General features: G+C 59.7%; 1 protein-coding gene across 2 annotated transcripts; it reads right to left on the reverse strand.

Moving 5' to 3' along the window:
- Positions 1-33,768: 33,768 nt before the first annotated feature.
- Positions 33,769-120,231, reverse strand: Pax7 (paired box 7). 2 transcript variants are annotated; one of them, XM_076863301.2, is made up of 9 exons: positions 120,147-120,231; positions 117,461-117,696; positions 116,764-116,893; positions 115,867-115,995; positions 73,816-74,015; positions 68,218-68,383; positions 67,118-67,317; positions 41,229-41,475; positions 33,769-33,884 (listed from the first exon to the last, which is right to left on the reverse strand). In XM_076863301.2, exons 1-9 carry the CDS (start codon positions 120,229-120,231, stop codon positions 33,769-33,771), a joined length of 1,509 nt encoding a protein of 502 aa, XP_076719416.1. The 2 variants fall into 2 exon arrangements, with proteins under 2 accessions (XP_076719416.1, XP_076719417.1); XM_076863302.2 differs by having other exon boundaries at positions 115,867-116,001.
- Positions 120,232-139,539: the final 19,308 nt, after the last annotated feature.

The following is a 139,539-nucleotide window of genomic DNA, read 5'->3' on the forward strand; positions in this document are numbered from 1 at the left end:
TCCTAGACCCACGGTGCTCCACGCTGCTCCTGTCCCTGTTCACACCATCACTGCCACCCACCAGCCTGGGCCCGCGGGGTCGCTCCCCCACCTCCACCTGGGCAGGGAGGTCCGTCACCCGGGTGTGCAGCCAGGTCAGAGGGCCACCGAGCCTGGTTCCCTTCACTCTGTGCCGGGGATCAACACGAAGCTCCCTGCGATTTGGGGTGACAGAACGAGAACCAGGTAGAGGTGTCCCTGATCCGCTGACCCTGTCACCAGACAGTCCTGACCGGCCCAACACTCGCCCTCCCTCCCCCCACATCACAGAAAAGAGGGGAGGACTGTCCTCAGAGAGGCCCTCCCCACCGGGAAGCGGCCGTCCCCGGAAGCCCAGCTACCAGGGCCCCTGGACGGTGGCTCTCGGGCCCAGGTGCCGCGGCCGGTGCACTAAGCAGCCGGCTTCCATTAAAAAGAAGAAAAAAAAAAACAAATAACGACTTTTCACTGGAGTTTAATTCAAGTTCAGAGAGGAGCCCGGAGGTGACGATTCCAGCTGGAGATGCGCAGTGCGGCCCGCGCCCGGAACCCACGTCACCAGCTCTGGGAGCCCCGGGCCCTTCCCCGCTTCCCCTCCTGTGGAGGCCACGGAGTCTCAGGGCCTTGGGTCCGGGGCTCCTCCGCAGCCTGCCCTCCTCCTCCCCCTGGGAGCCCTGGGTCCCGCTGCACCCAGGGTGCCATCGCCTGCTCTCTTCTGTTGGTGGCCACGGGGTGGCTTCCGGTTTCCACTGGCTGGGCCAGCACTCCTGTCGCCTGTATCTACGGAGGCCGCCGGGCCTGGATGGCCTCCACTCAGCCCAGGGGACACGGCCGGTGCCCAGAGTGGTGCCCACGTGCGCCCGACGGCAGAGGCTCTGATTCCGGTGGCACCCCGTGTTCAGCACCTCCCCCCGGGACGTCCCCAGCCTGCACTCTCTGAATGAGTGACGAGGCCAGAATCCTTTCACGTCTATTGGCCGTTGGCCATTTTCTCTTTTCAGGTGTCTGTCCATATTCGTTTTTGTGGGTTTGTCTTTCTCAGATTTCTCTGTAGATAAACTTGTGGGAAGATGTCCCCCGGGAGCTCTGCCACGTCTAGCGCTCACCTCCCTCCCGCAGGCTGCCACAGCCGCGTCTCCTGTCACCTGATGAAGGGCCCTTTGGAGTTGCCATTATTTTTTCGTGGTCAGCGCCTTTTGTGGCCTGTTGAAGACACTTTTGCCTGACTTCAGTCACAAAGGTGAGCTGTGTCCTGTAAAGACCTTGGGTGGCCTGGGGCCGGGGCCCAGGGGACAGCCCTTGCCTGGGCTGTGTGAGGCGCTGGGTCGACCCGCGGCACCACGAGAAACAAGCCCATAAAGTGGAGGTGGAGGTCCATCCACAAGGAGAACAGGGATGTCCTCGTCTTGCCCTCTGCCTGGAGGCCTGCCGTCCCGTGCAGTGGCGTGTGTGTGAGGAAGGGTCAGAGTGCATCTCCATCGTCCCGGCCACTCCTGGGGGCCTGGGCAGCAGGGGAGGGGACGGGGGGACTTTGCAGGGGTGTGTGGGGGTCACCCCCTCATGGGCACAGCCTCCCCTTGGTCTGCCCGCCTCAGGACTCCTGGGGCTGCGCAGGCGCCCAGGCTGTTCTCCCAGAGAGACAGCAGCTGCCGCCGCCCTCCTGCCCCAGACTCGGGAGCAGGCACCAGGCGAAGCCGTCCTGTTCCCCGGGAAGGAGCCTTTCTGGGCAAGACCTGGCTTCAGCTGCAATGGCGCCGTCTCCCTCCCTCCCTCCCGCCTTTCCTCCCTCCCTTTCTTTTTTCTTTTTCTGAGGGGGTGGGGTACTGGGGATTGAACTTGGGATCACTCCACCACGGAGCCCCATCCCCAGCCCTATTCTGGTCTCACTGAGTTGCTTAGGGCCTCGCCTGTTGCTGAGGCTGGCTTTGAACTCGCGGTCCTCCTGCCTCGGCCTCCCGAGCCCTGGGATGACAGGCCTGGCCCACCGCCCGGCTCGCCCCGGCGTTTCTTCGTGCAGTTGGTCTCCAGCTCTGCCTCCTCCCCTCCTCCCGCCCTGCCTTTGCCTTCTCTCCCCTCCGTCCCTGGACACCCCGTGTCAGATCCCGGCCCCCATTACAGCTTCCTCTCTGTGTCCTCCTGAGCATTCAGGCCACTCACACGACCTCTGGTCCCCACACGGGGGTCGCCCACGCTCTGCCCAGGCTCCCTGGGGGACCCTAGGATGCTTGGGCTTCGCAGGTTCGGTTTGGGGGTGACAAGCCTACCTGCCCACGTCGCCACCCCAGTCAGGACAAGCCCTTCCACCCCCAGGAGGCCCTGGCCCTGTCCCGCCGACCTCCCTGGGAAGCAGCCTCTGCTCTGGTTTCCAACTGGGAGGGGGCCAGCCTCCTCCTGCACCTCCTGCGTGGAGTCCCTGGTCACCCCGCGCCCTGGACGCACTGATCGTGGTTGTCAACTGTCTCCCGGACTAGACAGAAAACGCTGCAGGTGGCAGTTCTGTCCTGTCGTCGGCTCCTGGAACACGCAGCGCCTGAAGCACCCCTCCAGAACGGTGACGGTGGTGTGAGAGCAGGGACCAAGGCCACATCCACACCTTCAGGGCGGCTGGCTATTTGGGGAAAGTGGCTGAGAGGGACAAGCGAAGCTCCTAGAACCAATGAACCCAGCAACGTGTGTTTAAGCCGACTCAAGTCGGTTTATTTGTTGATTTTTACCTTGATTGACACGGCTGCAAAGTGTCACCGTCTATTTGAAACACTGTATTCTCTCTGTCATTCCTGCAAGTGCCTCCAGGGGTGGGGCCCAGGCCCGTGTCCCCTGTCCCACAATCTATGTGGCTCTGACTCCCAGGCACATGGGACTGACGCAGGCCCCTCGGGGCTCACCTGTGCATTTATGGTGCGCCATGCTGTACAGGGGGCAGCCGTCTCCAGAGGCAGCTGCATCTCTCCGTGAAGGAGCCCCAAACAGGACCCCCTGTGGGACAGCTGGTCCCTGGGCAGCCCTGGTCCCTGGGAGCCGGCCTGTGCTTGGAGTTGCCAGGCGGTGCCGGGGCAAGGGCCCAAGCCACGCCTGCTCTGCCACCGTGTGACCTGGGACAGACGCCTTCACCTCTGTGAGCTGGGTCTGACCCACAGTGCGGCCTCCTGGAGCAGCGGTGAGGGCGACGGGCCCTGCCCACTGGCCCACAGGTGGGGTGCTGTCTCTGGGGACTGTCATATTTCACCCGTCCTTTGAAGGGAGCCAAGGGGGAGGGTTCCCACAGGATGCTGGAGGGGGAGGCAGGGAGGCCGGGGTGTGGAGGCCAGGGTGTGAAGCCCGGGGGCCAGCAGCGCGGGAACCTCTGCTGTCCCCACCCAGCCCCTGGCCCCCTGCTCAGACCCGACCTCGGCCCGCACCCCGTCCCCGCCCCGCCGGCTGGGCCTGGCCACGGCCACGCTGTGGAATTTCCAATTTTCAGCTAATGTGCGGGTCATGACAGAGGCTCAGAGGCCCTGGTCGGACATAATGGCAGAAGAATTGTAAATGTCGCCCGAGTGAATGGCAATGAGGCAGGGCCGGGAGGGGACCCTCTCCCCGGGCCGCGCGCGGGCCGGGAGCGCATTTTCTCCCGAGTGTGTCGCATTGGATTTCCAGAGGTGCGGGCTCCAGGTACATGTCATTAGTAACAGTTGGGCCGATAATGAATCCTTTTATTTCTTTTCCTCACAGCTCATGAATACATAACGAGGCGCTCAGGCGCATCTGGCCCGGGCCTCGCCGCCACCTAATCTCGTCCCTGCTCCAATATCCAGGCGGCCCAGCTGGGGCCCGCCTTAAAGGAGCCGCTGCCCTTTCCTGCCAGGGGACGCCCAGGTGGCTGAGGCCGGGCACCACGGAGACCCAGGGCAGGGAAGCAAGTGGCAGAGTCGGGGAAGGAGCGGCTCTCCAGCCCCTGCCTCGCTGTGTATCCAGCAGGCGCTCAGCAGTGCAGCTGGGTGAACAGGGGCTGCTCGGCCAGGGCGGCGCTGTGTGACCTGCCAATCACTCTACCGGGTGGGACAGGGGACCCATTTTACAGCAGCGGAAACAGGCTTAGAAGGCGGGGCTTGTTCCTGGGCGTGGCTCTGCCCCCCCCCCCCCCCCCCCCCCCCCCCCCCCGCCCCAGGCTGGGGCTGCAGGAGGCGCCGGGTTCCCCAGCAAGGACCTCGCGGTCTACTCATCTCTCATCTCTTCCCCAATGCGAAGCGGGAGACCAAGGCATTGGCTCTTAAAATCTGTTGGCTCGGATGTCCACAGCCTTTTTTATTTCCCCCAATTCCCTCCTCCTCTCTCTCCTGGGGCCCACCTGACTTCTCTCCCCCGGGGCTTGTCCCCACCTGCGTGACTGTCCCAACTCTCACCATGACCATATTTATTGGCGATCAGGGCCCCACCAGGACACCAGGGCTGAACCAGCTGGGTCTCCGGCGCCAAGGACAATGTCCAGTATACAGTAGGCGCTCAGCAAACGTTTGCAGAGCACCTAGCCAGACATGGTGGTCCCTGTCAACGCAGAGCCTGGGGCAGGGGAGTCCACCTCTCCGGCCTCGCCTCGGAGTGAGCGTCTGGCCGCCCCTCTGGGCTCCGGGGCTCTCGGGTCTTGGGGCCTCCTGGATTGGAGGAGGAGCATCGGTGACAAGCAGGGCTCCCTGGTGGGTGGAGGGTGGGTGGGACACTTAGGCATGGAGATGGCAAGGCCCCTGCTGATGGCCTGCGCCTCTGCACTCTGACGGTCCTTCCCCAGCCAGGTGACTGTCCTTCCTGCGGCACCAGCCAGTCCTGAGTCTGAAGGCCACTCTGCCACTGGGAAGTGACCTGGGACACCCTTGTCTGGGGCTAGCTGTCACCAGGCACTGTCAGAACATTCACAAACATTAAACAATATTTAAATATCACCCCTGAGCGCCCGGCATGATCATGAACTCCTTCCCCAGCTAAGGAACAAAAGGCACAGAGAAGTAGGCCATTGGCCCAGGGACACACAGCATTCCACCCAGAAGGAGGGTTGGAACCCAAACTGTCTGACTTCAGCATGCGGCTATTTAACCCAGATCGCACCGCCTTTCTGAGGGGTGTCACAGAGAACGACATGTCACGAGACCCTCCCTGTGACACCAGCAGAGCATTTTTTCTGGAAACTCCCTGGGCCCTGCAGGACACTCTACAGTGTGCAGTGTGGTGGGGACTTGGGTGAGCCAGGGGCCTGGGCAGCTTGGGGCTGGGGGGCCCTGCAGGCCCACAGGCCTGGCTGGAGCCTGGGGGCTTCTGCTCATTGCTGTGGGTTGTGGGCAAGTCACTCAACCTCTCTGGGCCTTGGCCTCCTCAGCAGTAAAATGGGGCTGAATCAACACCCTGGTGGGACGCGGGAGACCAACGTGCCCACCCTGTGAGGTGTGCAGAACGGTGGCCACGTGGCTCAGTTTTCTTTTTATACAAAGTATGGAGCAGAGGTGGCAGGATTGAGGTCGGTGCTCCTCTCCGACCTAACCTCATCACCTCGGCCACCCTCACCTCTGCCATCCTCCTTGTCCCCAGCCCTGCCACCACTGTCATTCCAGTCTTTACCTGGGCCCCCAAGAAGCACTGGCCTGGGACCCAGATGTGAGTGCTAGAATACCCGCAGCCCCGTTGGGTTCAGGGTGGCAAGCCTACCCCTGGAATGCGGAACACCCCAGGAGCTCAGACCTGATCAGGCTCCCCCACGGTGTCGCGTGGTCACTAGGGACAGTCCACAGTTTCTGTCCTGAGGATGATTTACATTGCCTACAAAGTCCCAGTCCTGCAGCTGAGTGCTTCACCTCTGTGACTTCATGTAACGCTAACAAAAATCCTGAGGAGACATCATGGTTCTCATGATTTCTATCCTATAGACAAGGAAACAGGCTCGGAGAGGTTATTTGCCCAAAGCCACTCAGTAGGTACAAGGAAGTGCCAGGACTGAAACCTGGGTGCGTTTGACCCCAAAGTACCTGATCCTTACTATAATCTAGCGCTGTCTTTCCTCTGCACCCCGCCCCATATCTGCTTTTGGTTCCTGGAATTCCACCCCGGGCTAAGAACGCCTTGTTAGATTAAGGACAGAGGGGAGCCGGGTGCAGGGGTGCACCCCTATCATCCCAGTGACTCGAGAGGCCAAGGAAGGAGGATCATAGGTTGAGGCTGGGATACAGCTCAATGCCAGAGCACCTCTGGGCTCCATCCCTGGTACCGCAGAAGAGGACAGGAGGGGGCAGATGTCCTGTCCTCTTGCCTCATCCGTATCCACTTGTCCCAGAGCAGGAGACTCATCTCACCCAGGCTTCGCGGGAAGCTTCTCCCCTGGCCGATGCCTTCCGGGGAGGGCACCTGGCCCAGGAAGGCTCAGGAGGGAGGGACCGTCTGGGTTAGTGCTCTGGGGACCAGCCCTGCCCCCTCAGGAGCCAGTGCCCTTGACCTGGACCTCACCAGACCTGGCTGAGGCGGGGGCAGCCCCTCTGGGCAGCCTGCACCCTCAGGGGGACGGTAAAGGTGCCTGGACCCCAGCCTGTGACCCTCCAGCAAATGGCCCTCTCTTCTCAGGCCCCGTTAAAGAACAAACGGAAGTTTCCAGCAAACCTTTCTCTGGATTGCCATTTCCTTTCCTTCCCCCCGTAATGGCATCTGCCCTGTCACCTGTGCAGGACACGGTGGCCTCGCTGGCCTGCCCTGCTACGTCCACTCGTCTCTCCTCAACCCATTTTGAGGGCTCCCCTGATTATTCCGATAACGTATCTCTAGTCACGTCCCTGCCACCCGCAGGAGCCTCAATGGTCCCTGTCACCCCTGAGACAAAGCCCGAACCGCTGGGCCTGGCATTCAAAGCCCTGTACAAACACCCTTGGCCTCCCTGTTCCATCTGAATTCTGTCGCCGCCCGGGGCCAGCCCACACCGCCCCATGGCACCCGCCAGTCCCCCGGCCGCCCTGTCCCCTTGTCTCCTCCTCCAGCTCCGGTCGGTCCTGCAGGAAGCTGCTCCTGGCGTCCCTCTCGGGCGCCTCTCCGAGCCCAGGCAGGACCCAGGAAGGGTTTGAAAGTGGTGGCCACGGCCAGCTTCCTCCTCCCAGTCCTCCCAGTCCCCAGCCAGAGCAGGGCCCAGCAGCGAGGCCCCGGGACCCTCCGTGCGAGGCCCCTCCGCGCCCTGCGCAGCCCCGTCCCCTCCGCCGCCTTCACCTGGCTGCCGTGACCAGCCTGGAATTTCAAGCTGAATTTGATTTGTCCTGTTCTGCGGGGCTGGCCCTAAACCAAACCATATTCCTGCTGAACCCCCAGTGCCCAGTGTCCCCAGGGAGGTGGAGACAGCCTGGCTGGGCCACTGCCTGGAGCCACCTTCGCCAGCCCCTGCCCGGCGTGGCCTCCTGAACTAATTCCATAATCCCGCGCCTGCCTGGCCCAGCGGCTCAGGAAGGGTCCTCTGGTCTGTCTGATCCCACCTTCCTGCCCCGCCCGGATCTGTGGCCCCTGGCCCCTCACCCACCATGCTGGGGCCCGGCCGAGGTTCTGAAACTTATTTAGGTCCCTTGCTCTGCTGGCTTAGCGTCCCCACCCCCCCACCCCCAGCTAGGCCTTAACAGGATCCAGATGTTCCCTTCCCTGTCCCCAGGGTCCCTGGAATAATCCGTGACAGTCGGGGGGCCAAAGGGGGCAGGCACAGCTGCAGGGACTGCTGGGAGAGAGGACAGAAACAGGTCCAGGGTCAGTGGCGGGATAAACAGACACACCCAACCCAGGAGCCCCCGTCCAGTCTGCGCCACCCTCCTCCAGGAGCACCTCACCTCCCGGGAGAGAGTGGACCTTCCCACGTGCGCCGGCTCTGTGGCCTCTGGTCCCTGTGCGGGCTCTGAGATGGTCTCCCTCACCCGCTGGGCCAGCTGGGAGCTCACGGCAGCGCCCGGGGGCCACGCAGGACCAACCTGGCCCAGGTGCCAGGCACCCAGCAGCACTCACCACACGGTGTGGGCGAGATGCCTCCTCACTGACCCGCGGTCTCCTCATCTGTAAAGTGGGGGTGACGGAGCCTACTTTCCAGGGCTTCAGGGAGGACTGGCACCTGGCAGCCTCGTCCCTGCGTCTTCCAGCGGCACTGGTCAGCACCCACGTGGCAAAAGGAGGTGGGCGGCTCATCTCCTGAGTCTGTGCCAAGGCCCAGGCTGGGTGGGGAGCCCCTCCTCCAATGGAGACTCCAGGGCAGAGACCCCAGTTCTAGTCCCGAGCTGCCTCTAGGGAAGCGTCTTCCCCTGCCTGGGCCTCAGTTTCCCCACCCAGAACAGAAGGTCTCTGGAGTCCCTTCCAAGCTCCCCGGAACACAGTATATGCTCAATAAATCTGTTGAAGGATATTCAGAAAACTCACCATCCTTTCTGCCCTTCTTCCCAAGCCCCCTGGCCTTCCCTCTTTCTCTGCTGTCCCCGAGGGGCTGCAGCACCCCTTGTCCGATGGCCCCTCCCACAAGAACCCTCAACAGAGCTTACCTGCCACCAAGCCACGGCCTGCACTCAGCAGACCAGGGTGGAGGTCCAGGGGCTAGACAGGGAGGACAGGGGCATGAGCAGGTGCAGGGACCCTCCCAGGCCCCCTGCAGGCACGGGTGGGATCTGGAGGCAAGGAGAGCCCTTTTTCCCCCTGCTGGGATGTGTCTTCTGTGTAGCCTGGCGTTGCTTGGGGGTTACTGTTCCCCATGCCCTTCCATGCACTCCACAGACAAATGCACAGGCAGAAATACAGCCCAGGCCCTTCCAGCACCCAGGGCTGAAGGCAGGGAGGGGGCAGGCGTGGAGGAGGGGCGTGCCAACTTGGCTGGGCGGGGAGTGGGGGCGGGGCCAACCTGGAGTGGGCGGGGCCACCTGGCTGGTGGGGGAGTGGGGGGCGGGGCCAACCTGGCTGGGCGGGAGTGGGGCGGGGCAAGACCAAGAGGAGGTGGGCCAGGGGTGTCTTCCAGGGGAGGGGAAGAAGCATTCCAGAGCGGGGTCACTGCGGGGGGCGGAGTGCTGGAGGTGTGGACTGCCGCAGATGCAAGAGGGCGGCTGGGTGGCAAGGGCCCGAGGACCGTCACTTTCCGTCTGGGTTCCGGGCCAGCTTCTTGGCAGGTGTTCTAAACTTTACAGGGTTGACCTCCTTAACGCTCTCTGTGTGGAAAGATCAGAAACGGAGGCACCGAGGGTTGAAGGGTCTGAGGACACACTGTCCTGAGGCTCCGTGGGCAGGGCCTCTGCCAAATGGGGACCTGGAAGGCGTGTGCAAAAGCCTCTGATTCCAGACCCTTAACATTGGGACATTGGGAGGTGGGGTGAGGGTCCCTGCGACCCCTGAGACTTGTTAAAGGATGATTTCAGGAAGCGGAGCAGGAGAAGGGCCTGGGGAGAGGCGGGGTGGCCACCAGGGTGGAGGTCTTTGGGCCGCCTGCATCCCCGCGGGTGGGTGGCTGGTTCCACAGCGTGCTGCAGCCCTCCCCAGGGGTGGGCATCCGTCTGCGTGGACCTGGGGCTTTGCCTTTCTTTCTCTTCCTTTTTTCAGGATTTGGGATTGAACCCAGGGTGCTCTGCACTGAACTGCATCCCCAGCCCTTTTATTTTTTCATTTTGAGACAGGGTCTTGCTAAATTGCTGGGGCTGGCCTCGTTGGAACTTGAGATCCTTCTGCCTCAGCCTCGGGGGTCACTGGTGTGGGATACCCCACCTAACTGGTGATTTGCATGTCTCACAATTTCTCACGTGATGCAGGGCTCATGGGAGATGGTTTGAGAATCTCTGATGAGGCTAATGGAGGAGAACAGTCTCCTTAGGGCTCTTGACCCCCAGATTTGGGATTTGGTAGCTACTACCATTCTGTTTCCAGGGAGGAGTTTAAGGTGGGAGAGGTTAAGTGACTTGCCAGGAAATCCACTGCAGCCAGAGTCCTTGCCTCAGGGCTCATCATCTCTCACTTTAGGCATCCACCTCAGGGCCTTTGCACTTGCTCTTCTCTGTCTGGGATGTCTTTCCTGAGCTCCAGGGGCTGCCTCCTCTGCATTACTCAGGTGGATGTGCAGATACAGCCTCCTCAGAGGCTGCTCCTTTTCCTGGGTGTAGCACAAGCTGCAATCGCTATTCTTAATATTTATTTACTCAATTGCTTACCACCTGTCTCCATGGGACAGAACATGACCTCTAAGGTCAGGGAGGTGAATGTGTGGTTCACTCTTGCACCCCAGGACCTCACTTGGCTCTGATAGGTAGTGGGGCATGTTCTGCCTGTTGAATGAATAAAATCCTCCCTCACAGTCTTTTTCGGTCAAATGTTCTTGAACTCTTTTCTCTCTCTTCCTAGTTCAACCCTCAGACATCAAGTACAGCCCTGCCCCCAAACCTAGTGACTGTCACCAGTCGGGGCTCCTCACAGTACTGCCTGATGTGCACAGAAGCCACCCTGGCAGGACAGAGGCGGGATCCAGGTGTGAAGCTGGGAACCCGAGAGCGGCTCAGGGACAGCAGTAGCCTGTCCTGACACGCACATGGCTGGCGGCTTCCTCTCTGGCTGTCCTCCCAAAGGCAGCGTGCTCTGTGTTTGCCTTCAATTTTTAAAACTCATAAATTTGATGTATTTCATATGATGCATTCGTATGATTCAAAATTCAAAAGGACAAAGGCATGTCACCGTCCCCCACCCTAGAAGTAGCTCACAAAAGCGGCTTCTCATATACCTTCCAGAGATGGCTTTAAACGCTTGTGCAAACACAGATTTATTCTTTTTCCCCTTTCATACACAAATGGCGGTGTACGGTTTCACTCTTTATTGTTGTTTTTTAGCCAACTGTCGATCTTGGCCATCATTCTGCTCGAATGCAGACAGCGCGTGCGCACTCCTGCTTCCAGCAGCAGGGTGAGGGGGTGCTCTGGTGAGCCGTGGTCTGCTTGGCGTCCACCCCCCCCCCACTGGTGACCTGTGCCTGGAGGGGAAGGTCGGAGAGACCCGGGTTTAATGCCAGCTCCACCACTAAACCGAAGGACCTCTGTGGCTGTCCCCCAACACCTTCCTCTGAGCTGTGGCCAGGATGAAATAAGGCCGTGGAGGTCAAGGGTCTCGCTCTGTGCCTGACGCACAGTAGGCCCTCATTGCATGGTGGCTGCTATGACCAGAATCATGAAGAGAAGACTCTTGCTCTGTCCTGGGCCAGGCCATGAGGAGGGCTGGGGCTGGTGACCCAGGGACCTTGTAGGAACCAGAATCTTCTATTTAGAAAGGATCCTGCCAGGGCTTGTGACTGGGGGCTTGAAAGATGTGCCCTGGGGGGGGGGCATCAGCTCCTATCGTCATGTGGGACAGAGAGGCACAGGGCCGCCAAATAGCGTGGGGTCTTCCGGGAGCATCTGGGAGACGGGGCCCAACTTGCCCTGGTGGCCTTTCCCTGGTTCCCAGTGGCCATGTTCAGGTTGAGGTTTTGGGGATTTTGTCAAATTCTTTCCCCGGGTTTCTTCCTCCAGGAGGAGCAGCTTCTGTGGGGAGCGGTCGCGGCCAGGCAATGGCCCAGGGCACCGCCTTCCCTCCAGGCCCCCTTGCCGACTGCTCCTCGCAGGTCTTTTCAAGTTATCAGGGTGACAGAGCCACCATTGGGAGAGTAAAAAAAAAAAGCCCTGATTCCCTTCTTGGGGTGATTCCAGTGACACCTTCTCCCCTGTCCTTGCCCGCCCTCGGTGTGCTCCTGCATCGCTGAGATCCTGCCGCGGTCAGGTTCCTCACAACCTTGGAGACCTCATCTACGCCTCCTTCCGTGGCCATGGAGTGGCCTAGTGCTGAGAAACACCGTGTTTCTGGGGTCCTCCTCCTGTGCTGGACCTGGGCTGTCTATGTTGCTGTACCACTTGGGGTGTCCCCGCAGAGAGAGCTATGCCCACCTTAGGATTTCCCCTGCGGCTGGGATTTCCAGGAGTGGGTCCCTTGGCCAGGGACCGTGAGATGCCGAAGATTGTGAGCTCTACTCCACCCACCCCAGCCCCTGCGGTCAGCTTCATTTTCAGACGTGGTTCCGCAAATCCTGCCTTTTTAACAGACGGGGCTTTCACCTGTGAGACCCAAATTTCACGTTTGTTTTCCTAAAGCATCTCCAAGGGCCCCTAATCCAAGGCCATCAAAAGCCAGTGCAAATGGCTGTCCAGGGCATCCGGGATGCCAGGCCGGTGGGGGGGGGGCAGACAGCTGGGTGGAGGAAGAAGGGCTCAGCCACCGGCTGTAGACCTGGTCCCAGCTGCTCCCTCCCACCCCCAGCATCCCTGGCACGTGCAGCCGTGTGGTCTGGGAGGGTCTCAATCCTTCTAAGCACCAGCGATCTTTAAGACAGGGCGACTCTCCCGCCTCTGAATGTGGGCTGGTGACTTCTGCTCTCTCACTCAGTCCTTTACTCAATACATGTTTACTAATTGCTGCATCCGGCTCAGGAGGAGACTCTCCCTTCCCCATCATCCCGTCTGCATGTGTTGGTTCAACCGGATGGAGCTGGGGTCAAATGCCATGGGTTAAAATCCCGCCTCTCCCACTGACTGGCTGTGGGATTGGGTCAGTCATTGAACCTCCCTGAGCCTGAGTCTTCTCCTGTGAACACTGGGAAGGAAACGGGAGCCTGTGGGGTAGTTGTGAGGATTCACCTTCGCAGTGCGCGGGAAGGCTCCTCAGCACCCGGCCAGCACGGGCTCCGATGACGGTCGCTAAACTGTAATCACGTTGTGTAGCAGGATCTCAGGCACCTTCTCTGGTGGTCATTTCCAGGATGGCCAAATGCTCCAACTCCTGGCAAGTCTCATGGGGTGCAGGCACGACGGGGGGAATCACCCAGCATAAGTGCCCCCCCAGGGTCCCCAGGTGCATTTGCCCTCCCAGAGAAAAGGGACAGCAGGTCTGACCCCTGTCGGTGACTGACAACCAGACACTGGAAACAGGTGAATTGCGGGTTGGGGTCTTCCATGTGGACTGGACAGCCTGGGCGTTGGAAGGAGGGAGTGCAGGGGTGTTAGAATAGTGTCATCATCACAGGTGACAGTGGTGCGAAGCCAGGAAGTTAGCATGACTCCCTGGGAAAATGCGTGGACGGTATAAAAGTGGGCAGAACATTACACTCAAAGAACTTCGGCTTGGAACAGGCTATGGCAGAGGACCTCGGCTTTTGCTGAATCGGCAGACACAAAAAGCCCCAGGAAAAATCCGGTGTCACTTTCCTGAGGGTTGGCAGCACTGGACTTGGACAGGAGTTTTAGGCGGGAAATTCAGAACTAGATTGGCACAGTTTTATGCATTTGGGAACAGAACCCAAAGTTTACATATAGGATTATGAGCTTTAGAATTTTTGACCATTTTGGCTGGGGTGCAGCTCAGGGGTAGACGCCTGCCTGCCTAGCACCCACAAGGCCCTGGGTTCAATCCCCAGCACCGCAAAAAAACAAATACGTGTTCCCAGTCAAATAGGTGTGGGCTTGGGTGGGCTCTTGGGCTTCTGCCCACCTCGAGGGCCCTGGGGATGGTCACTCACGCTTCCTTTCTTTCTTCCTAGGAGGCAAAGACCAGTGACTTCAGATTGGTCCCTTCATCTAACAGGTGAGGATGCGGAGATCCAAATTGCAAGATGCTCTGGCCAGGCCACGTGCGGGCTTTGTGGGGTGGGAATGAGTCTGAGCACCTGGGTGTCTGCTGCCCTCTCCCCACCGCCACCTCCTTGGCCTCCTGCGCTGGCATCACTGAACTCTGCCTTGGGTTGGAGATAATTGGGTACAAGTGGCACCCAACCTGCTGGCTGTGGCCATGGCTCTGGTTCCTAGGCCATGCCCTATTCAGTTTATGTCATTTCACCAAGAAAACAACTAGTTGGGAAAAGATGGCCATCTGGTCTACCTAGAACACTGGAGTACAGTGGTTTTTTAGAGCCAGGAAACATGGGTTCAAATCCCACCTCTGCGGCTTCCTGGCTGTGTGATCTTGGGCAAATAACATAACCTCTCTTGTGACTCATTTTCCCACTGTTTAAATTAGGTTAATGTTAATGTGATAATATTGTCACGAGGATTAATGAGACAAGAGACCCTTAGCACAGCGGCTGTGACAGAGTGGATATCTAACAGACATGTTAGGGTCGTCTTCTCTCTCCTTCCTGATTCCCCTCCCTCCCACCACACTCTCCCTGGAGGCTCGTGGATTGGTCTTTTCAGTGCCCTGGGTCTCTTGCAGGTGGAGACACTTGACTCACCCCAAATGCCTACGAGTTTCTATGTGATGGACATTTGGAGCTTGGGTTTTTCTTGATGAACTGGAAGGATTTTTTCTTTGAAGGCTCAGTATCCCTTAGCAAAGTAGCAGCCAGAGCATGAGAAGGGACAGTCACCAGTACTGAAGGCCTGCCCTGCTTGGTCACAGCTAATGCTCCAGCCTCCATGCAGAGAGGTGTGGAGGGACCCTGCTTCTCACGGATGGGACACTGGGGCCCAGGGAGGAGTTGATCTGGTCAGCCTCAGAGATTCGCTTCTGAAACTCTGAGTGTTGGGTCCTAAAACCCGCTTCCTTTCTGCTAGGCCAGGCTGGCTGGCTTTCTTCCTCTCTCTTTCTTTCTCTTTTTTTAAGAACAGACAATATTTTAATAACGTTTAAGAGTGGGCAGATACGCGGGCTGATTCTCACAAACTTTTGTTATTTTTAGATTCTCATTGGTGCTTCTTGGTCTCACAGATGGCGGCTTCATTGTGGCCTATTTGTATATGCATAAAAGTGGAATCTGATCTGCTTGACTTTCTGAGCTGGAGAGTGGCCCAGTCTTCACCTGGCCCTGGGTTCCCCAGGGGGACGGGGAGGGTGGACTGCAGAGATGGATGGGGTCAGAGGAAAGGGTGTGGTCCAAGTCTGCACCCCCACGGAGCACCTTCCTGGCAATGGTGCAGCTGAGCTCCGTGGACCGTTCCCTGCCTCGTCTAGAACACCTGGTGGTTTCCCCTCTGAGATGTAGAGCGGGTCCCTTGAGGAGGCCCTCCCTGCAAGGCAGTTGCAAGACGGGACCAGATGGAAGCAGCTGGAACATTTGGAAACAAAAGTAAAAGAGCTGAAGAAGCAAGGGGGGGCGGGAAGGGGGGTGTGGGGTGGGGTGGGGTGGGGTGGGGGTGGGGGCTCAAGGGAAGCTTCGCGGGCACCACCAGTGTCTCCTTCCCGCTCCCTTTACCTCTCCAACAGGAGTGAAGACAGAGCTGAGCTGGAGGAAATGCGGGCCAGGCTACCCTAGTCCCATGGAAAGGGCCAGAATGACCCCTGAGGAGGGTCAGGGGGAACATGGCTGGCCCAGAGAGGGACGGGGGACCAAGTATAGATTGGAGCCCATTCTTGAGGACGATCTCTGAGCAGACGCTAGGTTGGAGCAGGAGGCTCAGAACCAAGACCAAGAACCAAGGGAGAAGTCCAGGGTCCACCCTCAGGTGCTTTGGGTGCAGGTCTGTGGAGCCAAGAGGTCCTCCCCAAGCTCACACCCAAGGGCGGGCTTCCAGACACAGGAGGTGGAGGTCGGGAGTCGGATGACCTTCACCAATGTCACCCAACTGGTAAGGGGCAGAGAACCCCTCGCAGGGAGCTGAGACCACCGACTCACCCTCATCTGTTCCTTCTGAAGCCCAAAGTTTCACGAGGCCAGATCAAGGCCCAGGCAGTGGCTTCTCGTCCCCGGCCACCGGCCACCGAGAGGCAACAGAATGGGAAACAATTAAAAAAACAAGAGTGAGGATTGAGGGGGGCATGCTGGGCAGGAGGAGAGCTGGGGGCTCGGGGAGCCGCTTCCAGAGGGGGGTGGGAGGCGGGTTGACTGCAGATACCAGCAGATGCGATGCTGCAGATAAGCGTAGCAACTTAGATAAATCTCAGGCTTTGGAGCGGGTGGCCTGCGTCCCCTCTCCTCTGTCCCCTCTCCTCTGTCTGCCTTTCTTCAATTTTATCTCTGAGCCAGGGGAGGGGGAGGGGGAGGCCGGGACTGGGGGGGGTGAGGGGGGTGAGGAGCCGGGAGGCGGGGAGGGCAGGGAGGGGGGCCAGCTTCATCTTCGGGGACTTTGGCTTTTCTTTTTAATGTGTTTTTCCCAGAAGGTGGGAAATGCCAACACACACTCGGAGACCTAGAAGGCGGCCTATGTTTTTTAAAAAGCGGCGGACAAAAATCAAAATATTTGAAAATGTATTTCATGGTAATTATGTCATATTTCATGGGCTGGTGGCACTACTGAAAGAGAGGCTGAATGCCTTAATTTGTATAGAAATTGTAATCATTTGTTCATTTCAAGGTGAAAATTGCATTTTTTAATTTAAATTGTATCCTGCATGATAGTCTATTATCTAGTAAAATTGTCTCCATGTCTGAATGCCTTATATGCAGTTGCAATGCTTGTTACAAATCCACTTATATTCATAAAAGCAGGTGGACATCTCAGGAAATGGGAGCCGTTGTGTTTGTGTGTGTGTGTGTGTGTGTGTGTACGCGCGCGTGCGTGGGGATGCGGTGGCCCCTCTGCCCATCTCTCACTCCTTCCCAGCCCCTGCACCCACCTCAGACAATGACATGTCAGGATCCAGATCCGCTGGAGAGAGGGTAATTAGCTGGGATAGACGAGGAGATGGAAGGGTGAGCCCTGGGCGGTGGGGGCTGGGCAGGGCTCTGCTCCAACACCGCAGCCTGCCCCCTGCAGGTTGTAGGCTTGATCCCTTCTCTGGGCCCCAGTCCCCCCAGATCTAAAGCTTGACTTCCTCCAAGTGAAGATTGGACCCATCGAGTGAAGAACCCAAGTCCAAGCTCGCTGCCCCCGTCCAGCCCCTGCTCTGCGGTCACACTCGCCCCGAGGTCCTGCAGGACCACCTTCGCCTTTCCGGGCCTGATTCCTCATCTGTAAATTGGCAACAAAATCTACATCGTATGGTGGTCTCTGCAAACTGCAGGCTTCGGGCCAAATGCTTTGTTCAGCTCAGGAGCCTAGAGTGGTTTCTTATTTTTTATTTTTGCATTTTTTAACAGTTGAAAAAGTAAAGAAGGACATTTTGTGATGTGAAGTTATATGAAATTCAAATCTATGGGCTCATAAAGAAATTTTTACTGGCACAAGGACGCGCTCCTGGGTTCACACGGGGCCACTCTCACGCTGTTGTGGGCGAGTGGCGGAGCTCTAACAGTCTAGGTAGCCCATCAGGCCAAAAACTTTTGCTACCTAGTCCCTTATGGAAGAAGTTTGCCCACCTCTGAGATAATATAAGCTCAGCTCTTAGCTCAGCATCCAGCACCGGGCGTGGGGAAGTCTGGGTGTCAGGAAGAAAATTAGGCACCTGGTGTTTATATGCAGGTACCATATGACCTGCCTACACCTGGTACCGATGGGTCAAGGTGCAGAATTTTACTTTGAGGCAAAAACTAGAATTGGACTTTGTTTCCTCCAAACATATGGTACCTGGAGTTTTCTTGAAAATTCCATGATTTCTTTTTTTTTAAACTCTTGGGTGCCAGAAGGGGCTGTGGACCAGGAAGTAGATGCTCTTGTCCACCCACTGACCCTGGGCCTCAGCTTTCCGTTGGTAAAATGGGTCCCCTCCAGCCAGAGGTATGACCAAGGGTACTGTACGCCACAGACGGTCAACTAGCATGTTCCTGCCTGAGGGGTTAATCTCTTCTTCTGCTGTCCCTTGGTCACTCTAGAACCCACTTAGAGGCTTCGCCTCCCCCCCCCTCCCCCGTTGACCAGCAATTTCCAAACCTCTCCTGTGACTGAGCCCCTGCTGTGCGGAGCAGCTTGCAGACCTGAACTCCGGCCTCCATTGTCAGAGAGAAAGGAACGCTGCAGCCCGACCCTAGCTGAGTGTCATTTTGTGTGTGACTTCACCTCTGAGCCTCAGTTTCCCCAACCATAAAATGGAACCAATGATTTCCCTCTCCCTTTACTGCGGGAAGATGGGGGGAGGGGCCACTGGGCATCAGCTGTTCTCGGTGACAGTAAAGAGTGTTATTTAAGGATTTATCTTTCCCAGGATTCAGGCTGGGACAACTTGCCCCAGGTCACATGAGTTTAACGCCAACACCCAGGCTCTTAATGACCCACCACCCTCCCTCTCCTGACAGCTTTTATGACCGAAGGGGATGCCAGGCTTCTGTCTGTGCCTGGAGGAGTTCAGGGTAGAGGCGATTAGGGTCGCAGCGGAGTCCCAGGGCCTCGGTTTCCCCTTGGGCTGTCAATACTGGGGGTGTCAGAACCAATAATAATAACAATAGCAGTAATGATGAAGGTACCTGGCCGGTCCCCAGTGGTCCCGGCCTGATGGGCAGGGGCCAGAACTGCTGTTTCTCTCTGCTTCCAACCCGCAGCAGCCAGGGCTGAGAACCGTGCGCTCCACATGCTTGAAAGAGGGGCCCTGTGGTGGGAGACAATGTCCAGGGCCTCCAGTGGCTGGTCCTGATGTCCCTTCAGCTCGCTCCTGCTCCGGGAAATGCCACTCCACTTCAGAAAGACCGAGGGCTCTGGGGTGAGCAGAAGTGAACCCTAAGGCTGATTCTAACTCCGCCCCCACCCCTCGCACCCCTGTGCGACAAGGTGAGGACGTGGGAACTCCCAGAGCTTCGGGAACTGCTGTGACTGCTTGCCTGGGAGAGTCAGGGCCCAGTGGATCCCAGGGAGTGAGAGCCAGCCGGAGCCCAGGAGAGCCGGACCCGCAGGTCCTCCCGGCAGCACCGTCCTGGGCACCTGGCCAGACTCTCGGGCCAGTGGCTAATGGTGTGTGGCAGGATGCAGGGGCAGTGGCCAGCAGTTAGCAGACTTTCTTGGCAATCTTCCAAGTGAGTTCAAGTTCATAACAGCAGGTACCAATGGCTGGGCCACCCCCCGTGGGCCTTGAGGATTTATTTAGGGACAGACCATGTGACAGGCCAATTCCTTGTCCCCCACCTGCCTCAGTGTTTCTCCCCTCTCCAGCGGTCCCCGCTGTGACTGCAGACTGCTTTGCTGGAGTCTCGTCTGTGTTTGAACTCTGGAGGGCCTGGTCCTCGGCTCTTTGCCTCCTCTCTCTCCTACCCCACTCGCTCTCTGCGTGATCGCAACCAAAAGTGACCCACCGGCCCCGCTCCCGGGACTGAAGCTGCAGGCTCAGAAGCCTCCGGGCGTCCCCCACTGGGGCAGCTCCTCCGGCCTTCTGAGCTCTGACACCCTGGTTCCTTCCCTGGTCCTACAACTCAGCGAAGGGCCCCAGATCTACCCACCGTCTAGACCCAAAGCCCAGGCCCCTCCATCCACTCCTCTCCCACTTTTCCAGTGCTGGAGGGGGACGCGCTGCTCCTCCTCCCACACGTTACTGGGTCCGCCCACGCCCACCTCCATCCTACCACCCAGTCGGGGCCACCCCTGTCACTATCCCTGGTTCCCTGCAGCCCCTCTTGCCAACACAGGCTAGTCTCCATACAGCAGTCGGACACTCTTTCTAATATAACTCCCACCACTGAAGACCCTCCCTCCGTGGCTCGCGTCCATTCTCTGAGTGAATCAAAGTCTAAGCTCTGGGCCAGGTTCTGCAGGGCCTCCAGGATCTGGCCGCTGCCCATTCCAACCTTCTAATCTCCTACCACAAGGGAATGAATGAATGAGTGAATGAGTGAATGAGTGAATGAATGAATGAGTGAATGAGTGAATGAATGAGTGAATGAATGAGTGAATGAGTGAATGAGTGAATGAATGAGTGAATGAGTGAATGAATGAGTGAATGAGTGAAAGAGTGAATGAATGAGTGAATGAGTGAATGAGTGAATGGATGAATGAGTGAATGAATGAATGAATGAAAATGTGAATGACTGAGTGAATGGATGAATGAATGAGTGGATGAATGAATGAGAGAATGAATGAATGAACGAATCAGTGCATGAATGGATGAGTGTACAAGAAACAGCCTGCATTGGGAATTAAGAAACGGATCCCAGCCCTGGGTTCTCTGGGACTTTGGACAACCCGTGTCCCTGGGACTTAGCTCTAGTGCTGGTTGATCCTTCACCACCGTGCCTATGAAACAGTCACTGCTGTGCTCATTTCACAGAGGAGCAAACTGAGTCCTGGCAGGGTTAGGTCCTTTGCAGAGGTCACCTGCAGCAATGGAGAGACCCAGGATTTGTTTTTATTTTTTTGCTTTTGGCTGTGCTGGGGAGGGAACCCAGGACCTCATGTTGCTAGACAAGCTCTCTCCACTGAGCTACATGCCCAGCCCGAGAGCCAGGATTCTCACAGCAGCACGTGTCGTTCCAAATCCCGCAGCCCCTCCCCGTGTGCCTGCTCTGTGTGGGGCCAGAGACACACCCAGCTGCTGCTGACACGCCACCTGACCCCGCATCGGGGGTCCCTCATAAGCAGCACGCTGCCCAGGCCTGGCGAGGACACTTTGTATAAAACAAAATGTGCCCAACTGAAAACGGGCACCTGCCACATCCAGCTGTCTTCCAGAAAGAACCAGATCCGTGGCTCCTGTGGTCAAGATGGGGACATTCTGTCAATTTGGTGCCTCTGGACACGGCCTTGCGGGACAGAGTTCTCAGCTGTGCAGCCTCTAATGGAAACCGCCCTGAGTGGCCCCCTGACCCAGGCCTTCCCCACCTCGGTGCCAGGAGGTGGGCCGGGTGGCTGGGTTGCAGACACCATCCTGGGCTTTGGAGGATAGTTCACTACTTACTAGATGCCAGGAGCAGCCCACCCCCCCACCAAGACAACCTAAAACGTGTCTAGCCTTCGCCCAACATCCCCAGGGGGCGGGGACCAAGAACTGTCACTCTCATCTAAAGCTAGCCCGATCCAGAACTGTCCCATCTTACACCTGACAGCTCTTGTTCTGTGGCACTTTTCCACGCAGCAGGCTTCCAATAATCGGCACCTCATTAGGGATTAAGTACCAGTGAGCACCTACTGAGTGCCAGGCACCCAAATGTAGCATAGACGCACTTTATCGGCCCCTTGGGTAGGCGCTATTTCACCCATTTTACAGGTGAGGAGATTGAGGCTCAGAAGGATGAGGTGAGTTACCCAAGGTCATGCACCTGGCCAGTCGCCCACCCAGAGCCAGGCTCTCTGCCTCGCGTGCGCCTGCATTTGGTCCAAACCATTTTGCCAGCCATGGTGTTGTGATGTTCAGATTCTGGAGGAGGGGACCCAGGCTCTTGGGATGTCCCTGAGTTCACTGAGTGTCCCCTGGCCTCCGTAATTGGTGGAGCCAGGATCTGACCCCAAGGCTGTGAGAGGAGCATGCGCCCTTCCCGCCGTGGCTGGCTGCCCTCTGGACGGGCACACGCCGCTGACTTGGCGGGTGCTTAGGGCTGCTCGTTCACTCGCTCCACAAACAGCTCCGATGCCACCCCATGCCAGGCTCTTCATCTTTTGGATGCGGAGGGGAGGCGGGCAGTGGTGCGGATGAAACGAGATTGGCGGGGGATTTTCTCTGACGCGGCTGGAGGAGGCCCGTTCTTTTCCAAGTGCAGACACCAGGTCTGGCTTCACCACCCACAGTGTCATCTTGGGGACACTTCTCTGCCTCTCCAACATTGGCTTCCTGATGGGAAAACTGAAGACGACCCTTTTCCGTTCTCAGGGTGTCTTAGGGACCAGGGGAGAGAGTCCAGGGAACGCTGTACCCACGGGCACTGAGTAAGGACAGAGTCCTTGAGGGGGCTTCTTTCCACCACCACGAGGACCTCACTGTCCCCTTGTCCCCATTCCTCACCTGAGCACTACCCTCGGTCCACCCTCAGTCCAGATGGCCAGCCCGCGGGCCCTACGCCTTGGGGTGGCCCTGGTTATCCACAGAGCAGGAGGAAGGCAGAGTCCTAATCCCCGGGGAGACTCTGGGGCCACGCACCTCTGCACCCCTCAGTGACAGCCGTGAGAGGTCTCAGCTGGAATCCTGGTGGCTGAGCTGAAGTCCACCCCCTCGGCTTTCCCCCTTCCTTCCCCTGTCCCCTCCAGGTGGGGCTGTCTTCCTAATCATCTTGGTGTTCCCAGACCCAGGGGTTGGCGTGGAGTTTTGGAGACCCTCCAGGAATCCTGGCTGGGTATGGGGTGTGGGGTGAGGGGTGTGGGGTGTGGGGTGAGGGCCAACAAGACAGTGCCCGCAGGGTGCCTGCCCCTTTCCCCAGGAGGGACTGAAGATGGTCTCATGCTCGAAGGGTGGCCACCTGGGGATTGACTTCCACCCAACAAATATTCCGGGCCCAGTCCTGTACTCCCCAGGCCCCCATGCCAGGTGCAGGGGTGCATGCCTGTGATCCCTACCACTTGGGAGGCTGAGGCAGGAGGATCGTGAGTTCTCAGTCAGCCTCAGCAGCTTAGTGAGGCCCTAAACAATTTAGTGAGACCCTAAACGTCTCTAAATAAAATATAAAAAAGGGCTCGGGATGTGGATCAGTAGTTGAGTGCCCCGGGTTCATTCAATCTCAGGTACCATAAATAAATACATAAATAAATAGTTAGCTAGATAAAAATAAATAAATAGCAAGCTGGAGTCATATGACCAGTTCTGGCCAATGGCCTGTGAAGGAAATGACACTTTACTCATCAAATGTACCTCCCTTCTCTCTTTTCCCTAGATAGTGACCTCCGAGGCCATGTGTTCTAACTAGTACAGAAACATCATGGAGGAAAAGAAAACCCTTAATCACAGGGGACCATTGAGATTTGGGGGTTGCTATAGTTTGGATGTGAGGTGCTCCCCAAAAGCTCACGTGTGAGACAATGCAAGAAAGTTTGGAGGAGAAATGACTGGATTTGAATGAATCCCCTGGTGGGATTAACTGAGTGGTAATTGAAGGCAGGCAGGTGTGGCTGGAGGAGGGAGGACTTTGGGGACGTGCCTTTGGGGCATATATTCTGTCCCTGGTGAGTACAGTCTCTCTCTGCTTCCTGGTGCGATAACCCGAGCCACTTTCCCTTACCACGCTCTTCCGCCATGATGTGCTGCCTCGTGTTGGGCCCAGAGCTGTGGAGTTGGCCCTCTGTGGACTGAGACCCCTGAAACCATGAGCCCCCAATAAACTTTTCCTCCTCTGATTGTTCTTGTCAGGTTTTTTGGTTGCAGCAGAAAAGTAAAAAGCTGACTTGTAAAACAGGGATCACTCCTCTCTGCAGCAGAACCAAGCCTGTCCTGGCTAATATGACAGGAGCTGAGTCAGGAAAACCTGCAGAGATCCCGAGAGTAAAGGTCAGTCACACAGGCAGTGTACCAGGGTTCCCCTAGGGCCAAGGTGACCACCCCTGGGTGATAATACTCTCCGTGCCGTGTCCTGTGTCATCCCTGGAAGAGACCCCACTCTCTATGAACCCGTAGACCAAGGACAATGGAAAACTTTACTTCTGGAACCCTCCCGGGTCTGCTGAGTGAAGGCCACAGCAAAACAAACGAATGTGACCAGAATCCCATCGTCCAGAGGATTCTCACAGGCTCCAGAGTTTCATGACAGACTATTCAAAAAGTCCAAGACCACTTGACGCCCTAAAGCCCAGGAAACCCAGAAGCAATTGGGAAGGAAAAGGCACTGGACAGCTGCTGACCCTGTCATGAAGCAGGCGCTGGAACCATCAAGACCTTCAGTGAGGTGCGGGTGGACAGGCTTGAAGAGGAGGAAAAGGGAGCGTTTCCTGGTGGAAACAGAAGTTATGGGGAAGAACTAGGTGGAAATCTTATGACTGAAGCACGCAGTATCAGAAATGTTTCAGAATCTCACTGGATGAGTTCAATAGCAGGGGAGAGATGACTGAGGAACGAGTCCTCCAACCAGATCCCGAGAAACTGTCTAATCCCAACAATAGAGAGAGATGATTCAAAATAAAAAAATTAAGAAACAGAGGCTCAGAGACCTGCGTGACCCTAAGAAAAGATGCCATTGAAATCCCTGCGTAGGAAGAGTAAGAGAGACAGAAAAGATATTTTGTAAAAATAACGGCTGAAAATTTCCCAAACACTGAAAAGACACAGATATTCAAGATGACCTCCCAAATGCACAGAGGTAGCTGAATCAAACTTCTGACAATGAAAGAAAGGTCTTTAAAGCAGCCAGAGGGAAGAGACGTTCAAACGATTGCAGATACGTCACCAGAAACCACGGAGCCCAAAGAGATGGGAACACCTCTTCTAAAGAAGAGAGCCATCTACCCAGAATCTTCTCTGTGGAAACACATCCTTCGTGGGCTGGGCTGGGGCTCAGTGGCAGAGCACTGGCCTAGCATGTGTGAGGCCCTGGGTTCGAGCCTCAGCAAAACCTATAAATAGATAAAAATAAAGGTCCATTGAAAACTTTAAAAGTATCCCGCAGAAATGAAGGCAAAGGAGAAAATCTGGGGTGAAGAAAAATCCAAAGAATTCTTGTCCATAGGAATGCACTAAGGAAATGTTAACATAAGTTCTTCTGGCCGAAGGAAAGGATCAGAGGGAAACTTTAGGAATAAAGGCAGAGTAACAGGAATGTTGGATCTCTTGGGAAATATAACAGATTATTTTTAAGTTGCCCAAGGGGGACCAATGTACGTACATTAATACATACGACAACTACAGCATCAAGTGTCGTAGAGCTTCTAGGTTTTCTTTTGTACTTCTAGGTGAAATATTAATTCTAAGTAGATGGTGGAATTGAGGAGTGTTTATTATATCCCTAGACCCATCGTTAAAAAAATAATATAAAGAGGTATAGCCCAAGCGCCCATGGCTTACTAAGATAACACTAAAATATATTGAAATAATGCAAAAGAAGGCAGCATAAAGGAAAGAGAGAAACAAACAAGAAGAACTTACAAACAGAAAAATGTAAAATGACAAGCCCAAATCTAATTACATCACTTATTACATTAAGCGTAAACGGCCTAGATACAGACCTTACAAGACAGAGATCATCAATTCCTGTTAATGCTCCCTTTCAGAAACCTACTAATTACCTACATAATTAGACTCTAAAAATTTTCAGAGTGTGTATTTATGAAAAGCACACTTGTTCAACAGTCGTTTGAATCATGATTTTCTTGGTGGTATTAACTTCCTTCTCTAGGTGGTCCCAAACATTCCTTATGTCAAGTGAAGTTATCAAGGAACTGCGTGCAGAGCATGTCCTCTTGTCCCCCCTCCTCACCTGCCCCCAGAAAACTTTTATAAGAGACATTTCTTTATTATGCATCTTTACATATTTCACAAGTTTATTCTGAAGTTGTCATTTATCTTATCGAATAGTTTCCTCTTTGGGAAGACCCCAGGTGTAAATTGCTTATAGTATTTGAACCTTCTCTTAGCAAGTTCCTTATCTTTTCATGGACATTGATATTTATAACTCCTCAGGTTTCCTGTTTTCCTTGGGCTTCCGGGAAGCTCCAGGATCTTCCCCATAATGTTGGCGAGTATTCCTACCAGAAAAGGCCCAGCCGTCAAGTGAGTTTGTGAAATGAGATGAAAGACAGTGATTGGGTTTCCTAATCCCGTGGTCGTATGTCATCCCCACACCCCCTTGGAGGTTGGCGCCATCGTTAAGTCAGTTCATAGATGAAGGGGAAGGTGAGTCCCCCTGAGGTTTACAGCGCTCGCACCGGCTTACCCAGTGGTGGCTTCAGGATGGGAACCCCCTGCCACAGGAGGTGTCAGGCGGCTCTGTGACCTGAGAACTGCTCTCTTGAACTGTCGGCAGATTGTGTACAGAAAGCCATCGACACAGAGGATGCTCACCCTTACGGATGGGGCAGCTGAAGTGCTGGCTTCACAAAGGAGGGGGCCATCTGCAGGGCCAGGTGAGGCCTGCCCCAGGTCCCAGGGAAAGCAGAGGCTGCTACCCCAGCCCTTCCCTGAGCCCTTCCGCCTGGGAGTATCCCCTCTGCTGTACATGGCCAGCGCTGCTCCCGGGGACCCACAAACCCCTGCTGCTCCTTGGGCCCAGGCCCCTCTTTCGGAGGCCAGTCTCCTGCGAGCCGGAAGCCCACCCTGGAGATAACTGCTCACCGCTGAGCGTTTCCCGCGAGTGGAACAGGTTCAGCCTGAGAGAAGGATTTTCTTCCTAAATTTCCCAGATAATGGGCCTCACTCTTCGCCCCTCTGCGGTACAGTTGGGCATCCAGACCCTGTGCGCGCCTCTAGGAGGGCGGAATGCTCTTCCCGGCTCTCGACTTTGGCCGCGAGCCTTGCCTTGGCCTTGGGACGGCGGTGATCTGACAAGAGAGGCCTGAAGTAGATATTGAAATACATGGGACCGTGGTGCCTTTGAACCCTGGTCATCTGCAGTCACGGCCCTGGACCCCACATCGTCACAGCTGCACTCGGAGCTCGGCCATGGCTCCAGCACCACCCCCGCGACCCCTCACGGTCTCTGCAGGTCAGGAGTCTGCACGGCGTGGCCAGGGACCCTGCAGAGGAGTCCCCAGGCTGAGGCCCGGGGAGGTCAGGGCTGGGGCTCATCTGGAGGCTGGACTGGGGAGAATCTGCCCCCAGGTTGGCTGGGAGGTGGCCTCAGCTCCTTGCCCTGGAGGAGTGAGCGCCCGCTTTCTTGCTGGCTCTGGGACACAGGTCACCCCAGCTCCTAGAGGGTGTCCTCACCTGCAAGCCACGCGGTCCTCTCCCAGCACAGCAGCCCACTTTGTTCAGCCATCAGCTCCAGGCTGCCGTGAGGGGCTCTGGTGACACGTGACACAGTCACCAGGGTGAGGCCTTTCCCGTCACCCTTGCCAGGTGTGCAGCTGCCGACACCCCGGGTGGCCAGACCCCAGCAGCCCACAGCCCGCAGGACGGAGAGCCAGCGCCTCGGGGGCCCAGGAGTGCTCACGTGGCTTGTCCCCAGGCTTCGCCGTGGCGATGGCCGGTGGCGGGTGATCTTCTCTTCCAGAGCACGTCCTCCTGGCTCCCGCGGACCCAGCTCTGCGCTGGGAGGGAGGCCGCCACAGTGGACGGAGCTTTGTCTTGGTACCAGGTGAATCTGAATCTCAACCTTGGTTCCTCCCATTTCTAGTTGGGGCCTGGGGACAATGACTTCACTCCCTGGGTCCATTTCCTCATCTGTGTAATGGGACCCGCGAGGCCTGCCGTGTCCGGAAGGCGGAGGCCACAGCTCCGGATGTGCTGCAGGACCGCAGCCCCTCGGCCCACCTGTCCACGGAAGCAGGTGGAGAGGATTCTGGGCAGGGCCCCGTGCTGTGCTGCCTGGCTAGTGTCACCGCTGGGGAGGACGGTGGCCTGCAGGAGTCTCTGGCCCTGGGTGGACTCTCAGTGTGAGCCAGATGGCAGGAGGCCGCCCTGCCAGGCTCCTGCGGGCACCACCCTCAGGCAAGGCCCTGCTCCAACCCTCCAGCCCCTTGGTGCGAACAGGTGACCTGGCCAGCCTCTCCCTACCACTGGCCTGTCATGGGACATGGGCCAGTCCCTTTCACCTTTGACCTTGACTTCCCTCCCTCACCTTAGGGTTGAACTCCCACTCCCCGAGGTTGTCAGGCTCATGATGTGACAAGGCTCTGGCTGGGCCGTCGTGGGGCTGCGGGACAGGCTGCCCACCGATGTGGGTTGCTGGGTCCCCTGCCGCGGGGTCACCAGGAGAGCAGCCCCTGTCTCCCCTCCGCACCCCAGGCCTCCTCTGTGGCAGGGGCCGGAGGGGACCGGGCGGAGTGCTGAGCCCCAACCCCACCTCCCTGCTCCCTTGGAGGTTCAGTGTGGCCCCAGAGTCCAGCTCGGGCGGGGGCTCTGGGTGCCAGGGCACCTTGCTCCCTGTCTTTCCACCTGAGGCCACAGCCCTTGGCACGATGCCACACTCCAACAGCCCGTGGTGGGTGCCATGAGGGGAAGGTGCCTCCCAAAGTTCATGGGTTGGAAACTTAATCCCCAAATTAATAAATCAAAGGTGTTAACTTGGGGGCCCTTAGGTGAAGTCATGAGTGTGCGCCCCCAAGATGGCATGAGTGGCTTTATGAGGAGAGAGACCTGACCTGGGTCTCTGTCCCTCCACGTGGCTGTCTGCCTGGCTATGACATAGCAGGAGTCCTCACAAGATGCCACACAGATGTCTGCAGCATGCTCTCGGACTTCCCAGCCTCCAGAACTGCCAGCCAAATAAACCTCTATTCTTTATAAACAACCCAGTCTCAGGGACTTTGTTACAGCAACAGAAACCAGACTAAGAATGAGTAGTGGACACGAATAGGAACAAGAAAAAAACGAGCCTTTGGAACCACCAAGATGCGGGGCTGGTGGTCACCATATTCTGTCATGATACAGTAAGCAGTCTTTATTCCCATGGGAAGGATGGGACAGCTGAGGGATATGACTTGCTTACAGAGGGGACCTGGGACCAAAGGTGGGATTTGGCCTGAGGAAGTACATTTTGATTCTTTCTGGGGGAAGCACAGAAGTGATAGGCGCTCTGAGCGCAGGCTTCTTGCTGCCCCTGGGGTGAGTCCCGCTCCCCCAGCGGTAGCTGTAGATGTGGCCAGAGGAAGGAAGATGATTCTCTGTTCTGGGGGGACCAGAGTCTAGACTCCACTACCCAACAGGTGGGACTGTACTGAGTGTCGGTCCCGTGTGTCCCTCCCACTCGGTGGCTCCATTCATCTGCTAGCCAGGAGCCTGTTTCCCCTCACCAGCTCTTGTCACCTGAGGAAAGCCCTGGAAGCTCGTCCGCCATAAGGAGGGCGTGACAAAGGAGCCGGAGGACACTGCTCCAGCGTCTGTGGCAAAGCTGGCAGATCCAGGTGTCTATCCGACGTCCGTCCCCCTTTCCTAGGCAAGTCCCCTAAGAGGGTCAGTGAGCGCTCTGGGGCACGGTGGCGGACTGCTCCAAGCTCTCAGGCCGCTGGGCCTCCTCCAAGCCTGCCTTCGGCTCAGGTGACTGTGGTGGTGACCGGGGGTTCCTAGAGGGTGTCCAGCCTGCTTTCTAAAAATGAAAACTGTCCCAGGACCCACGAGGAGTCTCACGCAGAGCGAGGGTGGGGTCTGACTGTTCTTGGACTCTCCTGTGTCTTCCTGACTGAGTGACGGTGGCCTGGTGGGGGAGGGGGAGGAAGAGGGACAGACGTGGGAGGGACCGAAGCATCAGTTGCTGGGACTTTGCAGGGACCCCGCATGGGGAGGGTCCTGGTCTCAGACCCTGGGAGAACCCAGCCTCCCCCTGGGTCCTGCCCTGGAGGACCAGGCCTGGGCCGTGTCCGCTGAGGTCAACAGGAACCCTTGACCTTGGTCAATTCTTCATATATGATTCCTCTCCCAAACTGCCCTTCTGCCCTCTTCCTGTTTAGAAGACCGTCCAAGGAAACCAGAACCCTGGAACGGGGTGCAGACCCCAGTTCAGAGCCAGGAGAACACGGGTGGCATGGACACTGCCCAGGTCCCCTCTACTGGGACAGTGCACATGTCCCTGAAATGCTGCAAAGAGCTCACGGCGGCTCCTTTCTGGCAGAATTTCAATCAGAGCTGCAGGACACGCAGGTCTCTACTCAGCCACCTGCACCCCAGGGCACCAGTAGCCAAGGACGGGGAGGGCACAAAGGCCACGCCACGGGCTCAGCAACTCCCTGCCCAGGAATCCCCACGTCAGGTGACATGCCAGCTTCCAAGCCCTCTCCCGCCCCTCCATCCTGTATCCCAGGAGAGAACTGAGAACTCAGGAGGTTCTCAGCTCAGCCACAGGAAGTGTGTTCTGGTGAAGGGAACCCAGTTCCCTCTCCTTCTGACATCGCACGGTTCCTCTGAGCTCAGAGCTGCTCCAGCAACTCATCTGTTGATCAGATCTCGATTAGGCACCAACTGCATACTGGTAGCTGCTTAGCACTGGGGGACTCAGTGGGGTGCCAGAGAGTCCCCGATCCCACCCTGACCTTCCGCACTAGGTCAGAAGGCTTCCCCGACACCCCTCAGTCCCCAGCCCCAAACGGCAATCAGTGGAGTACACGGAACCTTTAAAATGCTTTTAATTTCTTTTAATGTATAACGGTTACGCCTGAGTTACAGAGGCAGCGCTTACAGGCAGCAGGTAGTTAAAGCAAATACCAGTTTCTCTTTCTAGTCTACTATTCCATATAGCTGAATAAATTATGGTGCGATTATATTTAAACACATACCCTCACGCGCACGCACACACCCACGCACACCCTCTCCACGCACACCCTCTTCCATGTGGAGGAAAACCGTTGAGAGTCAGACACGGGAGCAGTGGTGCTGCCGTTACAAGGAAGGAGGAATGATCTAGAGTGTGATGTGGCAATTTCCCAGGTCACGGGGGTTGGCCACGTCCAAGTTGACAGAAGAAGCCTCCAGGACACGGGTGTCTTGGAGCATTCAAGATGGCGGCTGGAGTGAGCCCATTTGGTCTTGGCTTGATGCTTCTGCAAGGAGGGGAGGAGAGAAGACCTGTGTACCCCGACAGCACCCAAGATGGAAAGACACATTCAGGAGCTCTAGGAGAACACCAGCCCGAGACAAGACCCAGAGAAAGATTTTAGTTGGCAAACGTGGAGTTCCGGGTTGGGGTCCAAGATCCGAATCCCACAATGCTTCACCAGCTCCATCCGAGACATCACTGGATTGCTGGTGGCCTGCTCCAAGTCCAGGACCTGTCCTGTTCTCCAGCCGCGGTCAGGTGGGACAATCCGACCTGCCGCCTGACTTCCGGCCGACCCACCTCTGTCCGCAGTCTTCTCTCTCTTTTCCTTATTCCCCTATTTCTCGGCTTCCTCTGCTCTTTCAGTTCCTCTGGCAAAAGAGCATCAAAAGTGAATCAAGTAAAAAATAAGAGTAGAAGAGCATACCTCGGGTCTTACACGTCACTTTTTTTTTTTTTTTTTTCTTCATAGCAAGAGAGAAAGACCAGGTGAAAAAACAAAGCAACAAAGTGAAAGAACTCAACAGAGCCCGGAATGCATGATCTGGAGCACACGATAGGCAGATATACCCCTACAGATGGTCCCTGGCACTAGCACGACACACACTGTGGGGGGGGTTCTTTCCTTTTTTTTTTTTTTTAAGTATATATATTTATATATAAAAAGTCAACTTCCTATAAACAAACAGCACATCACCACGTTTCCAACTAATATACAGTGGGCTCAGGAGAGGAGCCCCCATAGGTAGGACCAGTAGCTACTTGGGACAGTTGGAGGAGACATCTCTTCTCTTGCTAGGGACTCTATTTACAGGGACGGGTGGGGTGGTTTCTGGGCTGGCCTGGCCACTGGACTTCAAGGCCTTTTTCTAGGCTGTGGTCAACCCCCAGGGATTGAAACTTCGAGCCTCTCGTCCAATCAATATCATTTTCTCGGTGAAGCTGCAAGTTGCCAACACAAGATCCAGTTTTATAGACTGAGTTGGCTAGACCACAAAGACACGGGGTTTTAGGGAATATCTGTTGGGGGTTCAGGGTCCCCTGAAAACCAGTAAGTACCATTGTCTACCAAGATGGTGGCTTGGGAGAACTCCGAGGTGTTGGATGTGTTGACAAATCGCTGGGTTGACTCCCAAGCAGGTCTTGATTTTGTTTCACGGTGGGGGCAGATAATTGGGATTGGTCCTAGCATGGGATGTCACTATTGGTGCTGGGCTGGGCAGTTTTGATGTCACCCGCCTGAGAGCCCTGCTCCCGAGTCACATAGGCTGTAAAGGGACTCAGCCGTGTTCTGAGCCGGGCCTCCAGGGAAGGACTGGCCGTTAAGGAATGTGGATGAAGATGGCGTTGGTCTTCTGAGTGGCCTTCTGGCTGTGACAGCTACAACAGCGTGGACTGCACTTCCAAGGGACAACAAGATCTTCCCTTTTGTCCAGAGCTTGAAGAACCCAAAGTCTCTTCGAGTGGATGCTCCAGTTGGCTGAACCTGACGGGCCACTGCTGTCCGGGTGCCCACTGCTGTCCGGGTGCCCACAGCAACCAAAGAGCCCATTTGTCCTCAGTTATCAATAGGTCGCTCTAAACCGCAGGGATGAGCCGTCCTGGTCAGGGCTCAGGACTGGCTTGGTGTGATCAGTTCTCAGGAAGAGAAACAGGTGAGCATGGTCCCACAGGCGACGTCCATGCGGACGAGTGTCCTAGCTTCTTGTCCATTTGGCTCTCCAGGAGGAAGGGCCTCAGGTGAGCTCCCAAAGCAGCATCCCTTCCCTCTGGGCATGTCTCGTTGGCTGAGGGCAAGAGGCCTGGACTGAGCAAACAGGTGGCCTCGCGTGCCCAGGTGGGGACAAGCAACAGGGTCCAGTGTTTGTGGATTCCTTGCCATGTCCCCCATCACAAGTGTCCTGTAGCCGGCCGCACTGGTGCAGGTGAGCTGGGCGAAGTGTAGAAGAGGGTGAGGGCGAAGGTGGACGGTTCCCATGAAGGTGAAGGTGGGAAGCGCCCGGGGAGGAGGGGCAGGGCGCGAAGCCGAGGCCCCGGCTCTTGGGAGAGCAGAGCTGGAGGAGGCCGCTGGAGTGCTGAAGGCAGGAAGGAGTCTTTTCTCCTCTTTTCTAGAACCTTCTGCATCTTCCTCTGCCCAGGCCCATGGTTTGGAAATGGCCACATGCACCCAGGTCAGCTGGACCCGATCAGGAGACAGAGGCCTCTTGGCCCAGAGCGAGTCGCGCTGAAAGATGGGTGGGACTGGGACGTGCCCCACCAAAACGCCAAGGGGACTTGGCAGGCTTATCTGAGGGCGGGCGCCCCCTGCCCAGTCCAAGACCCTCCTCCGAAGCCCTGCACCCCGGCACATCCGGGACCCGCGGCGGGAAGATGGCGGCCTCTCCTGCAGCAGGGTGCAGGGTGGACTCCCGTCTCTGAGCTTTCGTGGGGATCCTGACTCCAGGGACGTGGACGTGAGGCCAAGGGCTGCAGCGTCTGGCCTCCATAGCTGGCCGCCCTCCAGGGAAAGGATTTTGGTCAGGAAAGTCCCTTCTGGGCCCACCTTGCACCTCTTTGCTGGTGACTGTCCCCTCTCTGTCCCATCCGACCCCACTGAGGAGGGAGCTGAGCAGCTTCGCAGACCCCCCCGGGGTGGACACGGCTGGAACTGGGCTTCGGTTGAAGAGCCTCTGCCTCCAGGAGCCTGAGGTGGGTCCTGGCGCTCTGGGCCAGCAGATGTGGCCTGCAGGTGTGACCAGCCTGCCGCCCCCACAGCCCCGGCCCCGGTCAAGCCTCTGCCCTCTCCCCAGTCTCCTCGAAGGCTCAGCAGGGCCGTGTCGGGAGGGTCCTGAAGTCCTCCAACTTCCTGGGTAAAGCTGAGACCCTCACCCTCTGACACCCTTGGGGAGACCCCAGGGTCCCCTGTGCTGGAGCCCAGTGTCCTGAGGAGGAAGGAGCTGTGGTTCTGGTGCTGAGCCAAAGTCCCACCGTGTGGCGGGAGGGGGGTTCCCAGCTGGCAGCTGACGGGGTCACCCCGAGCTTCCCCTGCCCTCTGGCCAGGGCACCCCGCTGCAGAACTCAGGTCCACAGATGGCATCGCAGGCTCCGTCCCGCTCCGGGGCCGAGGTGCCCTGTTCAGAACGGGCCTCAGTCTCCACCCTGGGTTCTGGAGGTCACAGCAGATCTGAGCAGGGGACGTTGCAGGTGGGCCTCAAGCCTTCTGGGAGGGACTCCAAGGGGCCATTGAGGGTCCCCGACCACAGGTGACTGACAGGAGGGCTGCACATCTCCAGAGGGCTGCTTATGAGCAGGGGACGGGCTCCCTTCCCGGTCTCCCGTGGCCCCAGGGGGATGAGGGGGACTGAGGGGGAGGCTCAGGGGTCAGGAGGGGTTGGGCTGGGCCTCAGGCTGGGGCAAGTCGCCCCAGGAGCCTAGTAGGCCTGGCCAGTCTCCACCGGCAGGAGTCCCAGCACAGCAGAGTGCTCCCCGAGCTTCATGCGACGCTGGGTGGACAGGCTCACGTTTTTGGCCAGGTAATCAACAGCAGCTGGAAATAAAGAGAGAAACTCCTAGAAATTGAGGTCCTTTTGGTCTGTCTTCCATTTACTCCATCCATCCATCCATCCACTCATCCATCCGTGCATCCATCCACTCATCCATCTGTCCATCCATCTACCCACTCATCCATCTGTCCATCCATCCATCCACTCATCCATCCGTCCATCCATCTACCCACTCATCCATTCATCCATCCATCCACCCACATATCCATCTACTCATCCATCCACCCATCCATTTACCCCTCCAAATATCCATCCATCCATCCACTCATCCATCCGTCCATCCATCCATCCACTCATCCATCTGTCCATCCATCTACCCACTCATCCATTCATCCATCCATCCACCCACATATCCATCCACTCATCCATCCACCCATCCATTTACCCCTCCAAATATCCATCCATCCATCCACTCATCCATCCGTCCATCCATCCACTCATCCATCTGTCCATCCATCTACCCACTCATCCATTCATCCATCCATCCATCCACTCATCCATCCACCCATCCATTACCCCTCCAAATATCCATCCATCCATCCACTCATCCATCCGTCCATCCATCCATCCACTCATCCATCTGTCCATCCATCTACCCACTCATCCATTCATCCATCCATCCACCCACATATCCATCCACTCATCCATCCACCCATCCATTACCCCTCCAAATATCCATCCATCCATCCACTCATCCATCTGTCCATCCATCCATCCACTCATCCATCTGTCCATCCATCTACCCACTCATCCATTCATCCATCCATCCACCTACATATCCATCCACCCATCCATTTACCCCTCCAAATATCCATCCATCCATCCATCCACCCACCCACCCTTTGGCCATCTATCTGTCCATCCTGGCCTTCTCTCCCTCCTCCCTCCCTCCATCCACCTCTTCCTGGAGTTCTTCTCTCACCTCCTCCCCTACACTCAGCACACAGTCACCTAACATTTAATGTTCATGGCTTTCTCGCGGGTTCTGTAGGCACAGAATACGGAGGGGATCCACAGTGTCGAGGGAAGAATAATTGCCTCTTCCCACTAGCCCTCTACATACCCAGCTGCGGGGGATGACCAGGGAGTCCCCTGAGTCCAGGTAGCAATGAGGGAAGGTCCCTCTGCCTGCTGTGGACCCTGAGCCCAGCTCATGGATGAAGCCAGGCAAGACCTCACACAAACGCCAAGGTGGCCTCATGGGTGAGCTGAGGGGTCTGGCGGGAGGAGGAGCCAGGGCCCCGAGGTGCAGGGAGCCGAGCCTGCACCTCTGGTCATACAGAGGAGATGGACGAGCACCTGAGGATGTGTGTGTGAGTGAGTGAGAGGTGTGCACTCGTGTGTGTGAACCCTGTGAACAGAAACAAGAATCTCCTTGAAGCAAGAATGAACACGCTTGTGTTCACGCCCACACGCGTGAGTCAGGCACGCCTTTGGGAGTAGATGACAGAGGAAATGGCTGGGCTTGTGCAGGTGCTATGTGCCGTGAGTTCCACCTGAGCCAGGTACACGTGTCTACCTGGGTCTGTGTGCAGCTGTGGTCACTGGCCTACTCCTACGTGTGCTCTGGCTACCCTCAGTAAGGCCAGAGCAGAAATCAGGCCTGACCTGAGAGCTCCCAGGCAGGTGGCGGAGGCCTCCTGGGACCCAGAGATGCTGCCCCTGCAATCCGCTGGGACCTCGAGGTACCTCAGTAGGGGACCAGCGTCCAAGGCCCAGCCCGACACCCCCTCCAGCCTGGCCTCCAGGGGTCACTGCTACGTTTCCCACGGTTGGAGCCTGCTGCCTAGAGCAGGTGGGGGGACAGGTGATGGACACGGGCTGAGTGGGAGGGCAGGGGCCTCCTGGACAGTAGCCATAGCTGCTGGGGCTGGATCACCTTGTGGGTCCAGTGACCCAGGTTCGAGTCCAGAACCTGAGCCTCGGTATCCTTGTCTGTAACATGGGGCTATTTATTACCCCACGGAGGCTGCAGAGTCCACCGAAGGCTGAAGGACACACACAGGCGTGGTCAGCTGGGCCTCACCCACCATGCCGTGTGCTCGGCCATCGCTGGCTCAGTATGGTAGGACCTGAGACTGGGACTTGGTGAGCAAATGTGACCTTGGAAAGGGGCCGGAAGGAAAGTGGTGACAAAGAGGCGGCCACCTCCTGCTCGTGTGGCTTTGGGCCAATCACTGTTTTTTGGTACCCGGATCGACTCAGGGGCACTCGGCCACTGGGCCCCACCCCCAGCCCTATTCTGTATTTTATTTGGAGGCAGGGGTCTCGCTGAGTTGCTTAGGGCCTCACTGTTGCTGAGGCTGGCTTTGAACTTGTGATCCTCCTGCCTCAGCCTCCCGAGCTGCTGGGATGACAGGTGTGGGCCACAGCCCCTGGTGCAAATCACTCTTTCTCTCTGGGCCTGTGTCCCCGTCTCTAAAATGGGGAGAACAGACTCCCGCCAGCTCTAGGCTGCTGTCAGGAGGGTCACATGAGATGACGCTCTTCCAGATGCTGGGCACAGAAGGCCTGGGCCAAGGCCCCCGGGTGCCTAAAGGATGTACAAAGGCTCTCGAGTCCCTGGGAGTGTCTGGCCTGTGCCCTGAGCAAGCCAGGCTCCAGGTGGGTGGTAGGAAGGTAAGCCCCTTCAGGGTCTGAGGAGCCCCAGGGGCAGCCCACCTCCTGAAGCCCTGGCCTCCAGGCTCCCGGGGGGTGGACAGAGGGGGCTGTGGCCTGCTGCCTGCCTTGGACCTGCCTTGCCCTGCTCTGGGGGTGGGTGGTACACCATGCCTGGCCTGCAGAGACCCCCGGCTCTGGCCACGGCGTCTCCCCTAGCTGGGTGCCCCGTCAGGAGGACGCGGTCTCAGCGGGGTGATAGGAGGGGCAGGAGGAAGAGCTGGCAGTGCCCAGAGCTCGGCCCTGTGGACCCGCTCACAGCACCGCGAGCTCTTTGGTCACTGAATTGTCACCCCAGCTCTTGGAGGCTGCTGGGTGAAGAGCCCCTTCTACACAATGGAGCTGACGTCCTGGGACCCACTTGCAATGTCACACAGCTCCCAAGTCGGGAAGCCAGGCTGCAGACCCAGGCAGCCCAAGGCCCCTCCCCAAACCCCACAGCGTCCCCAGCGGCCCCTGCAGAATGACCGGGGAAGAGCGTGTGGGGCCCTCTCCACCCAAGACTCACGTGGGTCCACTCCTTCCCCAGGCAAAGCCAGTGACATGTCCAAGGTCACCCGGCCAAGTCAGGTGGCCGCTCCCCGGTCACCGACGCGGCTCCTGCCTCCCCGGGTTCCACACGCACTCGGTGGACATGATCCCGTTTAATTTTTCTTTTTTTGGTGCCAAGGACGGAGCCCGGGCTTTGTGCTCGCGGTAAGTGCTCTGCTCTGAGCTGCGGCCTGGCCCCGTTTAATGCTCCCAGCAGCCCCTGTGCCAGTGATGGCCCAGAGTCACACACAGCATGTGACAGGGAGGAGCCTGAACCGCCCCTCGCGTACCTCTAGCCACTCTGCCTCCTCCTTCGCTTCTCTGGGCCACCAGCCCGTGGCCCAGCACACAGTAGGAGCTTGCCCAGGCCCTGCCCTGTCAAGGTGGCCAAGGGAACATCAGGAAGCCACACTGGCGACCCAGCCGACTCCAAGGGCACCCAACGTGCCTGCCTCTCCTGGGGCGGAGGCGGGGGCCGATGAGGGCAGGGCTGTGACATTCCTCATTAGGGCCTCTGTCAGGCCCTCCCTGTCCCTCTGTCTCTCCATGGCTCCCTTCCCCTGCCCCACGCCGGCCGCCTGGGCTCTAAACGTCTCAAATTAGATTAATCAGGCGTTGGCAGGAGGGTGGCCGCAATGCCCACCCGTAAACAGACACCAGCCGTCAGCGCTGCGTCAGCCGCAGCCCCAGAGGAGGACCCGTCCAGACACAAGTTCTTATTAGACTTGTCAGATCGATTAAAATTCTCTCCACACTCCTGAGCTCTATCAGTGCATCATTAGCTCAGCCCTGGCCTCTGGGAACACCAGGGCCAGATTAATCTGCCGCGCGCCCCATCTCCGGCCCCTGCCCCACTCCCTCCAGGGACAGGGAGGGACAGATAGATGGACGGACAATGGCCAGACAGGAGAGGAAGGTGTGACCGTGTCCATGGGAAGGTGGGAGGCCTCGAGAGGACTCGGCTGCACGCGGTTTGGCCACGTGTGGTCCACACACACCTGCGGTGGCCCTCCAGAGACGGAGCACACTCCGATAGCTACCACTGGCGACCTCAGGCAGAGAACCTCTCTAGGATGCCGTTTCCTCACCCGTGCACAGGAATCGCCACGTGCTGCCCAGGGTGGCCGTGGGGATGGAGGGCGGGCCACAGTAGATGCTCAATAAACGGTCAGTCCCTTCCTTCCCACACAACCTGCTGTTTCTACCTTGAATCAGCGTATTCACACGCTGGTGATGCACTCGGATCTCGGTGTGCGTCTGTGGGTGTGTGTGAAGCTGTGGACAAGAATCATGCACAGGAAGGCCTAGTACGTGTCGGTAACTGAGCGTCTCACACAAGCTTGTGGCTCTGGGTGGCTGAAGTCAGGAGACCCTGAATCCTCCATTCTCCTGCTGTGGGACCTTGGGAAAGCTACCTGGCCTCTCTGAGCCTAGTTTTTACATCTGTAAGCTGGAGACAAATCGCTTTGAGAAGTACACGAACAAGGACATGTCCCCTGGGCTGGACTCACGCACAGGCAGGGTGAGCGGTGACAGGTGACCCTGGGCACATGTGGCAAGCTCAGAATGTGTGACTCTTGACACATACCACGAGAGCCCAGCCGCAGGGTGTCCAGTGGCCTGTGGACATGGGGCAGGTTAGAGTGGAGAAGAGGGTCTGCCCAGGAAGCCAAGGGCCAGGGAGAAGGCCCCATAGGAAACTGGGAGCCAGCGGAGTCTCGTCCCAGCCCCTTTCACAGGTGGCAGGACTGAGGCTGCAGGCGTCAAGAGCCCACGCCAGTGGGCAGCAGCGTTGGGGCTGGGGAGGGTGGCCCAAGAGGAGCTCCGAGCTCTCCCTGGAGGACCCAATGGGGAACTGGAGTTGGAGGGGCAGGAGGAGGAAGGGGGGGGAGGGGGAGAGAAGGGACAGGGCTCCTCTCGCCTCCTGGGCCCTTCCCTTTTGATCCCCTCCCCCGCCCCCCGCGCTGACTCTGGGGTTAATTCTATTTCCGAGCTGGGCAGGCGCCCTGGAGCAGGGCGCGGGCTCCGGGTGTGACTAACGCCTGCCCGGGGCCGGCTCTTGATCAAGAGCATGTGTCCCGCTCCGTGCAGGGACATGTGCTGGTCAGCGGGTCGCCAGGGCCCCTCTGGGAGCACTCCCGCGCACACGAGTGCACTCTGCTTGTGAGCACACACACACGTGCTCCCATGCACACACATTCGCACGGTCACACACCGACAGACACGCCACACGCGTCCCCCCCCACAGATTCAAACACATGCTCACACCTGAAGGAAGAGCGGCGCACACGTATGCACACCTGCACACCTGCACACGCTGCTAGTTCTGCAGGACCACGCGGTGACACGAGCACACGCACACCAAGCGCACGTGACACACGGACTCGCTCGACCCCACGCACACACCTGAAGGCACGTTTGAAACACGGGCGTGCGTGACTGCCGCCGAGATGCCCGTGCATTGGTGCCCACGCGTGTCCCTGCACACAGACCCACAGGTGCACCGTGCGCACACGGCGCCCTTCCTAAGCAGGTGTGTGTGGAGTCGCACGCCCGCGTTCCCCCACGTGCTCACTGCGCCTTACGCACGGACACACACCTCACCCGCTCTACGCAAATGCCGGTGTACTAGGACACGTCACGTGCACACAAGCCTGAACTGGCCACCCGTGGTGCCTCCGCCACACTCACCCAAATATACGTGTGCACAGGAGCGGGTTCCCACACGGGCAGGGCACAAGCACAGCTGGCCGGGCAAGGCCGAGGCAGCTGGCCTTCATTTAGCCAGGGAGGCCAAGGCCACAGGAGAGGAGTGGGCAGGAAGCAGTGCGCAGGCCGGGCGGGTGGAGAGGACGCCCCGGGGTCGGGGGCCTGGCCCCTCCCTTCGCCTTCTGATTAGTCTGACACCCGCAGGTGAGGCCCTTGCCGGGAGGTAGGGCAGGAGGGGCCCCGGTGACCTCTGACCCCTGTCCCGTCTGGGCCTGCCCTGCCGCTGGCCCCATCGGGCAGCCAGAGGCCGAGGCCAGGTCCGCCCTCCCCAGCCTTTGGTCTGAGAGGCTCCTGTCCCCTGTCTGCAGATGGGGTACTGAGAGGATGGCAGCGGGGGCGGGCAGGGGACAGCATGGCAGCTGGGGACACCAAGGCTGAGGGGTTGGGCTGGATGCCAGAGATTCAGACACAGCTGCCCCAGCGTGGGGCAGCACGGGGCAGGATCTCACACTGTGCCACCAAGCTGGCCACCACTAGCCACACGCTGGCCACACGCTGGCTGCTGAGCACTCGAACGGTGGCTAGCGCAGCCAGGGAGCCAAATTTCAGAGGTTTGTTTGGTTTTTATCTAATTTAAATTTAAAAGCCCATCGTCCACTTAGTTATTTCATGGTTGGGAAACTTGTCAGTCTATCTGAAGCCACCTGAGTGTGTAAGTCTACTTCTCAACTGTAAACTTCATGAAATTTCAATATGGAGAGAGCATTTCTGCTCTTCTGCCGTCATGGGGAGTGAACCCAGGGCTTCGGGTGCCGCACGGCACCCTGCTCCTGAGCTGTCCCCAGCCCTGGGCTGTGCTTCTGATGCAAGTTTAGTGTCTGAATTAAAATGGAAGAACAAAACGAGATGAAATCAAATAAAACCCAGTGCCATCAGGTAAAACACGCAGCAGATATCAAAGCCCAGCATGGAAGACATGATGCAAAACCCAAGATCAATCATCGTGTAGGGCTGGGGCTGGGGCTCCGCGAGGGGCACTTGCCTGGCGCATGTGGGGCCCTGGGCTCCATCCTCAGCACCACATAAAAATGAATAAGTAGATAACTAAAATAAAGCCTTTGTGTCTGTCTACAACTAAGAAATTTTAAAAATAATGATTTTATGTGGATTCCATGTGGACGTGATCATCTTTCAGAGAGATCGGGTTCAGGTCATTCCGCGCTCTCCTCCGTTTGAAGATGCCACTGCTAGAAAACGCCACGGAGCGTCCGGGGCTGTGTCCTGTTTCTGGAGGAGTCGCACCGGGGCCCGGGCAGGAGACGACTGGACTTGAGGCTCGGCTCCCTGGTGGAGACCGACTCTGCGTCCCTTCTGGACCTGGGTCTGCCCATCTGTGAGGTGAGCCCCCCCCAGGGGCCCTGGGCACTCACTCTGGCCGTACTGGCCGTACTGGTAGCCGGCCACGGGGTCCACGCTGTAGCCGGTGGTGCTGTAGGTGGGCGGGCAGTAGGACTGGGAGGTGGGCAGGCTGTCTCCAGGCTTGATGGCGTCGGCCCTCTGGCTGCAGCTGGCCGAGATGGAGGAGGCCGAGTCCAGGCCGCCGTGCAGCGGGGAGATGGAGAAGTCGGCCTGCGGCTGCGGGGGCACAGCGCTGGGGCTGCTCAGGATGCTCATCACCTGCGGAGAGACGTCAGTGCCGGGGACCGGCCACCAGGACGGAGGGCACTGGGGCCTGGCCTTGAGGTCCCTGCAGCCCCCTGCTCCCCCTCTACCTGGTCTGTGTCCCTTGGGAGCGACAGGGCTGCCGTCTCTACTGCTCTCCTGCCCACGGCCCAGCTCAGGGTCCCCCTTCCCCCGAGAGAGTCTAGGGCAGGGCAGGCCCTGGCGCACCTCTTTGTCCCCATGGCCTGGCTCAGGGGTCACCCCGGGCCTGGCTGTAAAGGGGCCAGGAATGTGTGTGTGAATGAATGAACTAATGGGGTGCGGGGTCTCCCCATTGCCGGGAAGCTCCCCTGGTTCAGGACGGCACCTCCCCGCCCCACCAGACTGGAAGGCCCGACCTCTATCCCTCTACCCTCGCCCGGCGGCACCCACTCTCCACTTGGGCTGGCTGGGCTCTGGACTCCCGCCCTTCCCGCCTCCTGCCCCTCCTCAGCATGTGGCCGGTGCTTTATGGTATTCATTGTGGGGGAGCAGGGCTACAGGGGACTGAAGCTCGGCTCCACCACGGAGCCACATCCCCAGCTCTTTTTACCTTATTTAGAGACAGGGTCTTGCTGAGCCCCCAGGCTGCCCTTGAACCTGCCCTTGAATCTCCCGCCCTCTTCCTCCTCAGCTCCCCAGGTCGCCCGGGCTTGCAGGTGTGTGTGGCCCAGCAGCCAGGGCTTCAGGTAGCTGCCTGGGGGCCCTGTTTTGATTCTGGCAGCTCCCAGATGTCTGTGGCCATCACCACCTCCCTACTTGGCCCGGGGACAGCAACTGGGATGTCCCCTCAGCCCTGGCCCCGGGACTGACATGTGGGGGCTTGTCTGTAGAAACCGAGCTTAAAGGAGCTGGGGTTGGGATGTCGGGAGGAAGGTCACTTATTCATTCAACAAACAGGCACCGCTAACAGCTGGCCCGGCCCTCTGAGCCCTGGGACTTTAGAGGACAGAGTCCTGGTCCCTGCCCCAGGTGGGGAACGGAGGGAATGGGGACGTGACACAAAAGGGCCATCAGGGCAAGGGAGCACTGAAGGACTGGACTGAGGCAACGCAGGGCCGAGGAGCCCACGGAGGGCGTCCCGCCAGCTCAGGGTCCAGGAAAGCTAAGCAGAGTCCCCTGCTGAGGAGTGCCCCAGGGGACAGCAGAAGAAGGCAGCGCCAGGGCAGAAATGAGAGGGCAGCGTCCCCACCAAACCACGGGAGGACAGATGGGCCACCTGCAGGGCCCAGGACTCCATGTCCTCCTGCCATGGCCACCCATTTGGGGAGGGAGGGCGCCAGGTGGGGACAGTTCTGCTAGTCACCAGCCCAGCTCGGGGGCAGAGGCTCCAGACGCACAGCCCTGTTCTCTGACTTCCCGGAGACCTTCCTCGGGGGACAGCAGGCTGCGGGCACCTTCTGAAGAGCCCACCTGCCCCGTGCACGCATGGCCACAGGGTTTGCTCGGGCCGGCGCGGAGGCCTGGATCCCTCCTGTGGGAACCTCGGGGGGTGCCCCTCAACTGCTGTGACCATCTGCAATCCTCAGGGAAAGGGGTGTGGTGTCCCGACACCAGGGTAGCGGAGGGCGAAGTGAGCTTGGCATGGGACAGGCTTTGCCTCCTTGGTGGCCGTCCTTCCTGCCTCCCCTCCTCCTGACCACTGACCACGCAACCTGCCCAATCCAGAACCCCGTGGACAAGAGTGGCGCGGAGCCAGGATGCCCATTTCTCAGAAGAAAAGACTGAGGACTGCAGAGGGCAGGGGCTGCCCCAGATCTCAGAGCAGGTCTGCGGGCGAGCTGTCCAGGCCCAGGCTCCCCGGCCCAGGTTCCCCTGCCCCAGCCTCCCCTGCCCCAGCTTGTGGCAAGGCGTCAGGTCGGACCCTCCAGGCCGAGGCTCCCAGAGCAGAGAGTCCCGGCAGCCTCCACCTCTGCCCAGTCCCTTGTCCCCACTCCCAGGGCCAGGGCCAGGCCAGGGCACTGCTGGGCTGCGGCCTGGCTGGCCTCGTCTCCTTAGCTGTGGGGATCCCACCGAGGCGTCCAGGAACCACTGTGTGTCTCTGGGTTCTCAAGAGGGAGCTAGAAAGGGTCCTGGGGAGGCTCACGGTCCACCCAGGGCTGCAGGCCGAGCTCCGCGGTGGAGCCGGCGCTCTGCCCGCACGAGGCCCTGGCTTCCACCCCCAGCACCGGGGGAAATGATCATGTAGAGAGAGATCACAGCCTGGTTTGGGGTTGGAGACGCAGCTCAGTGGCACAGCGTGTGCTTAGTAAGCACAAGGCTCTGGGTTCAATCCCTGCACCACAAAAAAAATTGAAAAGGAAAAGAAAAAGGAAGGAAGGAAGGAGAAAAGAAAGAATGGATGATTCCTGCCCCTCCATTCCCCGCCCCACACAAACCTGGAGCCTGCTCCCTCCCCTGGGAGAGGAGGAATGGGGACGGGGAGGACCAGGCTGCTTTGGAACCGGCTGCAGCTGTGCCTGGACCCCGTACTCAGTCTGTAAGACAGAGATCTGCGCAGAACGGCCACCGAAGGGACCGCACCACTCAGGAATGACGGGTGGCTCCCAGAACCTCCCCTAAAGGCTTCTTGTGATGGACCTGTGCCTGCCCCAACTCCTCCCCGCTTTCCAACCTTGTAACGCACACCCCAGCAATGCCAAGTGTCGCTCCCCTCCTTCCTTCATCTATTCATTCAACCAACATTTCTCAGGTGCCACCGTGTGCCGAGCTCTAGATAAGGCGGCCGGGCCCTCTGAGGACAGGACGGAACGTGTCTGACCATCTCTACCGCCCACAGCCCACACCATGATCTGGGAAAAGCTCTGTTGAATCCATGTGTATTCAGTGAGCACCTACTATGTGCCAGACCCTGAGCCAGGCACTGGGGACAGAGCAATGGACGATGCCGGTTCCACACCTTACCCAAGGGAAACTGAAAACAATCAAGTGTGTGGATAAATAACCTAATTTCTGATCCTGCTGAATGCTGTGGAGGACAAATAAGGGCATGTGACACCCCACACACACCCATGAGGGAATATCCAGCGAGACCGAAAAGGACTAGCTATGGGAAGATGTGCAGGTGAGCATTCCAGGCAGGGCCATCTGCAAGTGCAAAGGCCCTGGGGTGGGAACACACCCAGCAGGTATAAGAAATAGCAAGAAGGTCAACGTTGAGAAGAAAAATCCTGGCAGCTGCCAGGCGTCCCGCAGCCCTTTGTCAGGAGGGGCTTGTGTGGTGCCCAGTGGCTCAGAAGGCCTTGGACCCTGGCCGCTAACAGGCGGCTCAGAAACAGCTTGGGCCCAGGGAGCTTTTCCTGTAATGGGATTTGCTCAATGGGATTTGCCCTGGAACATCAAATCAAATCCACATCTGGGGTAGGTGTGAATGGGGGAGGCGAGCTATCGGCTCAGTCTCTCCCAGAGTCCCCGGAGGCCTGCGGATCAAAGGGCTTCCATTTCATCCAACCCCCTGTTTCCAGGCAGAGCTGCTTCCAAGCAAATGGGACAGGACCCAAGTGGAGAGGAGGGAGGGGGTGCTGCTGAGAAAGCCAGGCCCCGGCCCAACCCTGGTCACTTCCAGGGCTCCCCAAGCAGATGGGCTATTACTGCCCCCATTCTGCAGATGGGGAAACTGAGGCAAGGGGATGTAAACAGACTCCCCTGAGGTGACGCAGCAGGAGTGGCAGAGAGGGGACTTGCGTCCATCTCCTGGATGCCCAGCTCTGCTCTTTCCCCACGGGGGCCGAGCTGAGCTGCTCAGAGCCCCGCCAGCCCAGGTGGCCCTCTGCCAGCCTCGGACTCGCCCAGGGACGTCTGGGAGTCCCTCTTGGCCCACAGAAGCGGGAAGCGTTTTGCCCCCGGTGAGGGGCCCGGCTGAGGTCTGGGGCCTGCAAACTTTTGAACTTGAGGCAGTCCTGGCCTGACGCGGTGATCCACCCCCCTCAAGAATGCCGCGCTGCTCCCCGGGTGGGTCTGCCTTCTTCCCGTGACCTTGCTCTTGCTAATGTATCACTTCTTGGAACGTCACCGTTACTAACTCAGAATCAATACCGACCTCCACATCTGTAAGGTTTTATCTGAAGGCAGATCTCGGGGCTGTCCGTCAGGCTGACTGACAGCCGTCCCTTCCTCTCCCTCCCCCCCACCCCTGCCCGCCCCCCCCCCAGCCCCTTCCTCTCCCTCTGCTCCAAATCAGTCCCAGCCCGGACCAGACTAAATCAATAAGGGGCCAGCCTCACCCTCCCTTCCGCCCGCTGGGGAGAGGCTGGCTGGTTTCGGGGGTGGGGACCCCCCTTCCTCAGCCTCTGCTCACCCCCCTCCCCCGGGACGGGCGGGCGCGCTCCCCTACTTTAAAAGAAGGGGATGGGAAAATGTAATTAATTCCCTCCGTTCCTGAGCTGGCCCCGGGGCCTGGGACGCGGGACTGAGCTGGAGGTCTGCACCCTGTGTGATAACCGAGCGTGGCTTTGGGAGCGCGGCTGCAATTAGAAGGGCCATCGCCACCGTCCTGGCTCCGTGGCAGGATCTGGGTGGGTGCAGGGGGGCCTCTGCAGGGTGCAGGGGAGGAGGCGGTGCAGGGACCTGAGCTGGGGGCCGGGCCCTTGTCAGCTGGAGGGGGAGGGGCCTCGAATCGGGCCAAGGACCCCTGGGATCAGCTGCAGGTCAGGGAGCGCCCCCTCCTCACGGCTAGAGGGGCACCGAGGCCCTGAGAGGGACCCGTGAGGGCCCTTGGTCAGTCGGTGCTGGGCCGGGGGCTTCTCTAGCCGCCGTGTTCCCCCGTGACTGCTGCCCCCGGGCATTCCTTTAACCTGCCGGTTCAGCCTCAGTCTTCCCGTCTCTACAGTGGGCACAGCAATGGCCCAGGCTGCCTGTGGGGTCACGCAAAGGACTAAATGAGTAAGTGCACAGGGAGTGCCCCAGAGGGGGCCTGGCACCCGTCTGTCCCCAGGGAACCCAGCTGTCTCCTCCCCACGGGGACCTCCCCTTTGTCACCGTTGTTCCACAGGAGGCACCTTCCGGAGGGGCACTGCTCGGCCCCCAGGATAGGTCTGCCACCCCCCAGAGCCCTGGGTCACTCCGACAAGACACCCCACCTGCATGAGTGTGTCCCTGGGAGGCAAGTGGCACCGGCAGGCACGGCCCTGATGGCGAATCTGTGACACCTCCCAGTCGCCACCTCGTCAGGCCTGAAGTCCACAGGCCCCCCCACATGCACACCCCACGGAGCAGCTCACGCCCGATCAGAGTGAGCAAGGCTCAGACAGCTTCTCCCCACAGCCCCGGGCCGAGCGACGGACCTTTCTGCACACCGACTTTTGGTGAAACTCGTCAGATTCACTTGCACGTGCACACAGCCCAGTGCTCCCCTGAGACCCCGGAGGCAGCCTGGAGATCGATGCTCGAAGAGGAGGAAGGACTGGCCGAGTCCCCAGCAAGCAGGCCCTGCCGAGGCCCATGGGGCCTTCTGTCACTCCCTCCTGTCCCCTGGCCTGTGCTGGGCTGCGAGAGCACCCACCGACCCGGCACGCCAAGGGCTTCTCCTCCGAGCCTCAGACCCAGCTCCAGCCCTGGGCCCCATCCTGCTCGTTCTTCCCCTCGGCTTCCATGAGTGGCGAGGGGGGGACATCTGGGGACAGCCTGCTCCCATCGTCAGGACACGGCTTGCCAGGAAAGGAAAGCAAGGTGTCTGAATTGCACCAAGATGAATTCATGGGCCAAGAGCCATCCGCAGGTGGGGGGATCTGGGTGTCCCAGCCCCGACTGGCCTGCTCCCTGAGCCCTGGAGTGGACTCGGCCAGCTGAGGGCAGGGGCGGCCGGCAAGACTGCTCCACCGTGTCCCCTCAACCGCTGGGAGTCACTGGGTTCTGGGGCTCAGGATACTTTTCGAAGGTCCCCAGGTGATCGTAATGGGGTGTCATCATCACTCCCCCACACCGCGGGATGACACATGCACACACACAGAGACCCGCGGACACCATACAGGAGCACACAGCAGCCGGGTCAGGCCAGCAGGACTGGGCACGGGGAGAGCCGCACGCACAGGCTGCGGGGCCACCACCCAGCCGCCGTGTGCATGCCCACGCAGCCTCCAACCCCGTCCACCGCTCCACACACACATGCCTCCACACCTTCCTCCAGCCGCCAAGGGACGCCCAGATACACATCTTGGGCAAGTGCGCGTGCGCACACACACACACACACACACACACACACACACACACACTTCCGCTGGTCCCCTGCCTGTCCCAGCTCCACGCTGGGATTAGTGCGAGCGAGAAATCACCCACCCGGGCAGCGGCCACTCTCTCCCCCTCCCCCTCTCCCTGGCAGTTCTCTGCTAAGAGGATCTGGCCCCCCTGCCCGCCCCCTGTGGACAGCAGTAATGGGCTTCGGGTGCTGACTTGGAGCTTCCAAAGGAGATTTCCTGCAGGTCTTCCTGTCCCCCGCCCCCTTCCCCGCCATCGCTGCCCATGGCCCTCACCCCTACCCCCTCCGCCCCCACCCAGGCCTCACACAGCAGCCCCCACCAGCCAGCGGCCAGGACCAGTGCAGCCGTCCCACCCCTCTCACTGTCACCCCCAGCTTCCACGGAGGCCTTTCTAAGCTGCTCCTGCCGCTCTCGGGCCTGAGCACGGCACCTTACAGTTTGCAAAGCATTTCCCTTGGGGCTCCACAAGCCTATGACTCCACTTTGCAGATGAGAAACTGAGGCTGGGGGCTGGCCTCGGTTACCCCAGGGATGAGGATGGGCGTGGGCTGGGGCCCTTGAGCCCTGGCCCCCAGTCCCAGGCACCTGGCCAAGGTCTCCTCTCACTACCAACAGCTCATTCATTCAGGCTTATGCAAGTGTGCACACCATGGGTGTGTGTGTGTGTAAGGGCTGCATAGGTGTGTATGCACGTGTGTGGGGCACGTGTCCTGCTTTTCCCTTAGGAAAGTACAGGTGCAGGCTGGGCAGAGGCCCTTGGATGAACACCAGGTCACTGGCTGTCATCTCTGACCTGGGGGGGCTCCCCACTCTCCAGCCCATCAGGGTCTCTCTTCTGCAGTTCAACCCACGAGACAGGAAGGACTCCTGAGGCGGGCTCTGTGTGAGAGGGGGAAGCAGGGTGGGGTGGGAAGGGCATCATTTGTGAAACTGCAGCAGGACAGATCTAGGTAAGACGTTGGTAAGAACCTCCTGATGTGGACGGAGATGCTGGAAAGCCAAGCAGTAGCCTCACTGGGTGCAGCCTGACCCAGAGTCAACTTTTCAACCCCACTGCTGCCAACCCTCGGCCTGGGTGTAGGTGCCTCTGGCTCTGGGTGCTGCTGCACACACACACCTACACACACCTGCTCTCCGGAGCACTGATACCCACCCCACAGTGCGCTCTCTCTCTCTCTCTCTCTCTCTCTCTCTCTCTGACACACACACACACCACATGCCCACAAATTCCCAGTGATTGACAGGATGGCACTCTCTAAATATCTGGAAACATCTAGACGGATCTAGGAAAACTGGATGGAGATTTTGACCACATCCACCCTGGACGGGTCCCTGGGCCTCAGTGCCAGGATGGGTCCCAGGGCTCCGGCCGGGAGGGTGCTGGGAGTGGTCGGAGCTGGGGGACTCAGAGACCATCTCTGATGGTGCGATAATGGGCCGCCGGCCAGGGATTAGAGCGACACGGGCTGCCGGGAGCTGCGCGGGCCGGGGAAGGAAGGGGCCGATCGCTGGGAAAGATATGACTATTTAAAGATAATGATTGCATAAATTTAATTAGCACACTTTCACGCGGCAAATGGCCGTTTTGTAATTAATGTATCTGGCCTTACTAAGCATGAAAGATCCCATCTCCCCCTCTCCCTTCCCGCTCCCCCTCCTCAGCGGCCCTAATGAAAGACAGAGAGCAAGTGACAGAAACAGTTTGTCATCGGCTCCAGGTGTCAGGGGCCTAATTGGCCGAGCTGAGGGGAGGAGGGGGAGGCACGGGGCCTCCTTGGCTCTGGAGGAGGATGGGAGGCCTGGGCTCTCGGGCCCCCCGGCCCGGGGGTCCCCCTCCATCAGTGCCAGAGACGGATGGAGACGGACGGTGCCAGAGAGGCCTCGTTAGGCCCTGAGCAGACAAGCCGGCACGTGTCACAGTGCGTTAGGGACTCATGATAGTCGGCTGCTGCCCGCTCCAGACGCCCCTCAGCCTCCTCCCGGGGTCGAGAGGCTGGCACGATACCATCATAGCCCCCGGTGGTTAAGCACCTACTATGTGCAGGGGGCCCGGCCGGCCATTCCTCCCACCTTGCACCCGCTGTGCCCAGTGATGGCCACGTGGTGGGGTGGCTTTGTGAAGGCTCCCGGGGACACCTTCTGAGAAGATGGAGAGGAGTCAGCAGTGCAGCGTCTTGGATCCACTGAAACGCGGTACAATGAGGAGCAGCAGATCGTCCCAGGGACCCGGAAACCGAGGCTCCGGGAAGCTAAAGTCTTGCTCCAATTGACCCAATCAGTAAGTGGCAGGCTGGGATCCGAACTCAGAAGGTCCGAATCTAAAGTCCCTTCCCTTCCTAGGGACTCGCTGGCAGACCCACTCAGCACCTTCTCCTGCCCCCGAGGTGCCGTCCTCTGCAGGGTGACCGAATGGCCTGACTGGCCCCATGGGAACATCTGCTTGCCAAGTGGGTACAGCTGCCAATCTCCATCATGTGCCTCAGCGGTAGGGTCCCCCAGTGTTCCTGCAGAGCCACCAGGTAACGGGGTGCAGAGAGTTTGAGCCACCATGGCCGCGCGTACCCCCTGCCTGACAGTGACCCTCCACTGTCCTCACCAGCCTCAGCCACGGGCCTGTGCCCAGCACACTCTTGTCCACTTTTCTCTGAGGAAGGAAGAGCGAGGAGGCCCTGAGCCAGCACGGCCAGCCCTGGCCCCGGCAGCCCTCGCCCGGACCAAATTCAATTTCGAAGCTTAATGAGTTTGCAGAGGAGCCGAGTGAGCTCCCCACGCCGCTCCTTGCCGGCTGGGTGGTTCCCGGCCGGGCCACCGAGCGCGCGGTGGCTGAGCTGGGAGAGCCCTGGGCCCCGTCGAGAGTGGCGGGGGCACCGAGCAAGTGAAAAATGTCAGAGCAAATTGCTCTTGACAGCGTTAATATCTGCAGCTCATAGCCATAATTACATGTAAATAAATAGCAAAACCACACTCAGCTGGAGGCTCGAGCCGGGGACAGGCACCGCTAAGGACCAGCTGAGGACCGCTGAGCTCCGGGCCTGCCTCTCTTTCTCTTAGAGTCTGAGTCCCCCGCCCCCAGTCAGACTCCTGCAGCAGCACAGGCCCCTGCCTCAGGATCTGGCCACTCATGTTCAAAATAAAAGGAAATAAAGAAAGGTTTATGTCCCCTGCCCCACATTCTGGGCCCGCCGTGGGGCGCAGTGGGACCCAGCGTCCTCCCACCCTCTCTGCTTCCTCTCTTCCTGCACACCCTGCTCCATCTCTGGGTCTCCGCCCTGGGCATCCTCCTGGCCTTGACCTTCTAAGACCCACCCCCTGACCCAGGTGCACCCCTGCATTCCCGTTTCTGCACATGACCAGGGAAGCACCCATTAATCATGGGAAGATATCTCTGTCACCCTCCCTCCCCTAGTCCCAACACCCTGTTGGTCATCACAGGCCGCGCCAAGTCGCCAGCTAAACATGGCGGGACTTCCTGGAGAAAGCATGAACTGACCCCGGGCCCCGCTGTCACAGGGTCCTCCCTGCCCACGGCTCCACGGAGGCCAGGAGTGATAATGCATGCACCTCTGCAGGGCACCCCACCCCACTCTTATCAGGGGGTGCCTGTGGCCCCCAGAGAGACACTCCTCAGAAATGACGGAGAGTAAGAATACGCTCAGGAACCTTCTAGGCCTCTGACCAGACGTGCCTCTTGCTTGGGGGGCCGTTAACTCGTTGGTGCGGTTTTGTGTGACTGGACGGTCCAGGCTACAGAGCAGAGGCCTTGGGCTGAACTCACAGGCCTAGGAGGGTCAGGAGAGGGTCACAGGAGGGAAGGTGGAAGGAGAAGAAGGTGGAGAGAAGAGGAAGGCACAAGAGGACCAGGGGACAGCGCAGCCGGGAGGAGGAGGCTCCAGAGCCCCCCCCCCAGGAGGACCCAGGGCCCTTCTCCCCAGGTCCCGCCGGCCCACCCCTCCTGCACGAGGGGCTCCCCAGGCCCCTGGAGAGGGGCGCACGCCTCCCCGCACGGAGCAGGGAGCCAGGGAACGCAGGCTCCATTCTTCACGAAACAAATATCTTCTCTGGAGCAGGCCCCGGCCGCACCTTCTTGTTTAGCTCACCAGCTAATCCACTTATCAAGGATAAAGCGCCTGCGAATCCCCCTTGATAAAGGCAGCTACAAAATTAGCCCAAGTGTGCCCACGGCACCACGTGCCAAACAAACAAGAGGCCGGGCCGGCGGCTCAGCGTCGCGGCTCCTCTCAGGCCCTGGGCAGGGTGCGATGCGGAGCAGATAGCGGCTCCCTCTCTCCAGGGCCCTGCAGACTGCGAAGGGGGTGGGGGGGTGATTATCCAGGAAAGGGGCTGGGCAAGGTGGAGGAAGGAACTGGGATGAGCACCCCTCCCCATCCCATCCCAGCTGCACCTTCCCCAGCTACTACCTGGGCCCCCAGCTCCCGTGGCGACCCCACTCTGGGACCCTGAGCTGGCGCAGTGCTAATCCATTAACTCCTCACAGCAAGCCTGGGAAGTGGGTACTGCATCATCCACAGAGTAGAGATGAAGAAACTGACACACAGAGAGGTCAAGTCACTGGCCCAAGGTCACACAGCTGGTAAGTCATTTAAACAATACATTCCAATTCAACACAACCCATGATGACTCCAATCCTAGTCCCCAACTTGGAGAACAATCCTCTAAACCGGCCAAGGCCCTGAAGCTTGGCTCCAGCAATCCTGGGTCCCCTCTGCCACTCCAAAGTTCTTTCAAGTGGCTGAAGCCTGTTGGCATTCTGGTGGGATCTGACAACTGTCAGTCTCCCCTGATGATCACTGTTAGAGCCGAAGTTGTCCCCCATGGGTATCAGAGACTCCTGTCAGGGCTCTGGGCTCCCAGAAGCCCCAGCAGCCTCTCTGCTTTGCTCCAAGGGGCCCTGGGCACTGGGCGGAGGCAGCCTCCTGACCGTGACAGCAGGATTACTAGCACGCCACCCAGCCAGGAAGCCAGAGGCTTGGGGAAAGTCACCCACGGTCAACTGAGGTGACCCAGGGAGGTCCAGGAAGAGGGAGGGGCGGGGGGGGATTCTAGAAGGCTCTGTCCTTGTGCCGCCCACCCACCCTCCAGCTCTGGGCTTGGAGAGGAGGAGCTGGTCCCAGTCCAAGGGTTGGGGACATTAATCATGGGAAGCACCTGTCAGGGTGGCATCTGGAACTAAAGGGAAACACTTGGCAAAAGGGCGGGAACTTCCCACCCCAGGCGCCCGGGGATCCAGGACCAGCCACCGCCCCACCAGGAGGCCAGGGCATGTGGGGCCCAGGCCCGGGAGCCTGGGAGAGGGTCCCCACCCTGGGTGGACCTCTGCTTCGAGGATGGGAGGAAGGGTTGCAGGGCATGGAGAGAAGCCCATCTGGGCGGGTTGCCACTGTCACTGGGGACAAAGGGACCTTCTGCTGTCACGGCTTCTGTTGATGGGCAACCTGATGATGCCACACAGCTGGGAGCCGGTGGGCTGGGAGCAGAGCCGGGTCTGTGTTCCCCGTCCCAGTCCCTGAGGCCCCGCCCCTTTTGCTCTGGGTCCCCCTCTCCCGAGTTCCGGCCGTGCCTTCTGGTGGTCTCTGACCACACCTTGGTCCCTGGCCTCCTGGCCTCCCTTCTCTCTTCCCTCCCTGCTCCTGCCCTTTCTGCAGCCCTGTGTGTCCATCTGTCCTGGTCTTCCTGTCCTCCGGGTCTGCCCCTCTCCATCTCTGCTCCTCTCTGGGCCCTCTCCCCTCCCCTCTCCACGGCTCCTTCTGTCCCTCCCTTTCCCTGGCCCTTCCGTGTGTCTGTCTGGACCCACTTCCCTTGCCACCAGCATCTCATGACCCAGGTCTCCGTCCGTCTAGACCCACCTGCCTGTGCCCCTTGGCTCCCACTCCTGCGTGCCTCCTGCAGAGGGTCCCTCCCCCGTCAGCCCAGGAGGGAGTGTGCCCAGGAGAGCCTGCCCTGCCAGGGAACCAGGGTACGGGCTGTCCAGCCCGTGGTGGGCATGCTTGGGGACTGCAGGATGGGAGGGCCCTCGGCCTCTCTCTGGATCCCTGGACACTTCATCCTGGTCTTGGAGGGGCTGAGGGCTCTTGCCTAGGCAGCTTCCCGTCACTGTCCTCTGCCATCCAGGGTGGCCCACTTTGAGTCACTGTGGGGAGCTTAGAGGGCATGTGGGAGCTGGGGCCAGGTGGTAAGGACTGGCCACTCCCATGCATGCACCTCCCCAGGACCTTGTTAATGGGCAGACCAGACCTGGCAGCAGGGTCTAGCCCAGTCCCTCCTGATCTGGCAGCCCAGCAAGGAGGGCAGGCCTGGATCTGGGGCTCTGACGCTGTCCCTCTCTGGCGACCTTGGCTTCTCCTCTGAGTCTGCACAGGGGGCATGAAGACTCCAGGCCCCCGGGGCTCAGTGAAAATCAAAGAGCTCACGGAAGCCCAGGGGTCTGCCAGCCGCCAGGCTCTGGACTCACGCTCCACGTCAAGACTGATACGAGCACAGACCACCCTGGACCAGGGGCCTGCCTCTTCGGGGGTCAGAGTAGAGATGGAGCCCCGCTGGGCAGCTGCCTTAGCCCAGAGCCCTAGAGAGGGTGAGAGGAGTTGGCTGGGGCCTGTCGACACCCTGGGCTGCAGCAGGGATGCCAGGTCCTGGGAGGGCGCTGTCTATGGCCAGAGATGGGAAGAGCCCCTTGGGGAGGAGGCTCAGGAACTCCTGCCCCTGGGCATCATGTCTCAATTTCAGCCTGGATGTGTCCCCTTTGTGATAAGACACTTGCCAGGGTCCTCGTGGGACCTTAATCCTCTGATGCTGCGGGTCAGAGACCCTGGTCTGGCGACAGGGTGGCATTCATTTGGCCTCAGGCCAGCTCCACGGGGCCTGGGGGGCTGGGGGGCTGGGATCTGAGCCCTCACGCTCCCCTCTGGCCCCCGACAGCGCAGAAGGATGCAGAGGCAGGAGCAGGGCAGGCATGGTCTCCCTGGTGCACCCCAACATGCCTCCGTCTCCCCGGCTGGGGCTGGTTCACCCCCAGGGCCGCGTCTGTGTAGGCAGCTTGATCCCAGTGTCCATGCGACAAATCCGCCCTCTAAACACGGGGCTGCCGCCCACCCACCTGCCCTTGGAAAGCCCCGCTAACCCCGGAGGACTTGGCAGGGAACGTGGGCTATGTCTCTATTTGTGAAAGGAGGCGGGGGTTAACTCTTTCTGGGGTGTCTTCCAGCTCTGAGGTCCCTCCGGAGAGGCATCTTGGCTCAGTGTGGTTCAGACCCCTCTGGGAGTCGCTTTCCAAGGAAAAGGGGGTCCGGGTGCACAGGAATCCCAGGGTGCACTTAGGTGAGGGGGCCCTCTGCGGGCTCCGGCTCTGCCTGCAGGAGGCGGTCAAGGGCGACGCTTGCTAGGCTGGCGCTTCTAGGTGCCAGGCCTGGGATGAGCTGCCTCTGAGGGGGGCTCCTTTAAAGGGCAGATTCCGGGTCCTTCAGCGGCACCCCCAGCCCAGCCCTCATCACCAGAGCCTGCGCTGGGAACGCGGCCCCATTCATTCGTCTCCGCACCTGGCCAAGGTCCTGCTGGCCCGGGCTTTTGACAGGCCTGGGTGCGTTCTGCTTCTCCGCCGCCCTCCATCCCCAGCCCTTGGGATCCCTCCGCTGAATTCCACCCCTGTGACCTCTGCACCCACCCGGCTTCTACCGTGTCAAAGCCTCACGCAGGCTCAGGGCCGTTTCCCTCTTGCCCTCACCTGGCATTATCCCATCTCCTGCCCACACCTAATCCCCATTTCCCGGGACAGTTGGTCAGAGAGCAAAGTGACCTGTCCAGTGTGGTCAGGCCAGCCTGCCCTGAAGAAGGTTTCTCCCTGAGTTGGGGGCCTAGGGGCAGACTCTGTGCAGCTCAGCGGGGGCGCCCTCCTCTCCGGGAGGCCCTGGCTCCTGGCGGTCTGCCTGCGGTCTCTGTTTCTGAAGGCAGGGGTCAGGTGTAGCCCACCTGGTGTCCTCAGCGCTCAGGGCTGGTCTGGGAATAGATGCTCAGAGCCTCCCTGCACTTTATTGGGCTCCTACTACACGCTGGGCTTGGTGGGGACCAGGCCCACAGATGGCCTGGACCTTGCTTTAGCAGGAGAGAGAAGTATCCAGAAAGAATCGCCCAGAGGCAACACTGCTTCCTTGGGGAAACAGGGGAGGCTGCCCAGACTAGAGGTTCAGGGAAGGCTGAGGCCCAGAGTGTAGGGCAGGGGAGGCCAGGAATGTTCTAGAGTAAGGAAGGCAAGGCCGGGGTCACGGGCTGGAACGAGTGGATGACACGGCAAGGACGCCCCCAGCCGCATTCCCCACTCAGTGCCCTCGCGCGGGCCTGGGTCCCCTGCGACCCGGGGCCGTCGGGGCAGGTCCCCGGGCCCCGCGCTCCGCCCGGCGGCCGGCTCCTGCGCCGGGATCCGGGCCCGGCCGGGAATTAAGCGGCGGCCGAGCCGAGCGCGTCCTTATCTCGGGGAGACAGTCGTCGGGAATCACTTTGACTGAGTGGTTTTGTCTCCCCGCATTTTCCACTGTCAGGCGGCCTCGGGCCATGGATCAAAGGCGCGGTGGCGGCGGCGGTGGCGGAGCGCGAGGGGAGGGGCGGCCGCGGATCCGCCCCGCGCCCCTGTCCCCGCGCCCCTGTCCCCGCGCCCCTGTCCCCGCGCCCCTGTCCCCGCGCCCCTGCTCGCCCCGACGCCGAGCCACCCCAGCGAACACGGGTCGCGGCGGGGGGGGGGGGTGGGGACCCCGGGGATGCAGGGAGGGGGAGGGGAGTCTGTGGGGGGGGACAGAGGTGAGCGACAATGAGCCCGAGTAGGGAGGAGGATGGGGGTGGGTATGGGGGGAAAGGGGCCCGAAGAGCGTCGGAAAGAAGCGGAGGGAACCGCCCTGGAGGAGGGGAAAGGGATGGTCCTGTCTGCCAGGAGGGTGGGCCAGGAGGGTGGGCCAGGAGGGTGGGCCAGGGCGCCAAGGGCCAGGTGAGGGGGGCGGGGAAGAGGAGGGAGGGAAGGAGGGCAGGGAGAAGAAGGGTGAGCTTCCCATCAGCTGAGCCCAGGAGAAAGGGGCCGGAAGGACTAGAGGAGGAGAAATGGGACGGCTGGCCAGGCTGTGCTGGGTGGGACAGGACGGCCACCTCCCAAGAAAGTGCTGGGTCTTCTCCCCCAGCGTCACTGGCAGAGTGACTGGGGCCAGGAGACACCTCCCAAAGCTCTCGGGTGATGCCCAGAAGCCTCTGGCCAGGAGCCTCTTCTGACTCTTGCCTCCCCAGCACCCTTAGCAGAATTCCCAGGGCTGGCTGGACACTTGTCACCACTGGTGAAGACGTTGGAAAGATGCTGGCAGTTGGGGTGAGGGTCGGGAGAAAGGGGACCCCCTGGGGCTGAGCCTGGGGCTGGGTGGAGCCTGGGGAGGGAGGCGGAAGGGAGCCTGGGGGCAGCAGCTCAGGTGTGGGGGGGGGCCTTTCCGCATCAGCAGGGCTGGTCCAGCCCCTGCACTCACTTGCCGTGACCTGGGGCCCATCATGGTCCCTGCCAGAGCCTCAGAGCCCTGCATCTGCCACTAGCTACCAGATACAGTGTGCAGAGACCCCTTCACCCGATTCCTGTGAGGTGGGACCCTGCTTAGCCTACTTTACAGAGGAGAAACGGAGCCCGAGAAGAACCTGGTAGAAAGTGACAGTGCTGGAGATCCCCCACTGCACCCCCAAACAGAGATGGCACCCCCCAAAAGAGAATTCACCCCCAAACAGAGACCGCACCCCCTTGGTCCTGGTGTCTGCGCTCCTGCCTCTGGAGGGCGCTAGGATCAGCTGAGGTCAGAGTCACATTTGGGGCCCTTGGAGACCTCACCAGTGGCTGGAAATAGACCATTTCAATGACAGGCACTGGTCTCCCAGGCCAGGCAGTCCCGGCCCTGCCCCTGTCTCCCCAGGTGCAGAACAGAAATAATCCCAGGCCCTCCCGAAGGGGGTTAGAATGATTAAGTGAGATCATCCACGTAAGGGCCAGGTGAGTGCTGGGGAAGTTTACCCAGAGCTATTATTTATTTCTTAATACTTGTCTAGCAGCACAGGAGCTTCTCACATGCTGATGGGGTGTGGTGCATTTCCCCGGGAAGCAGGCTCGCCCACTAAGGGGGGGTGAGGGGAGGCCAAGTCTTAAGGAACAGGGGGTCTGGGTGCCAGACAGAAGAGAACGGGGTGGTGGAGGAAGAGTCCGGGAAGGCAGGTGAGGAGGTCTGGAGACAGGGACGCGGCCCTGGGGGAGCTCACAGAGTCACCCTGCCCCTCCTTGCTGGGGTCCTGCCCGGCCCCCAAGTCCAGTTGCCCAGCCATCTCGGCAGCGCCTCTCCCACCAGGGACCCCCGAGACGGCCTGCGAAGCTCCGCGTCGGCCGCAGTATTAATTGCTAATCTCCCTCATTTTCTTCCCCTCTATCTGCCGGGACTGTCTCGTCCTGAGCCCCCGTGCTAATCAGAAAGAAGGACAAATCCGCTATTTGCATTCTTTCCCACCAAGCCAGGCAGGTCCCCATGGCTAAACCCCTGGCCTGCTGGGACACCCGGCAGCCCAGGGAGGAGGTGCGGGAGGAGGTGGACCTGGAGCGCTGGCCCCACCCGCAGAGCCGCAGCGCGAGCCCTGGCTCCTGTGGGAGAACTGCAGAATCACAGCCGGTCTGTCTCTTTCTTCCCACAGACAGGGAGACAGGCCGGAGCGGGGAGACATCTGCTAAGATCACATGGTGGGCCAGAGACAGAACGAGGAGAGAACTGAATTTCCTACCAGAGAACAGGCTGGGCCTGCCCTGGATTCTCCTGGCCCAGAAAAAGAAGGAAAAAAGAAGGTGTAGGCAGAGAGCCTAGCAAGACCTCCGTGTCCAGCTCCCGTTCAGGGGGAGAGGCAGTGAGGGAAGGCTTTTGCTGTCTGCCGGGCACAGTGCTGGGCATCTCCCACCAACACTCTCCAGTTTCCCTAACGCTGTTTTGCAGATGAGGAAACTGAGGTTCAGAGAGTCCCTCAGCTTGCCTGTGACCACACAGCGAAACAGAAGAGCTGGAATGGAGCCCTGGTGTGTGTCTGCTGTACTGCCCACAGAGGCCCTGAGCTGGCGGACCCCTCACTCTTGTCGGGTCCTTGGCCACTGCCTTGGCTGCCCCAGTCCCCTACCCCTTCCTTGATTTTCCCCTGATTAAAGTCACATCTGGTCCAGGTCGCCTTCTCTGACCACGTCACCCTCCTCCAAACTTCCTCTGCTCTCCCTGTTTGACCAGGAAGCACACACAGTGTCCATAACCAGATCTCTGACTGCTCTTTGTGGAGGGGGGTCTGGTCTCCCTGGACGTGTCCCTCATCCGAGCGGAGCTGGCCGCGTCGTGAGTAATGACCGTCTAGAGCCCCAGAGTCCTCTGGGAACCCACCACAGCTGGGTCCCATCAGGCCTGTACTGTGCTGGGGGTTGACCAACAGCTATTGGTGGCCTACTATGTGCCAGACCCTGGGGATTACGTGGTATCACCAAAATAAGTCCTGTGCTGAGTGGCCCAGGGCTGCCCGGGGTCCTGCCTAAGACCACGGCCACCCAGGGGCCTGAAGCATCTGGTTTTCCCAAGCCGGCTGTCCCTGCTGGGACCCAACTCTGTCGACGGATGGAGGTGGGGCCAAGGGTGGGGCTAGACAGCCCTGCTCCAGGGATGGGCACTAGGGTGTCCCTGGAGGGGAACACTGGGCTCTGAACTGCTCTTCAGCTCAGGGAGGGCCCAGCCCCAGGTTCCAGGACCCGATGCACCTTCTCAGGAGGGACAGGCCCCTGGCGAGCTCTCCTAGCCCCCTCCAGGATAAAAGACCCCCATGTCACCCTGGAAGTCGGGCCACGCTGGGACCGGGTTCCTGGCGCCACAGGCCTGGTTCCCCCTCCTTGGCAACCTGGAAAGTTCCAGATCCTGGTTTCTGCCAGAGTTCCCTCCCCCTCCCCCCAGCTCCTCTCCACCCAGGAGAAGCCTGAGAAGGCGGAAACGCAGACCAACGGGGCTGTGTGTTCCCAGGCCTCGCCCTGTGGGCTGGAGCCAGGCCCTGATGGACAGGAGCAGGTGACCGGGGTGCGGAGCCAAACGTGGGAGTCGGCCCAGCTCTTCCCTGGGAGGAGGTCAGCCATGGACCAAGGCATCCTGGCTGCGAGAGAGGAGCCGGCATCTGCCCTGAGTGACGGCGGCTGTCAGCTCACACCTCTGTCTCCACGGTGGCCCTTCTCAGCTTCTCAAGGCTCATCCCTGCCTCAGGGGACGCCTGGTGAGCAGAGGGGCAGCAGCCACATTCGGGTCCCCAGTGTCCCCCATCAGGCTGCAGTGAGGGGTGGGGCGGGCAGATGTGGTGGTGGGGGGTCTCGGGAGCTGGACTGTGACCCGGTGAGGTGAAAGCCAGCTGGGGAGGCAGACACTCGGATCCAGCCACAGACTCCTGGCCCCCTCCGCAGGCTGACCCCTGACCCACACCAACACTGCGGGTCACCACGGGAAATGGGGGCGGGTGAGGGTGACTCAGCGCTCCCCTAATCCTGGGGCTCACATCTCCGTCTGAGTCATCCCTCCCTTCCCCAGGGACCCGAGGTGGCCGGAAGTGGCGTCTCCTGTGCCTTCTGCACCCTGGCACCTTCTCTTCTCACACTAGGTCAACAGAACACCCCACGTGGTCCTAGGGGGGGACCCAACACGGGCGTTCCCCTGGCAACCGAAAGGGCTCAAGGAGAGAGGGGAGGGGAAAGGATGCAGGGCCCTGAGGCAGAGTTAGAGACCAAGCCACAGAGGGTAGGGGGTGTGGAGAATGCACGTTTATTGAGCACCTACTACGTGCCAGGCACTTTACTCCAGTTTGTCAGTCCTCACAGCACCCCCCCCCCCCCCCCCCCCGCCGAGAGGTAGGGATTGTGGTCCCTGTTTTCCGAGGAGGGAAAATGAAGCCCAGAGAGGTGAAGCAAGCTTCCCCAAGGTCACACAGCAATTTAGCAAGCGGGAAAAGCAGGACTCCAAGTCAGGGCTTGTTATGGCCAAAGGCCTCGTCATTTCTGCCACCCCAGGCATTCTTCCAGTCCTGGTCCCCGAGGGAGAGGCCTCCCAAGAAAGGGAACCTCAGAAGGAGACCCCAGGAGGCCCAGGGAGGGAAGCGGGCGGCAGAGCAGAGGAGACGCCCAGGAAGGAGGCGAGGGCAGGGCTGGGCGGGGCGCAGAGGAGCGCGGGGTTAAAGCCCGTGTTCCTACAACCTGCTAAGCCGGAGAAATGAATTCTGATCCCTCCAAAACCCAACCTCGGAAAATGTGCGAGAGAAGGGTCTCCTTTCACGGGGGCAGGAAATCCTCCACACCTCCTCCCGATGCCCCGGTAATGCCAGGATGTCCCCAATCTGCTTTGAGGAATGGAGAGATTAAGAATAATAAAAAAATTGCAATAAAATGTGTGTGAAGGAGGGGGTAATTGTGGACAAACGCAGCATTCAAATTCATTTCTCGGCTCTTTCACACACCATTTCAATCTTATTTTCTGCTTGCTAATGAGATCTTGTTGCCTGGGCCAGGCAAAACCTTCCAATATCAGGACGTAATTGCACATAATTTTCTCTCCTACCAGTGATTTGCATCAGTTTTTTAAAAATTCTGGGCTATTTAACACTCTACGATCCCCCTCCCCATCTTCCTGCCGACAAATCTCTTGCTCCCTCCTCCTTCCCCGTCCTGGTCCAGCAAGACTCATTTTAAATGCTTATTATAAACGCAATGTCACCAATAAAGGGGCGGGGGACGAAGAGGAAATAAGAGGAGAAAGAGGCCAAGGGAGTCTCCGGTGCTCACCCGGGGCCAGGTATAGCTCCCTAGGGCAGCCGACTGCCTTGACCTTGTCCTGCTGAGGGCCAGGGGGCAAGTTCATGGGTCAAGTGGATCTTAGTGAAAATCCTATCTCCACCTCTCACCAGCTCTGTGGCTTTCCGCAAGTTACTTGACCTCTCTGAGCGTGTTTCCCCGAGCAGAGGGATGGAATGACTTCAAACAGGCAAAGTGCTTTCGTGGGCGCTGGCACCCGGCGGGTGTTCTGTTGCGGGAGTGTGTGTCCTTGCTGGGTGGCTCCCCGGAGGCCAGCTCCCCGTGCCAGGAAGGCAGCTCCTGAGAAGCCTGCAGGAGCCCCCGTCCCAAGTCACAGTAGCACTGGGAGCCGCCTCCCTACCGCCCTCAGAAGGGGGGAGTTGGGGGACACAGACTGTGAAGCCGCTTCTGCCACCAACTGCCCCCATGACCTTGGACCTCAGCTGCCCTGTGTGGATGTGGCTCCAGCCTCTCAGGGCAGCACAGGAAAAGCACAGCTGTCACTTTCTAGAACCTTCCACAGAGCCTGACGCATGACCCCAAAACCAGTCGCTAACAGGCGGAGGGAAGACCCCGGATAAAGCAGTCTCTTTGCCTGTAACATGGAAGTCACAGGATAGCTGTGACCTGGGACGTAGGCTCAGCCTTTGGCCCGCCTTGGGCCTGGCTGCCGTAAGTGTCCAGCCCACGGTGACGGTCACTGTAGTGTTTATACTGTTTGCAGCTCTGGGGACCGAATCTAGGGGCTCACCCACGCTAAGCAGCTGCTCCCCCACGGAGCTGCGCCCCAGCCCCCGCCGTCACCCCATTATTATGCCCGGGAGGGACAGGAGCCTGGGTCTGCAGGGACGGGGGCACGTGTTTAGCTGCACACTTGGGGGGTAGTTTTCGTAGCTCGGTGTGGGGGGGGGGGTGACTATGCAAATCCCTTTATAGGATCCTTCAGCTCCAGAGAGGGACATGGTGGCACCTGGGGACGTTATGAGGAGCACCAGGACTCCAGCACCCTGGGGGCCACCGACACCAGGGTGTGACCTGGAGCGAATCTCGGGAAGCTGAGCCCTTTCTGGTCTCTGGTTCCCATTTCCAGCCCTGAATCGACACCTCAAAAAAGCTGGGGAAGAGGGGACTTGGGGACACAGACTCTGAACCCAGTTCTGCCCCATGGCCCCTTTCTGGACCCTGGGACCAGCTTCTCGAAGGGGCAGACTGTGTACAGCACAGTGGGCTCTGGAGCCACCTGTTCCTAGCCCAGTTCTGTCGCTTTCTAGAACCTTCCACGGAGCCTTGCACCTGGGGGCCCATGGCTCATCCCTGGAGAGGCCCCGCACAGGGAGCCTGCCTAGGACCTCCACCCCAAGGACCCTGGAAATGGCGGAATTGTGCTGGGGATTTGGGGCCAGTAGGACCTGCAAGTCCCAGTGACTGTGGGACACCTGCTCCACCCTCCCAGGGACCCCTCCAGAGCGGACTGTGCTCTGCTATCAGGCTGGGCGCCCAAGGACAAGAGGCTTGTCCCCGCCATCTGACCACGTGCTCCCGAGGATGAGCCGCCTCCCCAGCGCACAGGGGCCCGCAGGGCAGGGGACCCGGGTGTCCTCATTCTGCACCCTCTGCTCGCCCCTCCTAGGCGGGGCATTCCCGTTCCCCAGGCGTCTTTTGTCCCCAACTCCCAAGTTGTTCTCTAGGAGTCCTTTTCCAGGTTCCCGACCCTGGAGCAAAGGGAGAGGGGGGCTGGGGTCTGAGTCCCACCCCGGGATGAGCCATCGGAAATGAGGCCCCTGGGCTCCCCGACACCTCTTCAGAAGGGCACAGTGCGCAAAGCTGGGACCTCCTGTGGCAAGCGCTTAGCACCTGATCCCGCAAGGCTGGCGTTTGCAGTTGGGGACACCAAGGGACCCAAGCCTAAAGGAAGGGCTCTGGGTCCTGGGCCTCGGTTTGCTCACCCGTGACATGGGGAGAGTGCTGTTCCCTCCCGCAAGCTGAGCGGGGCAGGCACTGAGCGGGTGACAGGCTGTGGGGACAGGGCCTGGCCCAGGCAAGCAGAGGACCTGGCACAGGCAGGCAGCTGGCAAACCGCTTTCCTCTCAGCTGCCCAGGACCCAGGCTCAGAACTGAGGAGAAATGGTGTTTCTGTGAAATTTGGCCAAATCTCCCGGGAGTCCTGGGGGCTCTGTGACACCCACTTCTCTGGCTGCCTGGTGACAAGGGACCCAGGTGAACCTGCAGAAGGAGGGGTCTTCCCCCCAGAAGCCATGGGGGTGAGGAGCCGTCCAGTGTCGAGGGCAAAGCTCCCGGCTCACAGTGGGCGGCAGGACCTGCAGCCCCGGGTCATGGAGGCCGTGCTGGCCCCAGCCCAGGGGGAAAGCCACCCTCTCCTGGCCCAGGTGAGCTGCACTAAAGCCCCTCCTGCCGGGGGAGGGGGACACTGGGCCCATTTGTACCCACAAACGATCTCTCTATAGAGACCCCTCCTGGGTGGAGAACCCCCCCACCTCTCCAGGACCCAGAGATGAGCGGTGACGTTGCCTGGGCAGGGGGTGGGGTGCTGGGGGGTGGGGGGCTGTGCGTGGGACCCTGGAGTCAGGGCTGGGAAAAGCTGGGGTTTTTGTCTTGGACGTGAAGCCCCTGCCCCGCCCCCAACCCCACTCCCTGTCTTTCAGGTCTTTCAGGAAGTGTCCAGGGCTGAACCCAGCTGGCCGCATGGGTGCACACACACACACACACACACACACACACACAGACACACACAGACACACGCACACACGTGCACACATGTGCACACACTCCCACGCACACACACACACATAGACACACGCACACGCGCACACACGCGCACACACACCCATGCACACGCACACACACGCACACACACATAGACACACGCACACGCACACACACGTGCACACACGCGCACACACACCCACGCACACACACGCACACACACACATAGACACACGCACACGCACACACACACGTGCACACACACGCACACACACCCATGCACACGCACACACACCCATGCACACGCACACACACGCACACACACACACGCACACGCACGCACACACACCCACGCACACGCACACGCACGCACACTGCTGCCCTGGCTCCTGCCCTGAGCGCGGCCCCCGCCCCCCGCAGCCCTGCACCCCTGGGTCCCCTCTGCCCCTGTCAGACCCTCCGTCTGTCTTCACACCTTTGGTGGGAACTCTGGGTGGCTCTCCAAGGTCACCCAATCCGTCATGTCCCGCAGCTTCTCAGCCCCAAGATGGGGTGCCCTCTCCCATTCAACTCTCCTCTTGGGACGCAGCGGGGTGTGGGTCCCCCTCGGGGGCCTCCAGGCAAACACACCCCACCCCAAAGCCGTCCAGCCATGAGCGGGGAAGTCCCCAAGATGGGTGCTCACCCAGGGAGTTGTTCTCCCCTCCCTTGTCACCCTTGAGCCCACCCCCTCGCCCCAGGACCCCTGTTTGCTGGGTCTCCTGGCTCTGTGACAGGGTCCTGCTGAGGAGGAGGGGCTGCAGCTACTGGCGGGGGCCAGGGGGCCCTGGCTCAGCCTGGCCAGCCCACGTGTCCCCGCCATCTGTAAAGGAGGCAGGAGCTCCACGCTGTCTCCAGGCCCCTCTTCAACTTCCCGAGGACGTTCCCCCACACTGGTCTGTCCCCAGGGCCAGGCCTGGACCACGTCTGGACCACGGACACCCCAGCGCTCGGCAGCACCTTCCCTCAGCAAACTCGGGGCTCCTGTGTTCGCCCCCTGTTCAGTCCCGGCCGGTCAGCCTGGCCGTCAGCCCCCCGCACTATCGAGACAGAGGTCATGACCTCGAGTCCCCAAGAAGCCACTTGGTTTCACTGGCGAGGGGAGGGTCCTGGCCTGCAGGCTGTGGGCACGTTCAGGGTTCTGCCCACCCAGGAGGCCCCGCGAGGCCAGCCTGGGGCTGACGGTTCAGCTGGGTCAGGTCCCCTCATCCTGTGGCCAGGCCCAGGAGGCTGGTGGAGCCTCCCGAGGGCGCCGCGTGGCCTGCTCGGGCTGACTGGGCACTCGTCTGTGCCAGGCCGGAGCCAAGCCCTTTCCAACGGTCACTTCACTCCATCCTCAGTGACCCTAGGAGGTGGGTACTGCATTGTCCCCACTTCACAGAGGAGCAAATCAAGGCACAGCAAGGGGGAGGGACTGCTCCAGGTCTTCCCAAGCGAGGGACAGGCGGAAACGCAGGTCGCCCCCGCTGTGCGGGTCAGTAGAGACACCGGAAGGAACCCAGACCGGCAGACCTGCCTCAGACCAGGGACTGGCATTTCTTTCTGGGCAGCCCGATAGTATTTGAGGCCTCACAGACTCTGGTCTCTCGGGAAGCTCAGCGACTCCGCCACCACTGCACTAAGGCAGCCGTCCCGGGACGAACGTGGCCGTGTTCCAATAAAACTTTATTTACACAAACAGGTGGCGGGAGGCTGTGGCCTGCAGGAAGTAGCAGATCCCCTTGACTCTTTAAAAAAATATTTCCCCTCGAGGTAGACAACAGGTGTCCCATATGGATTACACTGTCCAGGACACAGGACCGGGAGTCAACTAACATTGGCGCCACCCTTCTTTCGTGCCAGGCTGGGTGCTAGGCGCTTGGACTGGTGAGCAGGTTGGTGCAGGTTAGCAACAGAGTTTCGTGTAACGGAGGATAAGCCAAGGCTTCACAGCAGCTTGAGGTCACCCCAAGAAGGCAGAGCGAGGATTTCAACCCGCTCTGAAGCCGGACCCCTCCCCCGCAGCAGCTGTTGGGATCCGTTTGGGTCTGGTGTCTGCTCCCCACAGACGGGGCTGGGGGTCCCAGCAGGTGAGAGACAGAATAAACCCAGACGGGCTTTGTCCCCTCCCCCACGGGGATCTGGGAGCTACTGCAGCTACAGAAACGAACCCATCGGTGCCTCAAATTCCCTGGGACTTCTGGCACCATCGACTCCTGTTCCTCAAACCCACCAAAAGCCACCAGGAGCCCAGCGCCCTCTCTCTGACTTCACCCAAGCAGGTCCCAGGACCTCTCAGAGTGACTAAACCAGCAGCCAATCACACGCGAGTGAACAGAGTTCCGAGACCCAATCAGAGTGCAGCCTGATCCAGAGCCTCATCTGCAATTCTCTGCACCCACAGAGGGTCCTGCCTCCCAAGGACAGGTCACTCCTGGTGGGAGGCAGGAGATGCAGCCCAGGTGGACCCCAGCCCAGCCAGCCTCCTGCAGGGAAGGGGCCAGGCCCCACCAGGCACCGACCTGAACAGCAGGAGGTGGACGGGGCAGGCCAAGGGCAAGTGCACAGTACTGTTTCGGTTTCTGGACGACGAGACGGTGGAAGCCCTCCCTCCACACCCAGGTGGGCAGCTCACCCAGGGCCGAGGACCGCGGCTACCCCAGTAAGTGGGAGTGGACGGAACAGCCCCCCCCCCCAACTCTCCCCAACAGGCAGGGGGCTCACGGAGACCAGTGAGTTCTCACGGAGAACAACCTGGGTTCCAGGGCACCCACGAGCTGGGCCGCAGGTGTCTAGTGATGGGCCTGGGCGGAGCAGGGGGGCCACCTACCTGAGGAGACAGGCCGTTGCTGACGGGGTTCATGTGGTTGGAGGGGGCCCCCGGGTTCATGAAGCTGTCCGAGTAGCTGGAGAAGCTGTGGCGGGCTCCGTAGGCAGAGCTGGTGTCCGCGGCAGCGGCTGCGGCCAGCCCACCCTGGTGCATGGTGGACGGCGGGAGGGGCTGGGGCCGGTGCACTGTGCTGCCCCCATCTGTGGAGAGACCCCAGAGAGTCCTGAGCCTGGGACCTCGCCCTGGAGGCTGTGCCTCTGAGGGCAGGAGAGAGCCTCCTAGGAGGAAGGCCGGCCCTGAGCCTCTCCAGCCCAGGCTCACCCCTGGGGGAAAGCGGCCACCTTCTCAGGTGACTTGGGAAGAAGGGACCCACTGGCTCCTGAGCAGGACACTAGGGACGGGCCAAGTCTTGACTGACACCCTTACGCCCAGACGTCCTCTCTACAACTGCATGCTGCTCTTGTTGCAGGTACACAGCAAGTGCTCCATAAATGTTAGCTAGACCGAAAGTCACCCCGCTGTGACTCTAATCGGCTCAGACTTGGCCTGTTCCTGTATGTGAGCGTCGGCCACGTGCCAGGGGCTTCCACAGGCACTGTCTCAGGGCCGCGAGGCGAGAACTCGATTCCCATTTTACAGATGACAGCACCAGTCTTGGTGGGGTTGGGGACTCATGCAAGGTGACAAGGCCAGTGGGTGGTGGGACGAGGGTTCACGTGGCTTGACCCGGAGCCGTTTCTGTTCCTAGCTGTCGGGCAGCTACTCGGCTCTGTCAGGGTCCCTCTTTCTGTGCAGCCCTTTTTGGGAATACAGAGTCTCGGGCCCGCAGCCCAGCATGTCCCCAAGATGCCCGGGACCCGTGATGGAAGGGATTTGGAAAGCTCTCTTCCCACAGGTGCTCGGGGGTGCCCAGCTGAGCCTCCTGGAGGGTGGCCTCTTGAGCCAAGGATTTCGAGGGCATGGCGGGGCCTTTTTTGGCTTAACAGTGTGTGCACAGGAAAGTCCACAAGTGGGACAACCTAGAAGGGACAACCCCTGTGAGCCAGAGGACTGGAGGCTCAGGTGGCCGGGGAGGGACGCGGGGCGGGCCGCACGCTCACCTTGGGAGATGGTGGTGGTGGGGTAGGTGGAGTCCGGCAGCTGGTACGGGGGCAGCGTGGGCATGCCCGTGGGCGGGAAGCCCCCTGGCAGGAGGTGGTTGAAGGCTGCCAGCTGGTTGGCTCCTGCCTGCTTCCGCCAACGGGCGCGGCGGTTACTGAACCAGACCTGGGGGACGAGAGCGGAGATGGAGACCACCCGGCTGGAGCAGCTGGAACCTGTCCCCACCCCAGCCACATCCTCCGGCCCAGGCAGCGTCCTTCTCCAGGGAAGGACGGCCCCCGTCATGCAGACCTGGACGGTCTGCGGGAGGATTTCACAGGCAGGACCCCCTTGTGTCCTCATGGCCAGTGAAGAGTTCTTATCATTGTCTCCATTTTAAAGATGAGGAAGCTGAGACTCAGAAAATGGGTAACTGGCCACAACAGGGTAAGTCGAGGCTCAGACCAGCCTCTCGGCCGGTGATCGCCCCACTGCTGCTGCGCCAGCCCTGAGGGTGCCGGTAGCCTGCCGGCCATCCTTGCCCATGCCTGTGTGTACCCGAGCCTGTGCCCACTTTACAGCAGGGGAAACTGAGGCTCTGAGAGCTCACAGCTCGCCCAAGGCCACCTGCCTGCAATGGATCTAGGTTCCAACTGAAACCAGCCTGGCTGTCCAGGGCCGGCTCGCCTGGGTTTGCAACTCCTTAGGACCCAGAGAGACAAGGAGAGGGTGACGGGCTGCTTCAGGGGCTGTCCCCACCTCTGGGCTCGGCACCTGCTGCCCCCTCTCACCCCAACGCCCTTCCTGCAACCGGTTCCTTCAGCTCACACCCCCCTCAGCGCCGACTCCCTCCCTTCTCATCTAAGGGGCCACAGGGCTCAGCTGGGTGCAGGTGCTGGGGGCCCTGACACTGCTCTTCTCTAGGTCCTCTCGGGGAGCAGCGGCACCAGAGCAGAGAGGGCTCGACCCACTGGGCCAGGCTGGAGGGAAGGCAGCCGCCTCCCCCGCCAAACCAGGTCCCGCTGCTCCCCGGCTTCGCGGGCACCGGGGGCATCCCAGGGGCCTCCTGGGCTGGGCTGGACCTGGACCCTGTGAGGAGTGGGCACTGGCTCCCGGCTCCCAGCCTCCCGGAGAAGGGTGGGGACGCTGGCTGAAGTCAGTCCACCTGGAGGCCGCGGGGGACAGATGTCCAGGTCGGAAACAGCCTGAGCCCAATGCCCCGCCCACTTCTCTGGGCCCTTCGGGGCTTGGGGAAGGGCGGCCTCCGCCGGGTGCTAATGCGTCCTCATCTGTCCTGGGCCCTCTCTCCTGTCCAGCCCAGGAGGGCTTTGCAGGTGGCAGATCCTGCAAGACTTCCGCGGTGTTTGGTTTCCACAGTCCCTGTGCCGCCCTGTTGCTGTCCCTTTATGGACACGCTGCTCGCGTTTACTTCAAAATACGTTCATTTTGCTAAAGGAAGAAGCAGCAGAGAACTGGAGCGTGGCAAGAGTCAGGGACATGGGGGGAGGGTTACTGACGTTTGGGCGGCGGAGTCCTGGTTTGTCACAAGTCCTGGTCTGTCACGGGGCTGTCCCCTCCTGCTGGCTCATCTTTTCCTCAAATCAAAAGTGCAAAGTGGACAGGGAAGCAGCTCCCTCCTTCCCCTCCTTCCCTTCCGGCCCTTCTCTGCTCCTTTCTCCCCCACAGGGTCCCCTGTGGGGGAGAGGGCCTGCCCCTTGTCCCTGGGACACCGCCATCCCACCGGGGTCCCCGCTTCCCACCAAGTGTGGCATGGTGGGTGACAGCAGGCACCCCGGGGCCAACTGCTTGGGTTTGGGCCTTGCCCTAACCTCCAGCTAAGACGGGCTTCCCCGTCCCTGCCTCTGAGCCTCCGCCTTGTGACCATCTGCAGTTCTGGACCTCGGCGAGTTGAGGGCACTGGTGACATACAGCATTGTGCTGTCTGCCAGAGACACGTGAAGTCGCCGAGCTGAAGGCTCCTGGCCAGCGCCAAGTGCGAGGTGCCCGTTTACAGGCTGGAGGTGGGGGCTCCTGGGCGGGGGGGGGTCGAGGTGCCAGCACCCCACCCAGAGCCCCTGACCAGGACTGGGCTCTGTGAAAGCAGTGCTGGTCTTATTATTCTTTATTCTTTTTTGTGGCGCTGGAGACGGAACCCAGGGCCTTGCACATGCCAAGCACATGCTCTGCCTCCGAGCTGCACCCCCAGCCCCAGCACCTAGCCCAGGAGCGGGCACAGTAGGACCATCTTGCAGAGTTGAACTTCACCTGATCTGTCTCTTAGCGTGGCCCAGAGGGAAAGAACAGGGGCAGAGACTCGAGCCCGGCACAGCCACGTTCTGCATGTCCAGGAAGCTGTGTCCTTGGCTGCACCTCAGTTTTCCTGTCTGCAGTATGGACAGAGGAATGACCCCTCACCTCCCAGGGTTACAGCGGGGAGGGGTGGAGACGCTGCAGAGTGGGGGACGTCCTGCCTGGCACTGCAGAGGCGCACCGTCACCTCGCTCCAGAGCTGTGAACGGATTCAGTGCAGGTCACGCCAGGCCCATTGGAACATGCCTGTACTCCCAGTGGCTCAGGAGGCTGAGGCAGGAGGATGGCGAGTTCAAAGCCAGCCTCAGCAAACGCGAGGTGCTAAGCAACTCAGTGAGACCCTGTCTCTAAATAAAATACCAAATAGGGGTGGGGATGGGGCTCAGGGGTTGAGTGCCCCTGAGTTCAATCCCTGGTACCCCCTAAAAAAAAGACTCAATGCAGGCTGCTAATCAGCCAGCCCTCGGGGCCTCCAAAATGGAATTTCCGTTCAGCAAAACAGAAGCTGACAGAGGGTTGTGAACCGGGGCCACCGTGTGCCCGCTGCTGCCCTTCCCCGAAGGGTGGGAGGTGCTGTGGGTGACCTCGGGGCCCAGCAGCCCCTGGGCCTCTGTTTCCAGAAGAAATGCTCAGGCTCAGGCTGACGCCACTGATCTGTTCGCCTCCAGGGGAGACGCAGGCAAGGCTGGGACCAGCCTCCAGCAGCTGAAAAGTGGAGATTCCACAGCGTGGTCCTGGGTCCCTGGCCTGCGTGGTGCCCTGTCCCTCCTGTGGCTCGGGCTTCCTGCTGGCTTCTCTGTGGCCAGCCCAGAAGGCTTCAAAGGGGGGGCTCCTGACTCCTGGGGGCCAATCTGGGGGAGCCGGAGGGCAGGAATAGCCGCCTCTCCCCACAGCTCTCCCCACAGCTCCCGACTCACCCTCCTGCTTCCCTGTTTACTAGAATGGCGGCCCAGGGCCACGGGCACTTCTGCCTGAGGAATCCCCATGCCTAGATCAGCGTCTGGCAGACAGTCCTCACTCAGTGATGGCCAGAGGGACAGACACGGAGCCACAGGGGCGGCCAGCACTGGAACTGCCAAGGGCAGGTGGGGTCTTCATGATCCAGCCCCTCTGGGAGCCAGGCATTTCTTAATAGATTTTTTTTTTTTTTTGCACTTAATCATTTAATCCCAGAACGAGGCTGACCCACTGCCCCTGCCTCCACGGTGCAGAGGAAGAGACCGAGGGGAGAGCAGAGGGGTGGGGACGGAAGCCAACCCACGGCTTCCGGTTCTGACTGCACCCGAACCCGTCCACTGCCCACCATGTCCACCCAGGGCCACGGGGATGAGACAGGATTGAATTGCAAAATCCCAGAACCACCGATTTAGGATCAGAGACCAAGACCTCAGAAGCACAGAGCCAAGCCCTGCGCCATGGGGCACGCCTGTAATCCCAGCCCCTCTAGAGGCTGAGGCAAGAGGATCACAAGTGGAGGTCAGGCTCAGCAACTTAAGGAAACCCTCAGCAACTTAGCAAGACTCTGTCACAAAATAAAAAATAAAAAGAACTAGGAATGTAGCTCAGGGATAAAGCACCCCTGGGTTTAATCCCCAGTACCTAAAAACAAGAAGCTCAGAATCTAGGGATCCCTCTCTAGGTTCCCGGGTCCGCTGGACACTGTGTTTTCGCTTGAACATTTCTAGAGATGGGGTCCCCCCCTCCAGCATCCTGATGGTCCACAGTGAGAACCCAGGGCTTCCAGAAGGCTTTGTGGTCACTGAGCTCCGTCCCCTGTCTACAGATGGACACTAACTCTCTGGAAGGGAAAGTGGCCTGCCCAGGTGACCCAGCGGGTCAGAGGCGGGACCCACAGGCTCCGGAGCTCTCTGCCTGTGGACCTTCCTGCTGGACTGGAGCCGTTGCCCTGTTGTCCCTGGTCCCTCCACCCTCGGGGCTGCACGGGCTTCAGTTCCCTCAGGCTACAGGGTCTTGGTTTTGTCTTTGCGGTGGATGGTCAGCCTTTGTTCCTTCTTCAAAACTCAACATTTTTGTTTCCTTTCTCTGCTAAGAGACCCTGAGGGCTAAGGAGCCCCTGGAGGTCACAGCCCGTGGCAGGAGCATGGCAGGGAGCCCAGGGGTCCGTGGCCTCCGCCTGTATCGGGCCTGGGCTCCCCGCTCCTCCACTCCCAGGCCCCGCCCTCCTTGGACCTTGAGTGACACCTGTTTCTAGGTCCCCTGGGCCCATAAAAGCACGGTCCCGACAGCCAGGCCATGTCACAGGGAGCAGGCAGGCTGCAAGGTGGCGGGAAGAGCCCGACCAGGACGTGGGAACCAGAGGCACCAGGAATGCGCTGCACAGCTGCAGGGATCAGGGGGGCCGGGCTGGGCAGGCTCAGATGTCCCCCTGGCTGGGAGGGGAAGGCAGAGCGCTGCCCCACGCTGGGAGTCAGGCTGCAGGCTCCAGCCAGGGTCTCCCTGATGGTCTGCGTCACCATCTCCTCCGCGTGGAAAGAACGTGGGCGCTGGCACCACCAGGCCCAGCCGGCGGGGTCCAGCTCCGTGCCCAGGGGTGGCCGCTTCCCTGGGCCTGTTGTGTCCCTCGTGCTTGGGGGCTGTGTGTGAGACCCTGACAACCCGGTGAGCTGTCCAGGCTGCACGAGGCCACCTGTGAGGACTCGCGGGAAAGCTGGTCCCCCCGCTGGTCACAGCCCCAGCAGCAGTCAGGGGCAGCCCCTCTGCAGGCCCACTGAAGCCACTTGTCACCTCCTGTCCTCTTCCTCCTCCACAGCCTGAGCCCTGGCACTGAGGGACATCTGTAGGCCTCATGTCGGAAGTCCAGGGCCAGCCTGGGGACATGAGGCCACCCCTCCCCAGGGCAAGCCTGGAGCCCCAGGCTCTGGCCCCACCCCGCCCCTCCTTCAAGGCCTGGGAGGGACGTTCCAGGTCTGGGGTCTCCCTGCCCTGGCCTGATGGGTCACACCTGCCCGGCTTCTGGGGCGCTTCCCACACGGGAAACTCGCGACCCATCGGCGGAGGCCAGGCCTGCTCAGAAGTCCCCTCCCCACGGTCCCCGTGAGAGATCCACAGCTCAGGGCCCTTCCTTCTCCTTCCTCCGTCTCCCTCTTCTTCTTTCTGTCCCTCCATGTCCCCTCCCCTTGGGCTGTCCACCTCTCGGTCAGTCACATTTGCTGTCCACACACTCTGCCCCGGGTGCCGGTGGCATTAATCACTCACCTGGTCCCCAACGCCCTGTTGCACCCCCCACCCCCTCGCACTGACCCAGGCCACCCCGGCCTCCTGGGAGCCGGGCCCTCGCGTCCCCTCACCTGCACGCGGGCCTCGGTCAGCTTGGTCCTCTGGGCCAGCTCCTCGCGGGTGTAGATGTCGGGGTAGTGGGTCCTCTCGAAGGCCTTCTCCAGCTCCTCCAGCTGCTCGGCCGTGAACGTGGTCCGGCTGCGGCGCTGCTTGCGCTTCAGAGGGAGGTCGGGTTCCGACTCCACGTCTGAGCCCTCGTCCAGCCGGTTCCCTGCAGCGGGCGAGAGGGGAGGCCGTGGGGCCGGTGAGGCGGAGGGCGGGTCTGCAAGGAGCCACACGGGCCCACCTCTGAACACTCACTGAGGACCAGGTCCCTCCCGAGCAGGGAAGGATGCTGACCGCTGCAGGTCTGTGGGAAGCAGCCTCCATCCCCGGCCCCAGGAGGCTGGCTAAGCAGTTTCTGGCAAAACCATTTTTTTTTTTTTAAAGCTAATCCCCCATAGTTGGGCATTTAGATTATTTCCACTCGCACGGATGGATACCCATGACATAAGGCTCAGGGGGTGGTTTCATGGTGAAATACATTTGTCAAAATTCACAGAAGAATATTCTCCAAGAAAGGGAGGGTTTGCTGCATATTAACGACATCTGAAAAACCAACTTTAAGAAAAAAGCAAGGTACAAACCGGTGGGCAGAGATCAATTCCACCTGCAGAAAAGCAGGCACAACCCTATGACCCAAACCCGCACAGGCACCCACCCCGGGGCCGGACGGCGCTTTCTTTGTTTTACTTGTATTTAGATATTTTTAAAATGATGATCGTTGCAACAAGACTGTTGTTGGGTTTTGTGGAAATACTGCAAAAACTAAGAGAAGGAGGGGAGGGGGAGGGGGAGGCCGGGGAGAGGAGGGGCACCACTGTGCACCTGACGGCTCCTGCTCTCCCCCTCACAGGCACTACTGGGCCCCACAGTGGCGTCTGGGAGCTCAGACTCCTGCCTGCCTCTGCTCTAGGGAGGCTAGCTTCCCACGGGCCTCAGTTTCCCTACATGTAGCATGAAGCGTTTGCACTGTGTGACTTCCACAGGCAGGCCCTTCTGGGACACTCCCAGATCTCTCAGCGACCTCCCAGCCTGGAGGAGGGGACCTCACCTGGATGATCTTGGTCGGGCCATGGCCCCCACCTCTTGACTCCTACTAATTTCCACCCTGGAGCCTGGAGGTGAGTGAAGGCTTTGGTTTCCTGTGCAGAGAGAGCAGGAAGCTGGAGCCAGCTTGCTCCCCGGCATTGGAAGGGGCTCTCAGGCCAGGAATCCATTTCTGCCCCAGTTGCAGCCTGGGGAAGCTTCAGGAAGGGCTTGATCAAGCTTCCCAACGGTTGGGGCTGAGGCTGAACTGGCTCCCCACCCCGAGTGATCCCCTGCCTCTGGCCCCTTTCTGACACTGTCAAAGGGGTGCTAGCAGGGAGGTCCCTAGCCAGGGCTCAGAAGCTCTGCCCCACCCACGGGGGGGGGCCTGTGGGGAGTGTGGGGGAGGGGCTGGTGAGAGAAGCAAGCAGGGGAGCAGGAAGGAAGGGGGCAGGGAGAAAGCCCTGACGTCCTCCGCTGCTGCCCTCACCCTCTCCTCTTTGCCTCCACCTTCTTCCTTCCTCCATCTTTGGAGACCCGGAAAACACCCTGGGTCTGTGTTCATTCCCTCACCAGACCCTTTACTGAGCATCTGCTTTGCCTGAATGGACATGGCGTCTCCACACTACAGACGGAGAAACTGAGTCACGGAACCCCAGAGGGGAGTGTCCAGGCTGTCAGGGTCCCCCCCGCACTCGGCTGCCGTCCCACCTGCTCACCAACGCCAGGGCACGCCCTGCGCTGCCCAGCTAAGCCACGCCCGGGACCCCACGAGGAGCGAGCCCCACACACGCGGGAAACAAGACGAGCTCGGCCCCTTCGACGCAGAGGAGGTGAGGGGACGGCGGGCAGAGGCCTCGCTGCTGAAGGGCACGGTGGGCGGTCCACCCCGTGCTGCCCTGCAGGTCACGCGGGGAAGCGGGTGGCGTCCACCTGCAGCCCAGCTGCCTGGGGCAGCACCCTCTGCTCTGCCCTGGGTTCCTTCTCTCCGTCCTTTAGCTCACCCGTTGGGAAGTCGTCCCTGTGCCTTACTGACCACTGCCAGGCTGTCCCCAGCTGTGACATCATGCCATACGCCCAGGGAACCAAGCCAGTCCTCCCTTCACTGCTGAGGGCACATCTGGGGACAGGGTCGACCCCTCCCCTGCCCTTCACGGCCGGGGCTGCCAGCTGCCCGGCCCCCTCTGACACCGAGAGCAGACGGCGTGGGTCCAGCTGGCATCCTGGCCCCTCCCTGGCACGTCTGGGGCTCAGAGCCAGAGACGACTGATCCCAAGGACTCGCGCCTTGAGACTCGCCACAGGCCTGACTCCTGATGGGGACAAGGAGGGCGAGCGCGGCTCTGAAGGAGGACCTGGCATTGGCAGGTGGCCAGGGACGCAGGAGTGGCACCCCTGCAGGACCCTCAGAGTTGTCAGAGGGGAGACCCCGGCACAGATTGTCCTCAGAGCCGGGAGTCGGAGAACGGTCCGCTGAGGGAGGGGCACAGTGGCCCTGGAGGGAGCCCAGGCTAATGGCCCAGGCTGCGCACAGAGCCTCGGCGGTGACAGGATGCTGTCCACCCACGCTGTCCCATGTGGCCGTCCTGGCCACGTGTGGCATCAGGCACCTGGACAACACCCTGTGCCACTGGAGAGCTGTTTTCCACTGGGCTTGACTTTATTTCTGACCTGCCTCCCCTCAGGGCAGGGGCAGCCCTGGGCCCGGAGCTGCCTGCCGGGACACTCTCCAGGACACTGAAGGCCGGCACCCAGGGCTCCCGGGCAGGAGCGCTGCTCTCCTGAGCAGGGTTTCTACGGTGCTTTTGTACAAAGTAAAGCCTTAAGGAAATAACAGCAGACTATCAGGCTGTGACCAAAACTGTGACAATGACCAAATGACCCACATCTGTCTCAGGCAGCGGCGCCCAGTTCAAGGTGCTTCCGTCCACCGCCCAGGCTCAGTGCCTCTGCCCCACCCCGTGCCTCTGCTCTCCAAGGTCCTCGGCCCACCATGGGCCTCTGCCCTGGTCCCCTGCCCCCCAGCTCCCCCTCCCTGGTTCTGGGGAGCCCCGGGGGCCCGAGAGACACAGACAGCAGCCCTGGCAGAGGAAGCGAGCAAGCCCGCAGGTCTCCGCTGTTTGAGAGGACCTGGAGGACACTGTGGGATGATGGGTTGCCATAACAACTCTTGGGATGCTGAGAAGGGACAGCAAGACTGTCCTCCACCCGCAGAGACACAGAGACACCTTAGGAGAAGGGGACCACAGTCAATTTGTGTCTTCGGCCCCCCTGAAGGAGACTTTCCACCCGCCCCCCGGCCTCGCAGGGGATGAGACCCCTATTTGAGGGTGTGGGGGGCTTCTCTGCTGTTCACATGACAGGTCTATGGAGCTGGGACAACTGGCTCTTTTAAAAATAAGGAAACTGGGCGCTGTGGTGCACCTCTGTGATCTCAGTGGCTCAGGAGGCTGAGGCAGGAGGATTTCGAGTTCAAAGCCACCCTCAGCAATGGCGAGGCGCTCAGCAACTCAGTGAGACCCTGTGTCTAAATAAAATACAAAATAGGGCTGGGGATGTGGCTCAGTGGCCGAGTGCCTGAGTTCAATCCCTGGTACCCCTGCCCCCCCACCAAAATAGGAAAACCAAGGCTCAGAGAGGTTCATTCACTTCAAGGAGTCCACACAGCCCCATAAGACCATGGAGAGGGGTGGGGAGGAAGGAATGATTGGCAGGGCGTGTGGCGGCCTAACGAGGGTGGTGACGGGGTGGGGTGGAGGGGCACAGCAGGGTAAGAAGGAGCCTTGACTCTGCTTCTCACCTCCACCCGCCCCCTGTGCCCTTCCCCCTCCCCGCCCCCAGGAACCCTTTAGCCTCCGAGTTAAATTAATCAACAGGATTAACTGGAATTGGCCGCAGAGAGACCCTGCTGACAGGGGCTGAGTCCTCCATGCACCAAAAGCCAGGTGCTGAGCAGTCAGCGTGGGGTGGGGGCACATGGGGGACGAACATGGGAACGCATTCATTACACGGACACTAGATCTGAGGTGGGCAGCAGAGAGTGGCCTCCTGGTCAGCCCGGCCTTTCCAGCAGCTGAGGGGTTAACGTCCCTAGGGCCAGACCCTGGTCTGAAGATGGCCCTAGACAGGGCACAGTGCGGGGCGCAGTTCCCGGATCCTGTCTCTGCTGGGAGGCTGGGGAGGCCCCCGATCTCGTAGGGGAACAGCTTCCCCCTTCAGAAGCCCCCAGTGTGACGGGGACAGGGGGAGCACCTGGGCCTGAGATTTCCCGGGTCAGCGGTGGAAAGACTGTTTCCAGGTGAACTGGGCACAGGACAGGCCTCCATCAGCAGGACACCCAGGTGACCTGCGAAAGCCACCGGGCAGCCTGAGGACGGAATGAAGGGCAGGGCCGTGTGGTCCGGCCAGGCTGAGGGTGGGCAGGAGCCAGCCCGTTCAGGGTGGGGTGCAGCCCGGCAGGTCAGCGACGGCGGACGTGAAGTTTCTGGGTTGATGCTCAGCTACCCCCAGACCCTGCCTCCTTGAGACCCCCCGCCCACCTCTGGGAAATGGCTGCCCACTCCCCGGTGGGCCAGGAAGCCCTGGCTCTGCCAGGAGGCCCCACAACCACGACGCGGCCCAGTGTCCAGACACCCCGCCCTCCGCGGGCCTCCGGGTCCAGCTCTGGCTTCCTTAAACGGAAGAGCCAGGGGCTGCGACCACAGCTCCCTCTGCTTCAGGGTCGCCCCTGCCATGGTGGGGGGTCCTGCTCATCTGGGGCAGCCAGCTCGGGGGTGCTCTGCCCAGCAAAGCCCTTCCCCGCGGGCCCAGGGCCTGCCCTTGGCTCTCAAAGCTCACCCATGGGTCAAGGCGCTGCCTGACTGTGACTGTGGTCCGCGGGTGTCACGGGCTGGGGGACCCTGGGGCTCAGTGGCTCACTGCTGAGTGCAGCCGGGCAGGGCGACGGCGGGGTTCCTTCTGGACTCACACCCTGCAAATCAGCCCCCTGCACGTGGGACAGCCCTCCACAGTCACAGCCCTTCACTGACCCAACGCCGGCCTCCAGAGCCGCTGGGAGGGTCGAGCTGGAGCCGAGCCCCATTTCACAGGTGTCCCCGGGGTCCCAGGCTGGAAAGGAACCCCAGCCCCCAGCACGCCCAGCCTGGTGACAGGGTGACAGACTCAGCCACCGCCAGGTCCCTGGGGGACGGAGGAGTCCATTTCTGCTCCTGAAAACCCAGGTGGCCTCTTCCCACCCTCCCTTGCCCTTGGCTCTCTCTCTTGTGGAGGAAACCAGGCAAGAGGAAGGTCTCCCAGTCCCTGTCGCCCCAGGTCAGGGCAGCCAGCACTGGCTGTGAGCCTGGGGTCCGTCACAGACACCCTCCAGCCCTGGCCCTCGCCCCAGCCCCCAGCCCGCCGCCTCCCGCCCGGCTTTTATTACAGTTTAACATGGGCCGCGCGCGCGGGCTGCGCACAGAACGAATCACATAATAGTTGATATGCGTTTTAATCAAGTAATTCGGGCAGAGCCAGAGCCGGCGAGTGCGGCCAGCCTCCCTGAATACCAAGCAGGCCTGGGCGCGGCCTCGGAAGATGGAAAAGCCATTTACAGCCCAGCGGGGGCCGTGTGGCAGGCCCGGCACCTCCCCAGAACCGCTCAGCTGTAACAGCGGCTGGCCCGGCTCGGTCCTGTCTGCAGGGGCTGGACCCGCACAGGGCAGGCAAGGGGCCTGGGACCCAGAGGCAGGGACCCTCCCTGTTAACCCCCCGGGGGGCTGAGCACGGGACGAAGGGCTCCTCGGGCCTCCTCCTCCACCCTCATTTCCCTCGGGTGCCCACCTCAGCCCTGGGCACTGCCAAGCATCTGTGAGGCCCTTTCCTCTCCCTCAGAGCCTCTCGGGCACCAGCTGGGCACCAAGGCCAGGAGCCTGGGAACGAGGCCCACACCCCCAGCCGGGCACTGCCCTGCAACCACGGGCCCTGCACGGTGCACCCTGGCCGCTCTTGGCCCGTCGGCTCCTGTGGCTCGCAGCCGGGCAGCAGAGCTGGGCACCCCGACTCAGCGGGCTGGGCCCGTGGACTCCGCCAGGGGAGAAGCGGGTCAGAGCAGGATCCCCACTCCTCTCCGCAGCTCGCGGCACTGACGCACAGGCCGAATGCTCTGTTTTACTGTCCCCAAGGCTCTGCCACCAGCTGCCCCAGTACCACCTCCAGGAGGGTGTGCGCCCTCTCGGGGCCTCTGCTCCCGCTGAGTCTCCTGTGCTCGCAAAGGGGACCCCTGAGCATCCGCTGCACCCAGGAGTGAATGCGCCGTGGGACGAGTGAGCACCTTCAGGACACGGGACCACCCTGGGGACCCTGAAGGCTTCCCCGAGGACACGCTCTTCCATCTGAGGCGCAGCTGACTGCCCACACCTGATTCACCTCGCATGTGTCCTGGGCACCCACTCTGTCCCCAGTGCTGGGGAGTCAAAGGGGGAATTGGCCCGTCCCTGTCCGTCCCTGTTCTGGGAGCACAGGGGAGAGGTGGGGAGGGGAGGCCGGGGGTGACAGGTGGCCGTTCCTGGCTCTGCTTGACGCCCCCCTCCACACACACACACACACCCCGTCCTGAGGAGCAGGGACCCAGCCAGGCCCCCCCCACTGAAGCCGCACAGCTCCTGCGCCCAGGCAGGGGTCCCAACCAGGTGGAGAAGGGGAACAGGGGGCTCGAGAGCCGGAGGAGGGTCTAGACGGAGGGCCGTCCTTGGCAGATGGAATCTCCATCAGCCCCCGGGGCTCTGCTGCCCTCGGAGGCCCCACAGCCCCCTTCCCTAGCCCTCCCTGGAGAAGCTGGAGTGTTCTGTGTCCATGGGCATCTGGGGACTCCATTATCCCCAGCCCCTGGGTCAAGGCAACAAGGCCAGCCCCCTGCCTCAGAGGAGGAACCGCAGCGCAGTGTCTGGGGACGGCCCAGGGCCACCCTCCAGGGCCTGGGTCCTTCTTGGGGGTCTTGAGCTGGGGCTCCCCCACGTCAGAGTCCCCCCCCTCCACTGGGCGCTCAAGGGGCTTCCCAGAGGGCAAAGGGTGAGACCCTCCCGGCTGGCATCCAAAGGGTCCGAGGACCCAGAGCCAGACCCCTGGCCTGACAGCCTCCCAGAGGCGGGGGCGCCAGGGGGGTGCGGAGCCCCCTGGCCTCTGCCTGACCTGGATCCTGTGCTTCCTCCCTCTCCCAACCCCCAGGCAGGAGCTGACCACCGGCCACTCTGAACCCTCCCCCCTCCGGAAGTCCCATCCAGCCCATCAGTTTTAAGCTCTGAATCTAAGGTAGACGATTTGCACCCCAAAAATGTGGGGCCCCATGTGGAGCGTGGTAGGATCATGGCCCTGGGCTAAGAGCATGGTATTGACCTGAGGCGCCAGAGGGCACTGTTTATACATTCCTGCCAGGAAGGAACACACCTGGGAAGAAGGAAGTAGTACTACTTAAAATGGTACTGTGTAGTTATGTGGCCGGAACTCAGAGGCATGTTTTCTCAGGACAGATCCAGAGCTCGGTTTTCTGCACTGAGTTGTGAACCAAGCACAGATGGGAGAGAAGACATGGATGTCAAGGGCGGGAAACATCTGAGCCAAAGGTAGTTGTCAGGGAAGACTTCCTGGAGAAGAGAATTCTTATCTAAGGTTCACCCAGCTACGGCAACTGGCTGAGGCAGAAGGTGTCCTGAGTGTTCTACCAACTCAGCGGCTTTACCTCATTGGTGTCCCATGCAGCTACTGCGGGGCTTGGGAAGGGGGGATACTTGGGGGCAGGAACTAGCCCACTGTGTGAGGAGCTCAGTGCAAAATCAGCTACAGGCTTCCTACAGCTTAAGATCATCTTGAAAATAATCGCCCTTTCATCCCCTTCTTCCCTGGGACATTTCAATCACGCGCTCACTGAGTCGCCCGGCAAGCAGAGGGCCACCGCTGGGCCAGGGAGAGCAGAGCGCACAGTGCTGGCCACTCAAGACCTGACCACCGGGGCCTGTCACAGAGGTGTGGCCAGGGCGGCACTGGGGGAGACAGGGGAAGGACACAAGCTGTGGTCACAGGGACCTGGCTTTCACTCTGGGCCTGCCTCCCACAGCCACGGAGGCCGGATGTGTGCCTGAAGTCCTGAGCCTGGTTCTGGTCACTTCCAAAATGAGGGTCGTGCTGGGAGTGAGAAGGAGGGCAGGAGAGGAGAACCGAGCAGAGGCTGAGCTCCAGACCCGTCGGTGACAGGGACCAGGCTGCCCAGACCCTGCCTGACCTCCTTCAGAAGGGAAGTCGGGGGGCGGGGTTCTGGCACTTCCTGCCACATGACCTTGGGCACGTCCCTCGTCCTCCTGGACTCTCCATTTCCTCCTTCCTCCACTGGGCCTCCCGCAGGTGCCCGCTGGCCACAGGGATGGGAACGTGGAGAGGTGCCCAGTGACAGCCAGCCCCATGCTCAGAGGACACTGCGGTCCACCTGGGGCTTCCTGAGGATGGGACTGTGTGTCTTCTATTATCCTGGGTGTCGCTCCAGGGCAGGGCAACTGGGAACACTTCTGTGGTTCCTAGAATTAAGAACATTCTAGAACGTTCAAGAACAAGTCCCTAATTGGAACTGCAGCCATCGGTTAAATGAAGGAGCCACGGGCGGACCTTGGTCGTGACAGACAGAGGCACCAACCCGGGCTTCCCAGGGCCACAGCTTCCCTCCCAGGGCTCCAAGCTACTTGCTTTCCGGGAAGACTCGTCCCACCTCTGCTCCCTCTCACCCCGCGCTCTGCCCCTGTGACAGGTGGCCCGGCCACTCCGAGGCCCAACCTCTGTAGCCACGGAGGTGGGAGGAGAAGCACCCCTGGGGCAGAGCCACGCTCTGAGGTGGGCACGTCCAGCGGAGGGTTGGGGAAGCCTCCGAGTGCCTCGCCCCAGGGCAGCGCTTTAACGCACAGCCCTGCCCTCGCCCCGGGACCGTGTGGTCACCCCCTGTACCACCACCAGCAAAGCCACTGGCTGGAGCTGTGCCGCACCTCCCGCTGCCTCCCAGGGGAAGGAGGACGGAGGGGACGGCTGGTGGGTGCTGGGGCAGGCAGACCAGAGGGGAAGCCCCTCTCCAGCACGGGAGGGTGGATGTGGTAGATGAGCGCATATTCCAAAAGAGCTAGAACAGAGCATTCTGATGTCCCAGTGCAAGGAAGTGACAAAAGCCCAGGGAACAGATAGACATGCCGATTAAGTCCCAGCCACTCAGGAGGCTGAGGCAGGAGGCCAGCCTCAGCAACTTAGCGAGGACTTAAACAACTCAGTGAGACTCTGCCTCAAAATAAAAAATAAAAATGGCTGGGGACGTGGCTCAGTGGTTAAGTGCCCCTGGGTTCAGGGGTTACCAGGAGGTCCCCCCCAAACAAGTTCTGCCTGTGTCCCTGATCTGATCAGGGCACACCACATGCCTGTCCTGAGATGCCCTGCCCAGCCCCCAAACATGAACGATTCCTAGGTGCCAATTAAAAGTTAAAACATATTTTAAAAACTTAAAAGAGTCACCGGACAAGTGTCCCCCAAATGCCCCCAAACGGACAAGAGAACAGTTGCCTCCCCAGAGGGTCCAGGGGGATCCTGCCAGCTGGTTAGTAAGATGTGGGGTTTTGGGGGGGCTTCAGATTGTAACCCTGAAATCTGCCTCTGACTTCATCCCCGATTCGCTATGTGCCCAGGCTAAACCCTTCTCTGGGCTCCATTTTCCCCATCCCTAAAAAGAAGGGACTCCCCTGGATCTCTAAGGCCAACCTGGGAGGGGTCCCCGGGGTGCACCTGATTAATTCATCTACTTTATCGCCAGAGCCCAGCACCCGGCACACAGTAGGGCTGGCTTTCTTCTTTCAGTTGGGGGCCACCGGACACCCCGAGGTCATGGGGGCCGCCCCCACCCTCACATTCCGCCTGGGGCCTGTCCTGCTTCCCCAAGTCCCCAAGCCCCGCCCCCTCCTAGGAGAAGCCCCGCCCTCCTCCCCTCCTCTTCCCCTCCCTCCCCATGGGTGGGGGGGCCCTGGGGTCTCCTCGAGGGCCGGCACCGGGCAGCGAGGCCTTTCCTGGCTCATTCCCGGGGCCCCTCCCGGCCTCTCCCCCAGCCCCGTCCTGTCACCCCGTCCATCTGGGCGCAGCCCTCTGCAGCTGGCCGGCCGGCCGTTCCCAGGCAGAGCAGGTCCACGGTGGAAGGTGGTGGAAAAATGTGGACAAATTTCTGATTTGCAACACTCTGGGAAAGAGTTTATTGCCATTGTTTGAGGACGAATGTATAAATAAAGCGAGGCGCGGATGGCGGGGGGCGGCCGATGAAAGGCAGAAAACGAGCAATTTTATGGCCATAAGGAGCGACTCTAATGGTGATTTCTGAGGCGCTGGACCATGGTGGTTACTTAGCCAAATGACGCCGCGGCCGGGCAGCGCTTACTTCTTAATTACTGCTGCGACTTGGGTCAGCGACGCCCCTGCCCGGGGGGGACCGGGTCCTGAGCAAACACGGGCTTGGAGCCAGGTCCCAGGCTCGGGGGCAGCTGGGAGGACCGAGTGACCGCTGTCACCTGCCCCCATCCAGGCAGGGTCCCTGGGCTGCGGTCCCTGCCCCTGCCCAGGTGCCTGCCCCCAAGGAAACCAGGGTGAGAGGGAGTGAAAGGCGCCTTGAACTCGGGGTCACCTCTTCACGGTAACTCTGCTGTAGGCCACGTGGCTGGGCCAGGTCCTGAGCCAGCTGGGAGAGAGGCCACAGAGAGCCACCATCACGGTCTCTGGCTTCCAAAGCTATCTGCAAGAAGCAGCTAAGGGCTCAGGTGGAGCTGCCCAGCTGTGAATCCCCAAGGAACCCGAAGGGCAGGGCAGAGGTCGTCAGTCACCTGGGCTGCGAACATGGCCTCTCTGAGCCTCGGTCTCTTCATCTATAAAAACAGAGTGGAACTAAATAGTCCCCGTTGGGCTCTAACGTCTTAAGACTTTGTAATTAATTCTAAGAGGCTGTCATTGTGTTGTTCCCAGAGTTGGCAAAGGTGACCGGCATGCGCCCGTGAACACTCTCGGCTGATTTTCGTGGTTGGCTTCTTCCCGTGAAGCAGTAATGGAGGGAGGGGGGGAGCTGACGTTTATTGAGGGTCTACTATGGGCCAGGAACTCAGCATTCGTTATGTCCTCCCACAGTCACCTCCTCAGGGGGCGGGTGCTCCACAGAGCGCTCAGAAAGGTATGGAGACTGGATCCAACGCTAAGCAACTAAGTCCCCCTTCAAACCCAGGGAGCTGCACCCCAAAGCCAGCCAAAGCCCGGCATCTTCTACACCAGCCAGGGGCCTGCAAGCTTTCTGGGCACCAGAATCAGCCGTGGGCTTGGTGACAGCAGGCCCAGGGCCCCAGGTGGGAAATTCTGGCTCAGGAGGCGGGGCCCCAGAGGTTGCCTTTCCAGCAAGCTCCAAGGGCTGCTGAGACCCACTTGATTCTTTTTTGACAAGACCGAATGCAGGGGCGCTTGGCCACCGCACCACACCCCCAGACCTTTTTATTTTTTGAGACAGGGTTTTGCTAGAGTGCTGAGGCTGGCCTGAAACTTGTGATCCTCCTGCCTGGGCCTCCCAAATCGGTGGGATTGCATCACTATTGCTCGCTGGGACTACGCTTTGAAGACCACTGTTCTACCAAAATGCAGAGGAAACGAGCGAGAAAAACAAGCCAAACCTTGCTACTCAGCAAAGAGGGAGCAAGAGTCCAGGGGAAAACTACTATCCTTCTCCCCACCATCAGAACAGAGACAGAAAAGAGTACCACGCCGTCAGCCCTCTGCCCCGAGCTCAGGACACGGTGGACCCAGCAGGGACGAGCTGGGCTGGGCTTCCTCCTGGGTGCCTGTGCCTGTATCACCAGGAGCCTGATGCCCAGGAGGCCTGGAGGCCTGAGCAGAGGCCCGGCCTGCCCGCCTACCTGCCCGCTCCTCACCACTGGGTCTGACCGAAGGCCCCTCTCCTTCCCCACAGCCAACCTCCATGCTCAGCATCCGGATGCTGGGATTTGCAGGGGAAAGAGCTTCCCGACATTAACAGGGGGACCTTCAAAAGCTGAAGCTGGGACCACACTTGACCCAGTCTCCTCCACGAACTGTCTTCCAGCCAAATGTGCAAGGACCACGTTTGTCCCCTACGAGGACAAGGATTTCTATGTATTTTCGTATCTGGTGCTGGGGACTGATCCCAGAGGTACTTTACCACGGGACTGCATCCCCAGTCTTTTTTTTTTCCCTATTTTCAAACAGGTTCTCACTAAATCGCTGAGGCTGGCCTCACACTTGCCATCCTCCTGCCTCAGCCTCCTGAGCTGCTGAGATCACTCGGCGCTCAGCACACATTGTGGAATGAATGAATGAATGAATGAACGAATGAACGAACGAATGAACGGCCTCCTTTCACAGGCCCAGATCTGTGTAAAAACTAGCGATGTTTCCAGGGAAGTCCACCCCAGGTTGCTCTTGATGCCAGCGTGGTTGCTGGTGACTATGTCAGCGGCCTCGTGCACAATGGTCTCATTAGAGATGTATTTATGCCACTCCAGACACCTGGCCGTGCGCTGGGGCCTGGCTAGCCAGCTGAACGGTGCCAGGAGGACTGGGTGAACCCACACACAGCGCTCCCCTCAGCCCCTCAGAGCCCCCAGATGCAAACCCGGGGTCCTCCTGATGGGGATCCTCGCCGCCTGCCCCCTTGAGCCTCCCCAGCGAGCCTGGCTCTCAGGACGCGGCTGCCGCAGGGGGCCCCCTCTTTCAAAAGGAGTTAAAATCCAATTTGCTCCTGCTGCTGACACCTTTTCTAGTGTGATGTATTTTTGATAAAAAAAAATTTTTTTTTTGATCAATAAAAATAAAATCTGTTACTCACACCCTGCGGCAATTATTGCTCTGAGCCTGGTTTGCTGATCTCGATAGAATAAATAATGTTATTTTCCCAAAACTGTGGCCAGCCGTAGGTTACAGGTGCATTAAAATAGCCGGGGGCTGGTGGAATCTGAAATCATACTGGTTCTCAGAGAGCGAGAGTCAGGCTTTGAGGTATCTGGGGGACAAGATCCTCTTTGTTTAAGGAGCTGCAGGTGGAGGATCGGGGCACTCCGGACAATGCCAGGTGCTGAGCTTTGCATGCACAACTGTGTCACCTCTGGCATTGATATCAACCTAGCTCTAAGGATGAGACCAGAGAGGGTCAGTGACTTTCCCAGAGTCACTCAGCTCTGTGTGTCAGCATCAGGTCTTGAACCTAGAACCCTTCGTGAAGGAAGGGCTGGAAACTGCAGAACACACTCAGGCTGCTGCCTTACACTCCTGGTCTCCTCCTCCTTTTTTTTTTTTTTTTTTTTTTTTTGGTACTGGGGATTGAGGGAAGGGGCTGGATCCCCACCTGGCAAGACGGACAGGGGGTACTCCCAGGACTGCGCCGTGGGCCTACTGTGTGCTTACGATTCCAGGGTCGATCATTTTCTGTGCTACGTCTCTGAATTTTTAAAAGGTGGATCTTCTAGTGAAAGAATTGTGGGTTTCCTGCAAGAGCACAGGGGACGAGGGGGCGACGCGAGGCCGCGAGGCTGAGTTAGACCTGTCGTCCTGGGGGGCTGGGGGCCTGGTGGCCAGGTTCTGGGGGGCAGGAGTGAGAGAGGTGGAGGGAGGGTGTAAAGGGAGGAGGATCCGCCCGATGCCCAGGGTGAAGATGCTGCAGGCCAGGCGGTCCCTTCCCAGGATGGCAGGACAGAAAAGAACTCCAAGTGCTGGGCACTGTCCAGCTCAGCCACACCCTGCCCCTCTTCTTCCTGTCAACTCTGCCCACAGGAGCTTCAGCCTGTCTGGTTTCAAATGAAGAAAAGGAGAGAAAAGCTGGTAGGTGTGGTGGCACCTGCCTGCAATTTCAGTGACTTGGGAGGAGGCCAAGGCAGGAGGATTGTAACTTGGAGGCCAGCCTCGGCAACTTAGTAGGATCCTGTCTCAAAATAAAAAATAGAAAGGGACTGGGGATGTGGCTCAGTGGCAGAGCACCCCTGGGTCCTACCACAAATAAATAAATAAATAAATAAGGCTCATGAGCCCTCTCTGGCCCCACAAGGAGAAAGTCCCCCAGGTCCACGGGTCCGTCTCACAGCCCTCCCCCCCCCCCCCCCCCGGGCCTCTGCCTTCCACCCCGTCCCCAGCTCGGCCCCCTCCCTCTCATGAGCTTGCCCTGGGAGTGGGCAGTCTGTGGAGTTGTGCTGAAGCCACTGAACCTGCAGTCTCTTTCCTCCTCCTCAATGGCTCACAACGTCCCGGGGAGGCTCCCGTTCGACCTGCACCCCGGAAACTACCTCTCTCCTGCCGTCCCCCTTCTCTTGGGAAATGGAAAACCGGCTTCTGCCCCACCCCAGCCCCCTCGTTGCTACCTGGACTCCAGAAGGTTCCCGTCCTCCCCAGCTGGCCGGCCGGGTCGTCTCTACCCTGAGAGCAAAGCCCCCCATTCCCGCTCCCGGCCCCGATGCTCTGGGTCTTTCAAAAATTGAGGGTCGGGGGACCTGGGGCCTGGGGCCTGGGGGCTGGGGGCCTGGGGGGCCGGCCGCTGGCTCCACTTTGAGCTGGATCCGCCTCGGGAGCTGGACGCTCTCCAGCACCTTTGAGGTGGAGCCGGGAGCTCAGAGCCTTTGCTGGTGCCATCGGGTTCCCGTTAGTGTCCCCCGTGAGTGGCCGGGAGTAAATCACAAACACGCGGCCATTTCCACTTCTGAGGCCCCCGCCCGCCGCCTCAGCGCAAGGCGCACCCTCCCCAGTGCCGCCCGGGGGATGAGGACCAGGTGGCCTGGTGGCACAGCGGCCGGGCTGCCTGCCATCTGCACAGCCGCAGCCCCTGCCTGCCGCTGGCACCTGCCCCGGGCCCCAGGGCCAACCTGGAGACCTTTCCCTCGAGACGGACGGACGGACGGACGGACAGACAGTGGGAGGCCCTGGGACTGCAGGTCTGGACCCAAAGCCCCGGGTCCCATGAGTTAGGGGTCGCGGAGGGGGCAGGGGAGCCGGTGGGGAACAGGTTGGCGAGGGCCACCGTGGCCACCACAGCCTTGGGCTAAGTGGGTGCGCCGTCCCAGGTGCCCTCCGGACCAGCTCCCGTGACCCCGGCGATCACGTCGACCCCTGTCTCTGCACTGAGCTGGAGCCACCTGCCACCGCTCACAGCTGCCACACAGCAGAGTGGGGCACACTCGGGGCGGGTGCAGGTGACAACCCTTTGGGGCGTGCGGTTCCCCTTGGGGGACTTGGGCTCAGGTCTGAGAGCGCCTTTCTGCATCCTGGTCTGTTCCAGCCGGGAGCAAACGCAGCCCCAAGTCCTCGTCTTACAGATGAGGAAATTGAGCCCAGAGAGGGGACATCACTTGCCAGAGGTCACACAGCAGATCAGAGGGGCAGCTGGGTCCCAAGCCCTCTGTCTGTTCCCAGAGACGCCCTGCCTCTCTCGGGGGTGTGAGTATTCTTGGAGGTAGGGACACGCAGGGTGTGTCACTGTGAGATGCAGGGGTGGCTCCTCACTGGACAGGAGCCCTTTCAAGGTGCCATGCGTGTGGCCACTTTTGGCCAAGCACAGAGACCTCTGACTCCAGGACTCTCAAGATGCCCTGGGCTCCTCCCGGCTCCCCCCAACCTGAGGCATCCTGGACCCAGGAGAGAGAAGCCAGGGACAGGCGGTGTCCAGCCAGGCTGGGCTCCACTGCATCCTGGTGGGACACAGGTCCAGGGACTGAGAACCCTGGAGTCCCGGGCAGTGAGTTCGTCTCTCTGAGCCCCAGCCTCCAGGAGGCACCTGGGTGCAGAGGCAGACGGGGCAGGAGAGACGCTGCCCCTTGGCCCAGACCCCTCCCCAGGCCCCCGGGGAAAGCTGACACAGGTCCTCGCCGCACCCTCGGAGGCCCCGACACGTTGCTGAAGAAACCCGAGGTGGCCGGCCGGGACTCATCTCCAGCCAAGGCGCTGAGTCACTGTTTGCCCAGGTTCCTAAGATGTGCCCCAACAAGAAGGAGCCGGCCTCCCCGGGGCCTTCAGACACACCCGCCTGCCCAGACCCACAAAACTCGGCCAAAGGCGGACCCCTCCCGGGAGCAGGCAGGCCCAGCCCGGAATCACTGGGATCCAGAGGCACCTGGCTGGCCTCCAAGGAAGGGGCCTCACCACCCTCAGCACGCGTTTGATGAACACCTACTAAGTGCCAGGGGCTTTCTCACCCTGGTCTCCTTCCAAGCTGCCTGGCGGCCTTGAGGTGACTCCCACGGCCCCGGCCTTTTGCAAGCAAAGAGGCCCAGGCTGGGAAGGCCTGGCTCGGGCCTCTACAGGACGGGACTTCTGCAGCCGATCTCCCGGGCTTCGCGCAGGAAAGACCTGGGGAGCCCTAAGAAGCGGGTGCACTCCTCCCCCATCCTGGCCGCTCCGTCTGGGGGCAGCTCAGAGGCTGGGGTTTCTCAAAGCCCCCGACATGAATCTCGGAGCCGTCAGGGCTGAGAAGCGCTCTTCCAGGCCTCCTGGGTTTTGCCCAGAATCCCCCCCACCCCGCCGGCTCCAGAGGAGGGGGCTCAGGGGGCTGTTGGGGGATCAGGCGTTCAGGGAGGGGAGGGGCAGCTGGGGAGGGCGCACGCGGGGCTGGCCTTGGCTGAGGGAGAGACGCAAAGACTGAGCCCCAAGAGGACAGGGGCCAGAGCATGGGAGTGAGCAGCAGAGGTCACTTAGAGGTCATCCCAGCCTTCCCCTGCCTCCAGCGCCCTCCAGGGCCCTCAGATCTCCATGCTCCCCGGATGCAGTGACTTCAGGGAAGACACAGTTCCTTACACCTGGTCCACCCTCGGACGGCCTCCGCCAGGACCCGTTCTCTGGAGTGGGTCCCCCTTGATGAGGCTTTGAAGTGGAGGGTGGGGGCAGCTCCAGGCACCCTTTCCTCCTGGTGGCTCTCTGAGGCGCAGCGGGAGCCCTCCACCCAACTAACTTCTCGCACCCCTTCCCGTCCTCCAGGACTTTACACTTGACCATGGGCCTTTGGGGTGGGCATCCTCGTTCTCCCCCATGTTACAGATGGGGAAAGGCACGGAAATGTAAAGCAGCACGCACAGCAGCTGTGGTAGGGCCAAGACTCAAACCCGACTCCTCTGCTCAGGTGCTGAGCCGGGGCAAGCCATCTTTTGAGCTGCAGCAGGAGGGAATGAAGTCAGACCAATGGAAGAACTGCCTGTCCTTGGTCGTCCTAAGCCCTGGTCCTCAGCTGCCATGGGGGAAGCTGTAGAATGTCTCCGGGGCTTTCTCCGTTACTAAACGACCCACCCCCTAGGCCCGCGCTGGAGCCCCACTCCTGAAGCCCCCGCCCCCAAGCAGTGCAGGTGAGAGGAGGGGAAATCCAACCCTGTTTCCTTGACGCTGAGCTTGCCAAGAGCTTGCCCGGCCTCCTGCGTTTCCAGTTGTTGACTTTCCAGCCTGACTTGAGGGGACGTTGCCACACCCCCCCCAGGAAGGGTTGAGCCTGGGGACTTGGCCAGGAAATGGGGGAGGTGCCGGGCTCTGGGACGGGCCAGATGCCTCCCATGGTCACCAGCTGCCACCGCCTTGACCCAGGGGCCAGGGAGTCCCTCGGTCCCTACAGGCCACAGCAGCTGGGACCTCCCCCGGACCGCAGCCTGACCACGGCGTGTGGGGGTCTCATGACAGAAACGAGGCCAGACCTGGCCTTCCATCCTGGACCACAGGGCGACTCGAGGTGGCCACCAGATTATCCTGAAACAGGACGCCCCAGGCTGGGACAGCCCAGGAAGGAGCCCCAAGTGGAACTCCTCTTTGCTTTCCTCCTTTGACGGGGAAATGCCACTGTCCCTGCCCAAGCCTGCGTCTGCCTACCTCAGGCCAGGCCTGCCTCTCCCCCACCTTCTGGGGTTGGCCAGAGACCACCACGGAACTCATGTTGAACATGAGGAAACCAAAGATCAGAGAGCTGCTCTCATTTTCCTAAGGACACACAGCAGCAGTGTCAGAATTTGAAATCAGGTCCAGCCGGAACACTGCGCTACCACGTGGGGTCCCTGAACCGAGGCGTTCCCACTGGCCCTGTCAAAGCCAGCACGCTCCCAGGAGAGCCACACATTGCCCTCTTCTCCCGGGAACCGGGGTCTCACGGCCACGTGTCTTGGAGATGGAGCCCCAGAATGGCCTTGGCTCCTTAGAGCCTCATCTTCTTTATTTTCAAAATGGGGAAGTAGGACTGGACGGTCCCAAGCCCCCGGCCCGCCAGATCTGACATTCCACCACTTACTGTGTGACCTGGACAACTGAGCTCCATGTCCCCCTTGCCATGGAGGGGTGACAAGGCCACCCACAGAGGGGTGAGGGTCGCAGCTCTGGGCAGCTTCCTGAGCTGCACAGCGCTGGCCACCAGCGGCCTGGCTGCGGAACCAGCTCTTCCTGGGTCACCGGCCTTCTCTCGGCTCTGCCTCTGGGCTCGGAAGCCACTGGACATGGAGGAGGGGAAACCCAGCGGTTGTCATGAGCTGTGAGGGGCCCGGAGAGAGTCCCTGCCTCAGAGGAACAAGAGCATCTCCAGCAAAGACTGACGGAGTTCGCTGTGTGACCTTGAGCGACTCACTTAACCTCTCTGGGGCTTCTGCCCTTCCATCTCTGACAGTGAGAGGGTCAAATGGATGCTTCCAGACCTCACATCTGGGGCGTTTGCAGCCCCCAGACCCAACCCCAGTGCAGTGATCTGGGAGAGCTGAGGGTTCGGATTCTGGATTGGGAAGAAGTGCACCCAGGATTCCTCTTGGGCGGCAGAGGAGGGCCCGGACCCTGGAGCCCTCTGGACCGGGCTGGTAGCTGCTGTGTTAAAGTCCCCAGACTGCTCCTACCTGCGGGGGACGGTCAGAACCGTGGCTCTTCCTCCACGGGGACACGCCGTGCTCCCCAGAGCTCCTGTCTGGAACCTTCCCCCCAACTTGGCATGGGGCTGACCCCCCTGTACGCCCCAGAATGTTCTAGAGGGCTTAGAATCAGAAAATCTCCATTCTAACTGCAGCTGGCCTGCTTTCCAGGGAGACGGGAAGCCATCAAGCTACTTTTCTGGCCCCTCGGTCTCACGGTCGGTGAAACGGGGGTGACAGGCCCCAGCGGGGAGGTGGGGCTGAGCCCCTGTTCCCACCTCTGGACCCTGGACACGGCAACCGATGGGACCCAGCCCTGGGGAGACGTCAAGGAGCCAGGGCCTCCCTCCCAGCCTCCCTGGCACACCGAACGGAGGGAGGGAGGCTAGGACGGTGTCCCCTGCACCGTCCACTCGGTCAACAGGACCCAGCTGTAGAAGTGCGCATTTGTCTATGGAGAGACCTCTAGAAACCAGGCTCTGGAGTTCCCCGCCATCCCTTAACTCTGCAGGGCAGGAAACGGGCACAGACCTGACTTCCCGCTCGCTCTGAGCGTTTGGATTCCCCGTGCCCACGGGGCCGTCGCCCTCCACAGAAAGCAGGGCGGGCGCTTGGGTGCGGAGACCAGCGGAGCAGAACCCTGACCGAGCGCTGCAGGTTCTCTCTCTGGGCCGGGGCAGTGGACGGACAGATGCGTTCAATGAACAGGTGACCACTCCAAGGCTTCTCGGGTCCCTAACAGGACGCCAGCTCTGAGGACCCCCGAGAGCTTCCCGGGGTCAGAGGTCATCTCTAGACCCACACGGAGGACACCCAAGTGCTTGTCCCAGGCTCGGGACGCCCCAGCTCCCTCCCAACCTGCCAGGGGAGTCTCCACCTTGGCCTCTGAACGTGCACCTGTCCCCAGTGAGGCTCAGAGCAGGCCCCAGGGGACACGAGGACGGGGACGGGGACCCGGCTGTGCTGGGTTTGGGGCCAAAAAGTAAGTGCAGCCTCCTCCCAGCCCCAAGCCGCTGGCCCGGCCTCCTCCTGGAGATGCCCTTTGATTTCAAAACGGGCTGCAGTGCGAGGCCATCAGCCCCGGTGGTGCCCGTAAACAAACAGGCGGTGCTGGGCCTCCTGCCCGGTGCCCCCCGCCCACCCCCTGCCACTTGAAGGCCAGGGCAGAGGGCAGGGCCTCCCGCCATTGTCCCTGGGTAATTAATTGCGGTAATAAGGGGCTTCAAAGGCCAGGCCCAGCCCCAGCCCTGCTCGGTGTGCAGCCAGAAGGCAGGGTGGGCCCGGCACCCGCACCCGGCACCCGCACCCGGGGCTTGGGAGGAGGCGTCCCTGGTCCTGTCTCACAGATGAGGAGACCGAGGCTCACAGAGGCCGATTCCTGTGGCCGAGTTGTGCCGCGGGGAACCTGGCCTGGTTCAGGCCCCCAGAGACCTGCTGTCCCCTGCTCCCTCTACTGTGTCACGTATTTTATTTCACTCTTTTTACCCTTCAGCGTGTGGACCCTGGCCCGGCCCCGGGAGCCACCTTGCCCAGACATTCCTCTTAATCTTTATAACCCCCCAAGGAAAGTGTCCTAGCTCCACGGCGCAGACGAGGACACCGGGGACGAGCAGGACAGGACACCCTTCTCATCTGGGGAGGTCAGTGGCCCGGATTCTCGGCTGCTTCACGGTCACCTCCAGGAGCCCGGTCCCCAGGGTGCCCCTCTCCCCTCCCGCCCTGCGGCCTCCCCGGCCAGGACGCCCCACCTCCCTGCGGCTCCCTTCCTTCTGGTTTTTCGCTCAGGATTCCTGAGCCGAGGAGCGGGGCTGGTTTATGGCCCTGCTGGCCCTGTGGCCTCGTCCCCGGCGCAGGTCAGCTCTGGGGCTGGGGGGGCTTTTTGAACGTGCTCAAGGCGGGTTACTAGGGTCAAGGGTCACAGCCCTTCCTGGGGGAAGTTCGAGTTGGCTCCTCCCTGGAACGCGGGCTCTCGTCCCCTCGTCCCCTGGCCCCGCCCCCGGGTCCCCCTCCGTCTCTCCAGATAGATGCCGCATCTGGATTTCCCGTTTTCTTCTCTCCTCAGTTTGTCCTCAAGCCAGAAAATATTAAGGGGCCTGGGGGGACAGCAGAGGCGAGGAGCTGGGGGTGAGCGAGAGGCCGTTGGATCTGGGCAGCAGGACACTAGGCCACACCACCAGCCTCAAGTGGCAGAGCCAGGATTCGAACACAGGTTGGTCTGAGTCACAGAGCCCGGCTCCCCCCACCAAGCGGGACGCCGGCCCCAGCCCAGGGGCTCCAGCCACCCAGTGCCACCAGCTCCGCCCCTGGAGACAGACTGAGTCCTGCGGCCCGTGTCCACCTTCCCCTCAGCGCCCAGCCCAGAAGCACGTCTCCCTGAGAGCAAGGCCTCTGCGTCCGGCTTGTCAGGTGCCCTCCCTCCCGGCCACAGGTGGAGAGGTTGAGACCACCCCACCCGACAGGTGACGGCCAGGTCCCGGGGCGGGGGACGGCTCGTCCTCCCAGGCACCCTGGGGCCAAGGGCTTTTCTGGGACCCGAGACTCTTGTGGTCAGCTCAGAAAAGCCAGGCACAATGGGGCGGGAGCGGGCGGCTGAGAGGGCGGCTGCCAGGGCCCAGAGGCAGGGCCCCCCCCACCCCGCGCTGAGGCCCCGGCCCCCCACTCCTCTTCCCTCTCCCAGGAGGGAGACACCAGGGAGGGGTGTCCCCTGCCTGGCACGGCTAGGAGGAGGCGGGGGAGCATGTCCGGAGGGTCTCCAGTCCCCGGTCACTGGGCCGCTCCTCCTCCAGGCCCCTGGTACCCGAACTAACACAGGTGTGGGCTCGAGGGGGAATGAAAACTGAAGAGGGGGGAGACTCTGACCCTCTGGTGGAGGTCTGGGGGCACCCTCCCTCACTGCTCGGGGTCCCGGGAAAGTTCTAGAAGTACGGAACTCCAATCGAGGGCCTAGTCTGCGTACGATATTGTACTGGCACCGAGGCCAGGTGGATGCAAACAGAGTACAATGCAGTTAACTATCTGGGAGCGGTGGCACACGCCTGGGATCCCAGTGACTCAGGAGGCTGAGGCAGGAGGATCTCAATTTGAGGCCAGCCTCAGCAACTTAGGAAGACCTTAACCAACTTAGTGACACCCTGTCTCTAAATAAAAATGAAAGGGGCTGGGGGTGTGGCTCAGTGGCTCAACACCCCTGGGTTCAATCCCCTGTACCCCGCCCCCCCAAAAAAAGTGCAGTTAACTGGTCCTTATCCTCAAAGAAGTTACCAATTGGGAACAGAAACATAGAAACAAAGTCACTAGAACTGGGAATCTACGTGCACGCGTGTGTGGGCATGCACACGTACACATGCACACACACACAATCACACACCCTCCCCAGCAGAGTGGACGGGAATCTGGGCTCCTCCCTCGCTGGGCTAGTCCCCCCCTCGGCCTTCACACTGATAACTAAGGAAGGACGCTCCCGGGCCACGCCATGGCCACCCGGTCAGGCCTCCCACGGCCTTCCCCACGCCGCACCAGGCCACCTCTCCACCTGAGCCCCTGGCTCTGGCCAGCCCCGGGGAGTCACCCTGGGGCCAAGATGGAGCTCTGGCCTCGGCCACTGAACATGGCAGCTGGAGACCAGGTAGAGGCCCAGGAGCCCGCCCGGAGGCACTGCCCCGCGGTGCCCAGAAAGATGCTGCTCTCCCCGCCTCCCGCCTCCGCTTCCACCCGTAACCCAGGGCAAATGGTCCCTGTGTCGGTGTCAGACACACAGGGACCGTGACATGCTTAGGTCCCTACGTAGCCCCTGGAGCAGGCCTGTGGTGTCCAAGGACAGGGGTTGTTACTGGGAGCACGGCCCAGGAGGGACAGTGGCCGGGAACCCCCTCTTCTCCTCCAGGAATGCTCGCCCCCGAGGTCCCTCGCAGCCACCGCGCTGGGTTGGGCGGCGCTGGGCAACATATGGCGGAGGGCCGCTGCTGCGGGCGGGGCCGGCCGGGAAGAGGAGGAGGAGGAGGAGGAAGGGGGTATTTAAGAAAAAAGAAAAACCCACACAAAACCAACAGAATTCCGGCGATTATTCCTGCGGCTGCAGATGCACATTAATGCAGGGGAGCGGGTCGGGCTCGCCGCAGAAAGGGAGGCCGCCGCAGCTCCTTTTAACAAGCGTTGTCTGGCTTGATCTTGTCACTCTGAAGAGGGCCATTGAGAGGTATTCAAGCGTCGGCCCTGGGGGGACAAAAGGGCCCAGTATATGTACTGACTGCTCAGTTGCCTGCGGGCCTGGGCCCTTTGTCTGACCTCCCTTAATAAACTTTTGGGGAGAGTTCATCAAGCCACTTCAATAGCTGATGTTCTCATTTTCAGAGAGAGGAGGGAAAGCAGAAGGCCGCGTCCCTTTTTTTTTTTTTTTTAAGGGGGCATTCTCAATAAGAGGGGGAAGGGGCGAGAGAGAGAAAGAGCCGGAGTCTGAGACACCCCACTTTAAAGGGAAAAGAACGCACCACAAATCCCAAAAGAGAGCCCAGACAAAACCCCTATTCATCAGGCCTCTGAATTCAGCCTCCGTTTAGGCGTCTGGGCCTGCTACCGCGGCTGCCTGGGGGTGCCTGGGTGTGGCCTTCGGGAGGCAGGGAGCCTGCTGGAGGCTCTGGAGACCCGCAGAGAGGAGATTCGGAGGAGGAAAGCCGCACGCAGAGCCTCCTTCAGCTTCTGTTTCTAGATCTGGGGTTCATGATGACCGCCCCGTCAGGCTCTTCTTTAAAACAGGAGGCTTTTTTTAAATATATTTTTTAGTTGTCAGCGGACCTTTATCTTTATTTATTTATCTTTTTTGTGGTGCTGAGACTCGAACCCAGCGCCTCACACATTCCAGGCGAGCGCTCCACCGCTCAGCCCGGCCCAGGAGGCATCTTTTTAGGCAGGGGGGAGCAATTTCTTCTCCTCCAAGCTGTTTTACCCTGTGTATTTTTGGCTTCTCGGGTGCTGGGGACCAAACCCAGGGCCTTGTGGGTTTGGTCTTCCACTGAGCCATGTCCCCAGCCCAGCTCAGTCCCTTTCCTCCCTCTTTCTTTGCAGCACTGGGGGTTGAACCCTGGGGGTGCTCTAGGATCAAGCTACACCCTCAGTTCTGTTTAGTTTTTTATTTTGAGACAGGGTCTCTCTAAGCTGCTGAGGCTAGCCTCCAATGTGCAATCCTCCTGCCTCAGCCTCCCAAGTAGCTGGGATTACAGGTGGGCACCACTGCACTCAGCCCCCAGTTTTCTTTTCTTAAAATGAGGCTTCTTCTAAGACCCTCCTAGGGCCTTCCACCTGGGGCTGCAGTGGGGTTTCAATGCCCATCCCCCTCCCTCCTCACTCCTTACAACTTTGCACCCAGTTGTAAGAAGGCTTCCTCTCCACGCCCCCCTCCCATGATTCTAATTAAAGGAATGGAATCTGAACACACCCCTCAAATTCTACATTGCAGGGCAAGGTGGCCTGGTGGGGAGTGGGTCGAATGGGAGGTACCATAAAAAAATTGTTTTTAGTTGTAGTTGGACACAATATCTTTATTTATTTTTATGCGGTGCTGAGGATCCAACCCAGAGCCTCACACGTTGCTGGTCCAGCGCTCTACTGCTGAGTCCCAGCCCCAGCCCCCCGTCCCCCGCCTCCATGCAAACCTGTTTTTTTTTTTATTAATATTTTATTTTACTTGGGGAAACTGAGACTCAGAGAAACAGGCTCCAATCTAAAGCAGCAGAATGCTGAGCTTCAAACTCACATCTTACCAAATCCAAATTTCAAAGATCTAAACTAAGCTGACTCTTAGATTTTAAATAATAGAGACCAGAAGTTGCACTCTTGGCGTACCAGGTATTGCCATAAGAGCTTTCAACGGGCTATAAATACGCACGGGTTCCAACAGCCCAGTGAGACGGGTCCTTGCAGTAAAATACCCCAACTGAGCCACAGAAGAAGATATGAGACGAGCGGCTCAGCCAGCCAGGCGGGCAGAGCCCAGTGCACCCCAAGTCAGCCCCCAGGGCTGCCGCCTTGGCCCCCAGCCCCTGCATGCTCTGCCCTGGATAAAAGGCAGGAAGCAGCGAGGATCCAGCACACCCCTGCCCTGCCAAGCCTCAGAGCCAGGTCTCCCCGGGCCTGGTTCAGCGCACGCCCAGACACACACACACACACACACACACACACCCTCTCCAAGTCTCCCCAGTGGCCCTAGTTCAATGTTTTACAGGCCTAATGAGTGTTGACAAGTTTAATGAGTTTGTTTTAAAGAGGGGAGGGGAGCCTGGTCAAGTTGAGATTTCCGAGTCAAATGAATTAGTGGAGGCCGCCAGACTTCGCTGACAGGCTGGAAAGCCGTCCCCAGGACAGCAGCCTCCAGCCACCGACCGGCTCCCCTCCTTGAGAGCAGGGCCCGACGCCAGGCGCTGGGGCCTCGGGGGGCTTCTGGGCATCCCCCCGCGCCTGGTTCCCCACCAGAGCCCCTCTCTTGGTCCGGCAGCAGCTCCCTGGCAGCCCCCCCCCACCGTGGGCCCCCTTCTGCTGGACTCTCCTCCCCCACGGAGTCCCCGATGAGAAATTTGATTCAAACCCAGTTTGGCACTTGTTTGCATATTGATTGCGTGGTAATTAAGTGGCTTCATCTGTGGAGGGGACTCGCCACCTGCATTTCTAAGCTCTGCAGTCACGGGCTGGGACCGGCCACAGCCCTTGTTACTGACCGTGGAAACTGGAATCCAGGGAGACCAGCTTCTGGCTGCTAGACGGCGGTTCCATGGGTTTCCACTAAAATAACTCTCTCTTTTTTTCTTTTTCTTTTTTTTTTTTTGCAGTGAATGATGACAGACACTGAGGCATTTGCTGATATCCGACCAGCTCCAGAGGAACAGCAGAGGTAAAACGAATGATCATTGTGCCCAGATTAAAGAGGGACACGTGGCTGTGGCCTAGGAGCTCAGGTCACTGTGCCAAGCAACACTGGTTCTCCCCTTGTCAGCCCCTCCCAAGCCACCTGGGATTGACATGTCCTGGACCCAATTCCAACGCTCTCCTGCCTCTTACTCTAGCCTGTGATCCCGAGCAAGGATTTCCTTCACCAGCCTCAGTTTCCTCATCTGCAAAATGGGGTGACTAAGACCCATGTTTCCCCGAGTGGTAGAGATCACAGGACCTGCGCAGGTTCTTGGTGAATCCCGGCCGGTCCAGTCCCACCTCTCATCACCACAGTCTTGCCCACGAGTACCGCCCCCTTCCGTGTTTTGGCTCCTCCTCCTCCACTAGCCCAGGTAGCAGGTGAAGCTCTGGGTGGCACCTGCCACTCACAGGAGGAGGCAGGGAGTGGAGGTTTAGGAAGGAGGCCGGCCTTGCCTCCCGACCTTCCTTTCTGCTGGATCACATGGGGTTTCGTCCTCCCACGTGGAGGACAGAGCTGGCGCTGACACATCACAGGTGGGGTCACAGCCCCCCGCTGGGTGCGGACCCCCGAGCTCTGCCCCCCACCCCCGGCGGGGGAGGGCGGGTCCCCAGTCCCGGGCAGACGGCACCGCCCCTCCGCCCGGCAGTGGCGCTCCGCCGGGTCCTGCACTCCTCGGTCCCGCCATTGTCCGGGGCCAGCTGGGGCGTTAATCTTTGGCGTATTTGCGGAGAAAGAAAGGCCTCGTGCGACGGGGCTGGGCCCGGGCGACACGCCGGCATGAGGAGGGGGCGTGCATGTGACCGCGCACACGTCCGCCAGGCCGTGACGACAGCGGCGCCCCGCACGCTGACATTTAAACCTTTTGTTGTCCCCAGGCCTTCCTGGGGGGGCAGGGAAAGAGGCGCCCTCCCAAGGCAGCCTCCTTGTCCTTCCCCCTCGGCCACTTAGTAGCCAGATGCCTGCACGGAGGCCACCAGGTGCCCCCAAGCCTCAGCTGCCTGTCTGTGAAATGGGGGCAGGTTCTTTCAGAGCCAAAGCCAAACCCACCCGCCTGCCACCAGAGCAAGTCCCCGGAGCACACGGGTCCCTTGTTCTGCAGCAGCGCGCCCAGAGACCCCCAATGACAGCCCCACACCCTGTCCACACACCCGGGCAGAGGACCAGTGGCCCAGGGAACCCTAGGACACGCCCCTCCCCAGTCTACCCAGAAACCAACTGCACCCCGTGTGCTTAGGGCCCGAGAGACCACTGGCCACCGCAGGCCCCGGACATCACCTTCCCACACACTCCACGGCCAGTGGACTCCTCTGTTCATGGTCCCCAACACAAGCCCCAGACAAATGCCCGGGACCCCATTAGGAAAAAGAATCAGCCAAGGCTCTTGACGGATCTGAAAGGGACAGGGAAGCCACCTCCCGGGAACACAGGGCCCTGTGAGGTGGCAGAGGGTGTTCCAAAGTCAGATGCCTCTAGCCCCGGCTCTGGCACCCCGGGCAGCGGAGGGAACCTCTCCACACGCTGCTTTCACCTGTGAAATGGGGACACTGGACACCAGGAGCCAGGGCACATAAAGCCCCTACCCCATTCCTGAGACATGGCAAAAGGTGGACAGGTGGACAGCACGGGTCTCCAGTAGTAAGACAGTCCTGCTGCCCTGTGACCAAAGGGGCCGGCAGCTCTGTGTATCTATAAAGGGCTTCTCAAGAGGATTGATGATGTCAAATAGCACCTCCTCCAGGCAGGCCTCCCTGATTAGCCAGCATCACTGTCCTGGGCCACTTCCTGCTTCCTGTCATGTTTCTGCTGTGTGTTCTCCAAACCCTTATCCACCTTCCTGAAGGACCCTACTCAGGTGTGCACTGGTCTGTCTCCCCAGGTGTGTGAGCCCCTGCAGCCAGAGCCACATCTGTGCTCCCAGCCCCGTGACCTGCACATCTTATGCTTGGTACCTACCTGTTGCTGAGGGAAGAAAATGTCAGTTCTAACTCCACCTTCCTGGGACAATGGGGATGGGGAGCGGAGGGCGGAGGGCGGACAGCTGAGGTTACAGGTGGAGGCAGCGCCCCACCCAGCACACACCCCTGCCCCCTCTGGAATGTGGTTCCCAGGCTGCTGGCCTAGAGGCCCAGCCTTGCTGCTGCCCAGGACGCTCCGGGCCGCCTCCTGCCAGAGGCCAGTGAGCCTTGATGTGTTTACCTGGGTGTTAATCCCCCCAATCCCCCCTGGCCTGACCCCAGAGCCAGCTCCATTCTTGTCCTGGGTCTAATTAAGTGCCTGAAATACCACTTCCCCTTTCAAACCCGCTGCTTTTCTGAGGCAGGCAGGTAAAGCCCGGCCGGCTGCTTTGAAGCGGAGGAGGCCGGAAGCCCAAGCAGGTGCATGGGGAGGAGGGGAGGTGCTGGGGGCCTGGAGGGAGGGCAGGGGGGGCGGGCGGGGGCTTGGGAGGAACAACACCTGCAAGTCCTCTGATGCAGGATGCTTAACCTTTTGGGAGCCCTGAGCTCTGGGAGACTCAGGAAAAGCTAAGGATCTCCCTCCAGGGAAATGCGCACATTTGCATAAACAGATCATGACGGGGCCTCAATCCTGGGGTGCACGGTCGGTCACCCCGTAAAGCCTCTATGGTCCCGGGGTAAGCTGGTGTGACATGCTTTGCTTTGCATATGCTTCTAGGTCTGGGTCAGTAGGTGGGTACATCATGGATCTGGGGCACGCGTAGGCAGCTGTGCCCCCAAACTCAGCAAGGTCATTGCTGAGGATAGAGATGAATTCTTAAGTCTGAATTTTGTACACTTTCATATGATTTAAAATTTCATAATGATATAATACTTTTGCCAAAAGCCTTTCCAAAACAAGGGGGAATAAAATCTATGCATCTATATTTTGGGATCCCCTGATGAAATAACATGCACCTGAGTTGGGAAATTCTCACCTTCCGAACCTTTATGGCAGGTCAGCCCCACGCCCCTTACTCCCAGGCCTTGGCCTCCGGGTCATCGTGAATTTCCCGCGCACGGGGCAACTTTTCTGTGTGTAACTCATTTGTGCCTTTGGATCCAGTCCCATTGGCCGGATGGAAAAACTAAGACCCAAAGCAGGGGCCTGACTTGCTCCCAGGAGCCACAGCAGGGGTGGCGTGGGGAGTCGACCATCCTGAATCCAGGGAGCCGTCCCCAGCCCCCATGGCTGGCAGAGCCCAGTGCCTGGGCGCCCGTCTCCTGGCTCGGGCAAGAGTTGCTGCTCCCAGCATAGTACCCTGGTGGATGAGACTCTCAACAGGGGCAAGTGGCATTAATAAAAGGTGAAGGACCCAGTGACTTTGGAAGTGTCCCACGCACGGTGCCTGGTCCAGCCATCTGGAGCCTGGTCCCTGTGCTCTTTTAACTTTGCTGGGCAACAAGGAACACATTCCTTTCCCTCTCTGGGCCTCATTTTCTCCATTTGGAAAACAAGGTGCTGTGCTGGACCGTTTGCTCTCAGCCGGGGTGGCCATCAAATCACCTGGGCAGGTTACCCCAATGCCACTGCCACAGGTGTCCCAAATCCAGGCAGCACTCTGGGGCACCTCCTGGCTCAAGGGTCTTTCTGTCTCCCCAGTTCTGCATTACGGCCATCCCGGCCATCCCAGGACAGCACCACCCCGGCTCCCAGGCTCCCCACCCCAGTAAAGCACAGAGAAGGTAACTGCCTTCCCTGGTCACACACAGCAAGCTAGGCAGAGACTCAATGACAGGGTCCGGAGACCAGTCCTGCCTGCTCTAGCAAAGAGACCTCCCAGCCAGGAGAGAAAGTTCCCTAATCGGGGGAAGAGAAGAGGAGGAGAATCACTTGTCACCAGATAAGCAGTATCACCTTATCTCTGAAGACCCATAACCACAGCCTGGGGGCCTGATTCCAGGCGGGTGTAAAAGAGCTTCCCTCCCCCTCCCCCAGAGTGGCCTGGACCCAGGTCCCCGGCTCTGGAGCACAAACCCCGCCTCCCTGGAGCTTCCTCTGTCAGGGGACACCCCGAAGCTCCTGCCAGAACCCAGGCTCCGTGCAACACAGTTTGGAGACCCAGGGCGGATCCCGCCTGGCCATTGTTCAGACAAAGGGACCAAGAACCCCAGAGAAACAGGGGCACATCCAGATGCCACAGCAGCTGGGGCTCGGCCAGGGCCTCCCCTGCCTGGTCCATGGACCTTCAGGACCTGGGTTCCGGTCAGGCTCTCTGCCCCCTGGGCCTTGGCCCCCTTACTGCTCAAAGGACTTTTCTCAGAGGGTCAGGCCTGTGTGTCTGCCAAGCCCAAGATCCTGCTGGTCCCCGTCAGCCTCTTCAGGTGAGGGCGCCAGGGTCCGGCAGACCCTGTAAGGGGGAGCCCTCCTCCCTGGCTTCCTTGGGCTACCTCTCCGCGCCTGGGTCTTCCCTTCTGTGAAATGGACCCCATAGAACACAAACGCTGAGGGACTGGGACTGCAGGGTGGGACAGGCCTCATGGCACCCGTGGGGACGGGAAGGGACGCCCGCCATCTTATTTTGCACCTGTCCCAAGGCCACCACCCACATCCCTGGTGACCTTCCCCCATCTGGGGCTCATTCCTGTCTCATCCTTAGGATTCACCTTTTCCTCTAAGCCCGGTTCCAATCTGGCTCCATCCTCTGGGATCCCAGGCTGGAGCGGGGCTGGATGGCCCTAGTGGCTGATCATGGGCTCCACAACCCTGGGCATCCGGCGAGAGGTGTCTGGGGGTGAGGGCGCTGCCCGCTCTCTGTCCCCAGCACGGGCTGCCCTCACCCTCCAAGACCTCGACCCTCTGTGCCTCCCTCTGCTCCCGGATCCCAGCACCAACCTTCACACCTTCCAGAACATTCTCTGCTGAAATCCCTCCATTGCTCCTCACCACCCTGTCAGTCCTAACTCCTTAACTGGCCCCTTGATGAGTCTACAACGGGAATTTGGGGAAGGGGGTCCTTCCCAGGACAGCCCGGCTGAGCCAGGGGCTTCACAATAGCTTTACAAATAGCTGTGGCGGAGTGGGGGGGGGAGCCTCGTCCAGTCCTGGGAGCCAATCAGGACTGGATTGCTGAGGGCCTGTGTCCAGCTGGCCTGGCTCCTGACACCTGGAAGAAGTTCTTACCCCACCTTACAGCATCCGCAGGGCCCCAAGCACCGGCCCTTCCCCGCCGTCCTCCCTTGGCCCTCTGCGGGCTGGGAAGATGCCCCCAGAGCCAAGTGCTGCTCCTGTCAGGCTTTAGACAGGAGGGAGGCCATTCACCGGGCGCACCTTTGGTGATCCCCTACGGATACCGAGCCCTGTGCTTTCCCAGCATCCATGATTTCATGGGGAAAAGGCCTCTACCTAGAGAGAAAGAGTCTGAGGAAAACAGGAGGCCGGGAGGTTGGGGAGTAGTATTTATCCAGCCTCCCAGTCTGCCCCGTGCCCTGTGTCCTTATGCCCTTTACTCTTCCCAACCTACTGAGATGGCCATCCTTAGGTCCATTTTGCAGAAGAGGACACTGAGGGTCTCAGAGTACCTCACTCAAAATGACCCAGACCTTCCGGCTGCGACATCCTACTCTTTCTCCTTCCCCCTCCCTCTCCCCCTCCCTTCAGAAATTGGCTTACAGCATCCCAGAGCAGAGGCCTCGGTCCCGCCGCCCCCCCCCCCATCACAGATCGGCAGGTGGCCACAGCTGGGTGACTTTCAGAGACCTCTGTAACCCACTTCCGGGGCTCACAAAGGAGGAAGAAAAGGCCTGGGAGACCGAGTCTGGTGCCCTAACCACACAAGTACTGAGCGACACACAGGGCTTTCCCCACCCCCCTGCCCCCAGAGCCACCGACTCTAGGCGACAGGGGCGCAGGCCCAGCTCCTTTGCCCCCTCCCTCCACGGCCCAAGCCCCCAGCCGGGCCTGGCTGCCCCCGTCGAGCCGGGGTTTTGTTGTGGGTTCGCTGCGACCCGCGGTGTCGCGCCGCCGCCCCTCCCCCGCGTCCCCGGCCCCCGGCGCGCGGCTCTTGACTTCATCCACTAAGTCAATAGCGGGCGCTCCCCCCGCGCCGCGCCGCCCCCCGGTTTTCTTCTCGGAATAATGGGGGCTCTTTGTGGCCTAATCAGCCTCCTGAGGGGCCGGGAGGCCGGGAGCGCTTCCCCCGCGGCCGTCGGTGGAAATGAAAGCGGGATTAGGCCGGGGCCGGGCCGCACCACAGTACAGCGCCACCAGGCATCGCCCCTTCAAAGCCCCTTTCGGGGTTTGGTTACTTTATTTCTAAAGTTGTTTGTATTTCTAAAGTGGCCATTGAGGCGCGAGCCGGGCTGCGCGAGGGGGCGGGGCGGAGGCCCAGCCCTCGGGCCTCCCTCTCCGGCCTCCACCCGCCGACCAGGTTCCCCACAGCTGGCCCGGCCTCGCTTCCTCCTGCCCCTTCCATCCCCACTACGCGGATAGGAAAACTGAGGCTCGGGCACTGCGGGGACCGGAGGCTCCCCCAACGGGAAGGGGCTCCCGGGTTCAAACCCACCGCCCAGCAAAAGGAATAGCCGGGCTCTTCGGCGGGGGGGGGGGGGGGGGACCCAAAAGGCCTTTGCAGCAGTGTCGCTGGTCCCGTGCCTCTCCGGAGGGTTCCAGCTGAACCGCTTGGTGTCCTCTAAACAGATGGCAATAGGGAGCCCATTTATTAAAGTTCCAGGGCCCCTTTGCTTGGAGTTCACTCTGAGCACCTCCAACAAATCCCAGAAATGCGGAGATTGTGCACTAACTCAGAGTTCCCCCCATCGCCGACGTGGGAGCGGGGGCACCCTGGATTTTGGCATCTGCCGGCAACAGGAGCGAGAGAGGAAGGGGTTTGGCCCGCGGGGTGGGGGAGGTCAAAAATCAGAAGAAAAGGGTTTCTTCCTGCGGGGCCCCTTCCCGCCGCCCCCCCACACTGGAATTTCTTTTTTGTACTGGACTTCAGACGCCTTGGAAGGGCAAATCCCAGCTCAAGAAGCCCAGAGGAGGAGGAAGACTGTAGGATGAGGGCGCAGGAGGGGGCCTTAATGCGCAAGGGGTGGAGCTGACCACGGTGGCCGGGAGACAGGCCAGAGCTGGGTCCCGGGTTCCAAGACAGCCTGGAGATGGAGGTGCTTCCGAAGGTCCCCACTGGGAGCCAGAAGGTCACTGAAACCAAAACTAGGGCCTTAGAGACAAACTCCAGGTTAAATTGATTCCATGTCTATGCAGCCCAGATCAATCCGTGCTGACTTAAAACAAGCTTCCAGAGAACCAGAGGCCTGATCCCAGCCCCAGATCTCTAAAGGGCATGCATGACACACCACGCCCCACGCCCCACAGGGTCTCCCAAATGTGGCTCTCTCCACACTGACTGATTGGAACCTGCAGCCATAGAGATGGCTGTCCACCTGTCACCCTCTTGGGACCACGGGGAAGGCGGAGAAGGGTGGCCAGCCCAGCCGGGCTCTGCAGGGCATGGCTCCCACCGATTGCATCCCGGAAAAGTTGAGGGTGGAGTTTTCCAAGCTATTTCTTGCGCCCAGCACCCCACCCCTTTTTTCTATCCCTGCCGGGGCCTTTTTGATCTCTGGTCTTTTCGCAAAGTCAGACAAAGAGCGCAGTCACGGAATGAGGCTTGGGAGGCTCGGGCCAGGGCTCCCTGGGCCTCCCCCTGCAACCTGCAGCCAGCCAGTCAGAGCCTGGAGGTGCCTCTGGCTTGGGGCTACCTACCAAACTCAACTCCAGCGCCAGCACACCCTGCTGTTGTGCTCCCTCCCAGACCTGAACCCACACACAGACACGTACTCCCACACCCCAGATACATCCTCAGGCAGCCTGAAAGGAGGCAGGCACACGGGGAGATCCAGGTCACTCCAAAGGACCACAAGCAGGAAACACATCTGTTTATTTGTGGGCTTACTGTCTCCACCACCTGGCTCAGAATTCCCTGAGGACAGGGACAGTGTTTGGCACCTAGTAGGTGCTTAACCAATTTTTAGGATGGGTGAAGTGATTCACATGTTATTCATCTCCGGGAAGACACTTCCTTTTTCTTTCTTTCTTTCCTTCCCTCTCTTTTGATGACAAAAGAGGGAGACAGCATATATGCTTATCACCTAAGGCAAATGTCTTAAAAGGACACTTTCAACCAGTCCAGGGAGAGGGGAGGGGGTGGAACTGAATGCCTGTTTTGGAAAGGGGAGGACGCTGCACCCCCAGAGAGCAGGCTCAATTTGGACTCCTGGAATCAGAAACCTCCTGAGAACACTGGAGCCCTCGAGAGCCAGGCAGATGTGGGGTTCTGAACGAGGTGTCGCCACAAGAAGCCCAAGGACCTCTCTATAGTGTGTGCAGAATTCTGGCCCCTGGGCCTGGGTGAAGGGTGGGGTTCTGCTTTCCTTTTTAAGGTGTTATCCGAGTCTCAAAGGACTGCAGAATCCCAATCCCTGAAGGATAAAAACCTTCTCTTAGCCTGACTCTCTGTTCACGGGAGGAAACTGAGGCCCAGAGAGGCTGAGTGAAAAGTTACCACATCACTGAGTTGGACAGTAGACCCCCCGCCCAGCTGTGCACTGTCCCCCCGGGTTCCCACCAGACCCGGCACTGAGTTTAGGCCGGGAGTGTAGACAGTGAACCAGGGAATCGAACACTCGGCCGCGGGCAGCTGGACCCGGAGCTGCACGAGTGTGCTGGGTGGTCGCCTGGCCCTTACCCGCGCGCAGCCTGGGAGCGGGGACAGGGGCCTGGGCGCCACCCCTTCTCAAAGCCGAGAACTTCGAAGGGGCGGTTGCTCCACCGGAAGGCGGCGAGCCTCGCTCTCGCGGCAGTGAAACCCGGGCTGGCGTGTTTATTTAGCGACGCTCTGAATGGGGGTTCCCGCCCCCTGGCTCCGCGTCCCGACTCCGCCAGGCGCGGGCGGCCCCTGCCCTGCGCCCGGCTCCCAGTCGGCCTCCCGCCCGCCCCGCCGGCCCCGCGCGCCCGCCTCTAATTAAGCGGCGGGATCGCAGCGAGCCGCCGGGCCGCGCTGTAATATGATGAACTGCCTTTGTGCCAGTGTCACCGAAAGCGCTTCTGATAAGGACAAGCGGCGAAGGATCAAAAGGGCGGCCGCGGCTCCCCGCCTCCCGCCGCCCCGCCGCCCGGCTCGGCGCGCTCGCCCTCTCCGCCCGCGCTCTCCTGCGGCCTCCGTTCTGAGCCCCACGGTCTCTCCGGATCTGCCGGTCCCAGGGCCAGCCTTTCGGCGACTCCGCGTCCCTTTGTCTGTCTTCCTGTTGCTCCGCGCCTCCCTCGGCCCCTTCGCCCCGCCGAGTCCTCGAGCGGAGCTCCGGGCACGCTCTGTCTCCCGCCTCCGCGCTCCTCCGGATTGTCTCTGGGCCTCTGCGGACGCGCTCTCCTCTCCTCCTCCTCTCACTTTTCATCCCACCTCCGCGGCTCTCTGTCCGCCGCCTCTTCCCACCCCTCCCTGGGCCTCCGCCCGGGCTCGAGCCCAGCGCTCCTCCAGGGCCCCGGCGGCCAAGTCATTGAGGGGTCCCTTAAGTGACCCGCAGACCCGGGGAACCGGGTCAATTCACCGGAGCAGGCTCGCAGAGCCCTGCAGCCGCCTCCCGGCCCCTTACAACGCAACCTGACTCAGCTAAGCTGCCGAGAAGGGACCGGCACAAGCCCCCAAGGCGCCCGGGAATGCCACTTGGGGCTTCTGAGCTGGACTGGGGGCGCCCGCAGCTTCCCCTCACCCCTCCCGCGGCTGCAGTGGCGGGTGGAGGATTTTCCGCTCCCCAGGGGCTGCAGTTCCATCTGCGGCCCACCCCGCCTTTGCAAGCCGTCCCCACACCCCTTCCTTTGGCCCCCACCTCCCCTTTGCCCTCGACCCCTTCTCTTCCTCCCCAGGCCCCTCCCCTTCTCAGGCTAGGAGTCCCCCTGCGCTTTCCCCGGACCCCTTCCCGGCCTCCCCTCTCCCCCACCCCACTTTGTTTGAAGTTTTGGAGAGATCTATCTATTAATGGCGAAGTTCCTCCCTTAGGTCACCGTTCTGCCTTGATTCGATTTGGAAAGGCGAGTTCCCTCCCTCCGCTGCCCGACCCCGGTGGGGCCAATCCCTCCAGAGCAGGTCAGAAAGTGCTGACCCCATTTCCACCTTTTCCTCTTTCAGCCAGAGTTGGGGGAAGGGGGGAGGCGGGGGAAGAGAGCCCAGGGCCAGGACAGCACAACCTGAGGGGGCACCCCAGTCTTCCCAGTGGCCTCACCCCCAACCTCAAGGCCGCTGCCTAATTACCCCGTTAGTCTGCAGTGGGAGGGAGGAAGAGGTATTCTTCTGGAATTCCTGGAATGTGCTCCCCTTAGTCATGGCCTTCACGGCCCTAGGGCCTCTGGAGCACCTTCCCTTTGGGGAAGCCTTCCCTAGCCAGGCCCGGTGCCTCCAGGGGGACCAGCCGTGTCTGGCGGAGACCACGAGCCTCCAGGGCCAAAGCCAGGACTTGGTACCTTTCTGTTCCTATCCTCAGATGCCCTTCCCCGGGAATACAGAAGGAGGCCTCTGTCAACTTTGTTGATAGTGAGAAAACAACACTAAACGGGAACTCCAAAGTGGTAACCTGGAAGGAAACTGTATTTGCTCAGCCCCCCTCTCTCTATTAAAAATACGTTTGATATATTATTTATATGTGGTGTGTGACAACCATCATTTTCAGAAAAACATTCCTTAAGGAAAGGAAAAAAAAAACACCCAAATAATCACCTTACGGCTTTAAGTCTACTGTTATATGTGCTTTTAAATCCTTCCATGTAGATTCCTCTGAAAATTTGGAAAGCTGTGAAAGGGGAGGGGGCGGGGGTGGGGGAGGTTAATCCGGGTTTAACGCTGCGATGCAGTCTTAGGACCAGGGTTAGCCTGATTGCGTTATCTCGTCCCAACATTTGAGACGCCCATATTTTACCCAGCCAAATAGCTCGGAGAGCAGCGCAGATGGCTGCCGTGGTCGCGCCTCAGGAAAATGTGTTATTAATATCTAAATAACTTCCCAATACTGTCGGGTAAATCTCCCTTCCACCATTCCAAATGATGAATTCGTTTGAAGTCTTCCCCCAGCCTCATCTTTTCAATGTCTCTCTCCTCTCTTCTTAGCCAGGCTTATTTCAAACTGGTAAATATCTAATTCCTTTAACTGCTGCGCCGTGCACACGAGTCTTTTAGGTACAAACGCCTTGAAACCGCCGGTGTGTGGCGGTGCGTGCCCCGAGGTGAACACAAAGCCCGCACGCCCTCGCAGCGGGGGGCCCGCTCCTTTAGACGCGCCAGCGATCCGGAGGCTGGGGCTGCACCGGAGCCTCCACCCGGGGGAGCCGAGCCCCTATCCTGGCGCGCCCGGGGGACCCTCTCCAGGTTCCCCGTGGAGTCCCAAAGACACCCCCCAACCCAGCTCCGCCGCGGCTCCCAGGCCCGCCACCCCCGCCCCGTCCCCCGACGGCTTCCCCGCTCTCTGGGGCGGATAATTACGCTCGGCTCGCCTGTTCTCCCTTGTTTAAAGTTTGTTTTCTAAATGTCTTCTATTAGATTATGCTCGTTCATTCCCCCTCCAACCTTATCTCCTTCTGTCTCTTCTCTCCTGGCCCGTCACACTCGATTTAGGCACGAGTTTATCTGGCAAACACTTTGCCGACTTTGTTTATTTACCGCGGGTTCTGGGGCTGCGCGCGCGCGAGCGCCAGTGTTTGCCTTTGTAACAGTTATCTCCTCATTGTTGTTCTTCCTTAGTCTCCGCTCCCTCCTGCCCCCCTCTTCTTCGGTCGGGGGGATGGAGGGAAGAAAAGGGGGAGCCTTGTCAGCCCAGTGTGGGCTCGCCCCCTCGCCGGGAGCCCCCTCCTCCGGGATATGGCGCGCCCCGCACCCCTCCCGCCCCATCCCCCGCCTGGGCCGCCGGAGCCTCGCGGCCCCCTCCCTCCTTCCCTCTGGTCTCTGAATATCCACCGCCGAGCGCTGCCTAAAGCCGGGGAATTGCCTGACACCCTCCCATCTTCCTCGGAGCCCCCATTATGCGAAGCTGATCCCACTCTGAACAGCTTCAAATCCCGCCTGGACTCTGTTTGATTAGATTGCCAACCCGGGGTAATCCTTTGATTTGGTGGAGTGTCAATTACCTTTCTCTAAACACACATTTACAGAGGAGAGAACTTGTTGGTTTAAATCAATGCAGATTGCTTCTTGATAAATGGACTATCTGCTTCCCCTCCCTCGCCCCCTCTCCCAAGGCCTCGCTCCCTCCGGGACCCCTCCCTTGCCGACTTCACCTAGACCACTGACAATGTCCCTTCCAGGTGTAGAGCCCGGGAGGGGGGGAAGTGTGGGCTAAGGGGAGCCGGGGCCCCCCTTCCCCTATTCATTCGCTCCCCCGGAGCCTAATTAAATTTGGCAGGTCCTTGTACACACAATCAAAACAGCTTCCTCCAGTGTAGCAAACCACCGAAAACCGCATTAGCGCTATCGCTGCTGCCAAATTAAATTGTTTCCCACCTCCCTTTACAAGTGTCTAAAACCCACACTCCGGGCTCTCCCCTCCTTCCCCATCTTCCCCGTCACTTCCCACTCCACACCTGTAAGTTTACAGCCTTAAAAATAAATTAGGGATAAAAGCAAAGAAAAACAAATCTGGCTCACCCCCTCCTGGACTCAACACCCCACCCCCCCACACACCTCCCATGATGGTCCTTCAGACCCGGAAAATCTGCAGATTCTCCAAAGGGGACTCTGACTCTCAGAGTTTTATTCTGGCCACAAGAAAGCTACTCCGGTAACTTCGCTCAGGGTCCAGGTTCACTGTGACCTCGCTGGGCTTCTGGTCCTGGAGGCCAGAGTGGAGCCTGGTGTCAGATCTGCTCAGCTGCGGTTTCAACTTGTGCACTGACAGCTGCCCACAGCTCTAGGTTACTGTTGGTTTCTGTTGCTATTGTTGTTTACATTATTGCTGATTTCTTTACACACACACACACACACACACACACACACACACACAGCCCCCAGCTCCTACAGAGGAAGCGGTTGATCCTTTGCAAGCCCCTATCAGATTCCTCACAAGAATCTCTGAGCTCAGATTCTGGGAATATTTTTTTTTTTTCTTCCTCTTTGCTCCTCAGACCTTCTTCCTGTTGGCTCCATGGCCGACCTGCCTACCCCCTGCTCCTTGGAGAAAGGGGTGCAGAGGAGAGCATCTAAGTGGACAGGGGTGGGGCGGGGAGGGAGGGATGGTACAGAACTGTCCACCCTCCTCCCCAGGTGAGCAGAGCTTGGCTGGAGCACCCATCGGCAGTGGCCTGAGAATTCATACAACCAACAATCCTAATAACTCAGTCTTAACAAGGATAAGAGCAAAAAAGAAAAAAAAAAAACATGAGCAGTCTCATGAATATCAGCCCAAGGGGAGCAGGAGTGAGCTGTTCAGAGATGAAAGTGCACAGAAATAAAAGCTCAATTTAATCTGCTTTAAAACCCTTCAACTTAACGTTTGTGCTTCAAACTCTGAGAGTGAGGACTGATTGCGGATAAATAGTTTCTTACCATGCCTGGAAGCTATTACACCCCTCTCCAACACAGTTTCCTATTCAACAGCCCCAGTTTTCATTACCAGCTCTAATAAGTCTTAACATTATTAAATGCCAAGCGGACGATAGGGAAAAACGGACTCAGGGAGGGATCTCTCTTTAGCGCTTAAAGAAGAGAGCTCTTAAACCCCTTCTTTGGCGGCTCCCTGCCACGAGAGGGGCAACCCCGGAGAAAGCATTTATCAAGACCAAGAAGCCAAAAAACAAAGTTGTGGGTATGCACCCCTCCCCCTGCTCTGCCCACGGGGCCTCTCTGCCTCTCCTGACCTGGACAGCTTGGGTGGAGGTTGGGAGGTTTTTCTTTCTCCCCCCCCCCCTTTAACTTGGCCATGACACTGATGTCTAGGGTCTGGGAGGAAGGTGAGGGGTTCATCAGAATGTCTGCTGACCACCCCACACTAGGACAGGTAACTGATACAATTTGTCCAGAGGTGGACAGACGGCACCTCTTGTCTGTGCCATCAAATGCCCATTCACACCCACGGGCATCACACTGCAGACCCGGCAGAACCCCACTGGTGCAGATACAAGCGCAAGGGCACTCTGATCCCTAGGAACCCTTGGCGGGTGGGTGACAGCCACACGGAGAGAGAAGCAAAGGCTTCGAGACCATCCAGCACAACATCACAGCGCCCCACGCGCCCATCAGGACTCAAAACCCAGAGGGCTTTCTGGACACAGGCCCGCCCCATGAGGTCATCTGGTTTGTGAAGCTCCTGTGTCCCCAGCCTCCCCCATCTGGAGCCACCAGGCTGCTCTTTAGACCCTGGAGACTCTGCGCTTCCTGGCTCTTTTACAGGGAAAACCTCTCTCCAGCGAAGTGGCCCGCTCCCTGGTTTCGTAAAGCCAAACCAGCTCTGGAAGTGCCCAGATTCCCTGTGTCACAGACCCCACATGTCCCTTCCCTTCCTCTCCCTTGCCCCTTGCCTTTCTCAGAGAAAATTTACCTATTTGTACTTCCTCACAGACTGAACTGGAAATACCCCTGACAGACAGACAGACAGACCCACACCCCTGAAGTCTTTCCAAGGAAGTCCAGACCTCCCTCCACTTCTGGCTGGGATAACTCTCTGAGAGTGTGCTGGGCATGACCACTCCAGTTCCTGTCCCTGACCAGCCATTTTTTCATGTGAAGAAGTCTCCAACTAGTCTTTCCAGTAGGAACTTGAGTCAGCACTGGGTCCCCGCGCAGGGGTCCCAGGGCCGGGCGACAGGCGGTCTGGCCGAGGCAGGGGCTCCTTGGCCGGGCTGGGCGGCTCGCTCCGGCAGACCCGAGGCCCCTCGGCAGGCCCAGCCCAGCGGGGTGCGAGGCGCTGCTCGCTCCCTTTCTTCCTCGCCCTTTGTCCCGGGCGGGACTGCGGCTCCACTAGGGGCCTGAATGTCAATAGCCCGCCCCTTCCCGGCACCGAGCGGCTCTCACGCGGGGCTGCCCACCCCCCAGTCCTTCCCCTCCGACTAGGCCGGTGGGGGCTGGGCCTCCCTGGCTGGGAGTGGTCTTTGGAAGCGGGCTTTGTCTGTGAAGTTCATCTTCAAGGTTGGGAGGGACTACGAGAGAGACCTGGGCTGGGAGTGCTCCGGAGGCTGGTGCCCGGCAGAAGCCTCGGGAAGGAAGGAGACGCCAACAAAATGGCTCGCCCGCTTTTCCCAAAAAGCACGGTTTCGCCGGTTCCTAGGGCCGCTGTCTTCCGATTCCCTCCCTGCGACTGCCTCCCTGCGGGTGTTTGGGGGCCCTTCTTTCCCCAGATCCGTCTGTGGCTCTGGGTCTTTGCACCTCTCCCCTCGGCACACAGACCCGTCTCCAGGAGCACTGCGAGGGAGGGGTGGAGGGCAAAGACTCTCCCTTCCTCCTCCCGAAACTTCTAACAAAAGCGAGTCCCCTTCCCGGGCGTGCAGGCGCTTGAAAGATCAAACCCTTCCTCAGGTCGCGGGGAAAGCTGGGCGCTGGGCTGAGGCTGCAGCCCGCGCCCCAGCCTCGCCAAGTCGGGGGAGAGGGTGTGTGGCGCCTGGGTCCCCCGCCCGGGGACGACGTCTGGGAACTTGGCCTCCACTCCCCGCCCCATCCGCGAACGCCCGAGAGGAAAGCCCCCTTCCGCCCGCCACTCTGCCCTGGCGACGCGGGACGGAGAGCCAGGCGGCCGCCCTGCCCTCGCTAATTTTTATTGATTGCGGCGGTCAGTCAACTGTCAGGCGGGGTTTCCAGGGACCGTTTAGAGAGCCTGTGCGGGTCTGGTTAACAAATTCATTTAGGGAGCCGCGGGCCAGCTCCTCCTTCCTCGCCCCCCTCCCCGCCTTCCCCAAGTTTCCTATAAATAATTGATCAACAGCGGGACCAGCTGCCCACACGCCAGCCCCGAGGACGCGCGTACCCGGGGAGACCCCGCGCGCGCAGGGGCTGCACAGCCGCGGCGCGCTCCGCTCCTCCCCGCAGCCCGGGGGCCTGGCAGAGGAGACGCGGCTCCGCACCCTGCCGCGGCCCGGGGCGCACCGAGGGGGCGCTCTCCGCAAAGCCTGGAAAGCTCCCGGCTGCCCGCCGCCGGCGAGTTCTGTCCGAGGCGCTGGGGCGGCAGGAGCGAGCCACAGGCCCGCAGGAGGAGCGTGGGGGGACGCGGGCTCCGTGGTCAACGGGCCCTGGCCGCTTCCTACCTTTGTCGCCCAGAATGCCGTCGATACTGTGTTTGGCCTTCTTCTCGCCATCGTCCTCTTTTTTGTCCCCTTCGTCCTCCTCCTCTTTCTTCCCGAACTTGATTCTGAGCACGCGGCTAATCGAACTCACTAAACCTCAGAAATTCAAAGGCAAAAGAGCAAGTATAAGTTGTTGGGCAAAGGAGAAGTGGGGAACCCCCACCCCACAGCACCTACTCACAGGGACCCTCAGCACACCTGAGGCACCCACCCAGTGCCTTCCCACACAGTCCCATGTCCCACACCCCACAGGACACACCTCACACCCTAGATGCTCCCCTCCACACCCACTCCTCCTAGAAGTGCCCCCAATTCCTGCTGCTGCCTTGCCCAGGCTCAGGTGTGTCCTGGCCTGCACGTCTGAATGCACATGGACACACACACACACACACACACACACACACCCCTACTTTCCCTGTTATGGTGGTTTGGGGCCTCTGAATTGGGGACTCACTGGTCGGTGGTGGTAGCCAGAGAATGGAAATGATGATTTGGGGAAAGGGGTCCAGGAAATGCCGCAGACAGCAGCCCACCTGGGGCAGGTCTCTCCTCTGGGTCACTTCCAGACAGCTCCAAGGGAGCTCCTCTAGGGTGACTTCTGGTCCTCTCTCCCCTCCTCCCGCTTCCTTCCTCCCCACCTGCCCTACCTTCCTTCCTTCCTGCCCTCTCTCCTTTCCTAACTTTCTTCTCGCTCACCCTCCTTTCTGTGGAGACCGCTCTCTCTGTCTTCCTGCTCCCTCTTCCTCCCTGCTCGGCTTCAGGTCCCTGGGAACCACTCCCCACTCTTTCTCCCCTCCATCCCCACACCCTGAGCCCCAGCCTCAGGCTGGCAGGTTCCCGGCTCAGCTGCCTTCTCACCTGAGGGCACTGTGCTGCGGTCGCAGTGCCCATCCTTCAGCAGCCGGTCCCGGATCTCCCAGCTGAACATGCCTGGGTTTTCCCTCTTGTACTCCTCAATCTTTTTCTCCACATCCGGAGTCGCCACCTGCTTCAGAGGTGGAGGTGGGAGAGGAGGAGTGGACAGATGGGGTGGGGGAAGGGAGATACTTTTAATACCAACCTCCCGAGAGCCCCAGGCCAGGCTGGTGGCTCTGGTCACCAGGCTCCCCTTCCAAGATTGGCTCTGTTCTTTCAAGAAATGAGTTCCTGGCTCCCAGGATGGCAGCTGGGTAGGGAGCAGGGATGGGTAATAAAATACAACCTAATTAGCACCCCAGGACCTCCCCTCACCATCACCGGAAGGCAGAGACCTCCCCTGGTCTGGGGTAGCAGCAGAGACTTGGGGTAGTTGAGGGACAGTCCAGAGATAGTTCATTAGCCTCAAAGTCAGGGACAACCTAGACCTGTTATTCCCTTCCCTCCCTGAGAAATTCAGATAATGGGGAATTAATGGGGACTTCTCTGGGGTTGGGGACACTCCCCACTGCGCTTCCCATGGAGAGCATACGGACACCCCAGTGCCGGTGTGTGACACACAGGAGTAGCACAAGGGGTGGCAGCCAAGGTCCCGGCCGTGGGGAGGCCTGCTGCCAGCCTCTGTGGCAAAGACACTCACTCTGGGCTTGCTGCCGCCGATGGCCCCAGGCCTGATGGACCCAGTCTCCTGGTAGCGGCAGAGAATCTTGGAGACACAGCCATGGGAGACGCGCAGCTGGCGGGAGATGACACAGGGCCGGATGCCATGATGGGCCATCTCCACAATCTTGTGGCGGATGTGGTTAGGCAGGGGTCGCCCGTTGATGAAGACCCCGCCAAGCTGATTGACCCGGCCTTGGCCAAGCGGGGTGGACACTGGAGAGGGAAGAGAGAGACCTGGGTGAGGACAGGGAGGAGACACTGGCTGACTGCACTCGGGGACTCTGAGACCCCTCACCCCGGATCTCCCCACATTCAGAGCCACTTGGGCAGTCGGAGGTGGGAAGGAACTGTGGTGAAGGAGGACCTGTGGGAGTGGACGGAGAAGTCATGGCTGAGGACCTCCACACAGCCTGGTGCCCTTACCCTGCCACACCAAAGGATGGACACGCTCCTGGCGAGGAGAGGGACACTGGCTCTCTGTCCCCCAGGCCAGGCACGGGCCACTGGTCTGCCTGCCTCTCAGAGACACCAATTACTGATGGGATGTGGCCCATCAGTTCCAGGATCCCAGGAGACTTGTGACTGATCCACTTTATTGGTGGCTAGGAAGGGCTGGTGGAGTCCTAGCCTCTACAGCTCAGCCTGAGCAGGGACCTGACCTACCCACCCGTGGCTGAACGGCCCAGGGTCAGTGACACAGTGCTGCAGGAGCTGTCTCCCCAGGCACCTGGCTGTGCCTTGGGGGAGTCCCCTTGTTTCCAATCACTCTCAAAGTTTTAATTTCGTTTTGGAGCAACTGGGGGACACATCCCACCGCCAGCAAGCTCCAAAACATCCCGCTCTGAAACCCATGCGCAGTCCCTGAAGGCTTGAACACAGATGGGCCACAGTCCCAAGGGTGTGGGTGACTTTGAGAACCAGGAAGGCAGACAGCCCCGCTGTGTTCTGGGGAAGGAGACCGGCAGGCACGGGTCGCCTTAATGCAAAGTCTACACAATTTTCTCACAGAAGGTTGGGGGACACCCGGTGCACTAATCCGGCCTCGATCCCCCCAATTTGGGGACTCGGCGGCTGCGGAGATCTGGAAGATTAGAACGATTTCACAGCCGCCAGAGTGGAGGGAGCTGTCGGTATAATTGGAAGGGAGGGGGCGAGAAGAGGCTCGGCTGCAGGGCTCTTCCTACGCCCCCTCCCTCGCTCTCCCGGGGGCCCCCCACCTCTCTTTGTAAAAGTAGGTGTCTGAAGCCACCCTCGGATTTAATCAGAAATCGTGCGTCGCCAAGTCAGAGTCACTCGGTCTCCGTGGCGGGATATGCCATTAGCGCTGGAGAGCTCTCGAGCGCCCAACTTTATATTCAAGAGCCTCTTTAGCGACCGGCGCTCGGCTCTTCTCAGTATTCTGCGTCATGTTGGGCAAATATTGTTCTAATCCGCGCCGCGTCCTCAGCCGCGGTTTCACTTGCATTCGCTCCGGGAGAGTGCTGCGGCAAATCCCCGGGCTGGCGCGCCCTCCCGCCTGCGTGGCTGCTCGCGCGCACTTGATCACGGAGCCGCTCTCTTCGCCCCTGTCTAATTCAGGGACCCGGCGCCTTCTCTCGGCCCGAGGGGCCCCCCTCCCCGATCGCAGGCTGCCTGCCCGCCCACCCGCTCCCGGCCTTCTCTCGCCTTCCTCCCGCACAGGGGGGCTCCAACAATCGCAGGAAGAGTGATGGCAAAACAAAAGTCGTACACCTCTCCAACTCCTTCCCCAAGACTCCCGGGGCTGCCTGCCCCGAGAAGCCAGACGCTCCCTCGGTGACAGGTTGAAGCTCTGGGTTAGTTCAAAAAGAAAAAGAGAACAAAAATGCAGGGAAGGGCCTCCGCTCCCGGCTCTGGCCAGCCCTTTCCCCCGCCGGGAGCCCTCTCGCCGCCCATCCTCTCGGCTCCCCACGGCCGCTGGACGTGCTTAGGAGGACGCGTTAGAAAAGGAGCACTTTCCCCCGGGGTGCACAGGGTCGTGCCCCGCTCGCTGTCTGGAGGTCCAGTCCTGGGAGATGTGCCCATTTCGGGTAGCCTGGAGGTCCACTCCTGGGAGATGTGCCCAGTTCGGGTAGCCCGAGTGAAAAGTTTGGGGGAGAAAACGATCGTTACTATTTAAGATTTCAGATTAATCTGTTGGCAGGTCAAAAAGCCGGAGCGGTGGAGGGCGGCTTTGGAAGAAGCGGATGGCCTTGGTAGGTCCACAGAGCAGCCCACCTCGTTGGTATTTCGAAATAAAAGGGATTGGAAGAACATCCCCGTAGCGAAAAGAACAATTCCAAGCCAGAGTAGAAAACCCGGAGCCGGGGAGCGCCGGGGGCTGGAAAACTATCAGGAGAGAAGCGTCTGAAAGAGTGGGAAGACGGGAATCCACGGGGACCCGGGGGGTTACAAGAGGCTGAGATCCACCGGGAGTTCCGCCCCGCGGGGAAAGGCCAGCGGCCCGCGACCTGTGAAGCCGAGGCCGCGGGTCAGTGACACCCACGCGGAGACGGACAAGTGTCAGCCCCAGAAACTTCCTGGGCCCCGCGCCCCGACTTGGACCCCCACGGGGTGCGGGACCCACGGCTCCGGCCCCGGTCCCCGCCGCCCCAGGAGATCGCCACCTCCAGGGAGCTCGGGCCGGGAAGCCTGGGCACTCTTACCTTCCAGGGGAAAGCCCGTGCGCGGGTAGTTCTGCCCCGGAGCCGGCCGCATCATCCTGGGCACCGCGCCGGGAAGGGCCGCCATTCTCGCGCACGCCGGGGACGAATCCAGAGTCGGCAAAAGTCGCCTCCCGTCCGCTCCCTTTCCCCCGGCTGCGATCTTTCTTCCCTCCTTCTTCTTCTTCTCCTTTTTTTTTTTTTTTTAACCTCTTCCTCCTCCCTCCGCGCACTCCCTACCCCACCCCCCCACCCCGGCTGCAGTCGGCCGCGTCCAGAAGCTGGGGAGGGGGGTGAGGGGGGGCGGAGGTGGGGGGAGGGAAGGTGGCGACGAGGAAGTTCAAACAAACAAACGCTCCAACCCCAAGTCCGCCTCCGCCGGCGGGGCTCGGCCACAAGTTGTGCGCGCGGATGCGCGGGGCAGAGCTGGGCCACCAGGCCCCGCGGCGCAGGGGACGGGATGCGGCCGGATCCCGGGCCCCGGCCTCGGGCGGCAGAGCCACTCGCTCCCGCGCTCGGGGCCCAAGTTCCTGAGCCGGGAGGCTGCGGAGCGGATTGCGTTTCCTCTTTATTTATATATTTATGCCCTCGCTCCGGCTCCCTCCCTCCCGCCTCCCGCGCCTTCCTCCACCCGCTGCGCTCGGCTCCCTCGCGCGCGTCCCCGTCCCCGGGCCGACCGACTGGAGGAGGGAGCTAGCGCCTCCTTGGTCTCGGGAGAGAGGGGTTCGGGGAAGAGAAGAGGAAAAGCGAGGGGGCGCGAGCGATCAGCTGGGTAAGTTGTGCAAAAGTGCTCAACTGGAGGAGGAGGAGGAGGAGGAGGAGGAGGAGGAGGAGGAGGAGGAGGAGGAGGAGGAGGAGGAGGAGGAGGAGGAGGCCGAGATCTGATAGGTCCGGACTTTTCTTTTATTCATGAGGAGCGAAGGGGGCCAGGACGGAAGGCTGCCGAGGACCAATAACGAAAAGAAATGGCCAACGAATAATTTTTTCTCTTTTCTAATCCCCGGCTCGACCTCGTTTTGGGGGGAGAATTTGAACTGCGCGTGAAGACAGGGGGAGCGGAGCCCGGGAGCTGGGGGTGGAAGAAAAGGGGAGGGGGCAACTTTGTCCAAGTGTCTGTCTCCCTTTGATGAATGGGCCGGATCGGCGGGTCCCCAGCCGCTGGTCGCCTGCCGCTGCTTGCTGTGGCCCGGGCTCTGTGGGAACGCAGCCCCGGGCTGGGCGTTTCTCTGGATGGTCCCCTTCACCCCGGCCCCACTGGGTCGAGTCCCTGTGTCCCGCGGCGTCCTCTTCCTCATCTTACACTTCCTGAAATTTCCTCGAGTTGGACTCATGGAAAACAGCCCGGTGACATCAAGGGAGGGATTACGACTCTGTGAAATAATGTCAGAGCCCTGGTGTCCGGTGGCTCTCGTCTGGCTTCCTGCAGCTCCAAGAAGCCCAGAGTGACTGTATCTGGTTTAATGCTTGGAAAACTGGGTCTGCCCAGAGTTAGGGACGCGGCTCTTCCTCTCCAACCCCGCCCTGGGCCGAGGGGCTGGGAGGACCCACCCTCCTCTTAAACCCCCAGGCCACAGCCCCAGGCCCTCTTTACAGGGGGTGTTGGGTGTCCCCAGGCTGTGCAGTGTGGCTGTGCTGAGGATCTGGGGCTCCAAAGGCTTGGGGTATGGGGGCAGGGAGCGTTAGAACTTGGTACCAACTCTGAGCTCCTCTGCTGGGGGCCTGAGGGAGCCCCCGTTAGAGGGTCCAGAGTTGGGAGGGGGTGGCCAGAGGTCCCACAGTTCTGCACTCTCTGAGGCCTGAGTGACCAATGGCCCCAGCCTCAGGACATGGATCCCTGGGGGCGAAACGCCCTCCCAGCGGGGCAGGACGCCACAACGGCAGGCCTTTTGTCTCCCGGGGGAAAGAGCGTCTCGGCGCTGGCTGGAGCCGAGGTACAATAAAGTAACCCAGCCCTGGAGCTCGCCCGCCTGCCCTCTCCCTGCAGTGGGGTCAGCTGCGTCTTGGCCTGGGGGGCTCTCTGCAGCTGGCCCCGTGCCCTCCCTTCCCCTTCCCTCTCCTCACCTGTGACCTTTGCCCCTCTCAGCAAGTGACAGACTGCTTTTCCTAGCATTAGGGGGTTGCCAGACTTTGGGGGGAGCTTCCTGGGATTAGGGACCCTGCTCAAGAAAACTTGTTGAACTCAAGTTCTCGGAACTGAACAGGGGGAGGCCAAGTAGCTTTAACGCTGGAAAAGGGGTCACCAGGGTGCCTTGCTTAGTGGGCTGCCTGAGTTATAGGGACCTCCCCCAGGAGAGACGGGGAGAGGGCTTGCAGCCCTAATGTGTGCTGGAGAGGAGGGAGCTTCCTGGGGGGCCGTGCATGTCTTGCCTTTAAAGGTGGATACATGCGCTTACTTACGTAGAGCACATACGCACCTGTGTACGTACATACGTGTGCATGTATATGGAATACCCGTCCAGAGCACACCCCATATTCACCCTTCCACCCACCCATCACCCACACCCGACCTTCCTGGAGGGAGGAGGGGGAGGGAGGAGGCACCTGCTCCTTGTGGATTGGACCTGAGTTGCTTATGGGCGGGCAGGGCTTCTGAGGGGTGTGTCAGGGGCAGGCGGCTACCCAGGTCTGTTTGGGTCAGTCCCAGTCAGTGTGGGTTTCAAGGCCACACTCTGTTTGTGTTTCTGTTCTGGGGTCACACCCAGGGAGCCTCTGCCTGGGTCTCAGGGCAGAGTGTCTCACGGCGGCAGGTGTGAGCGTGGGCAGGATGTGAGCGTGTGTTTTGACCAATTCATCTCCAGGAAGGGCCTCCAACCCTCTGCGCTGACTCTGTCACCAAGGCCCCTGCCTCTCCCAAGCCCAGAGGGGGGTGAGCACCCCTCAGGTCCCCTGTGCAGGACCAACGCTGAGGACCCTCGGAACTCCTGTGCCAGGGGCCACCTTGCTCTTGGGGTGACCCCTCTTCTCCTGCAGGAGACACTCTGGGAGGCCCAGTGGCCACCCAGGCCAGGGGCCAGGCTCCCGGGACCCAGGGACCCAGCGCTGGCCGCTCAGCCCTGCGTTTGGCAGGATTCCGCAGGGGGAGGAAGCGGGGTTGTCTGTCGGAATGAGCGTGGCGGTTCTCGCCTGTTGGAGACCAATTTCACAAATGATTTTTGCAACAATTAAGAAGTGTGGCGGGTGAAATGGCGATTTCACATCCCGCAGGGGAAAGGGGGGTTCACCTGGGGACTGGGGCCTGCAGCCGGGCTGGGGAGGCGCTGCCCCTGGCTCCATTGTCCCCTGCTAACCCTCTTGCCCCAGTTCTCTCCCCCACAGCCATGAATCAACTCCAGGGCCTCCCGTTGCCTGGGGGGCTCCGAGGGGCTTCTGCCTGGATTGTGGCTGGACTTGCCCTTGGAGGGCGTCCCTTCAGCCCTTTACGGCTCCTTCCTCCTCCCCTCCCCCTCTCTCTGTCCATCTGTGTCCCTCTCCACCTGCCCTCACTTTCCCTCTCTGGGTCACACAGACACTTCCTTCTCTCTCTCTCCTCTCTCTCTCTCTCTCTCTCTCTCTCTCCCCCCCCCCCCTCAAAGTCTGACTTACGGTCTCCTCCACCTTGGGGCTCCCTTTTCCTCTTTCCTCCTGTTTTTTTTCCTGACTCTTCCCCAGCGGCCACCCTCTGTCAGTCTTGGCTGCCGCCGGCCACCCCCATCTCCATGGTTTCCTGAGGTATTTCAGGCTGCCGCGGCTCTGTGGGCTGGACTCCCACCGAATCCCCAGGACAACCCTCTGGTTCAGCTGGGGTGGGCAGAGACCCCAGGACAGGGTCCTCCGCTCCCCTTGCTCCCTGGACTGTTGTCCAGCCCCCAGCATCACCCCCCCCCAGTGCTGTCCGTTGACACTTCAGGTGTCCCTCCACCTTGGGGGACTGTCTGGACTCTTTCCACACACCCCCTTTTTTCTCTTTTTTAAAGAGACAGCACAAACAGAAAGTCTATCTTCCAAGTGTCCAAGTGGAGGCTGCAACCCGAATAAACAACGGGAGAGAAGGAGCAGGCCCAGGCTGGGGGCAGGACCCAGGCTGAGTCCCGCTTCTGCCCTCCCTCCCAGACCGAGGAGTGACAGGAGGCGCGAGCTTCCAGACCAAGCTGGGGCTCCCCCAAGTGGCCAGGGCCTCCACCTCTGCCCAAGGGAGAGATACTGCTCCCAGACCCCGGTAGTGACCACTTTTTGAAAACAGTTCCCCCCCCCAAAAATTTTAAGGGGTGATAAACCCACCTTGAGAATCAGGTCTTGGGTTTGACAGGATTTCTGCTATTTTCTGAGGTTCTGTCCAGTTCCTCTCTGCTGTGGTGGGACCCGGCAATGGACAAATGGAGGATTCAGTCTTCAAATGCTTGATGAGGGAGTGGGGGGCTGGGGGTGGGCAGGGGGGATGTCTGTGAACAAAGGGCCTCCGCAGGCTCCTGCATGTCCTCAGGTGCGGATGCCTGGGGGCAGCTGTTGCAGAGGTGCCCGCAGAGGTGCCCCCCAGGACTCCTTGGCCTCCCAGTCTTCAGGATTGTCTCACCCCCCTCCCCAGGAGGGACACTCTCCAAGAGAAACCTCCAGATACCTGCCCAGACCTGGATGGGGGAAAGCGAGAGAGTGGTTTTCTTTCTTGATGTTTTTATTTTCTCCCCAAAAATACAGTGGTGCTCCCGACCTGGGTCTCAAGGTGCAGAAGGACAGGGCGCTAGGGACTTCCTCCTGGCCACTCAGGGGGTCTCTGCCGCCTCCTCCCCTTTTCCCTGCAGTTCCTCCTGCCCTCTCCTCACCTTTCCCTGACATTTCCTCTTCCTCCCACCTCCCGCTCTTCACTCTCCCTCCCCTCCCCCTCCCCTCCCCTCCCCTCCTCCCTCCCCTCCTCCCTCCCCTCCTCCCTCCCCTCCTCCCTCCCCTCCTCCCTCCCCTCCTCCCTCCCTCCTCCCTCCCCTCCTCCCTCCCCTCCTCCCTCCCTCCTCCCCTCCCTTCCCTCCTCCCTCCCCTCCCCCTCCTCCCCTCCTCCCCCCTCCTCCCTCCCCTCTTCCCTCCCCTCCTCCCTCCCCCTCCTCCCTCCCCTCCTCCCTCCCCTCCTCCCTCCCCTCCCTCCCCTCCTCCCTCCCCTCTTCCCTCCCCTCCTCCCCCTCCCTCTCCCTCCTCCCGGTGGGTCCCTCCTCCATTTCTTCCCTTTTTCTTCTCCTGAGCCTCCTCCTCCCTCTCCTCCTTCCCCCTTTCCTCTCCCCCTCCCTGTCTTCTCCATTTCTTCCTCCTCCTCCTTTTTCTCGGGCTGGCCCTGGGGTTCTAGGAGTAGAGATGAGGGGTGCTGACCCAGAAGATGCCTCTCCTGCCCTCCTGCACCTTGGGGGCTGCTGGGCCTCCGCTCACCTCCCCCTGAGGCCCGTCCTCTCTGCTCACTGCTTTGCACCTGGCTTTCAGAGGTGGGTCCAGGCTGTCTCCAGTGTCTGTGTAAATCTTCCTTCTCAGGGGGAAAGGCCTTCCCAGGGACAGGAGAGTGTCCCCATCTGGTCCCAGCGGCCACAGGGAATGGGGCGGGATGCAGGCAGCTGTGTGTATGGGAACATGTGAGGCCCAGCGTGTGCGCGTGAGTGCGCCTCACGTGAGTGTGCTCAGGTAGGAGGTGAGGTGTCTGTTTCTTGGCGCCCCTGGAGAGCCGGGAGGGAGGGAGGCCTCCTCCCAGACTGCGGCAGCCTGCACAATAGACCGAGTGTCCAGCAGGACTGCCCCCCAGGCCTGGTCCCTTAGGTCACAGTCCAAGTTCGGTTTGCACCAAGTCCAGCAATAAGAGGTGGCTGACTTTGCCCTTGGACGAGGCTTTATCATAGCGGAGCACCTGAGGAGCCAGCAAAGCATTTTCATTAAACAAATCAAAGCGGGCAGTGGCGCCCAGCACCCGCTGGCCTGCAGCTCAGGGCCGTGCAAATCCCAGGGAAGTCCCACAAGCCTGGACGAACCTCCCTCCAGGCCCCCCAGGCTTTTTTGGGGCACGGGGTGGGATGGGAATGTGGATGGAAAGATCAAACGCGGCCTGTTCCCCACCTCGGATTGGCTCATTGTCAAGGGGGCTCATGGAATCCCCCAGGGCCCCTGCTTCCTCCCTTCCTTGGGATGGTCATGGACCACTCAGCAGGGAGGGCACAGGAGCAGAGGACTTGGCAGCTCACGGAAGCTGTGCAGGGCAAGGATGCTCGTTGTGTGTTGTTCTTGCTGAGCCCTAAGCGCCAGAGTAGATGCTCAATAAACGTCCTTGGTGAAGGATGGACGGGTGATGCCAGCACAAATGGACACCTGGGTGTGGGAAAGGAGGGGGACCTGGCCTTGATTCTTGTGAGGCCAGCAATTTGCTGTGTGAGCCGTGGCGTGTCCTCTGGGGTCAGGGTCACCAACAGGAACGTCGGGAGGTTGGACGGCCATGTAGCCAAGGTGAATCCTGTTCATACAGGACCCCAAAATGGAATCAGCGCGGTCTTCAGCCGCAGCCACGGAGTGGGGTGCAAACAGCCAGCCCAGGGCCTGGCCTGCCGTGGCGCTCGCGCACGCTGAGCTGTGCTTCCTGCAGAAGGGGCCAGGGCTGAGCTCGGCCTGCAGAAGACAGAACAGAGAGGAGCCTGAGCAAGACCCTCGGTGAATGACCTCATTCCTCTTTGACCTGTGTCTTTTGGGAAGGCCCCCCAGGGGCTGGGGCCAGGTGGGGACGGCGAGTCTGTGCCTGGGAGGCTGCCCTGGGGGTAGGTGGGCATCAGCAGAGGAGGCTCAGGGAGGCTGAGGCTGACCCACGGCCAGCAGGCAATCAGGTGATGGAGGGGATCTTAACACAGGCCTCCCTGGCTTCCAAGCCCACCCTTTACGGCGGCTTCCCCTTGGCGTTGATCCCCAACACCGGATCACCACGGAGACTGGCCCCTGGTGGGCGCTCGGGGTGCTGCTGAGCGGAGCCAGAGGAGAGGCGCGGGCGGCAGGATCGGCCCCTGGAGTCCTGGTAGGGGTGCTCCTGTGGGAGGGGGGAGCTTTGAAATGACCTGATCCAAGGAATTCACAGCATCAGGGAGCCCCCTGCATTCTGGGGGTTCGGGTGACACCAGGGACTTTTGCCCGGCCCGATGTGCCCAGCCGGGGGCACGGGGCCGTCCGAGGCGCTCGGGAGCCCCTGGCAGGAGCCAGGTCTTTATTGGAGTGTGCGGCGGCAGGGAGGCCACAGCACACATTTGTCTAGGTGAATTAAAAGCACAATCCCCGTCTCCAGAGGGGGCCGCCGGATCACATTCATACGTTCAGTCTTACAGGTGTAAAATAGGGTCCCTTTATGCTCATAGAGTAATTTTTCATTTGAATTTCAAGGCTTTATTCCCTTCTTTGGATTCAGGTCTTCTACCTGGACCCGATTCTCTCCATAACCATTAATTCCTTCATCACAAAATGAATCCCATCTAATTCTCTATAGTGGCCGCCAGAGCAGATCAAAAAGTGCCCTGCAGAGGCCCCCCCCATTGTCATCTTCAGCCTCCTCTCCAGACTGGGTTTCAGAAACCAGGGCTCTGCAGCAGGGACACTGAGTCCCACGGCCCAGGAAGGGTGTGAGTGTGTGTGTGTGTGTGCACAGGGGCACACGCCCGAGTGTGGCACAAATGCTCCTGATTTCCAAGGAGGCACTGGTGACAGCTTCTAGGATAATAGCAGCGAGTCAGCATTTACTGTGAGCCAGATTCCCGCAAGGCTCTGCACCTGCGTTGTAGTGTTCGATCCTCATACAAAGTAGGAGCCAGTGTCCCTATTATGGATAAGACGATGAAGGTCCACAGCCGGGCGTGGTGCTGCAGGCCTGTGATCCCAGCAGCTCGGGAGGCTGAGGCAGGAGGTTGCAGGTTCGAGGCCAGCCTCAGCAACTTAATGAGGCTGTAAGCCAACTCTTGAGGCCCTATCTCAAAATTTAAAAATTTAAAAAAAAAGGGCTGGGGATGTGGCTCAGTGGTTAAACGCCCTTAGGTTTAATCCCTGGTACCAAAATAATAAAATAAATGGAAATAAAGGTCCAGAGATGTGAAGTAAACTGCCCAGGTTCATACACCCAGGGAGAGGCAGGTCTTAAAAGAAAGAAAGAAATTAGGGACGGGAACGGAGCTCAGCGGTGCAGCATGTGCTTGGGCCCTGGGTTCAATCCCCAGCACCCGCCAAAGGTCCTAATTGACTTGAATAATGTTAAAGATCATTAACTATTTGCTGACAGGGTTGGCCCTTCCCCCCAGTGGTCTCTTTCTCCTCCCAGAAGCGACTCCAACCCCCACTTTGCCCCGTCCCTTCTGTACGCTGGATCCTGCATATCAGGGTGGGCCCCACGTGCCACCACAGTGTCCCTTATCAGAGAAAAAAGGGACATGCCACACACACAGCTGGTAGGGGGTGTCGCAACTGTGGCCGTGACAGGAGTGAGGCGGGCCTCTGTCCAGGAGCGCCAGCAGCCACCAGAGGGTGACCAGGGAAGGACTGCAGGGTCACACTTGCCCACAAAGACCTTGGTTTTGACCCAGTGACTGTGACCCAGGACGTCCAACCTCCTGAATCGCGGGAGGATGAGTCCCACTGCATTTATTATCATCTTTGCTGTTTTATGATCATTATTATTATATGCAGCACTCGGCATCGAGCCCAGGGCCGTGCGCAGGACAGGCAAGTGCTGGTCGCTGACCTATCCCCCCAACTCCTTTTATTTCTCCAGACAGAGTCTCACTAAGTTGCAGAGGCTGGCCTCCAACTTTCAATCCTCCTGCCTCAGCCTTCCCAGTGGCTGGGATTGCGGGCGTGCGCCACGGCGCCCAGCGAGGTTCAGTTGTTTGAAGCCATCAGGTTTACAGGGCTTTGTTACACAGACGCCAGAGGCTAGCACGCCTGCTACGTATTTTGACAACACGTTCGCACACTGGCTTGCTTTGTCCAACGCGGCATTTTCAGGATTCGCCCTTACTGACCCCGGCAGGGCTCGTGTAAGGTGTGACTTGCAGCCAGTTCAGGTGGATCCTGGTGGGCACATTTCTGACTCTGCAGAAAGCTCCATGGAGGCGGCTCTGGCCGTCACTCTCGGAAAGAGCAGGGTCACACTTGCCCACAAGGACCAGGTGATGCAGATTCGCTGGGGACCCGGCTTCATGGGAGCCTGAGGGTCCTGTATCGCTGAGACCTTGGAGAGTCAAGAGGTTACAAGAATAAAGACACTCGAAGGGAACGAGAATGCGTGTGTGTGTGTGTGTGTGTCCCCGCGTGTAAGCCCGGGGAACGGAGCGTTTTTCTGGTGTCATAGAGCAAGCAGATGGCAAAGCCAGGGGAGGGTTGAACGCAGTGAGTGGGGCTCCGCCAGAGAGCTCAGGCTTTGCAACCTGACAAGCTAAATAGTAATCTTGGTTTCAATCCTCAGAAGCTGGGTTTCCTGGGGGAAGTCACTTAACCTCTCTGAACTTCCATTTCCTCTTTAAAGCAAGGAGCACAGTAACACTTAACTTGTGGGAACTGCTGCCGAGATAAGGCGTGTGCAGCGGCTGGCATGTAGCAGGCCTCTGGAAAGGGCAGCCCTTATCACGTCCCCTCAGTGGGCTCCTGTTCTTCGCCTTGCAATCTGCTGTAACCTACATTCCTCCAGAAACCATCAGGGAGGTTCAGAGAAGCCAGCAGCCAAGCCGGTTGGCTGGCAGGACTGTTACCACCAGGGGGCTTGCGTTATCCCTTTCTGGGGGGTCACTGGGGCGTAATGACCTGTGACCTGTGACCTATGAGGCAGCCAGCAGGGGTAGGAGTCGAGTGGGTTTGGGGTTATTTCTGGAAAGACCTGACAGACCACTTTCCAGTCTGGAGCTCCTCATGAGGTAGGGGCAGTCAATCAAAGGGACTGCCCCAGGCTGCAAACTTAAAAGGGCCCTGGGCTGGTGGGGCAGGGTGGATGCTGTTGAGGGAGGAGGCTCCCTCGCTGGGTTGCCAAGGGGTCTGAGAGCAGCACACAAAGCCAGAGAAACCACCAAGACTGAAACTGAGAGCAAATAGCAAATTGGAGAAAATACTTTCAACATCTCTGTTGCAAAAAAAAAAAAAAATATATATATATATATATATATATATATATATATATATATATATATATATATATATCTTTTCTATGTAAAGAGTTTTTGCAAATCAATAAGGTCAAGAAACAACCTCTGGGCAAAGCACGTGAACGGGCAATTACGGAAGACATAGTTGGGGACGGGAGGCCTACGGAAAGCTGTCCGTCTTATTAGATATAACACTTTTGGAATTGCTGAGGGTCCTGGAGACTTTGACTCCCATGTCCCGTTTGTGGCACAGTAAACTGTTACCAGCTTTCTGAGGGGCAGTTTGAAAAAGTATGTTTCAAAAGCTGCAGAAATGTTTAGAACCACCCTGGAACCACCCTGGGCATCTTGCTTTGTGTGTCTGGGAATCTGTCACGCGAAAGTGGCAAATGTAGACGTACACCACGACTTTCTTTCTTTCTTTTGTTTGTAGTAAGGAAAACTGGACAAAATAAACTTGTCTTTCTATCTTCTCTCTCTGTCTCTGTACCAGGGATTGAACCCAGGGGCGCGCACACACACACACACACACACACACACACACACACACACATATTTATTTGTTTATTTGTAGGTGGACACAATACCTTTATTTATGTGTATGTGGTGCTGAGGATGGGACCCAGGGCCTTATTTTTATATTTCGAGACAAGCTCTTGCTCAGTGGCTGAGGTCCTTGCTAAGTTCCCAAGGCTGGCCTCTAACTTGTGATCCTCCTGCCTCAGCCTCCCGAGCCGCTGCTGGGATTACAGGTGTGTGCCCCGGAGCCCAGGCCTGGGGTTGTGTTCTCAGCTGAGCGATTTTACCTCCCAGAGTTTTTTTCATGACTTGGCAGAATGTCCATGAAACCCTGAAGGAAGGAAAGCGACTTCCTTAACACGGAGAAAAATAACCCTGGAAGGATGTGTTCTCCAAAGGCTAAAGACTTCTGCTCAGGGGTGAGGTTTCGGGTTGGTTTGTTCTCTTCTTTTTACCTCCAGGCACTTCCTGCACTTTCTATAGTGAGGATTGTCACTATTAAAAAAAAAAAAAAAAAAAAAGCGACATCGGTGTGAACTTCCTGCAGTGAGAAGAAAAGAAACGGACTCTGGCGTGTTCTTGGTTGGGCACCCACTGCCCCTAGCCCGTGTCAAGGCAGGAGTCAGGGGCTCGGGACCCTCTGGCGTTCCGTGGACCCAGCTCCCCTTCCTTTCTCCTGAGGACGCGGGAGGCGCAGCCGTGAGCCGCCTCGTGCCCAGATGCCCATGGGTGCTGGCCCGGCTCCCCCCAGAGCTCCGCTGCTGGCCGCAGCTGCCTGCCCAAGGCCCAGGAATCCCGTGATGCTGCTCTCAGGGAATACGAGGCTTTCCACCCTTTTCTGGGAACCGTCCGCAGGCAGCCCGACAGCTCACAGCAATGAATCCCACAGTGCGGGCCGCGCCGGCAGCGACCACCCCCTGGGAACCGGGTGGAAACACCGTCAGGCCCTGCCGTGGCCGGGGCCAGGCCTGCTGAACCCGAGCTCTGGACGGCCGGGTGGGAGGGGGCAGTGAGGTGCCTGGTCACCAGCCTTCCAGAAGATTCCCAGGCGCTCAGAGGGCGAGACGCCCCAAACCAGAGTGATGGGCGCAGGTTCAGGATATTTGAGGGCGTTGGGGGCTTTTCTCATTTTCTCACACGCCCCCACAGTGGCCCCCTCTGCTAAATCATTTTTGAAATGTGGACGTGGGGCTCTGGGAAATGAGTTAGTGTCCTCCACCCCCCCCTCCCGGCCCCTGCTGCCGGCTGACGAATGGGGGCGACCCTCCAAAGGCTTCTTGACGAACATCAGGCTGAAAGGCTTTGAGAGCTTCTCGTGGCAATTGCGCCCGCAAAGACCCCCCCATTGGCTCTGCCCCCGGACGGAGCCTTGTCTGTCTCCTTGCCGTTTAGACGGTGTCCCTCTCTGGGCAGGACTGGACCGCGGGCCAGGGGGAGCGCCAGCAGACTCACTGGACGACCGTGGGCACTCGTTTCCCCTTTGGTCTCTCTGGGCTCCCCCTGGTCAGTCACAGACTCGAGGGACCCCGAGCCTGCGTCCCTGCTTGGGAGCCTGGGGGTTCTCCTCTGTTCTGAGATCCAGGGTGGGCACTGCCGGGCGGTCCATGAAGGTGGCGCTTCACCTATTGACCAGGCCCCGCGGAGACACTCAGAGTTGTAAAGAGGCAAGGAGTGTCTGTACGTGTGTCTGTACGTGTGTGTGTCTGTACGTGTGTGTGTGTGTGTCTGTGTGTGTGTCTGTACGTGTGTGTGTCTGTACGTGTGTGTGTGTGTCTGTACGTGTGTCTGTACGTGTGTGTGTGTGTCTGTACGTGTGTCTGTACGTGTGTGTGTGTGTGTCTGTACGTGTGTCTGTACGTGTGTGTACGTGTGTGTGTGTGTCTGTACGTGTGTGTATGTGAGTGTGTGTCTGTACGTGTGTGTGTGTCTGTACGTGTGTGTACGTGTGTGTGTCTGTACGTGTGTGTGTATGTGAGTGTGTGTCTGTACGTGTGTGTGTCTGTGTGTGTGTCTGTACGTGTGTGTACGTGTGTGTGTCTGTACGTGTGTCTGTACGTGTGTGTGTGTATGTGTGTGTGTCTGTACGTGTGTGTGTACGTGTGTCTGTACGTGTGTGTATGTGTGTGTGTCTGTACGTGTGTGTGTACGTGTGTGTACGTGTGTGTCTGTACGTGTGTGTGTCTGTACGTGTGTGTACGTGTGTGTGTCTGTACGTGTGTGTGTCTGTATGTGTGTGTGTGTCTGTATGTGTGTGTGTGTCTGTACGTGTGTGTGTCTGTATGTGTGTGTACGTGTGTGTGTCTGTACGTGTGTGTGTCTGTACGTGTGTGTGTCTGTACGTGTGTGTCTGTGTGTGTGTGTGTCTGTACGTGTGTGTGTCTGTACGTGTGTGTCTGTACGTGTGTGTGTCTGTATGTGTGTGTGTCTATACGTGTGTGTGTGTCTGTACGTGTGTGTCTGTACGTGTGTGTGTCTGTATGTGTGTGTACGTGTGTGTGTCTGTACGTGTGTGTGTCTGTACGTGTGTGTGTCTGTACGTGTGTGTGTGTGTCTGTACGTGTGTGTCTGTACGTGTGTGTGTCTGTATGTGTGTGTGTCTGTATGTGTGTGTGTGTCTGTACGTGTGTGTCTGTACGTGTGTGTGTCTGTATGTGTGTGTACGTGTGTGTGTCTGTACGTGTGTGTGTCTGTACGTGTGTGTGTCTGTATGTGTGTGTGTCTGTACGTGTGTGTGTGTGTCTGTACGTGTGTGTCTGTACGTGTGTGTGTGTGTCTGTACGTGTGTGTCTGTACGTGTGTGTATGTCTGTACGTGTGTGTCTGTACGTGTGTGTGTCTGTATGTGTGTGTACGTGTGTGTGTCTGTACGTGTGTGTGTCTGTACGTGTGTGTGTCTGTACGTGTGTGTCTGTGTGTGTGTGTGTCTGTACGTGTGTGTGTCTGTACGTGTGTGTGTCTGTACGTGTGTGTCTGTGTGTGTGTGTCTGTACGTGTGTGTGTGTCTGCACGTGTGTGTGTACGTGTGTGTCTGTGTGTGTGTGTGTCTGTACGTGTGTGTGTGTCTGTACGTGTGTGTGTACGTGTGTGTCTGTACGTGTGTGTGTCTGTACGTGTGTGTCTGTACGTGTGTCTGTACGTGTGTGTGTGTCTGCACGTGTGTGTGTACGTGTGTGTCTGTGTGTGTGTGTGTCTGTACGTGTGTGTGTGTCTGTACGTGTGTGTGTACGTGTGTGTCTGTACGTGTGTGTGTCTGTACGTGTGTGTCTGTACGTGTGTCTGTACGTGTGTGTGTGTCTGTACGTGTGTGTGTCTGTACATGTGTGTGTCTGCACGTGTGTGTGTCTGCACGTGTGTCTGTACGTGTGTGTGTCTGTACGTGTGTGTGTGTCTGCACGTGTGTGTGTGTGTGCTAAAGACGGACGTGGGCTGAAGGCCTGAGAGAGGGAGGCCGATGCAGACTGTGCTTCTGGTCTCCTTCCTGCTCTGAGGGAGGACCGAGGCCCCGAGAGGCTGACGGGCTGCTCTTTGGGACGTCAACACTCCTCCATCGACTCGTGGCAGCGATGGCGTTGGAAGGCTGAGAGCTGACGTTAAAGCAGAGCTTTTTGGAGATGACCGGGGAGTCCTTCAAAGCCTTTCAAGGTCGCCTCTTTTATTTCTTCAGGTGGGAAGGGGAGTCCCCAGAGCCGGGTGGCAGCAGCCTCCCAGTCCTGTGCCACGACTTGGGTCCCCAAACCTGGGCAGGGGCAGTGTGAGGGTGGGGCCCAGCGGTCGCCTCCTCGGCACGCGGTCTCGTGTGTCACAGTGGCCTGGGTTCCCAGGTGGGCTGGAGGTCAGGAGGCAGACACCTACACTTTTCTGGTGGCCTCTGCCCAGGTTCGCAGCTGGCCCATGACGCCCACCGCGCACAGAGCGACCCATCCGCCCTTTCCTAAGGGGACACTCAGCGTACCACGCGCCCTGGGCCAGAGCCGTAACGCCTGGCTCTAAAAGGGAGTCCGGGATCCAGGTTTCAGTGGCCCCGCTGCTGAAATGCCCAGAGCAAGGGTCCGATTGGAGCCATCAGCCCTGGCCCTTGGAGGAACCCTCGGCAGCCCCACACCTGGAGCCCATCGGGCAGCCCTGGGTTCCGATCCCTCCGGCCCCCAGCTGTGGGATACTGGGTGAGTCGGCTTCTCCGTGTGTCTATCTGCTCACCTGCAGGTGGAGGGTGGTGATCACGCCTCCTTCCCAGGGGCCAGGGAAGGAGTCCATGAGGTCAGGCGTGCGAAGCACTTACTGTGGTTAGTAGGTGCACAATAAATGCTCACCGTGAGGGTCATTGTTGTAGCTTCTTCACAACGTTGACAGAGGCCAACGCGGTGTGGATCCCAAGGTGCTGTGTAGCCAGGGCGACCGTGGGTCACTCACAGGAGAACGATTCCGAAGGGCCTGGGCTCTGGGGTCGAATGCTGGCCCTGCCGTTTTGTAGCCATGAGACTAAGTGGCCTCGGAGCCTCCGTGGAGCCTGCCTCGGCCTTAAGGTGCTTGGCTGGACCGGCGGGTTTGAGGCCTGGGCAGGAGGGCGCCAGGACTTGGTCACGGGCGCGTCACTGGAGCAACCTGGTCTCTTACCAGTGGGGGGCTCAGAGCAGGAGTGGGGGGCTTCAGGAAGAAGAATCGGGGGCCGGGCTGTGGCTCAGTGGTAGGCGCTCGCCTAGCTTGCGGGGTGCCCTGGGTCCCATCCCCAGAACGGGAAAGAGAAAGACAGCTGGGGGGGGGCACTGGTAAGCTCACACCGAAAATGACCCCAGAGCCCCCCGGAGGAAGGACCCCGGTGGGAGGGGGGCGGTGTGTCCCGGAGCCCGTTCCCCGCGGCCTCCTGGTTGGATTTCTCGGCGGAGGCTGGGAGGTGGCCGGGGTGGCCGCAGCGACCCTCCTCTGCCTGTGATCTGAACCCCCACGGCGGCTGCCTCCCGGCCCCGAGCAGAGCGGAGCGTTGGCGAGCTGGAAGCCATTTCAAAGGGAAGCCGGTCCTTGATATTCCTTGGAAATATTTGCAAAAAAAAGAAAAAAAGAAAGAGATGGTTTTGGAGTCTGACAGCCGCGCTGGCTCTTGGCAAAGCCCGGGATGGCAGCCAGGCTGCCTGCGGGGGCCGCGTCTCCTCCCGCTTCCCCGCACCTCGTCTGCCGTGGGTTCAAGTGCTGCCCCGTTCTCTCCGAAGATGTCCCTTCTCGTCCTTCAGCTCCTCCATCTTGCAGAGCGCAGCGTCACCTGCGAGCCACGCCTCGTGGCAGAAGCCGGGGCTTTACCACCTGTCCCCTCCCCTCGCCCGAGGACAGAGGCCACCGTGAAGACCCTGCACTGGTCCATTCAGAGCCCTCTCCCCTGGGCCCGGGGGGAGGGAGCCCGTCACTTGGGGTGGGCCCAGCTGACCCTGGCTCCAGGTGCCCGGGGCCAGACCCTCCAGAGAAAGACCCGCCGATCCACTGAGTGGCCACTTGGAGCCGGAGTGTGAGGGAAGATGCCGTCCCCCTCCTTCTCCAATCGCTTCCCGGCTGAAGAGGTCGGGCCGGGGAAGGAAACAGAGGCCCCACCTCGCAGCAGCTGCGCCCCGCTGTGTAGACAAAACACCCCTCGACGGGGCTTCGGACGGAGCGCTCGGTGACCGGGCCGCCCCACCGCAACGGGGACTCAGCTGCCTGCGCTTGGTGCCTGTCCTGACTTTTCCTTCTTTGGTTGGTTTGTTGGGCAAACATGGCTCCGATATGACAGGAACCAAGAGAAAGATGTACTCCTGCTCATCCTCCCTGGCCCAGAGCAGGGAGGTGGCTTTGAATGTTCCTCCTCCTCCTCTTCCTCCTCTTTCCCCTCCTCCTCTTTCCCCTCCCTCATCTTCCTCCTCCTCTGCCTCCTCTTTCCCCTCCCTCCTCCTCCTCCTCCTCCTTCCTTTAAACTACATTTGATTGTGGTAAAATCCACACAAGGCAAGATGTACCACTTCCACCCTTTCCAACTGTGTAGATCAGATGGCCTTCGGGACATTCACAGTGCCATGTGACCACTACCGGTATGTTGTTCTAGAATATTTTTATCACCCCCCCCAATAAGGCCCGGTACCCATTACCCATCATTCCCCATTCCTCCTCCTGCCCCCAGGCCCCTGAAACTCCTAACTTGTTTTCTGCCTGTAAATGGGACGGTTCTGGATAGTTTATATAAATGGAATTATGCCCTGTGTTTCCTTTAGGGTCTGATTTCTCTTACTCAGCACGTTTTCAAGATTCAGCCCTGCTGGAGCGTGAAATAGCCCTTCACCCCTTTTCATGGCTGAATAATATTCCACTGCGTGGGTACACCTGCTCCTACCATTTCTGTGGCCTGCCAGGCAGCCCCCGTGGAGGGGAGGGCTGGGAAGGGGGACCCTGTCATGATCCCGGCAGGAAGATGAGCCGACGCTGTCCATGTGTCAGCCGTCTGGAAACTCAGCCTGTGTGGGCCACAGGATGAATCAAGCTGGCTTTGGGGCGAGGTTTTCCAAGTGGGTCATCTACACTGGCTGGGAATGGTGGGTTTCCTCGGGGTGATCTACGCCCCCAGTGCTGGGGTTTCTTCATCTGCATAAAGGAAAGAGTGTTATGTTTAAAAAGGTTGTTATGAAGATTAGTGGGTTAATTGAGATTAATAGGTTCAGAATGATTAGTAATGTCATTATTGCCACCTAAGCAGATTAGCAAGATTCACTTTGTCCCTGACGTTGCATCTGATGGCACGTGGTCTCGCACTCCCAGAGTGACCGGGCAGAGCCTCAGTTTCCTCACCTGAGATGAAATGACTTACAAAAGAAACTGTGAACCACAGAAAAACTTTTAATCACCTAAAAGAAAAGCAAAGCAAAGCAACAGGGATTAGTTTGGGTTTGGGTTTATACATTATCTTCTCCCTAAAGCAATACAGCATGATTAAAATGAAAGAAAAATCCTGTAAGCCTATTGAAAGGAAGATAAAAGAAGAATATGTAGAATAATTAAAGATGGGAGTTGGGGAGACAGAATCAGAAGCCCAGACTGAGAGAAGCTATAGCAGTTGAGAATAGAGCTTTGCCCTGAGCTTTCTAGCGGCCAAGGCAAAAAGGGAAAGAAGGTGAGTTTGATTCGATCTGATGCAGGATCTCCCGGGGTGACATGCTGGATGGGTAGATTTTTGTTGTGGGGACAGTCCTGTGAATTGAAAGATGCTTAGCAAGAGGACTTCATGGCCAGGGTTTCAAAACCTGCACACAAAATTTCAAATTGTGCTGCAGCAACCCATGAAGAGACATCAGACCCGACTCTGGTGACTTCCATCAACGGGGATCAGTTTGGGTTTTGGTTTGTCAATCTCTCCTCTTCCTGTTCCACGGCCGTGTCCTTCCATGAGGTGCTGTGCTAGGTACTCCATGTGCAGCTCACAGGCTGTCCCTGTGGTCATGATGCCTGAGTTCAGTGGCAGGTGGTCCATCTGGACCGGGGGCAGGGTCAGGCCCTGGGGCTCCCTGGAGGAGCGGCTCCCCCGGGGGACGAGTGTGCCAGGACACTAGGCAGCTCCAGAGGACGTGTTGGCTGCCATCGTGAGGGACGGGGCTACCTGGGCAGGTGCTAAGGACTCGGGTCAGCAGCCCCAGGGCACAGGGGGGGCATCCCACCACACAGCAGGGGTGCTGGGGCGGAGAACCCCGCTCTAGACGGTGGTCCAGACAGAGGAGCGTCAGGCCTGTGGGATGGGAGACGGGGACAGAGGAAGACGGAGGGCAGTCAGCCGGCCACGGTTTGGACATGGTCACACGTGGGGAGCTGGGTTTGTGAGGCTGAGAGGGCGAGGAACCTGCCGGAGGTGGTGCCTCGTGGCAGGCGGCTGGGCCACTGGGGGCATCCCCCTTGGAAGAGAGGCACACAGTTTCCTCTGGACCCGGGTTAGTCCCCGTAGGAGTGGGTTGTTCAGATAGACCGTGGCTGGCCCCGACTCCAGCTCCCTGACTCACGACGTGGTGGCTCCCTCTGCCACGCACACCCGCTGTGGGGCCAACTGCCGTGGTTGATGTAGCCAGGAGGCCCTCCCAGAGCCGAGCAGGTACTGGCACCACACTTCTAAGTCTCCAGGAGGTGACTTCAATAACCCTCTTTTCTTTATAAAATAACTGGCATCTGGTATTTTCTTACAGCAACAGAAAATGGACGATTACATAGTGCTTTCAAGATACAGGGCCTGGCAGCCTCCTCTGTCCTCTTTCCGATTCTCAGAATAAAGACCAGGCCTGAATTTCCCCACACTTCAGCTGACATGGGCCCCGGAGGAGACTGCAGTCGCCAGGAACTTGTCCAGAAGGTTTAAGATTCTAGGCACAAGTCTTTATTTATTTTAGGTTGATGAGGAAAAGTTGGAGGATAAGTGTGTAATCCTAGACTTGCAGAATGGCCACAGCGGCGACACCGAGAGTCGCCAGGAGGGATTTGGAGTCAGGTAGGAGGCTGGTCCAGGCACCACTGCCACCTGCCAGGGGACAGGGTGCATGCCACCCCACCCAGGGCCACTGGACTTGTCCACAAAGTTGGAAAAGTAGTAGGACCCTGCCCACAGCGGAGAGAGGGCTTGATAAGATCATGGCCACCGGCTCTTGACACTGTGACCATCAGCAGCAGCATTACGAGCATTCCCTACAGATGACCGAATGCATGCCCTCGACTGACCGGGAAAACATGGCCCAGAGAGGGTGAGACGCCTGGCAGGAGCCGGGGTGCCCACCTGAGCGCGGCGGCTGCGGAAGC

Source organism: Callospermophilus lateralis, chromosome 7 (genome assembly GCF_048772815.1).
Source record: "Callospermophilus lateralis isolate mCalLat2 chromosome 7, mCalLat2.hap1, whole genome shotgun sequence".
In the NCBI taxonomy this organism is placed as follows: Eukaryota; Metazoa; Chordata; class Mammalia; order Rodentia; family Sciuridae; genus Callospermophilus; species Callospermophilus lateralis.

What these genes read in the sequence shown, in the direction of transcription:
- Pax7 (XM_076863302.2), bottom strand. Translation starts at nt 120,231, where the DNA reads ATGGCGGCCCTTCCCGGCGCGGTGCCCAGGATGATGCGGCCGGCTCCG. An exon ending in CACGGGCTTTCCCCTGGAAG is followed by an intron (nt 117,697 to 120,146) that starts GTAAGAGTGCCC and finishes TTCCCTCTCCAG; the next exon opens with TGTCCACCCCGCTTGGCCAA. An exon ending in TCGGCGGCAGCAAGCCCAGA is followed by an intron (nt 116,894 to 117,460) that starts GTGAGTGTCTTT and finishes CCACCTCTGAAG; the next exon opens with CAGGTGGCGACTCCGGATGT.